At 33.5% G+C, this 144,179-nt stretch overlaps 3 protein-coding genes and 1 long non-coding RNA gene across 7 annotated transcripts in view; 2 read left to right on the top strand and 2 right to left on the bottom strand.

Moving 5' to 3' along the window:
- Positions 1-36,524, top strand: part of LOC132699489 (limbic system-associated membrane protein-like) — a 410,528-nt gene extending 374,004 nt beyond the window's left edge. For both annotated transcript variants that reach the window (XM_060666249.1, XM_060666242.1), the window contains exons 7-8: positions 8,177-8,355; positions 36,204-36,524. In XM_060666249.1, coding sequence (XP_060522232.1) covers positions 8,177-8,355; positions 36,204-36,310 — 286 coding nt within the window. In that variant the 3' untranslated portion in view covers positions 36,311-36,524. The remainder of the gene's footprint in view (positions 1-8,176; positions 8,356-36,203) is intronic.
- A 1,368-nt stretch (positions 36,525-37,892) lies between these two features.
- Positions 37,893-43,446, bottom strand: LOC132695767 (uncharacterized). The gene is made up of 3 exons (XR_009617879.1): positions 43,372-43,446; positions 39,074-39,229; positions 37,893-38,000 (listed from the first exon to the last, which is right to left on the bottom strand). It is a non-coding gene; the product is annotated as an uncharacterized LOC132695767 (long non-coding RNA).
- Positions 43,447-56,108: 12,662 nt separating this feature from the next.
- On the bottom strand, positions 56,109-142,381 carry LOC132706610 (uncharacterized). Of its 2 annotated transcripts, none has more exons than XM_060678046.1 (8): positions 142,225-142,381; positions 136,461-136,655; positions 79,573-79,742; positions 79,197-79,310; positions 71,677-71,785; positions 64,576-64,708; positions 60,805-60,980; positions 56,109-56,237 (listed from the first exon to the last, which is right to left on the bottom strand). In XM_060678046.1, exons 2-8 carry the CDS (start codon positions 136,600-136,602, stop codon positions 56,146-56,148), a joined length of 936 nt encoding a protein of 311 aa, XP_060534029.1. In that variant the 5' UTR covers positions 136,603-136,655; positions 142,225-142,381; the 3' UTR covers positions 56,109-56,145. The 2 variants fall into 2 exon arrangements, with proteins under 2 accessions (XP_060534029.1, XP_060534037.1); XM_060678054.1 differs by lacking the exon at positions 142,225-142,381 and adding an exon at positions 137,544-137,656.
- On the top strand, positions 96,523-110,309 carry LOC132702484 (mothers against decapentaplegic homolog 4-like). Of its 2 annotated transcripts, none has more exons than XM_060671152.1 (6): positions 96,523-97,019; positions 103,529-103,762; positions 105,135-105,358; positions 105,463-105,847; positions 105,927-106,141; positions 108,738-110,309. In XM_060671152.1, the coding sequence occupies exons 1-6, from the start codon at positions 96,818-96,820 to the stop codon at positions 109,086-109,088; spliced, it is 1,611 nt and encodes a 536-aa protein (XP_060527135.1). In that variant the 5' UTR covers positions 96,523-96,817; the 3' UTR covers positions 109,089-110,309. The 2 variants fall into 2 exon arrangements, with proteins under 2 accessions (XP_060527135.1, XP_060527127.1); XM_060671144.1 differs by having other exon boundaries at positions 96,526-97,079.
- Positions 142,382-144,179: the final 1,798 nt, after the last annotated feature.

Here is a 144,179-nt window from a genome sequence, read left to right as displayed (position 1 = left end):
GAATTTATTCTTTATGGCGAGGCTGTTGCAGTTTCCGCCTTATACTCGGTCGTTTTTCTCAACTGAAGGTTAAGTCGATTTTATCCCCCGCTTATATTGATATATTTCTATAAATTCTCTTGGCTATTGCTTGTGTCGCGGATCAGTATATGCGGAAATTCTCATTTAATGCACTGATCTCTCGTCCAGATGCTTATAAATAACTTCATCAAATACTTTATGCGAATGGACGTTAAGAATTTCCAAACTTAACTGAAGGCAGTCGCTTTGTGACATTAACTGGAATAATATTATTTTACTGTATCTTGTTGTTCGTGGATAGGATGGGCCAATGTAGTTAGTATACGTGGTCTCCCATAGCAGTGGAGAATGAAATAATGCCATTAGAATTTTGCAGTGCCAAAAAAGAGAATTGTCCGATACATCCTCAAGCTCCGGCCCACGGCATGGGCGTTTCATCGGTATGGATATTTTGATAGTCCCTTTTTATATTTTCTAGTACTTTAATCTTTAAATAAAACAAATCGCCCATCCTCGTAGAAACCTGCTTTCACAAAACCAAAAGCGAAGGTCTCAAAAATATTTTTGAGATCTTTTTTTTACTTTTTCATAATTTCAAACATTCAAAACAATTCTGGAAACAGCCTCTCAGCCCATATGGATATGGACATAACAAAAATAAACAGCCTTTCTTCGTTTATACAGAATGTTAGTTGGAATCCCGTAAATATACGGTACATATACGGTAATAGATATTACGATTTAACGACACTTACCTTAGTTCATAAATGGAGATTAACCGAGATACAGGGTGTCAAATTTGCCATTGTCATTTTTTTAAAATAATTCCTGAAATGAAAATAGAATATCTACGTATTGTACTTTTCGTGAATTTGATACTTCCTAACCTTTATGCACTTTAGTGTATGCAGACCTTAATAAAGATTTCCTTACATAAAAAAAAGTATACCTTTTAAATTTCACACCGAGTTGCCGTTTTTGCATTTAATTGAATAATTTCAGGTGAACATGTAAAATAGTTCAAAGTAGGCTTGAACTAACATAATCTCAATGAAAGACAGTGAAATACCTAAGCAAATACTATAAAGGCACTTAGGTTCTCGTGAATTTCCTTGCCCTTTGACCGAAAATGTTTAAGAATATTTATACTTGGCAAAACTAGTCGGTTCCGCCCAAGAGGGATTGTGTGGGACTACCAAAAATGATTATATCGGAGTCGGAAGAGGAACTTTTAGTCCAGGTATCTCAAAATATGAAAATAAGCACAAAACGAATGTTAGTGCGAACCGGAGTGAGCAAATCTACAGTTTTTCACCAAGAAAACCTTTATCCATATCACTCTAGTCGTTTACAAAATCTTTTAAAGGGTGATTCTCCAGAAAGATTTGAATTTGCTCGATTTGGTCGTTTCTGGAAAAATGTTTTTCGATAAAATAATGTTAACAGATGAATCAATATTTACAGGCAGAGGTGTCTCTAGAAATAAGCTTGCGCGGAATATAGAAAAACCTCATTCAGCAACTGAACGCTAACAGAAATTTAAAAGAAGCGCTTGGTAAGCAATAATTGATAATTACATGTTACGACCAATCGAACTACCACCTAATTTAGCTGGACCTCAATTTTTGCAAACTCAATTCGCCAATTGTGTGGGTGATCTATCGCTAAAGTTAAAAAGAACAAAACAAAATAATTAAGCCAGATGGCGCTCCGGCGCACTTTTCGAAACATGTTGGAGATAATCAATTTGCATATCGTTGGATTAGTCAAGTACCTTAGCCGCCTAGGAGTCCGGATAGTTCACATTTCATTTTTCAGATGAATTATAGCACAAGATTGAAAATGTCGCTGAATCATTTCAAAACGGGGAATTTTATTTAAAATCAGGCAGTCTTTCAATAAACGTGTCCTTAAATGCATGGCAGTGAAAGGAAATCGTTTTGAACATTTATTGCCGAATAGAAATCTTCTTTTTTATGAATAGTTTTTGTATTTGACTTGGGTTTGAAACTAAATTTCCAGAAAGTTGTTTCCGTAGACGTCAAAGTTTTTTGAGTCTCTTGTAAAATCCCAAAATAAATAATATTAAAAACGATGTACTACAACATTAGCTAAATTTTAAACTTGATGGCATAAAAAAATTTCAAACCCAAATTCTTAGAAAACGGCGACTCGGGCGAAATATAAAATGTGCATTTTTTGTATTAAAAATGTGTAAGAACTGTTATATTTATTAAAAATCTGCATACACTAAGGAGCAAAAAAGATAGGAAGTATTAAATTCGCATACGAAGCGACCTCTACAATTTGGTCCAAAATTATTCACAACCCGGGATTGCTCAAGTCAAAAAAGCTCGATTATGTAATGAATTATATTTAATAATGAAAAATGAAATTACGTCTTTGACACCCTGTATCTCGGTGCGTATCTACTTTTGGATTAAGGCAAGTTTCGTTAAATCGTAATATTTTACCTAAAGGATGTCCTATTTTGCCATGTAGTATTATTTATGTGACCCTCTGTACACTCCTCATAAATATATTTATTACAGTGAGTACATACAATACAATACAATACAATAGTATACCCAAAAAAAATACAAAACCAAAAAAAGAAAAAAAGAAAATAAAAAAACAGATGTATTTATAACAAAATTACAAAGGAAGCATTAATGTTCGGCATATATTGAAAAATAAAATGTCATTCAAATTTTAACAATGTGGTACATAATAAATTAACTTATTTAATTTAATGAATTAATTAAATACGGTCATTAATTATTCAAGAAAATTGCGTAATACTATTTTGGATAAGGTAATTCCGGGAGAGTTATATTTATCTGTGTCTTTCCGAGATTGCAGGGGGATCAGTTCGATGTGTTCGTGAAAACTCAAGAACAAAGTGACGAAATTAGATTTTTCTAATTTAACAACATTTGACAGTGAGTATATTTAGTGTATAGTTTTGAAATCAGAAGTGTATTTATAATGAATAGTTATTGGAATGATAAACTGGACGTGGAAAACATTTTATACCTATGACCATATCTCCCGGACAATCAGGAGATTTTTCCCTATCTAGAATTAAGCATTAAGCATTCCGATTACTCGGAAAATTTTATTTTTTATGCTGTTACCTAATTGAGATATTCTTAATTGCAGATGCCAAGTAGATATACAAGGAAGTCCATACAAACACGTGGGAACTGGACAAAAGAAAATTTGACCACTGCAACCAGAAATGTGCTGGCTGGTTGTATGTCTATTCAATGAGGTTCCAGTGAATTTCGCAAACCAAGGAAAACTTTAGAGTGTCAGTTTAAATTCGGAAACTCCGAAAAAGGAATCATGGGATTCAGCTGTGTATTTTGAAAAGAGAATCTATATAGAATCTATCTCGATATAACCTAACCATGCAAAATACGAGTTTTCCTTTAACAAAGGATGATCTAAGACGGACTGCTTGTCACTTTGCTTAATAATTTTTGAGTTGACATCCGGAAATCAGTGTTCGTAAATCTGAATGAATTTCACTAGCTAGAGCAACTGCAATGAATCGAAAAGAGGTGGCAGATTATTTTAATTTTCTTGAAAAGTTACTGAAAGAGAGCTCTTTATTGACAACAAACATATTTAACATGGATGAATGCCGAAGGTAACTTTTTGCCGGCTACTGTAATCATAAAAGGTAAAATAAAAAGAAAGAGTGGGACGACGCTTTACCACCAGAATCTGTCCTATTTATAGAGCAAAAATCAGTTTTTCTTCAGTGGATGCGTGACCATTTTGTTCCCAGGAAGCCATTAGGAAAAGTGCTCTTGATTCTCGATGGACACGCATCACTGGTAAATTATGTCGAAATGTTTGCGAATTCGAATGATATCGCCATATCCTGTTTGCCCAGCCTAGCCAGGAATTGCTTAGTGTTAGAGTTGGGGTAAGGCTGCTACGATTTAGAACGTCTCATCAGGTTTTCAGGCATGGAGAATCCTGCCATTCAATCGAGAGGTCATACCAGATGACGTATATTCTATTGACAAATCCTCCACGACAATTACATTACAGTCCTCAGAAGAAAGGAGGAGCACAGCAAAGTGATAGTTTACCAGCACGACTATCTACTAACAGAAAAGATGATACTCCCTTCAACATATTGCTTGACTTGTTATTAGAAGGAGAGCCAAGCAAATAGCAGCTATTTTGACTTCACCGGAACATTTGGTAGTCCGCAAAGCAAAAGAGAGAAAAGCTCAAGGAAAACAAAAAAAGTGTCAGCATAAATCTTTTCCGAAAATTGAAAATAATAAAACATTGAAGAAGAAAAAAAGCAAATTTGAATCATTAGGTAGCGAAGAGGACGTAGACATCAATCCGGAATGCAAGGAAAGTGGAAATAAAGATTTTGTAGGAAATTTGTATGTAGGATGTGGGGGGGGATTATCTGGACTGGATCAAGTGTGTCAATTGTAACCCATGGCTACATGAAAAATGTAGAACCTTCGGTGATTTCTGCCAAAAATTTGGTAAAAAAGACAGAAAGTAAAAAAAAAAACATGAATTATTAATTATTTCATGAGTTTGTTTCTCGTCAGTGTATGGTCATCACTCCCGGATAACACACATTTTCTAAAACATTTTTTTAGTTTAGAATCCCATATTTCTTTTTAAATTAACCATGCTTTGTACCGCCAGTGTTATTATACCTTCATTTTATCACAATATATAAACAGATTTCACAAAAAGTTTGTTTTTAATTATTTTCAAAACTATGGCCATCTATCCTGGAATTACCCTGTCCCAAAAATAAACGATAACGAAATAGCGAGCAAACAAAAATTACAGGCACTAAATCAACGATGAAAAAAATGCAATTTTAAATTAGACAAACAAATCTGTTGTTGCCAATGAACATGAAACAAATATTTATCTAAAATTTTAGCAATAAATATTTATCTAAAAACGCTATTTCTGTTATAAAAGTAAACGTCTGAAAATAACAGAGAAAAGCGATATCCGGTCGTCTTATTCTGGTTGAATGTTGCAAACTAATGATTCGGGAAAATCGCAAGTGAAAAAAAAGTTTGTTGGTTACCTACTTTATTCCCTACTAGGATTTAACAAGCCCAATTAGAGTTTTCAGAAGTTGAAGCGGACGGTTTTGAGACGAGCGTAAACGATGTACATATTTTTTTGCAGCCTACATTTGGTGTGTTGTATTTAAAACTTGAAAATTTGAGAAAAACGAAACGCCGTACGTTTACTGCGGCAGAAGATGAGTCTCAATTAGTATCAATAAGCATTACTCTCAGCATGTCTTTTCTAAATTTTATAATAAACTAATAAAATATAAAATCGAAGTTTCGGAAGTAGTATAGATAACGTCAATTTTTTAGCAGGCTCATCAACACGCCACTGATTGAGCTACACTGTATCAGAGAAAACGAAACAAAACCATTTAACCCTATGTTTTCAATGCAAAAAAAAACCCAAGATTAAATACCCTGGGTGGCAAGACATCCAGATCCATTTTAAAAGCAATAAAGGGTCTAATGGTATCTCATTAGAGCCTCCTCTCGATAATATCAATTTTTGAAATGTTGTGCAATATTGCGCTTTTAAAAAACTTTCTTAGAATTGAACCTGCATTTTACAAAACGTCCAACAACGCTTTTGGTTTGTAGAGGATTACTAAAAGCATAATTCCTGGAATAGTAAAAATGTCTGTAAAAAGTAGAGAACAAGTTCGGCGGCATCGCAAAGACTTTCCAAGTCGTATTTTTTTTTGTCTAAGCACGACAAGAACATCAGTCTAAACAACTATTTCGTTCCTTACACGCGCTAATGTTTGTAAGTGTATGAAAAATCCAGATGTATGATCATTTGTGCCCCAAGAAACTCGTAACCAAAGTGTCGTTTATAAAACTTGTTTCATAACAGACTATTACTAAGTTGTTATCCAATTAGAAAGTATTTTAGACAAACACTTCAGAAAAATTATGTTTACTAAAAATAAGTAGTCTCACCATAAGTTAAGACACTGACGCATCATCACCAACTATTAATAGCTATAATAATAATAAAATTATATTAGAAAGTATTAGAAAGTATCAGAGTTAATTGCAAATTATATTAGAAGGTATTTTAAACAAACACTACAAAACATTTATGTTTACAAAAATCAAATCATAAGTTAGTCATAGTTAACGACTTGTGTTTATTGGTGTAATTGTTGATTATTCTGTTTTTAAAGTTTTGCGGTGTATTTGTTGTTGTTGAATAATGGCTGAACAACAAAAAACAAGGAAAAGAAGATCTTAGGGACGAATGCAGGAAGTAGTCATCAAACTGGACAAGACTGCAAATGTTCAAAACTTAAATGTTTCCAAAATCTCATTGCAGCCGATTTAAACACGATCGTGTCTAAGTTTAATCAACTGCAAAGTCATGATCCGAGTGGTTTAATAACTTGCAAACCTGTAACACTCCATCGTCCCAGGAAATGTGAAAATGAAGCTGATTTTCATTCATTTTCATATACTTATAAGGTGAGATTGTTAAAAACACACTAGATGTTTTAAGAGTAGAAAGTATCACTATGGCTTGACTAAAACAACAAAGGTTTACTTACCTGCTGAGCTCAATATTAAGAAAATGTACTCTATGTACAGAGAAAAATATCCTGATAAATTATTTACTTACGAAAAATTAATATTGCTTTTGTGTACCCACGATGCGATACCTGTAGTACATGCGATGAAACAAAAAATTGACGACATTGAAAAAAAAATTCAAAGTGCAGCTGATCACAATTCACTGCGAAATTGATAAAGAAATACATTTAAGAAGAGCAAACACGTAAAAAAACTTCTAAGCTTGATGCTCAAAAAAACAAAACCAAGGAAGATATTGTAATGGATTTTCAAAAAAATCTTCATCTGGCGAATACTACAACTAATGACACGTATTATCGTATAAAACTTTCGTTCTACATGTTTAACATATACATACATGTCCTTTCGACCTCTGAAGCCCTTTTCTATACTAATACTGAAGTTTCAGGAAAAAACGGTGCTGATGATGTTTCTGGATTATTTTGCGATTCACCCTGTTGAATTTCACCGCGATTGGAATGTAGCATTATTTGCTCATTTTGTTAAATGACTTAATACAATTAAAACGGTTTTTTCTGTTCCTGGACATTCGTATCTAGAATGCGATAGAAATATGGGTTTAGTGAAAGAGAAGACGTACGTTGAACTGTCCTGAAGAATGGAATGCACTTTTAAGGGATTCCCGAACAAAACCAAGCCCTTTTAAATTTATTTCTTGTGAAAATCAGTCCATTTTTAGGAGTTGCACCAAATTTCTAGCGGATAATATATGCCCAAGTGTCCTTTTCCTTCAAGACCGGTCAAAAAATTAACTGTAACCGAAAATCACGCTCATATGATACATAAGGAAAGTTATAATGATCTAAAACTTGAAAATGTTGTCATAAAACAAAAAAAAGACTTTCGCTACCTGAAAAGTAAGTGTGTTTGGCTTCCAACTTTAGCTTATGATGGGCCAATACTTGCATCAAAACCTAAATTTCAAGACCTACAGCATCTAAAAAGATTCTGTTTTCAAAAAGCGCAGGATTTTTTTACAGCAATACCGGATGGATAAGATAGCAATAATAGATTATGGACCTTCATCTTTATTGCCAAGTTTTTTTTGTATTAGAATCAAAGTTTTTTTATATTCTGTCAAAAAATATTTTAGTTCAAGTTAGCAATTGTATTCCAAAATCTTTTTTTTTGTTTACCATATTCTAGAATCGTCTTCGGAAATAAAAATCACAATTACTCAGAATTAAGCTTTTTGGACCTTCATCTTTTCTCTCCTGTACTCTTCAAGTATTTTAGAAAAACACTTAAATACAATTATGTTTGCAAAAAATAAGTTAAGACCCTGACGTATGATAAATCACACCGTAGCTATTAATGGGTTAATTCAAATTTGAAATCAATTGGATGATGGTATCTTCAACTTTTTACATTTTCCGATTAACACTCAATAAACGTTTTTCATAGGATTAATGTAACACAAAATGGTCTATACGGGAAATGTCTCGATAAAAAGGCGTTTTCAGAGTGATTAATTATTGTTCCAGGTATCACAATAACAGGATGATAAATTACGACGTTGACCGAGGCATCAACGTAACGACGGAGTTGAGTGAGAAAAGTAGCACGCTGACCATTACGAACGCCGCAACACGGCATTCGGGAAATTATTCATGCGTGCCAAGCAATGCTCAACCTGCCAGCACTTACGTGCACATACTTAACGGTAAGTCGGTAGGAATGGGATATTAGTTATTTATGACGTTAATATTAAAAATACCATTTAATTTCGTGAGAATGGGAGCTAATTCACTTTTCAAGTTATGTGCACTCCAAAACAACAAACCCGAACAATCAGTCGTTATTGTTCTCTTTGTTTGTATGTATTCTTTTCTAACTGTTCGCTTTTACATCTACATAGCGCAAACAAATAACACATTTCCTTATACATTAATTTTGATTAAAAAACGGAAATCTGTTGGATATGTATTTCAATGGATTTTGCAGATTTTCGGTAATTCATATATATCGACTGTATAAAAACTTAAAATCATACTAGAGTATACTTTAGAAATCAGTTCGAGTGAACTAGACATCAGAATCATAAGATCTAACGCTGCTAGATCCGATGGGCTGTCACCTGAAACGATTAAATTAGTATTGTCCTTGTCCATGTTTTAACACGAATTTTCAATTATTTTATAGTTAATTGTGCATTTCCCGAACAATAGAAGACTGCTATAGATTTGCTCCTTCCAAAGATCCCGATCATAAGTTGATACCACTGATACTCATTTGTTTGAGGTGATTTTAAATACCCGAATAGTTAACTCTCAATCAGGATTTCGCGTCGGCTGCTATGCCAAAACTTTACTTTTGCGAATGCGTTTTTTTGAGAATATATGTTTTTTTTTATTTTTTTCTTATGGGACCCCGAAACTGTTTAACTTTAACTTAGCGGCTTTTTGAACTTTACTTGTGAAAGCTGCAAAAAAATATTTGTTGGATATGGGATGAAATTTGCGCTGTCTGGTTACTGGTACCTTTGAACTGAGGTGGCTTTTACTTGATGAAAATCCATTAATCAAAATAAATAAGAACTAAAAGTTCAGATTTTCACGAAATTATATATTTTTACATGACAATTATTTCGACAACAGAGTGTATTTATCACATTTGATAAAGTCACGGTGTTGTTGTTATCAAATGTGATTAAGACACGGTGTGGTTGAAACAATTGTCATGTAAAAATATATAATTTCGTGAAAATCTGAACTTTTAGTTCTTATTTATTTTGACTGGTATCTTTATTTATTATATAGAGATGATACTAATAAGTTATATTTAAGGTATGAATGCTTTGTTACTACTAAGTAACGTTCCACCAAGTTATAAACAAAGGTTTTTCTATTTGCATTGTTTATTGTCGTCATTACCGAACTGATGACAAACAAAGTTTGCTCACTTGACTCAAAAATGACTATTTTTTAATAACTGGAGATCTGCTATTTGTTCGGATAACGAAAAAATTTAGCGATCCATAGGTCAAATTTCCAGTGTGAGAAAGATATGCAGAGACTATTGGACTCACAGAGAAAGGAGAAATAATATCTGTCAGAGATTTTCACGTTACATGGTGTCCCATTATACGTAACCAAGTGGATAGCTTTGATAATATTGATCCTACGATGAAGTTTAAATGACCAAAGTTGGAGCATTGTTTTTAAACCTGTCGAATCTGCATACAAAAATATAAAATAAATTTTTTTCTTTCAAATTTTGACAGTTCAATATTTTTTAAAAGTTGAATGTCCTGTAGTTCTCCGGATTTCAAATATGTAAGAGTTAGTTTTGACAGATTTTGAAATATGGCGCGTTTTATCTAATATCATATGTAAAGAAGTCAATAACTATTGTTTCAAAAATCAAATTAGCCGCCATAGCTGTGTTATGGCAACTGGCGTAGTTAACTGTCATTTTATAATTAAAATGGTATTTACACAAGCAGAAAAGTTTTTACAATATGACCTAACTTAGACTATTAATTTGAATTACAGAATCGAAGTTTCAACATATTTCTTTTCAGAGCATCCATAGAACTCTATCCGAGATATGTGGGATATGAATTTAAGTGAAAGTAAAATCCAGCTTATTTTAAAGACACGCATCTAAGTGGACAAATGTTCAAACACAGACAAACAGATACGTCTTGAGTTTTGCCGCATTATGTTAGAACGATTTCAAGAATCACTTAATTTTATTCACAATATCCTGTTACAGATGACTCCTCAGTTAATACGGTCTCACCGCCTAATTTAAATAACCCACTAAGTTTTCCCAATTAAAAAATCTGGTTGAAAATCTATAGGAGTTTGGTACGGAATTATTTCTTTTAGACATCTGGGACCCTGTTTTTTTCAATGAAGAATGAGAGGCGATCGATATTTCGATTTGCTTCGATTTGGAGTAGAAGAATATATCGAAGAGTTACCTCCTGTTTTGATTCCAAATATAGTATGGAAACAGGACGGGCACCACATCACAGTGTAAGAGACATAAGAGACTATTTCCAAAATAAATACAATGTCTGGATAGGAAAAAATGGTGTAATACTCTAGCCTCCTAACAGTCCTAAAATAGAGAGCATATAGAAGTAGGCCGGCAGCAATTCTGGTAATACAAAAGAGAATACGAGAAGTTGAAGCCCTAAATTGGCAAACAGAACTTCTTAGAAGGTGTATCGAAAACCTACACAAACGTTTTCATGTATGCGTGCAGATGAATGGTGCTCATTTCGAATATCTTTGAATAATATCTTGAAATAATAATAATATAATCCGCGATATTTCAAAATCTTCCAAAAATAACCCCAACAACTCAATTCAATTTAAAAAGAACATCGAAGTATAAAAATGTTGCGGATAACATTTTTATTTTATATTTTTTGTTGCAGAATCGCAAGGTTTAGAGGTAAATTAAACTTCATCGTAGGTATCAATATTAGCAAAGTTATCCATTTAGTAATTTAGAATGGTATTACAAATTGCAATTAATATGTCTGTCATATATCCAATTTAGTAGGTTATAATACTAAAAATACTTTTTTGAATTTACTCAATTATGTTAGGCCACTTAGTTACTGTGATGATTTAACTGGAAGAGTTTTGTGACAACTATATCAACGGACAAAATCAATATTAGCAACAGCAGATTTAGACACAATACGCGGCCTTACGCAATTTTAATCTTTGCAGTAAACTTAAAAATTATAGCCGTAGAGGGTTCTGTTAGAGCACCGTTAACACCCGAAATCTGTACTTTCCTAATCAAAAGTTTCAAATTTGTTTTGTCCCACGTTGCAAAAATAATTAAATGAACATCGACATTCGTGGGTATAAACTTTTCGCTACCAAAGCCGTCTGGCACTTAGGAACACCTAAATAGATATTGATGTGCGAAGAGGTACAAAAACTCGATTCTTACCTACGTTAGTCCTTCTAGCAAAAAACGATCCACTAAAATCGTATTTCGTTTTATCAGTAGAATTCAAGTCTGCACTGCTTGATTTGACCGGATAATTAATGTTGCGACGTTTTTTTATTGATTTATTTATTAATTCATTTCTTAAACTAACTTTGGTATATCGATTAAAATTTATTTGGCATTAATCGCAACCAAATGATAAGGATAATTCAAATGGGTTGCTGTGTCTAATAATATGTCATTCGTAACATTCGGAATATCCGAGAAACGCTGCAAATTGGAAATTTTGATTTCATATTTCTATAGCGTTCATTGCTCACATTATTTTTCTTTATGGTCGCCATATTGTACTGCTTAACATATTTGTGGAGGTTTCCTTGAAACATAATTTTTTATATTTTGCGTATTTTAAACTGTCAACCATGACTCAAGAATTTCTTTTTGGGTGTGTTTTTAAATAATTTCCTAATGCAAGGTGGTCTCAAAAATATTCGGCCCATCTAAGCTTGTTTTAAATGGCCCAGCCGATATAAGGATTCATATTATTGGTCGTAATTACTCCAATGTAGGGTCTGTATGGTCTTAAGTTGGTGGCTGGAGTTCAGACTTGAAAGCAATGATATTTAAAAACAAAAAATAGTACAAAGTACAATTGTTTTGTAAATATTACAGTTCTTTTGTACAACTTCAACCAAATTTACTAATTTACAGCTAAGTGTTTGACGAAAACGGCTGTGTAATAGATTATGGATATTATACTATATTATTTTTACATATTTTGTTATTATTGTTATTATGTAGATAAATGTAACAATAAGAAAAGGAACCCAACATTATACAATCTACATTAATATTAAGCACAGAACTAAGTTATTTGAGCGTTTAATCTTAAATGCAATAAGTAATGGTAAATATTTTCGGTAGGTTATAAAACTTATATTTTTAGTTAGTTTTGGTTAGTCTAGTTGTGTTGCTCTCTATAAGTACTTTTAGTTTTTCAGGAAAAATTTTACCATCATCACTTTGAAGACAAATTTTTGAGTAACAATCAAAGGTTCCATAATTTGATTGGCTGCAAGGGTACAGTATTTAATTTTGTTGGAGGAAAATTGCTACTTAAATGAAGAATACAGAAATATGATAGGAACAACGAGAAACCAGGTTGAATGAATTTAGAATCAAATCCGAATAAAATTTTGGATGAACATTATTTAACTAAAATTAAAATTAAAATATATAAAACCATACTAAGACCGATACTAATGTATGGATGCGAAAGCTGGACAATGACGAAGCAAAACGAGAGAAAACTGAGGTGTTTTGAAAGAAAAATCCTAAAAAAAATCTTTAGCCCTGTAAAATGGGAAACTACAGACGAAGAAACAACAATGAACTGAGAGACATATATCAGGAAGCGGACTGGACAATGGAGACTAAATCCAGACGACTAAGATAGCTTGGACACATAGAACGTAGTCCAGAAAATAGAATTACAACGCTAGTCTGGAGTGACAATCAAGCTGGGAGAAGACCTCTAGGCAGACCTCATTTAAGATGGCGATATAATATAATATAAGATCTCAGGACAATGGGATACAGACATACACATACAGGCGAATTGTAAACGCAGCCAAGACTCACCCAGGATTGTAGTGCTACTGATGATGATGTTGATGATTATTTAACTGTTTGGAGCCTCCCAAAAAGAAATAATGACTATAACTAAATTACAAATTAGTAAAAAAAGGTGTAAAAATATTCAGGTTTTTTTTCGTCTTAGAACTAGATGAACCTCACTCAAATGATAGTCGGGTTATTGGACATACACAAGACTTTTTTTAGTGGTACCGAGTTTAGTAAAAATACAGAAATTAAAAAAATGATTTTATCATTCATCCTTCAATAACTCCGAAACTATTTATTTGACTTGAAGAGCAGGCATAAGCGATGATAACTGAGACGATATAATTTTCAGAATTTTTATTTTCTATTTATTTCACGACCTCAAATACGAAAATTGGATTTCTTGTATTGAAATTTTGAAAAATTTCAATACAAGAAAATGTTGTAAAACATATCAGGAGGTTAAAAAAAAGAACCAAAGCCTCTTATCTATAACAGCGTGTGACATATGATTTTTTGAATCCTAATTTGGCAGCTCTCGGCTTTGCTCGTTGGTGGCCAACTAAGTCAACGCGGGCGGTTAATGTAAACATTCCGACGATAACGTCTCTCCCAAAATCCAGGAGCATTACTTTACAATTTTTTTTTTTCAACAAGGAAGGAAACGACTTTTATTCCGCCAAAACTAAATCTTAAATTAAAACTTTCTTCCATTTTTTTAATAAAAATTCGAATCCCTCCTAGGGCTACTTATCAAATCTCGTCAGACGCCAATGATCAGAATATGTTTTGACATCCATTATCAAATGTATATCAAATTTGAAATAAAGATATCTGGGTTTTTCTTGATTTGATTGATTTCTTGAAAACCCTATAAGGTCTAATCAGGTTAACAGTCATATAATGTCTCTAAAACAAAAACTTGATGAAGTTCAGAACAACCGAATTGACATACATCGTAACGTACTATGTTTTGGTTCAACATGATTAAAAATGGTGGTTAGAGAAAGACGAAACGTTGCACGGCACACAAAATCCAAATAATGTCAAAATATTGGGTTGTTCGGAAAGTCATTTCGTTTTTTTTTGGGGAACATGAAAGACAGTTTTCGTATAATGAATATATATGAATATATATGAATAATATTTTATTAAATTATATATTGGCCATTCTGGTCCAACACCTTTTGCCATCTTTCTGGCAGTAACATAATTTCCCTCTCATAAAAGTTTTGGTCCTTGCTGGCAAAAAACTGGTTCAGGTGGTTTTTGACATCTTCATTTGAGGTAAAGGTTTTGTCATCCAAAAAATTTTGCAGGGACCGGAACAAATAGTAGTCGGAAGGCGCCAGATCTGGAGAATATGGTGGATGTTGCAGTACGTCCCATTCAAGCTGTAAAAATTTTTGGCGAGTGACCAAACTTGTGTGAGGTCTCGCATTATCCTGGTGAAACACTACACCCTTCCTGTTGATTAATTCGGGCCTCTTCTCTTTAAGTGAATCATTCAATTTGTCCAGTTGATGACAATAGACTTCTGAATTAATCGTTGTATTGTCCGGCAAAAGCTCAAAAAAAACGATTCCTTTGACATCCCACCAAACGGAGAGCATCACCTTTTTTTGGTGAATGTTGGCTTTTGACACGCTTTGAGCCGGTTCATCTTTTCTGTTCCATGACCTCTTGCGTTTAACATTGTTGTATACAACCCATTTTTCGTCCCCAGTAATAATCCGCTTCAAAAATTTTCTTGACGTTTGAGGAGCAAATCACACACGTCAACACGACGACACAAATTTCGCTCCGTAAGGACATGGGGCACCGACACATCGAGCTTCGAGGTTAAGCCCATGCCTTTCAAATGGCCATAAACAGTCGAATTCGACAAATTTAATCTCTCACCGATCTCTCGTGTGGTTATTCGCCGATTTGCATCAACTAATGCCTTTATCGCATCTTTGAGAGCTTCGACCGGCCTTCCAGACCGTGGTGCATCTTCGACATCAAAATTACCGGATCGAAATTTTGCAAACCAGTTCTGGCACTGGCGTACTGTTAACACGCATTCTCCATACACATCCGTCAATTTTTTTCTCGCTTGGACGGCATTTTTACCTTTTCTGAAGTAAAAAAGTAAAATATGACGAAAATGCTGCTTATTGCTCTCCATATTTAAAAGGGCACCAACCAAAAACTACTGCGTAGAATTAATAGAACTTTTTCACACACAAGCCTTGCAATATCAGCTCTCAAAACATATAATGGTTCTGCGGCTTAAGTATGAAGTTGGTTTCGAAAAAACGTAATTAAGTCCTCTGAGGGGAAAAAACGAAATGACTTTCCGAACAACCTTATAAATTAAAGTATTGAACTTTTTTTTCGGCAATTTCCGTTAATTTTGAAAGTTTGTAGGAAATTATTAATCAGAGAAATTTGCAAATTTACTTTATGATATTTAGTGAAGCTGTGGAATGCACCTCTTTTACCACCAAGTTTTAGAACTAATGGGTTTTTGCATAATAAATGGTAGAAGAGTAAATCTTTTTCCTTAATAAAAAAATTTGCTTCGACTCAGCCTGAGAGCCAGAAATAAAATACCCATCGAGCTAAAAGATGGACATAATAAGTAATAAAGGAAACAAAAGTATATTTTAAAAATAAACCCTTGCCTCCGTTTTGGCTCGGGTCGGGCAAAGCGCTCTTGACACTGATTAACAGCCTGGCGAAATTGGGAACATACAAACTTAAGATAATCCCGCATTTGGCGGTTTTGCAGTTTAGCTTCCTACGTGGGGCTTGAGCTTGGCAGTTTAATTTTCCAAAGAAGCTGGTTTTCCGGTGCATCGGTTTAAACGAAGCAGGGATTTTCTAAGTGGAAACGCATAAATTTATATTCGCTGCAAGATGAATTTTTATGAGATCGGTGAGTAATGCTCATTTATGTGCCACCGCTTTTATAGCGATTTTCCGCTTTCTTGACGGGAACTTGGTTGTTTTCTTTAAATCCATTTTATAGAAATCTGCAGATTTTTCTAGGGGTTGTTAACGCCATTACCACTAGGAACGGATAAATTGGCAACAAGGAATTCAATCAGAAAACTGTAACATTTATTTACTTTATTTTATTTTTTTATAGTTTTATTACTCTTTATTCATAAGTTTTTTTATGCACAAGCGGAGCGAGCATGTTGCATAGCATATTTTTTCGTTGACCATTAGTTTTTGGGTATACTTTGCCAAACAGTACGAAAACGTTGACTGAATGACGTGGAACGAGACCCTGAGAATTGAGAAAAGTCAAAATAAAATCAGTTGCTACAATCCAAAACTCACCAAAACTAACGTTTGAGGTAACACTGAGCATAATTGAGTATTCTAGAGTAGAAAGTAGGAAAATAATTGACTTTGCCATTTATAAGTCAGCGAATAGGATAGAATAGTACACTAATTTTTTATTGCTCTTATTTTTTCTAGTTTCTATTATTTATTTATTATTTTTAATTTGTTATTACTACTCAACTAAAGAAGTATAGCAGCGTATTACGTCGGATGCGACAAACTGTTCTATTGTTATATTCGTCAAGTCTACGGTAAACCTTTTTGAATTGTGTTCTAAATTACTTGTCGTTATTTTTGTATCTAGCCCCACGCGGAACTGATCGGGTGGTAATCTGAGCCCTAAATATCAACTTTCACCGAACTAGATCGTCCTTAAATACGCTGCACAAACGCAACCAAAACTCTTAATTAAAGAGATTTGCTTGATTGGCATTATTCCACATTGTTCTTCAAAATGCACAACTAGGCGATTCAAAAATTTAAAAAATAATAGTCAGTATCATTAGGTTAGCAAAACCTCCTTAGAACACATTGTGCACGAAATCCTAAATGTTTAGAGATTTTTAATTCAGAAATTTCAAAAAAGCAAAATTTGTATTACGTTGGTGTTATAATAAAGATTACTATGGATGACGTCACTGTAAACTTAAACTTTTACCAGTAAAAATAATAAAGCCACTATAAAAATTAAATATATAGACCACAAAAACGATAAAATGGCTCTAGCAACTATGAGCTGTGGAATGCACCACAGCTCATAGTTGCTGACAGCTAATGGCACCTTACGATCTTATTAGTTAAAATGAGTCGTGCAGATATTTTTAATGATTGTTACGAAAGTAGGTACCAATTTATCTAGTGGCTATATCTAGCAAAAAGATATATGAAGATATATGAAACGCCAATGACTAACGTTTCTCGAAAAGTTACAAACTGAGAATACCCTACTCTACCGTTGTTAAAGTCCGATTTAGAAAAAACGGTTTTCGTAGCTTGTCACAACTTAAAATGTTCGTTTCTCCATCGTTAAAGCGCCAATTAATGTAACGAACGAATACCAAATTGACACTGCAATTACGTTGCTGTAAATCGGCTATATAATGGAATGTGAGTCTGGAATTCATCCATCAGTGTTAATCAAACAAATTAAAATTTATTTTGTACACGAAAAATTCTCTATAAATAAAACTACCAACTGCACTATATAGGGTGATTCAAGTTGATGGCAAGATACAAACTTAAAGAAATGCCTAAAATTAGATATAAAATAATGCTACTATTTTTTACTGACAATATCGAAATTATTGAAACCAAAAATTACTGGGTTCTCCATTTGAAAAAAAAGGATCACAGAACAGTAAAAAGTAAACGTACACTCTCTATGAGCTTTAGGAAATGTTCAAGAACGGCTGTAGTCACCTACGTGGTCGAAGTTATTTCCGTATAGATCTATACTGAATAATTCTATTTTAAACAAAGTTCTGCGTCAGACGTTTTTTACAGAAAATATCGAATATCTCAGAAACTGTTGTAGAAATGGGGTACCTTAAATAAAAGTTGCAGCAATACATAAGGTTGTCCATTTAGAATAAGAAAGCTGATATTGACCAGTTAAATTCGATCAAAACGATATACCGTTTCTACAACCTTGTATGGTTTTGACATCGGAATGAGTTTAAGACTCACCTGATGTAAGGCGGAAGGGACCATTCTTTTCGGCACGTTTACCACATTCCAGGGCCCTATTTATTATGTTATCCGACAAAAACTGTGCCGTGCGGACTGTTGTATTTTAAGAGGAGAAGCGAAATTTTCTTTGATTGAACTGTTGTATTAATGCACATTAGTGTGCTTTTTATTAATCTTCTTAAGACAGTCCCTACTCGAGGTAGCTCGATTTCAGATTGAATTTGCCCATTAGATAGGTTGATGTCCTATATAAAAAACACATTAGAAAGCTTAAACCGATTTCCAATTTAAGGGTTAACCAGGCTGGTGAAATCGGAATTATTAATTAATTAATCGGAGTTATTTCTATTCCGTTTTATGTTTGTAATTAGTAATTAACAACTTAGTGATATTCAATTGTTTTTCAAGACTCAGTGTGTCATTTTTATTAAGGTACCAATTTATTAAATCCGTCAGTATGCGCGAAGTACGGTTCTGGAACGTCAAGAGAAACAAAGAGAAACCCAAGGTAGGCCTGCGGTTAGACCTTCATAAAAATTTACCAAAGTTAAATTCCGGATTATGTCGTAAAAACGGTATATCGTTCGGAGAACTCTATCAACCATTATCTAAAAATAATAATATTTATTTTACAATAAATTATTATGCGTTTGTGATGTCAAATACTTACATACAATACAATACAATACAATACAATACAATTCGGGGAATCCCAATGTAAATATCCATATTTATGCGTAAATAAATATACATAAATAAACATAAATTTCATTGAATTTTTAAAATTATTTCTTTCAATTGACTGTTCAATTGACACAAAAAAATTGACCGGTCAATTAAACAACCCTTCAAATCCTGTATATTTGAAAGTATTTTCAAAAGTAGCATATACATTCATACCAAAATTCAGAATATAAAAATAAATCCTTCTACGTCTAACAGGTCATCTACGTGAATACATGAATAAAATATTCAGTTTTATTTTAAGCATATATCTTGCTACTGCTAAATATATTGGAATGTGCGTTGAGCTAAATTAAATAAATATTGGCGACACAATTATTATGATTGTCGGAAATTTTCTATTTATTATAATTCAAATTTCCACGCTTTAAATTACAAACACGTCCGGCCTGGGTGAGACATGTCCTCAGCGAAATTTATTTCCAAAAACCAAGTTGAATATTAAGGTTGTTACGAATTTAATAAATATGAAATAGTACGTTAAAGTTAGTCCATTTGGAACATGAAAATGTAGAGTGAAACTACTTAACATGCACCATGTTTTTACAGATAGTTTCCGTAATTTTGTCCTGTTATCACGGGACGGCAATAAATAACTTAAATGTTTCTTGCTTTCCTGCCTTACTGCATAAATAACTGCTGAAAAGAAACTTCTATGAATTTTAAAGTTTTCCCAATTGATGTAATTTGTTCGAAACAACTATTCTTTTGAAACAATACTTTGACCCAATACCATTTCTTTTATCTAGGCGATGAAAATAGATCTCTGTTCGAAATATACTTTATTTTGGGGCAGAAATACATTAAATAACGCAAAATTTCAATAAAATATTTATCGTAAGCCTGCACATTTAGTAATTTAAAACAATCAATTAGTCAAAACATCAAATTTTGTAATAACAACGACTAATAGCTATTTAAGAATCTTACACTGAGTTGGTAGCAAGATCTTATTTGAATTTAACACTAAACTATAAAATATCTTAATTTAAAATGTTTGTACGCAGTTAAGTGAATTTTAAGTTTTTCAATTTTTTTTTTGTTTGGAGTTTTTTTTGTGGTTACCGCGTGTCGTTACGGAAATTGCTGAAGCTCCGTCAAACACTACTGCACTGCTTTCCTTGAAAAATTGGGGTTGTCGCTAGTACTTATAGTCGGTTCAGTTTCAATTAATTTAATTTTAGGTAATAAAAGACACGTTTTTGAGTCCATTATGTCCGAAATTAGTGTTAATTGCCGGATTTCTCGATTATTATTAAGACTAGAGCCTAGAGCGCGTGGTAGTGCTACGTTTTTGTGAAACGAAAGATGACGTCAACCGATTTTTTTGTCCCATTCCGTTTCTGAGCTACAGCGATTTTGAAAATTTCGCGATTTGCAGGACCCCTCGTATATCTGTTAACATTAAGTTGTGGAAAAAAAATAAAAACACATCTATAGTGATTTTTTTTACGTAGAAACCAATGAAGTAGCTAGTTATTGTTTGAACAGTTGTTTATTTTGAAATTTTACAATTTATTTTTGATTTTAGTTGGTAAAGGGCAATTTTTGTTCTAATTTATTATTTTAAATTGTTGGTTCTGACCGATACAAAAAATGCTTTGTCTATCGAATTATCAATGATTCAAGAAGTACTGGTCATTGCTTCGGTAATTTTATTAAGGACTTTGTTCTAAGCATTATGGCTGTCAACGAAAACTTGTAGAAAAATTGAATAAATGAATAATCTACGGTTCTATAAATTTTAAAAACCTTATAAATTTAAGTTAGTTCATAATTTGCATCTCGAGCACCAACAACGAAGACTAGAATTTTGTCATTGGTATTTACAAAATATCAACATAGATAGAGATTTTTATAGAACAATTATCTGGTCTGATAGAGCTTATATTAGGATTTTAAATAGGCAAAATAGTCGTTACTAGTCCTAGGAAAACGAATATATTGTATATTCTCAAGAGCAACAAGGCATATTTGGTCTTAGTATTTCTTGTAGGAAGTAATATAGAATTTTGTGGATGTTGCAGTCAAAGTGTACATTCCAGTCAATGTATACATTTACTAGCCAATGCATACATTCACTTCCCATTTTATTGGAATGAACACTTTAACTAGTAACTGCATGCAGTAACTAGGCGTCGCTTCCCATGAACAATTTTTAATGCAGGCCATAAACCTTTCAAATCAGCAATGACGTGGTTAACCAATTCTCGGCCATTGTCCGATTGCAAAATAGATGGTGCCCCAAATAGTAAAAAAGTTCGAAGGAGTTGATCAGCAAATTCATTAGCTGTCTTATTCTTAAGAGCTCTAAGAATGACAAACTTTGATAAGTGGTCCTGGTATACCAATATAAATTTAAATTTATCATCTGGCTGTGATTGGAAGTCAATTAAATCTACTTGACATCTTGAATTAAAAAGAGAAAACACCATTGGCTTAACCACCAAGCCTTTCTTTTCATTCGCCTTTTTTTAAGGCACACTTGACAATTATTTCAAAATGTTTGACTATCTTGTGCTGTTATATTTTTAAAGCGAAGGTTAAGTTCCTTTTTCATTCTGTCTCGTCCACCATGTCCAATTGATAAATGACTTTCATATAAAACTTCAAACAATTCTTCAACAGTAACATAATATAGCACTTTTTCATTTGCTATTGGTGCAATTAGTTTATCCACATTACATACATACACTATATCATAATGTTTTAGTAACCGGGTTTAACATCATTTATTAGTTTTGTATATCTTTCCGCAGCCGTTAGCTTTTTGTGTAGTATTGTTAATATATTCGTAGAATTTAACTTTCATCGCTTCTTTATTAACTAACTGATAATAATAATAATAAAACAAATGGTAAAGTGTTAGGTATACGGATGCAATAAAATTACTTGAAATTATTTTATTATAACTATAATGTATTATTATTTCTACGTAAAAAAATCTGTATAAAGGTGTTTTAATTTTTTCGATAGCTTCAATATTAACGAGGGGTTCCGCGAATAGCGAAATTTTAAAAATCAAACTGTAGCTCAACTGTTGACGGCATCTTTCGTTTCACAAAAAAGTATCCCACAAACAAACCGCAAGCCTCTAGGGTTTACTCGTAACCGAGATATCTCACAATGACAACGAATTTCGGACACGAGATTGTCGATAGTGACATTTTTCTACTTGTCATGTCATCGAAAATTAAAAAAAAAATAGTTTCAATCTAATTGGCAACTTTTTAACGTAAAAATAATAAAAATGTCTATTTTTTATTTTAAATGTTATGCAAGTACGACAGAAAATATAACATTTCAAAAAAATAAGGCAGATATGTAGTTAGTTTAATCAACGTTTATATGAACTGTAGAATACAAACAGGGAATATTTCTCAAACCTAATTTGCATACTCAATAAACACCCTTATTATACAAGTAACGGTTGATGAAACTTAAAAAATCACGTTGTTCTTAATTATCAACTTGCTGTGTCTCACATGATCAATATCTCTCGAGGTGAAAATGTTCGAAATACTCTCCTCGAGTTTGTACCATATTTCGGTCAAAAACACCACCTTTTTACACGAGGGCAAGCAATTTGAACCATCAAAAATACAATGTAGGCAACTTGTTTTTTCAACTATTTCACTTTACCTAAATATCAATCGCCCTAATTAATATTCATTTTAAAGCACCAGCAATATCGTTTGTGATTTTACTGCCTACAAACGTGGAACTCGGTTTAATGTGCGTTCGCTGGAAACATTCACTTCCACACACACATATTATGCTGCTGCCAGGAAAGTTTGGAAAGCTCTATCGAGCATGAAATTCGTGATGAAGTTGAGGTTTCGAATATGCGCATGCCATCACACTGCAATTTCCAATTACAGTCAAGATTGAGATGTCTAGTGGTGTATGAAACAAATGGATTTGTTTGATAATTAACTGTTAATCACCTATTGTTAATCGGGTAATTATTATCACAACAAAAATTGCGAGAATAAATTGGTATTTGGTGGAAGCTTAGCTGTTGGCTGCTTTTAAATTTCAGAAGACATTGTTATCAGGAACCCGAATCAGTGACCTAAAAAGATAAAATATGCAGGTCTCCAATATGTGTAGTACAAAATATGTCAGCAATTTGTATAAAGTTTTAGAATCTCTCCTAGAGGACAAAATATTGCATGTTAAAAACCAAATAGTCCACCAACAACATAGTTTTTTTAAAGGAAGAACCACCTTTATCAATTTATCGACTATGTTTCAGTATATTTCTGAGGATTTTGATAAAGGCTCCTCAAATGGACGTGATACATCTTGATATTTCATAAGCGTTTGATCGCCTAGATTACAAAATTCTAATTCACAAGCTTCGTGCTTTTAGATTTTTCGAATCGCTTGTTAATTTGTTTAAGGTCACACTTCCTCTGAATGCATTGCTTCCTCAGGCGTTCCTCAAAGCTCAATATTGGGGCTATTATTATTCAATATTCTCACCATGAGTACAGCTGTGAAATATCACTATCATCTTTGTGATAAGACTCTCTCCCGTTTTTTGTGACTTGGGAGTAATATTCGACTCGAAATTATCCTGTATTCTTCATATTAATAAAGTACTGGCAGAAGCCTCAAAAAGCTATGGATTTATCGTACGTTGCACTAGAGACTTTAAAAATACATAGGTGATAAAAAAAGTATTATAAAACTCATAAGTCAGATTTAGATTGAAGTATGCATCAGTAGTTTGATCTCCTGGGTACAATGGTCATATTAATAGCCTGAAAAAAAAAGTTTTTGAACTATGTATGGTATAAGTTAGACAAAGTATGTCCCCCACAAAGCTTTTCGCATCCAATATAATTAAATAGATTTGGTTTTGTGCCTCTTAGTGATCGCCATGATTACCATTAATTTGCTTGATTGCTATGAACTATTACGTAGCCAAAATTTTATGGTTCTCTATAATAACTGTAGATACAGTAACACACAAATGGGGTTAAGGCATTGAGAAATCAGTGCATAGGATCGACAATATTTGAGAGGGATCGTAAAGGCTGCCAAGACTCACTATGAGTTGTGGTGCCAGAGAAGAGGAAGAGGATAGTAGCACATTCTTTCTGCCCATCGCAATAAATAATATTTTGACATTTTCGCGTATTTTCTCAATGTGCTCCAAATATAATGCTCGGCCTTTTTTTTGCAATTTATTACCATTTACTGTAATTATTAAATTCCCATTCTCTTGTTACTTTCGAAAATCGATGAAATCGAATTTGTCGAAAGTATCTACGCTCGTATAAAAATGTTATATCTTGGTAACGGTAGATCCTATGGGATCGCCGTTGGTACAGAAATGATATCCGCCGAAAAAATTGTTTTATTGTCCGTTCTCAAAATTTTTGAAATTTTTTTTTTTTTGATAATTTTAGCTTCCAGAAAAATATGTTTTCCTCCATAACAGTTCAACTGATCGGCAAAATTCTTTAGATCCAGTGCAATAACCTTTATTTTAGGCATTTTTTCGATTACATACAGGGTTTTCAGATTATAGGCAAAAATCTAAAGGTCCAAGAAAATTGTTCTTTTACTGAGTAAATTGTTAGCCGAAAATCAAAAATCGTAAAAAATATGGCTAATAGGTTCATATGTGTCATAGGCCGCATCAAGAGCTACAGTTTTTGTATTTGCGGTTTTCATTTATCACATACGCCGCACGGGATATTTGAAAAAATCCATGTTGACATCCCTATTTGTCAAGACTGGATGACGTCATTGATTATTACGGCGCACTGCATGGTTTCAGAAAAAATTTATTTCCTCGAAAACCATTTACTATTTTCACAAAATTCTTGGACCAGGAAACGTGGAAGATTCAGGTTATAACCTCTACTTCGAACATTGTTTGAACCATATACATGTGTCGTTTATGGGCAAAAAATAAAAAGATCCTAAAACTTTCCGTTTTTATGGGTAAATTATTGGCGATAAATGAAAAACCGTTAAAGATGGGATAATTTTATTTGAACGATATCATAAACTGTGCCGAGAGAGAGTTTCAGGTTTCGTCAATTACACAGGGCTCGAGATATTTGAAAAATTCCATTGGACAACGCTATTATTTGAGCCAATTTTAATATTTACCGATGTTTACTGTAACTTTGAAGTTCGACGAGATGTGAAGGACACTTTATACAGGGTGTATGCACGATTAAGTTACATCGATTTTGCGAAAGTTTCATAGTGGTCCGCAGGAGCACGATAGAAAAACCGCAAAGTTCTTTCCTTTAACAACAATAATAAAAAAGTGTTTCGCTCTAGGCGCTACGAACTTCACCCACCCAGCGACGATTTTTCGAAAGCAATCTTGATTTTTTTATTTGAGTTAATGTTTATGTTAGGCTAGACTTTAGTTTAAGTATCGTCATATCATTATTACTTGCAATGCCTCCGTAACTATTTAATACTTTGTACTACTACCTACCTGTTAGTTGGGCTTCATGCCTGTTAGGTGGACTTCTTTAAACAAATAAATAAATAAAAATAAAATTATTGTTGTTTAAAGCATTTTTTGTTTTATACATGCACTTCATCCAAATTATTCCATTTTGTGCCATATTTGGTAAGGATAAGTATTAGCCCAATAAAACTTTTTCTACACTTGCTAAAGTTTACTAAAAAACTTTACATTTTTGTTTTTTACATAATTAGCAAACATCTCTATGAACCAAAAAAATTGCGAAAATCTCCAATTAAACAAGTATCAGATTCACTAAGCAAAAGTAAATTTATCATTACATTTCGATTTAAAAAAGCAGATTTTTTTCTTTCAAAAAGGAAAGCTTCAAAAATGTGTTTTTGTTTTGCAGTACACTGCTAAGACAAGCACCTTAAAAATAATATAATAAAAATATGCAATATTGCGAAACATTCGAAATGTACATCATTAATCTATCCAGCATATTTCATTGTATATGGGATGGATAGTATGAAACGAGTTGATAAGAGCTTAATTATTAAGGGCGTCGTCCTGCCCTAAGCAGTTTTGATAAGAACTTTGATTAGACTAACTTCGTAGACAATACAAATTTGCCTAGAATCTAGTTTAATTTGATATCTGCGGCTAATTGCCTCAATTCAAGCAGTACATGATAAGCCGCTTGTAGTAGTGTTTAAAATATTCCAGAATGGGGATAATTTAAGCGGCACATATTGGCCAGTCTCTGATAATTAATTTATATGTGTGGGGTATTTAAGGTTCATAGAGGGCGACAAAATAATGATTTAAAAAACTCCAAGATAAGCAAATCGCGTTTTACTCGAACACGAATATCAAGTCCTGGATATTTATTTTAGTCTGAGAGCGCATTCATTAATACTGGAAAATTATCCTAAAAGGCAACAAAAATTCAATAGCTCTAAGCAAACACATTGAAAAAATAATAATAAAACCTATTTACTTTTTCGTGAAATTAAATAGGGGAGTCTGATTATTTGTAAAGCTTACACACATACACAAATCAGTGAATACGGTTTTTAGACTTTCGTTCTATTTATTATCATTTAGTTCATTTATCACTCCTACTGCATTCATAGATGTGATGTGTGGAAACGCCCTTTTTGTTTCAATAAATCGCATTTCTAAAGTCCTGTTTCTGTTTATTTTATTAGTTGCCGGAAATAAGTTTAAATTACTTTTGCAAATTAAGAAATAGTCGCGTTCCGGAACCGACTATCTCCCCTTGTCTCATATTTCAAAGTGAAGTAGAGAAGAGAATTCGTGTCACAAAAGACAAATAGTTAGCAGCGTTACCATGAAATAAATAACTCGGAGTTTGGGAAAAGCAAATACAGTATTTTATTCCCACCCAGAACTTTCCAAGTTGTACATATCCGACAGCTTGGTAGATTTTTACCGCACATGTTAAAGTTTGATCGTTCTACTTGTGATGCACTCATGAAAATAATTTGCCACGTAGGAAAAACAAATTGTTGTAATTATGTTAATGATTTGTGCCGTTCAAGTTTCTTCGTGTTTTAAAGGTAAATTCGGTCCCTACATGCACAAAGCATTTGCTGGTCCGAAGGTAATGACAATCGTTATCTCTGTCTAGTCATTAGAGATTTCCATGAGAGATTAAATTTAATTAGACAAAATGGGCGTCCGTTTAATTAGACACAAGATAAATTTCTGATTAGACGTAATTTAGGACTTGTGCGGCCAAGGCCTTTCTAAAACTAGATTAGAAATATAAGCCTGTAGCAAAACCCAACCGTGCTGTCATGGTAATTAATACCCAATTTAGTGAGGCCGAGTCGTACAAAATAAAGAATTTTCAATTTTAAAAAGCAACTGTGTATATTAGTCAATTAATTTATTTAATTTATTATTTATTAGTCTTTGTACATTATCTCCTTTTATGTACTTTTTGAGGCGAACAATCGGCAATTGTATTTAAATAATAGTAAAAATCTATGGAATTTTAGAAATATCAAAATGAAATTCCTCCGGCATATACAGAGTGTACCGAATGGATGGACACATTTTATAAAATAATATAACAATATAAATTTTCGTTCTATGTCCTAAAGTCTATTTTGTGATTTTTTGGTTAATTATGCACAGAAATGACGAGAAAAATACCATTTTTTGAAATAGAGTTTTCTTCTAGATGGCATTTGACTGATAAGCAATAGAATTTGCTTGACCATGTTAATATCACAAAAAAAGATGGACTTTGTTTTTGCAATAACATAAATGGTATGTTTGAAGATATTGACATACTCTGTGTTCCTATCGAATGGCGACCGCTCTGCAAAGAGCTTAAAAGCTGTTTCATTACACAACGGAAATAAATTACAGTATCTTCCGATCTGTCATTCAGCACATCTAACAGAATATTATGAAAGTGTTGAAATTTTACTTGAATCCGTGGAGTATCGCGAGTATAACTGACTGCTGACCTGTAGGAACAGAGCTATGAGTCTGGAAACAAAACGTAAAATTTAAACCGAAGCCGAAAAAGTGCTAATGCCACCCCTGCACATATGTTAGGGTTAATGAAACAATTTGTTAAGAAATTAGATGAAACTTCACAAGCTTTTGAGTATTTCAAGTTTTTTCCGAATTTATCAGAAGCAAACGCAGTTTTTGTTGCAAATTAGACAGATTTTCGCATATGAAAAAATTTCCAACGCTGCTAAATCGTATTCAAAAAGTAAATTTTAGGAGATTACAAAACTGAAAACAACCAAAAGTTAGTTGAGATTATGCTAAGAAATTTAAAGGCTATGGGCTACAAGAAGTACATACATTGCATTCTCATCTAGATTAATTGTAAAAACAACATGGCAGCGTATTCAAGAGAGCAAGGAGAACGTTTTCATCGCAACGTTATCAAGGCCAATACAATGATAAAATGTTGTTTACTGACAGAAAGTGCTTATTTATTTGGATGGGATCATTTTTAATTAAAAATTAGAACCATAGATTTTGAAAAATATCGTTCAATTGTTCTCCCAAATACAAAAGCAAACTTTCATCTAATTGAAATCTGAAATATCGAAATTTTACACTAATTTTTAATTTAATCAAAGACAAATACATTACAAATTACATTAATTTTAAATCAAAGACAAATTTTGTGTGAACCAGTGTAATTGATTAAAATTTTTCCAGTTTACTTGAGCCCACTATATCTAAAGTGCATTTCATGACAATCAAAATCAATTGAGCCCGTTTCTCACTTGCCAACTTTTGGTTAAATCGCTGCCATTTCTAATTTGAGCATGCGCATACACAGTGTGGCAATTAGCCGAGTTGAAATTTTATTGCTGTTTTGCGGACGCGATTCTTTATTGCAGGTGCTACAAATTCAGGAATGTCACTAAAATAAAGAAATAAATACGAATAAGTAAGAATAAAGAAATACTGTGTGTATTTAAAGTTGCATAACCCGCTGCAGTTTTAATTGTTCATTAATTATATATTATTATATTTAACTATAGCATATTAAATGTAATAATTTAATGCTTACGACTAAGCAAGCCGTAGTATTGGCTTAACGAACGCGGTCGACACAAAAGTGTGTGATTTTGTTTTTGAAAGGTTCAAGTTTATTCTGAAATTTTACCAAATGGGCACTGATGAACTTTCAATATCTACTGCTGTACTTGTTCTTACAACCAAATATAAAGTAAGTACAAATTAATAAACAAAAGGGAGAGGAATTCACATATACATTTATTATTAATTACAATGTTGTTTCGTATGCAACGGTTTTCTTTAGTTTTATTGCGGTAGTTTTTGCATCGTCTTTTCCATACACATTATATCAATGCACTTCTGCCGTTTGTTTGTATTTAAATCAAACGACTTTGATCACACGTTCATTAATTTTAAAATTTAATTATCTCCAAATTTCGATACAACTCAAGCGCCGACCTTATTTATTAATATTACATGGAGGTACCGACCATTTTGCGGTTTGTATGTGGCTATAGTTTGTAGTGTTGTTCTATGTGCTGAAATGAAATGTCATATTACACGTCAAGAGAATACTCTGAAATGAATTTAAATTTTGTTGTCTGCGCACTAAATGCTCGGCTGAATGTGCTGCAAGACAATGGTCTGGACGACATTATACATATGATAAAGAAATATGTAGCGAATATTTGCAAGATTTTTTTTGTAATTGTTCCTACTGCTAACTTAAGTTTATTATCGGTACACAGCATAAGGTCTATTGACTCTATTTTACTCCTACATTGCTTATATAATGGAACCTCGGAAAATTAAGTCGAAAATCAATGTTAAGTGATTACGACTGTCTAGCTAACCGAAGCTGTCGTTACGTTATAGTTAGGTAGATTTGTGTACAGCCAATAAATTTAAAAACAGTTATGTTATGTTACCAACTAAATATTAGGTAGTGGGACTTTTGTTTCACATGTTGGTGCAAAATTTTAATGAGTAAATGTTGCAAAAATATTGGTTAAAGTTTAAGAATCTTTATTTTTACCAATAGTCCATTTTTTACAAAAATAAAACTATATTGCACCACCTTGCATTAATCCTTGAATTTAGTCTTAGAATTTAACTGTAGTTTGTCATATTTATAACGAAAAATTAGCACATTCTTCCATAGATCGACATTGCCATTGTCTTAGGGATATTTAATATATTTTAGTTATTTAATCTAATTTATAGTTATAGTTATAGTTTATATAGGTTCGTTGTGTTTATGTGGATTAACTATTAGAACATTATTAATTGTTTTGACTTACTTTTAGAATTCTTCAACTTTTTTATTAATATTAATACATATCTAAACCTGGTAGTTTTTCAAATATTTTATTTTTTCTAAAAAAAAATTAGTATTTTTTCAAGAAAAATGCGATAGCGCCATTATTTTTAATATTAACGTTATTCGAAGAGGACGTAAAAGACATATACAACAGAATTTAAATTAGATGCTAAAATCATAAAAAATGAAAAAATACCGATTTTCTTGGCTCATATACTATTATTTTTTATGAAAAATCTTAACAAAAATCTACAACTTTTATTGAGTATATCCTATACCCATTTTTAATACTTTTCCCATATTTACCCTTCTTTGTGTCTAAAACTATTGCTATACCTTGGTGTCAGTAAATTAAAATAAAACTAAGTATAGATTTTGCTAAAGTTCAATTAATTGAAATGATTTATATACTGGTTGAGACGGAAAATAGTATATCATGCAAGAAGTGAGGTAAACGGCATTTGATTTACTAGTTTACTTGTGACTTAAAAAGTTTATCGAACGTGTTGCCTACTATACTTTTTCTACGACCACTAGTTTTTCGGTGCATTTTCGCAAAACAATACGAATACATTCACTGGCATGACCGTCAGAATTGACAAACGTTAAAATTCAAGGCGTGGGAAATATCTCCGAAAACATCCGATTGCTCCCAAACCCGTGCGGTAAAATCCCGGAAATGTCCGAAGTGGCTCGGGTCCGTGGGAAATAAAACTGACGTGGTAAAGTGACGCTTCCCGCACGCTAGATCGGTGCGTAATTAGGCATTTTACAGACGGGAGTAGAAAAAATTCTTTGTTGGCAGTAAGACTTTAGAAGGCTAAGTAACGTAATACACGTATAAGAACTAGAAAAATTCTTTTGTGTTTAGTGGAACGGTTTGATGCTAGTGGTAGTATTCAATATGAAAAACGGACAGTGGTAAACCGGAATGCTACGAATGAGAAAAAACAATTGGACATTTTACTTCAAGTTCAAGATAGTGCCCAGGTCAGTAGTCGTCAAGTAACTAGCTTATGTGATACATGCCACGACTAGAAAGCAAGAAAGCACAAATATCATCTTTGCGATACAGAACTACACCAAGAATTTCTGCAACGTTATAAATGAAGCAACCGATGACGCTGCTTTTCACTGTAATGATGCAGTTAATGGTCACAACATGCATTATTATTCAGCAGTTAATCCATTCTGGGTACAGGAAGTGCAAAACCAAAACCATTGGTCACTTGAGGTCACTAACCACTTGAGGTGCTATATATTTAAACTTTTTGCAGAATAATTTACCTCAACTTCTTCAAGAAGTTGACAACCATAATAATTACCCACAGAAATGGATCGGTAGAGGTGCATTCATTGGATGGACCCCTCGATATTGTAACTTCAAGAACTTGATAAGCATAATCATTACCCACAGAAATGGACCACTAGATATATTTTTGTGAGGATACGTTAAAGATCATGTTTATGTGAATCCGTACAGGACAACAACACCGTTTATGCTGAGGAACGTCCAAGAAAACGTACGAAGAAATTAAAAATCTGTATTCCAGTAGAACAGCATATTTTTGAAAAATTTAAAATAAACTAAGTTAATAGTATAGGTATTTTTCTACTCCCGGCTGTACAATACCTAATTACACACCGATCTACTGTGCAGGAAGCGTCACTTTATCACGTCAGTTTCGTTTCCCACCGATCCGAGCCACTTCGGACATTTACCGCACGAGTTTGGATGCAATCGGATGTTTTTGACGTTTGAAAATCTGGTTGAAAATGTACCCAAAAACTAACGGTCGTAGAAAAAGTATAGTGTGCAATTCATTCGGTAAACTTTTCAAGTCAAGAGTTATAAAGTTAAAAAGTTTACCGAAGGTGTTGCATACTATACTTTTTCAACGACCGTTAGTTTTTGGGTACATTTTCATAAAACAACACCAATACATTCATTGACATGACCGTCAGAATTGACAAACGTCAAAATTCAAAGCGTGGGAAATATTTCCGAAAACATCTGAAGTGTCTCGGGTTCATGGGAAACGAAACTGACGTGGTAAAGTGAATCTTCTCGCACGCTAGATCGGTGGTTAAATAGGTATTTTACAGGCGGGAGTACAAAATAGTATATTATGCAACAAGTGCAGTAAACGGCATTTGACTCACGAGTTTATTTGACACGAGCGAAGCCCAGCTAGATATCGCACGCAAAACACGAATACATTCACTGACAGAATTCACAAACATTAAAAATCAAAGCGTGGGAAATATCTCCGAAAACATCCGATTGCTCCGAAATCCGTGAGGTAAAATCCCGGCAATGTTATAAGTGACTCGGATTCATGGGAAACGAAACTGACGTGGTAAAGTGACGCTTCCCGCACGCTAGATCGGTGCGTAATTAGGCATTTTACAGACGGGAGTAGAAAAATATTATTATTCCCTTTTCTGTAAATTTCAATTTCGGCAGTTACTTTCCAATGTAACTAACCAAAAACTAACCAACAAAGTTGTTTCTCGTGTTTATTTTTTAATCTTAACAGAGCTCTGTTGCTGGCTTATAGTTTTCGTATAGCCAACTAATAATATAACAGTATGCTTAGACTGAAAGAAATAGTTCACGTTCTTAATAAAAGTTGCAGGTTTTTATAGGTTGTTTCAGAAAAAGAATATGTATGGTGTACCATTTAAGAAAATCGATATTTTTCAATTTAAAATGATGTAAATATAATCATTTATTTTGAACACCCTGTAGTATCTAATTCAAATTCCGTTGCATATACCTTTTGCGTCATTTTTGAGTAACGCTATATCAAATATGAATAATATACCTTCAAAAATAATGGCGGTATCTTAATTTATTTCCAAGCATCAGCACTAGATTTTTTTTAGAAAAATGTAAATATTTAAAGAACTTTTACTTTTTGGTTTATGTTAATATTAATAAAAAACTTAAGGATTTCAAAACGTATTCAAAAAAAATAAACAAGTGTGTATTCTATTATCACGCTTTTTTAAGTCACCCTGTATACATTAAAATAATCTCAAATTGTGCATTCTAACAATCTTTTCAACTTTTTTATTTACCATTTTCTCATAACTTTTGAAACCAGTGAGATAATGAACTCTTATCGTTTACTCGCCCCGTATACAAGATATAAATACAAATTAAAAACGTAATTACAAATATTAGTACGAAATATATGAATAAGTTTAATTAGGAATGCATTATTATTACCGCTAACTTTTTTAACGTTCGTTTCAAACTTAATATGAGCAAAGGAAAAGTAATTTGAAACGAAAAACTTTTTAGTAGCAGGAATATATTTCTCACCCAAAACTACCGCTAAAGCATTTAAAGCGAGAAGTTCAACTTATTAGTCGTCAGAGTGCTGTAGGAATTTAAATGGCCAACTAGGACCTTGTAACTGCAATCCGTAGCTTTTCTAGGGGAAATAAATTAACTTTCTACATGCCCTGACAGACATTTTTAAGGTCGTATCCCTTTGAAGCACTTAAGCGTCGATTTAACTAAATTTGCAGTGATTACAAATCGGTCTACCAAACTTAATAGACCGGATTCGTTCTGCTGGGGTCAGTTTAATTTACGTAAAATATACGAAATGTTTCCGCCAGTTGAATTAATGAAAATTAATTTAATTTTGTTAAACAAGGTAATAGCACTATTCATGGGGCATGTAGAGACAAATACATAGCACCTCCATTTACCTGTTACACGAAACGTCAGTATTGGATCAGTCCAATACCCCTTACTTCTATGTTGTGGGTTTTGTGACAATTTAATTGATATTTCCACATTCCTACAAAATTCTCACCCGACGGCTATGATGTTTCGGAATCCTTTTGACTCAACTCGTTTACATTTACATAGAGCGGAAGGATAATAACAAGAGCGTTAGAGGCGCGAGCCTTAAATTTATAACGTCCATGTTACAAAGTCTAAAACTTATTATGGTCTATTCTTTTGTAACGGTATTCTGCATAATAATTTTCGTCCTACAAAATTACATATGCTAATACCAAGGCTCCTCGTGGAGTTTGTGTAAGGAAAGATCGTAAACATAAATGATAATGCAATTTTTCAATGACGTAATAAAGATTACCATATGCAGTGAAGCGATAAAATTGGAAACTAGTCCTTTTACCCACTTTACCATATTTATTTGTCAGATAATCTTATAGTTAAAACGAATTTTTACTCATGATTCTCAGACGACCTACCAAATCTGCAAGACATTTAACTTCAAGCAGTTGGTAGAGGCTCAACTACGGGAACATAACTAGTTTTTTGCGCAACAAAATGTAATTACAGTGTTTTTGTCTAAACCTTTTGCAAAATTTGCAGTTGTCCTGAATTGACAGAACATTTTTTTTGTACCTCCGAAATGTTTCAAATGGAAAAGTAATGCCTATATGTTTGAAATTTGAAACAACGAAAATATACTTACATAAATATTTACATGTCAATTTACTAAACCGAATTCTCTACATTTTTAGGTACACTTAAATATAGCTACGAAGGATGTTTGAGTAATATGTTTTAGTGTACAAGGATTGCAGGAAATATAAGAAAGCAATTAAGTTTAATTTTTACTAGAACAAGCATAAGAAATATTCCTTGGCAAACATATGAGGTGCTTCTTTAACATTTTTTCACTTAGATGTTTCATGTGCGATATCTAGCATTTCAAAGTTAATTTAAATGGAGGTTAAACCTATGAGTATGAAAACTAACGCTTTACGGTGATTTACAAAAAAAATAGCTTACATAAAAAAATACATGTAGAAATTGCATTTTTTCAGACCTTAAATCCTTTTTGGCCGCGAAAATTTAATAGGATTTCGACATATTTTTGTTGAAAACCGCGAGGTCTTATGGGTCCTACGTCAGGATTTGTCATTAGAGCTGCCATTGGTTAAAAACGAAATTTTAATTCTCGCGCATGCGCACGACAACTCCTTTTTTACATAGTGAGTTCCTGTACTGTCAGCATAAGCAGGGCCTCTATATGTCTAGTATAGTCTAGCTATATGGTTTTATTTAAAATTTCTACCAGAAATTGACTGTAATTTATTCGTAGATATATAATTTTTTGATGACCTTTACATTATTCTCATATTTACTCTTTTAACTATTCGGCTTTGTTTTCGTTTTTATTTATCTAAATTTTACCAATTTATTATAAGTATAAATACAAATTGATATTTATTAAATAGCTCCTTATAATGGTGGTGCAAAATGGCGTCAAATTTATGAGTCATAGTCAATTAACATAATATCTCATAGTTATCGGGTAACTTTGATATCATGTCAAAATTTTGCAACACGTTTTGGTATTATAGTTTGTATTATAAAATGACTATATTCTATTCTAGTTATGGATGTTATCGGGTATATTTCAGACTTCTAGGCTAAATCAGTTTAAAAGAAACCACGAAAGAAGCAAATACTATCCAAAAATTACCAAAAACTAATTTTTCGTGAGCCAACTTTGGATCGTTTTTGCTCCTTTGTTTCTAGCAGATAAACTAGTTTGATCGACGACTACACAATTTTATTTTATTCGAGTGATTTAAATGGGTTTTCCATTGGGTACAACTAATGATACATGATGATAACTAAGTCTTGTGTCAAAAAGATTCGCACGTTGTTCAAGAAGGTTTATTGAGTCCATGCGAATCTCTAATAGAGGTCTTCGTCTTAAACTTTGTTGCACACAATAAGTTCTTGTTTCCTTTTCATATAACATATATTAAAACCATTCTAAAAGCGACCGAGGTTCGTCTAAGTAAATAGTGCGGGTATATAACATTTTAAAAGCAACCTCGTTTCGAAATATTTTAAAGATAACCGCGTAATATTAATTTTTGTTTCTCGTTTCAGGTGAGAATCCCGCCGCAATGCAGCACGGTGGCCGAGGTCTATCTTGGCTCCAGTGCAGTCCGTCGTCCTGGTTAATAGTGTTTTCATTTATCGTTATGATGTGCTAGTTGCGACCAACTACCGTGTAAAAAATATAAATAAAATTTCAGAAAATTGGTTAATGTTGACGTTGTTACTATTAATATTAAAATAGAGCGAATCTAAAGTCATAGTGATGTGTGAGCTATTCAATATGAACTTTAATCAGATCGAATATTAGTATACTAACTGTACATTGTGGTAATAATAATACTCCGAAAAAAATATCAAATTAAAATGTGGTAACGGAGGCCGTGTTTTTTTTTACTTCCTTTTATCAAGTCTCTTGGAAAGATAATGAAACGTATACTAAAAAGACGAAGATAAATGGAATTGTTGGCAAAGTGTGTGTGATGTTTTTCTACTTCTTCAAGTGCCCAGAACATTGGCGATCAGTCCGCAGCAGATTTAAACAATGTGGTGATGCTTACTCCATACCACTGACGAAGATTTCTGAGCCAAAAATTACGTGGGCAAAATACTTCAGCTTCCTTCTTTTAATGCTATTAAGTGCCTCCCTTTCTTTGTTCATGTGTTGCAGAACCGATTGATTCATTACTCTATCCACTCATGATATCTTCAGCATTCCCCAGTAAGCCCACATTTCGAAAGCCTAAATCCTCTTAAACATTGCTTCTTCTTCAAGTGCCGTGTTCTCCCAGAACATTGGCGATCGGTAGCATAGTCTTCATTTTGTCAGCAGCAGATCTAAACAATGTCATAGTGCCTACTCCATACCACTGACGAAGATTTCTAGGCCAAAACGTTCTTGGGCGACCAGGACCACGTTTTCCCGCTAATTTTCCATACGCGCATTACGTGGTTACGTGGGCTAAATAATCCAGCTTTCTTTTTTTAATAGCATTAAATACCTCTCCTTCCTTTGTTCATGTGTTGCAGAACCACTTGATTTTTCACTCTGTCCACTCATGATATCTTCAACATTCTCCGGTAAGCCCACATTCCAAAGCCTAAATCCCCTTACAAATTGTTTCAGTGATCGTCCATGCTTCCGTACCGTAGAATAATATGCTACTTGTACTCTCTCCACTATTTCTCCATTTACGCTGATATCTGTTATGTTATTAGTTATGTTATGTTATTGGTTGGTTTTATTTATATTTAAGCGTAATCCATTTGTTGACTATGATCTGTTACCGCTGATAAAAGTAGCTTTAAATCGTGCTTATCTGTTCCTAGCAATTACACCCTTCGACGGCTTGCCTGAAGATTTTGTCTGCATATAAATTAAACAGAAGCACACATCCTTGTCGAAGTCCTCTCATAATAGGCACTTCTTCAGATGTTTGGCAGTTAACTCTTATGTCAGCTGTCTGGTTCCTTCAGCTCTGTATTCAACATTGTAAGGTTTTAAGGCTTCTTATAGTAGGCCATGAAATTCAAATAAATTATTGTCACTATTGTTATTAAATGTTTGATTTAATAACCCTATTACACCAAAATTTTATAAATTTTACTATTAGTTAATTTTATTTCATTAATGTTAATTACTATCACATACTAAATTATTATTTCAAGTTAAAATGATTATTCATGAAGTATTTTTATCCGTGTTGTACACGTACTAGTACTGAAAGTACTGATAAGTCTGGAGATCTGAGTGGCCATCTTATGGAACCGCGTGTGCCAATCCAACGATTAGGAAAATTATTGTTTCAAGATGGACGTATGGAGCTTACGGGACTTCTTCGCATGTTTCTGGAAAGATATTTTTCAATATTAGATTTCTTAACGCCGACACTATCCTCAATTTTTCTACAATAATCTATAGAAGTAATTTCCCGATACGACTTGTTATACGTTTTTGGCCGACCTTTGCGAAAAGATCCAAAATTTATTATGTTGGTTTTAAACCTACTAAATATTTTTTATTGGGTTGTCTTCATTCTGGATACCTACATAGCATATTTGTAAAAGCAAAACGTACTTTATTCTCTATTATACCTGTGCAAATATATCGGAGATGTATCTCTGTTTTCACGACATAGCACAAAACAACGCAGCATGTCCCATGTTCCAAAGTCTTCGTTGACAGCCATAATATTTAGATCATTTTAATTAACAAATTAAATGGTTTAATAAAATTTGCAGCAATATTTTTGTAATATTAATAATTCGACAGACAAAGCGTTTATTTGTTTAACCACTAAAATTAAAGCGGATATAATACAATGACGTGAAATAATACGTGGCGTCCCATTTAAAAATATCCCTATTTGAAAAATTACAAAAAAGCTGGAAAAAATAGTTGCTCCGTTGGATTCTACGTAAAAAAATCTCTCTTATTTTTATTTTTTCATTACTTGAATATTAACAGAGATATGAGGTGTATCGCAAATCACGAAATTTCTTTCGTTTCACAAAAAATTATTCTGCTTCTATTTTTTTTAATTTTGTGGGTACGACGGATTGGTTGACAATTAGGCGAGATCAAATATTCGTCCAAATTATACTGGAACTTGCAAGTAGCATAGTTAATTTTGATTACAAATTACAAATTCTATTCGTGGCAGCTACTGCCTTGGTTGAATATTCAAGGGAATTGAAATCCAATCATCCCTTTTATATTTCTGACCAAGACATGTTCCACGAAGAACTCGAATCCGTCGGATTTTCACTTTTTAATTGACTCTAAAACATGGTGTTTTGTACATTTTTCTTCTAGTGTTGTAGTTAGTCCAGAGTTTCTGGATCGAATTTATATACTTCAATTCAAACAATGATACTTCTCACACACTGCAGATCTCAAATTGGAAAGTCATGGTTTGCACCTCATCTCGACACTGATGGTAGCTGCTCGATCAGGAACATGTGGTGCGCCATTAAAAGTGGTGTGCGGCAACAAGGGATATTTGCAATCCCCGATTAAAAAGTCGGTTCGTGAAGGGTGAGGAGACGGGCGGAAGACGTTCCACAGGACGGAGTTCCTGGGGATAAAGAAAGTCCCGTGATTATTATTGTTTCTTTAGAAATTTCTAGTGTTACGTTCAGTAAAAGTTTGGTAGTTTTCAAATTTTGTGCCTTATTTACCGCCGTAGAACCCACGACACACTCTCGGAGGTCCGAGAGCATCTCAAACAGATTTAATAAGTTTCAGAGACGCAAAACCTGGAGGATATTATCCCTGTGACTTCACACAAAGAATAATTATTTTACCGTAAAACAATAACATTAAGCATAGCAAAATGTATGAAACTACCGATTTGATTCCAGACGATCGATTAGATCCCATTAGATGCATCTGACTTGTATTATCAGTTTGGTCACGAATTTTGCGGGGGAAATTTTGAAGACAGAATAACGTTGAGAATAGCTACATGCAACGCTTTCTATCGCAAACACGACCCGGTGAAAAACGTGTGCAAAATTACAATTCACATATATATCCTTAGATACATTTAGATACGTGAAAATTTTCTCTATGTGTAAGTGGTTACAATAACAAAACAAAAATCCTAAAGATAATCTTCAAGAAACGGCTACAAAACTTTAGCGTTTGTTTTCCAACTTATTGTGGATTGTTTTAAAGGATCTTACTATTAAATTGGAAAATGGAATTTGCTGCAGTTATTAGCATGAGGTGCTATATGTAACAAATTAAATTGTAAATTATTTCAATTTCTTCTTCTTCTGGATTCCTCCTGCGTCGGTAAATCACCCTGTTGGCTTCTTCAGAGCTTCAATATATAAGCAGATAAGGAGCAACAGGACGACTGGCGAAACGTCAACAAGTTTGATTTACAAACCACCTACTCAGGAGCAATCTAGAAGATGTGTAAATAATATTGCAGTAGCCTGTGGAAGTTTTTTTGCAATTAGTTAGCAATCTTAATAAATATTTAATATAGCGTTCGTATCGGCGAATTACATTAAAAGAAAATGTTATTGGCTAAGGTATTTCCAAAAACCCATCATCAGAACCCTCGTTTATAATGACCTTTATTTTGAAATAGCATATATAAAGCATAGTAACCAATATAAAAATAAAAATCCTTTGGGTATCAAGAGTAAGGAACACGTTGCTACAATTGGTACAGAGTTGCGACGAATACATTTGAAACTGCTCTTTGAAATTATTTTTTTTCTAAAGTCAACAATCGCTAAAAGTGTTTTTCCTTTGTATATCATATTATAAAATATTTTAATTACTTTAATTCGTCATGTGCACAAAATATTTGAATAAGAATTTGTGCGTCTGTGTAGATTACGGAACAGCAAAATATAAATAAATATAATTTTAAAATCTAATTTTGATTAAAAATAAATGTGAAACGGCACCAATCCACGATCTAAATTTACTTCGATCCAGCAGAAACCGTATTTTCATGTAAGTGCCTCGAGAGACAGCTCAGGAAATATCACAAAATTGTACTCGCTTTTCGAGATCATCAGGGTGCAGTTTTACGATACGCATTTTGTAACGTTTGATACTATATTCTTCCTGATATGTCTCCAATCAAGTGCATGAGAAAAAGCATCTATACCTAACAAAATTTGAGGCATATAGATTTTCCCGAGCTCACTATCATCTAGCAATTTTTATTAAAAAATTTCAAATAAGTTATAGTTTTTTTAACACATTCAATAGCTTTGTTTTGTTCACTCAACAAACCATTTAATTTTGTAATAAGTAATATTATTAGTTAGCCATTACATTAATATATTATGAATGACAATGTAATTGTAGATTTTCTCGAACATTAGCAATCTTTTTTTTTTCAAAGAAACTTCCGCGGGCTACTGTAATACTTTTTACAAAACTTCTGGATTCCTCCTGCGTCGGTTTTTGCTGAGTCGAACTTGCTGACATTTCGCCGATCATCCGGTGGGCTCCTTCAGAACTTGACTGAAACTGGCTCTCATTTTACTGTACCTGCTTATATATTGTTTGAGGGGGCGGGGCTAAATGAGGGATATAAACACCGTCTCGGATGACTGACTCCCATATTGGTGACAGATAGAGACCTGAGTCGCGGTTAAGATTGTTAGGTTTTTTATAGATTTCTATAGACTCTCGGATTTTTCGTTGGTAGAAGAATTGATTACATGCAAGAATTTTAATTTTATGGAATAAAATTTTATGTCCGGTTTCGTGATTTTGTTCGGCAAAAGCTGATGAGTTTGTCTTAGTCGTAAGGCTTTTTTTATCTAAAATGTATTCTTTGTCACATATGCATGGAATGCTGTAAACTCCTGGCATCTTAAATGGAATTTTATTTTTAACGGACCAAAGATGTTGAGAGATTTTTGGACAGGTGGTAAATCTGGTTTTGACGTTATACTTCTTGAGAACTTTTGATATGTGATGCATATTTTCAATGTAAGAAAGGACCACTTTGGCAAGTGTAAGATTGCTTTCCGCCTCATTGCTATTGGAAGGTTGTGGTGAAGGGTATTTTTTGATCGAACGCTTAATATCTTTAATGTGGAGATTATTAGAGAGAAGAGCAGAGGTAAGGTGTTTAAATTCTGGGTTCAGTGACTCGGGCTGAGATAGTTTTACTTCTCTGTAAACAAGACAGTTGATAACCTATGATTTTTGGGCCGGATGGTGATGTGACCATGCTATACAACCTAACGTATTCTCTAGTAAAATATCTAGCTTCCTTATTAAAACACTTTACAGAGAAAACTGATAGTTTCGTACTTAATTTCTTTCCATTCATGGAACAATTAAAAAGCATTCCAAAAAAATAAAAATCAGATTTCGGAAGTGGAACAAAACTAAAATTTTTCAACAGAATAATAATATGATTATGTATTCATATACCCAATTTTACAGCAATTTCAGCCACCCTGTCTCCATTATCGTTCCGGAGATCTCAAATTTTTTTGAAAAAATATTAAAAAACGGGATTGCTATTTCGAAAAATTTGAAATCGTACACCACCATCAATTTCGGTTCCAGAACAGTAAATCCGTCAAAGATGCCATTACTACACTGACAGAAAAAATCTTTAAATCATTAAATAGAAATCTTAAATCACTCTGTTTATCTCTTTCTATTTAGATATTAAGAAAGCATTCCATAGCGCAAATCACAACAGGTTGATTGATGTTTCGGAGGGTATACGATTTAGGCGAGTAGCCTTAAAATAAAATTAACATCACAGGATAGTGTGCTTAGTTGTGAAAGAAGGGTTGAATATGGAGTTCCACAGGGAACTGTATTGGGTCCAATCGTCTTTGTTTTGTATACTGATACTGATGCATCATGGGCTGTGTTCAAAAATAACGTCCAAAAAGACTTAAAATTGTTGTATAATTACTTTTCCCATAAAGACCTAACTTTATTTATTTTATTTATTATGTTAAATACATCGGTATCTACATGGACACTTGAAAATATAACAGTGATAAAAAAATTGAGATCCCTTCTCCCAATATTCAAGAATGCCACGGAATTTTGTGACATAAAACAACTAAAATGTTGTATAGTGCATTGGTTGAACCACATCCTACATACGGTCTCTTGGGTGGGGTGGTTTGACTAATAACTACCACAGGAAAAATGTGTAAAAGTGTGTTCTTAAATTTATATATAACAAACCGCTGATTTATCCTTCAGAAGGCAAAGGCCTTCAAAGGGCAAAGGCCTTAGATGTTAGACAATTATTTTTTGTCAGCTTACCATTGTTCGACACGATCTCAAAGGCAAAAACTGCGAGAAAAGACTATACAATGGATATAAAAAGAAAATAAATGTTTGGGCTATTCAGCAGCTGAAACTTTATATCCACCAACAAGTAGATTTAAAAAATAGTTATTTTATTATTAGTTCTTAGTGAAGCTGCGTATAGTTTGTTCCGATTTTTGCACGTCTGTTATATGCCACACACTTATAACCTAAAATTTATATGTATTCATTTTTTGCTTTATTTATGTTGTTCAGCTCACAAACAAATATTCATATAATATTTCGTAAGCTTTTCCCCTCTTTATTTCCTATTTATGTATCTCTACTTATTGGTATTAGTATTATAATAATTATTATTAAAAAAGCAGATAAATAGAGGATTCCTTTAGATTGATACTAGATTAAATATACAAATAACTTATCTCTTATTACCTAATTTGTTAAACTCGTTCGTGGTTTAAGGTGCCCCGCCGTTTTATCGTATTAGTTTATGGCGTTTACGTGGCCTGGCTCGACACTGAAGTACACAAAATATTTATGGCATAAATTACTGTCTAGCAGATAACAGAACATTGCGCGAAGTTGGTCGTCTAATATTATCTTACTGTGTATGCAAGCCGTGTATTGTTTGCTGTTTAGTCTCGTTAATATTTGTAGATGGCATCTGCTCTGCATCTCACAAATTTGGTACATAGCTTTTAAACATCGACGTGCACTTTTCACCGAAAAATACAACAAAGTTACGCCACTGGGTCCTCGAGTAAAAAAATAAAAATTCTTTTTATGTATGACGAAATGGCTGATCTCATTTTGGTGTTCGTTTTTGACTATTTTTAGGCTGATCTGGTTTCTCTTTCTCTTGGAATCTAGTACAGGATGTGGACTAGATATTTTTGAAAAAGTTATAGGCACGCCACGGCTTTTTTGTGTAAATAAAAATTTGCCTTGAAATTCCTCTTCGTTTGGAGGAAAATTTCAATCTATGACAATAATAATAAAAGAAGAAAATTATGATAAGAAAAAATAGAAACTGTTTTTTTGTCTCCTTTGCTATAAATGCTTGAACTATTGCTTTTTATTCTTTACGCCGGAAAGCGTTCGTATTACTAAAACAGCTGAAGAATTTAGATTTTTCCTAACATTCTTCTGCTAAGAAAGAGTGTGGATAATTTCATAGAAATATTTAGCAAGTTAAGGTAACGATGATATATATGATTTTTTTTCCAAAAGCCCAAAGAAATATAGCAATAGTTTTATATTGAACTTTTCTTTTTACAGTCACCTAAAGATTTGAAACCTTATTAGCACCCTAGTAAGTAAGTAAAACACAGCCTTTATTTTTCTGGGTTAAGTACACATTTCCAGTTTAATTTTTGGAATATAAAGGTTCGTGGTGTGCTTTAAGGTCTGTCAAATTCACGTGTGACACGACTCCAATCATTTACATCTAGAGTCATCTTCTGAGCTACTGATTTTTGCCCAATTTGCCTCAATTTTAATTTTATTGGCAGATTTATAATACTGAACTGAAATAAATTTGAGTGCATCGAAATCGACCCATTGTGAAAATTTGACTCCAGTATAGTAAAATAACTGCACGAATAAAATTAACTTTGTTTTAATAATAAAAACAAATAGGATTATTGACAATTAGGAACTCAACACTTATTTTGTAATAATGGGTATGACTCCCTCTTACCCTAATAACATCTCTTACTCGATTAGCCGTAGATCGAATCAAGTCCGCTATCGTTTCGTGTGAAATTTTAAGCCACTCTTCTTACTGCAACAATAAGCTCTAGCATCGAGGTTGGGGTACCGATGTAGCGTGATTTCTTAAAATATCCTAGCGTGCCTAGGTTCGTGCGTCCACACAAAAATTGGACCCCATATCATGCAGGAACCATCTCCATAAGGGCTCCGTTCTTCATTGCAGCGTTCTGCAAATCGCTCTCCTGGTCTTCGGTACACTTTTGTTTTGGTCGCTACCAAAAAGGCATATTCTGGTCTCATCTGAGAACAGAACAGATCCCCATTGGTCCAATGTCCAATTTAGATGGTTCGGTGCAAAGCATAGGCGTGTTTGTCGATGAGCTGGAGTAAGTTTTGGATCAATTGCAGTTGTTTTTGGAGTCAGATTATTTTTCTCTAGTCTCCTTCTCACTATCCACTGACTAATAGCCTCTCTTCGAACTTCATGGAGCTGTTGCTGCACTTGAACCTCATTAAGGTTGTAATTCGCCTTCTGCCTCTTCCAGGGCGCCTAGCAAAGGATTCAGTCTCCTAATACCGTTGGCATACAATAGCTACCTGACGAAATCCACTTTCGATTAAAGCAATAACTTGAGCGGCTTTGTGCGGTGGAGTATGCATCACGATAACACAATTAAACTAAAGCATTTTAAATTGTCTTCCAAATAGCATGTCACTGGTAGGAGACCAGGCGACTGCGTACAACCTTACTACTGGAATAGCTGACATCTCGGTGAAGGACAAACAAAATCAAGGCACAAGAATGGAGCAGATCGCAAGACATAGGAGGTGCAACTAGTTAGGATTTACCAAAAAAAGAAAAACTACCGACACCTCGTTCGCAGAGATCGAAACCGATGGCCGCAGGGCAGACCCGGTGGCGTACGCGATCATTGAAGCAATGGAGATAATCACAGAGGCGACAACAGAGCTCGAACGCAAGATAATGGAGAACCCAAACACCAAAAAGGAGATAAAAGAAATCGCATAAAGACTGAAAAGGGGAGCTGAAACAATAAAAAGGCAATCCACAGCGGAGTGGTTCCAAGCGAACAAATTTGAGAAATCCGTCCTAAAATATGACATCGACGTGCAGACGGAAGGAAAGTTACTGGAGCGGAATACAAAGGAGACGGTAAGAATTAGATCACGCTCGGAGGAGAACCCAGCGACAAAAAAGAGCATAAAAATGTCGCACGACGGCACCGACAAAACCCTCTGGGGCATACTCCACAGAATAAAGGCCGAAACAGACGGGGACCAAACTATAGCGACCCACTATGTAAATGACGCAGAGACGGTGGAAAAGCTCAGAAAGGACATGCCCAAAGCATCGCCGACGCTACAAATTAGAAACTGCGGTCCTAGTATACCAACCGAAACGGTCCATCTCAGAGGCGTAGATGCTCTAACGAAAAAAGAAGAGCTCGTGAGAGTCGTCGAGGAAAACATCGGAACCGGACAGACCTGTTCAGCGAGACGGTGTTCGGTAATCTGAAGGCCAACTTCTGGACCTCGATGTTATACGAACAGTGGTTCCGAGGCCGGAAGTGGAGTCGGTGGAAGTCGGTAAAAGTCAGACACCACCTGACGCACAACATCCAGTCAGGTGTTCTATGAGGATTTTCACCCCTCCAAAAAAAAAAAGTTCAAAGTTCCCATTCTGTTTGAAGCCTGTAATTACCAAACGCTGCCAGGTTCACCCGTTCCAATCGAAATTTTGGAAAACAGTCGATTCTCTTTAATATTCACGTTGTCATAAAACCGCTTGTAGTAAATTGCAATATTCGACTTGTCAGTTTTTTTAATATTCAATTATAAAAAGAATAAATTTGCATAATCCACGACTGCGACTAATCGATGTGTCGGTCGGATGGGATCTAGTAACATGATATAATCTGGACCAAATAAACTTCATGACCGACGAAGCTTGTGACATGGTTTCTGCAAAGAAGGGATTTATACTCTAATTAACCTGGTGGACATATTACATAAAAGATACAAAAAGTAAAATTGATCTTAACTGCCCAAAAAGGGAGTCGGGGATAATACCTATCTGTTTGTCACATGTTTAAAGAAACGTCACAAGTTGACGAGGTACCAAATATAATAAGTAGATATAAATGTTTGTATTATTTTAACATTTAAAAATATTTTTTTGTCGAACTTAGCGGCAAGTGTACTGTAAACCCCCACTATATTATTGTAAATAAACATTTCTGGTTATTACCATAGGCACATGACAATGCTGCTCAATTATTTTGATTCGAGTAAAGATTTATTTATTACGTCGTAGTTTTAGTGCAATAGACTTGCATCTATTAAGCAAATGAAAAACTATAATATTCTTTTTCTACATTCTTCTGTAAAAATCGGAAATTTCCCGTATATTAAGCGCGGGTTTGGGAGTCATCGGATGTCTACGGAGGTATTACTTGAATTGCTTGAATTTCAACGTCTGTCAATTCTGATGATCGCGTCACACCTCACTTAGTGTATGTACGAGGTATCTTCAAAAAGTAAAGTAACTTTTGTAATTGAGCGGGCTACCTACATACGATCTTGCACGTTTACTTCTTTTTGTGAGACAGAAGCGTTAGACTTCTTTCATCTGCTCGGCCAAGAAAAGTGAAACAAAGAATTTGCATAAAATTTAGTGTAAAAAATGGAATAAAGTGCTGTAAAACACTTGAAATGTTGACAACGGCATGTGGTGAATCTACTTTGAGCAAAAAAAAATATTTATAATTGGTACGAGCTGTTCCAAAATGGCCTAGAAGACGTTGATGATAAACCCCGCTTTGGACGCCCCAGCACGTCAATAACTGATGAAAGGGTTGAAGAAGTGCGACAAATGATGTTGAAAAATCGTCGAATCGCTGTTAAAGAAGTGGCGGAAAACGTCGGCATCGCTATTGGTTCGTGCCATGGAATTTATTTTTTGGGCATGAAACGTGTAGGAGCAAAATTTGTTCCGAAACTGCTTAATTTTGAACCAAAGTACTGTCGAAAGCATCGCTGAAGAGCAGTTATGCTCAAAAAGGTCATAACTGATGACGAACCATGGGCATATGGTTATGACGTCGAAACCAAAAGCCCAGGCATCCCAATGCAAGAACCCAGAATCGCCAAGACTGAAAAAAGCTCGTGAAGATGCTGTCAAGGTTTTGTTTAATGTTTTCTTGTTATCGTTATCGTAATCGTGTGGTAGTACATCAGGAGTACTTACCATTTACTACAAGGTCGTACGGTCAATGAAGAGTATTGCCTTGAAGTTATGCACCGTTTGAGAGAAGCAATATGAAGAAAACGTCTGGAATTGTGGGAAAACAATTCATTGATTGTGCATCACGATAATACACCTGCACACTCATAGTTGCTTGTGTCAAACTTTTTGGACAAAAACAAAACCACAATCATGCCTCAGCCACTATATTCACCGGATATGACCCTCTACGATTTTTTTCTGGTCCCAAAACTCAAGTAACCCATGAAAGGAAGCAGGTTTAGAACGATTGCGGAAATAAAGAAAATATCGCTGGAAGAACTGAAGACTATACCAGAAAGTGAATACTAGAAGTGCTTCGAGGATTGGAAAAAACGCGGGCACACGTGTATTATGTCTGGGGGAATTACTTTGATGGGGGCAACATTAATTTTGTTCAATGAATAAATACTTTCTGATAAAATTTAAGTGACCTTACTTTTTAAACACACCTCGTAATGGTGCTGTTTTGCAAAAATGTTCACAACAACTGATGGTCGCAAAAAGGATGCCCCTTGATCAAAATGTTCCCAGACTTTATTCAGAAAATTAAAAATACAAGTTTATTTATCTAAATCTATATTGTCACCTTCGAAGTAATATTCCCATAGACTGCAATACACTTATGCCTGCGCTTGATCCAATCCTGAAACCATTTTTTATATTCGGTTATCGCTATGTCCATCAGTGCTTCCTGCGGTTTTCCCGTTACTTCCTCTTGGCTGCTAAAACGCGTTCTCCGTGGTGGATTTGGACTCGATTGAACCGAAAGAAGTTACAGGGAGCCAAATCAGACGAATTCGGTTGCTGTTGGATGGCATTTGTTGCATTTTTGTCAAAACATTAATAATAACGATGGCATTGGGCGACGATGCGTTATCAGACACGAGTTTTCTGCTCACAATGCTGTTCTCTTTCGGTGAATTACTTCACGCAAACGTCTCATAACTACACTACACTGTTGTAATCTATGAAAACCGTTAGCATTGCCTTCTTTTTTGATTAAAAACGAGGTGGTTTTGTTGGTCTCGTCTTATTTGGTGAACCCGATGCACTTGCCTGATAGCTGGACTGCATGTCGTACTCATAAACTCACGTCTCACCTCCAGTAATGTGGGTTCGGATTTCGTCTAGCAAATCGTCTCTTGTGTGACGTCAACGCGGTCTCTCTTTCGCATGAAATTGAGGTGTTTTGGTTAGTTTAGTTAATTAGTTAGTTAGCTTTGCTTCTACACTACCCAAACCCAAATCATTAACCAAAATGTCTTGTACGGATCGATATAGGCAATATTCAAGTCCTCCGCTATCTCTCTGATGGTTAATTTGCGACTATCGTCCAAAATATTTGTTACTTAACCAATTTTTTCGTTGGTTTTCGATATCGATGATCTACCAATGCGTTCATCATCTTCGAATGACTCAGAACCACTTTAAAGCCTTCGCTATCTCTCCGAGCGTTAATTTGTGATTATCGACCAAAAATTCTGTTTATCAATGTTTTCGTTGGTTTTCTTTTTTTTTAACACAAGTTCGTTGCTGCAAACTTAAATCCATATTTAAAGTTGTAAAAAATTACCAACATACGTATTTTTGGATACGTAAGTTTCGCAAATGTAAAGCTATGACGCTAAGACTTAGAGGGACTGTCAACCACAGACGTACCAACTTAACAAACAAAAAACATCAGAACGCACGGTGGTTATTCCGGGAAATTTTTCTTCAAAGGGTTAGTATACGACACAATACAAACACCTTTTGCCAAACTTGTTGCATGATATACTATTATTGCAATTTCTTCCAACAAATAGATGCATTCATTATTTAAAAACAAATTGCTGATTTCCGAAATGAAGCCTCTGTTTACTCAGAAATATCACGTTTTATTTAAAGTATTTGAGTTAAATCTTAAAGAGAGTATTGTGAGCTCAGAATTCGACAGTTAAAATATTTATAATTATTAATGAATTACCATGTAGATGTAGAATAAATGCATCATAATTTTAAATTAAAGATTATCTTATATAAAGACCAAAATTTTCCTAATTAAAATAAAGTTTTTTGTAAAAATAATTCAATAACGTGAAATTCAAATAAAAAAACATTGCAAGAAAATTAAATTATCTTGAATATTATTATTATAGACTTCATGGCGACAAAAAAACCCTTAATAGAAGGCGGGATGACGGATCATTTATTTTGGGATTAGTTTTAAAAATTATGAACGTACGCAAAGGATTCCGACCGACATTCCTTATCAATCATTTAATAATTCTCCTATATACAGTCGGAAATTCGATCGTACTTTTTGTCATATCATAGAGACTCGCCAGCTTTTACTGTATTTCATATTTATTAATATAGACAATTAAGATGTGTTTTTTTTTTGCAAACAACATTGAATAACTTATTAACAGCAAGCTTTCCTTGGCAAATACAAATATTATAACTAAATAACGAACTTTACATTGCATAAAACATGATTTATTTTTAAGTGCTGACTAACACATTTAAAATCTCATAAGTGCGGTTCATGCTTTTCAACAATAAATTCGTAGTAAACGTCTTTAGGTTTGAAAGAATTTATTATATAGTGCATTACATAAATTACTTTAAAGACGTTTAAGTATCCCTGCAACGCACACAATAATAATTCCTGGGGCAAAAGGCTAAATTTTTATTTTTATTCAAAACCAAACCAAAACTGTGATATGTCCAGATTTTCAGATTGAGATACCGATTTGAGAACCTAATTAAAAAGACGATAGAAATTCACTAAGCAAATTGGGGATAGTGAGAGGAATTTATTGAACGTAATAATGCAGTAAACAATTTTATGTTGTAACATATTTTTCTTACAATGAAGTCAATATTGTTGCTATTAGAGAGCGATTTATTACATAAACAAACCTACATTAAATAGTGAAAATAGCAATTAGAGCAATTATAAAGTTACATTTGCTTATAATTATTAACAAATTATTATCATTTTTGGGAAATAAGAGTATTTAAAAATTAACTATTTACGAATTTTCTAGATTCCTCCGCCGTCGTGAAAAAATGTAAAAATTTAATTCAAGCGTTGAAGTGAACAGGAAAATTGTTTATTAATTACATAGTATTACAAAGTTTCAGATCGGCAATGGAAGATTTTTTTCCAGCAATTCTTAATTAGTAAACTAGAATAAAGCTGTTTTGTTTATTAACACAAGTTTATCAAAAATTACATCATTTGAACTTTTGGCAATATTTCGATTTCGTATGCCTATAAAATAGGTTAATTTTTGGATGCCTAAAACACCGCACAGTTTTCGACTTGTTCGCCGATGAATTATCTTTGTAATAATCATAATCACCCGCATATACCCATTGTTCATGAATTTAACATGTATGTATATCGCTGGCATTATTAATAATCGGAATTATAATAACATATTATTATTATGCAACATAAGTAAACAAATCGTAATTTTAATAACTAGGCATTGTAATTATTAAAATAACAAACAAGATCATTAAAAGTGTTGATGTCGTTTAATATCATTAAATATCGTACGTTTTCCATTCGCTATCTGTTAGTCCGTCCAGGCGATCGCTGCTTTTGCGCTTCATTTTTACTATTAACTGTAACTGGATATAAAGTAAGCAAATACCGGCAATATTTTCAAACTTCTTTACCATTAATAATACAACAATTAATGTAAACATCTGGGTATAAGGTGAAACCAAACAATCCGACAAACGTTCTTCAAAGCGTGAGTTCACTAAAATCGGTTAAGCCAAACTGGGTATTTTTCAATATAAAAGTTTCAGGTTTCCACACCACTGGCGCTGGCAAAGATATATTGTGCTCGCCAGTGTAGCAGCTTTTGTTCAGAAAACTTTCAATATTGAACGGTAATAGGCAGCACGGAACCCTAAATCGAAGTATACGCAAACATACGCGTTTCGATTTATCAGACAGTTGTGGAAAATCATTCGTTTAATTTTCGTGTTACATAATAATTATATATTTACTCAGCAAAAGAAGATCTGTAAAAACACTTTTTTGTAATCATGTGGCCGTACTTATGTTCAAACTTACCCAGAATCAGACATACTAACCTAGTACAACTAAAATCTTTTACATGGGCTCATTTCTAAAGTTTATCAAACTTGTTTATTTTTCTACGACCAACCGTTTTTGGCCACACGTTTGCAAAACGACAGGATTCATTCAATGATATGACCGTCAGAATTGACAAACATCAAAGTTCAAACCGAGTAGAAATACTTTATGCAACAAGTGCGGTAAAAGGCATGTGAGTCACGAGTTTAATTGGCACGAGCGGAGCGAGTGTTTAATAAACGTTTACTGACATGACCGTCACTTCACAAACGTCAAAATTCAAGCCGTGCGGTAAATCGCCAAAAACATCTGATTGCTCCCAAACCCATGTGGTAATATCCCAAAAATTTCCGAAGTGATTCGGATCCGCGAGACAAGGAACTCGCGTGGTAAAGTGGCGCTTCCCCACTCTAGATCGGTGTAAAATTAGACATTTTACAGACGGGAGCAGAGAAAATAGTTTAACCTACTATATAGTTAAAGGGTCTAAAAATTAATATTAAAATTTCAATATTAACTGCATTAAAAAAAAGTAAAAATCAAAGTTATCAAAAAATGCAATCATCCTTCAGAACATGGTCCTTTATTAGTATTATTAACTATTACATCTGAATTATTACAACATAGTATAGAAGTAGCACTGCAATTGAATATTCCTTCAATGACCCACTGGACTCTGGTGGCATGATTAATTCTGAAAAAGAAAAATGATTTTTTTATAAACATAAACGCAAATATGACTCGTCCAAGTCCGGCGAAAACAAAATATAATTTTTTAATTAATACTATTCCATCTGATGAATATTTTAAAACTAGACTTTTCAAGTTTTTTATGCATTATGCATTACTAATAAACAGAACTAGAAACAAATTTCAAATTTTGCGTTCTACGGTACTGGCATAACATAAATTTGCGCAAACTTAAATCCATATTTAAAGTTGTAAAAAATTACCAACATACGTATTTTTGGATACGTAAGTTTCGCAAATGTAAAGCTATGACGCTAAGACTTAGAGGGACTGTCAACCACAGACGTACCAACTTAACAAACAAAAAACATCAGAACGCACGGTGGTTATTCCGGGAAATTTTTCTTCAAAGGGTTAGTATACGACACAATACAAACACCTTTTGCCAAACTTGTTGCATGATATACTATTATTGCAATTTCTTCCAACAAATAGATGCATTCATTATTTAAAAACAAATTGCTGATTTCCGAAATGAAGCCTCTGTTTACTCAGAAATATCACGTTTTATTTAAAGTATTTGAGTTAAATCTTAAAGAGAGTATTGTGAGCTCAGAATTCGACAGTTAAAATATTTATAATTATTAATGAATTACCATGTAGATGTAGAATAAATGCATCATAATTTTAAATTAAAGATTATCTTATATAAAGACCAAAATTTTCCTAATTAAAATAAAGTTTTTTGTAAAAATAATTCAATAACGTGAAATTCAAATAAAAAAACATTGCAAGAAAATTAAATTATCTTGAATATTATTATTATAGACTTCATGGCGACAAAAAAACCCTTAATAGAAGGCGGGATGACGGATCATTTATTTTGGGATTAGTTTTAAAAATTATGAACGTACGCAAAGGATTCCGACCGACATTCCTTATCAATCATTTAATAATTCTCCTATATACAGTCGGAAATTCGATCGTACTTTTTGTCATATCATAGAGACTCGCCAGCTTTTACTGTATTTCATATTTATTAATATAGACAATTAAGATGTGTTTTTTTTTTGCAAACAACATTGAATAACTTATTAACAGCAAGCTTTCCTTGGCAAATACAAATATTATAACTAAATAACGAACTTTACATTGCATAAAACATGATTTATTTTTAAGTGCTGACTAACACATTTAAAATCTCATAAGTGCGGTTCATGCTTTTCAACAATAAATTCGTAGTAAACGTCTTTAGGTTTGAAAGAATTTATTATATAGTGCATTACATAAATTACTTTAAAGACGTTTAAGTATCCCTGCAACGCACACAATAATAATTCCTGGGGCAAAAGGCTAAATTTTTATTTTTATTCAAAACCAAACCAAAACTGTGATATGTCCAGATTTTCAGATTGAGATACCGATTTGAGAACCTAATTAAAAAGACGATAGAAATTCACTAAGCAAATTGGGGATAGTGAGAGGAATTTATTGAACGTAATAATGCAGTAAACAATTTTATGTTGTAACATATTTTTCTTACAATGAAGTCAATATTGTTGCTATTAGAGAGCGATTTATTACATAAACAAACCTACATTAAATAGTGAAAATAGCAATTAGAGCAATTATAAAGTTACATTTGCTTATAATTATTAACAAATTATTATCATTTTTGGGAAATAAGAGTATTTAAAAATTAACTATTTACGAATTTTCTAGATTCCTCCGCCGTCGTGAAAAAATGTAAAAATTTAATTCAAGCGTTGAAGTGAACAGGAAAATTGTTTATTAATTACATAGTATTACAAAGTTTCAGATCGGCAATGGAAGATTTTTTTCCAGCAATTCTTAATTAGTAAACTAGAATAAAGCTGTTTTGTTTATTAACACAAGTTTATCAAAAATTACATCATTTGAACTTTTGGCAATATTTCGATTTCGTATGCCTATAAAATAGGTTAATTTTTGGATGCCTAAAACACCGCACAGTTTTCGACTTGTTCGCCGATGAATTATCTTTGTAATAATCATAATCACCCGCATATACCCATTGTTCATGAATTTAACATGTATGTATATCGCTGGCATTATTAATAATCGGAATTATAATAACATATTATTATTATGCAACATAAGTAAACAAATCGTAATTTTAATAACTAGGCATTGTAATTATTAAAATAACAAACAAGATCATTAAAAGTGTTGATGTCGTTTAATATCATTAAATATCGTACGTTTTCCATTCGCTATCTGTTAGTCCGTCCAGGCGATCGCTGCTTTTGCGCTTCATTTTTACTATTAACTGTAACTGGATATAAAGTAAGCAAATACCGGCAATATTTTCAAACTTCTTTACCATTAATAATACAACAATTAATGTAAACATCTGGGTATAAGGTGAAACCAAACAATCCGACAAACGTTCTTCAAAGCGTGAGTTCACTAAAATCGGTTAAGCCAAACTGGGTATTTTTCAATATAAAAGTTTCAGGTTTCCACACCACTGGCGCTGGCAAAGATATATTGTGCTCGCCAGTGTAGCAGCTTTTGTTCAGAAAACTTTCAATATTGAACGGTAATAGGCAGCACGGAACCCTAAATCGAAGTATACGCAAACATACGCGTTTCGATTTATCAGACAGTTGTGGAAAATCATTCGTTTAATTTTCGTGTTACATAATAATTATATATTTACTCAGCAAAAGAAGATCTGTAAAAACACTTTTTTGTAATCATGTGGCCGTACTTATGTTCAAACTTACCCAGAATCAGACATACTAACCTAGTACAACTAAAATCTTTTACATGGGCTCATTTCTAAAGTTTATCAAACTTGTTTATTTTTCTACGACCAACCGTTTTTGGCCACACGTTTGCAAAACGACAGGATTCATTCAATGATATGACCGTCAGAATTGACAAACATCAAAGTTCAAACCGAGTAGAAATACTTTATGCAACAAGTGCGGTAAAAGGCATGTGAGTCACGAGTTTAATTGGCACGAGCGGAGCGAGTGTTTAATAAACGTTTACTGACATGACCGTCACTTCACAAACGTCAAAATTCAAGCCGTGCGGTAAATCGCCAAAAACATCTGATTGCTCCCAAACCCATGTGGTAATATCCCAAAAATTTCCGAAGTGATTCGGATCCGCGAGACAAGGAACTCGCGTGGTAAAGTGGCGCTTCCCCACTCTAGATCGGTGTAAAATTAGACATTTTACAGACGGGAGCAGAGAAAATAGTTTAACCTACTATATAGTTAAAGGGTCTAAAAATTAATATTAAAATTTCAATATTAACTGCATTAAAAAAAATTAAAAATCAAAGTTATCAAAAAATGCAATCATCCTTCAGAACATGGTCCTTTATTAGTATTATTAACTATTACATCTGAATTATTACAACATAGTATAGAAGTAGCACTGCAATTGAATATTCCTTCAATGACCCACTGGACTCTGGTGGCATGATTAATTCTGAAAAAGAAAAATGATTTTTTTATAAACATAAACGCAAATATGACTCGTCCAAGTCCGGCGAAAACAAAATATAATTTTTTAATTAATACTATTCCATCTGATGAATATTTTAAAACTAGACTTTTCAAGTTTTTTATGCATTATGCATTACTAATAAACAGAACTAGAAACAAATTTCAAATTTTGCGTTCTACGGTACTGGCATAACATAAATTTGAGTTCTGAAATAAATACTAATATTATTAATTGAGTTCCAAAATAAACTCAGATGACGTACTTTCAATATGATTCACTAGACCTTTGATAAATTTCAAGATAGATGGCGCTCGAGTCATTTAAATTCAAATTCAAAAATTCTCTATACTTTAAAAGCAAAAGTTGTTGAACCGGAATTGAGTGATAATAAAAAGTGGCAATTTTAATTTAAATTTAAGAAATGTTAATTTGTTATTTAATAACCAATGAGAACCAAAAAATACAAGATATAAAAAATCACAATCACCCGTAACGCAGCTAACGCAATTGATGACGGGAATTTTTACAATAATTTAAATAAATCTAAATATCTAGTACTCTACAACTGCTTAGAAAACGTATGACAAACTTCGTAACAATATTTAGTTACGACATTGGTGATATAATATGATATTTTCGTAAAACTTTGACACCCTGCAACTTAAAACTCCTTAACATACAAATAATTTTTTAATATAAATTAAAATAAAATAATTAATAATAAAAAACAATTATAATTATTATATTGAACTGAGGTGGCTTTTACTTGATGAAAATCCATTTATCAAAATAAATAAGAAGTAAAAGTTCAGATTTTCACGAAATTATATATTATGACATTTGATAAAGACACGATGTTGTCGAAACAATTGTCATGTCATAATATATAATTTCGTGAAAATCTGAAGTTTTAGTTCTTATTTATTTTGGAAAATTATTATATTTTAAACCGCTGCTTTTAACGCCAAACAATAAATTATTTACGAAAATTAAATTTAATTTATATTAAATTTTAATCCAATTTGTAAATATAATTTATTAATAATATAATATATATAATAATGAAATAAAGTTAATTATTTAGAAAATAATTTAAAATAAAAATTTCGTTTTTAAGTTTTTTTATTATATCTTTTATAATTCATAATTTAATGTCAAAAGTAGTTTTTTTAGGAAAATACAGGTTCGTAGTTAAACCTGCAACGTTGATGCTGCTGCTACCATCCATAGAAACAATCTAAATATTTTTGTAAAATAGCTCACGTGACGTAATTCGTCTGATATAAATTAAACTAGATGGAGAATATATTAAACTCGATAATTATTCGTTGAAACGTGTAATGAAATTGAATACAGGTTGACTCAAAGAAATTTTATTCGAATGCATCATCTTGCACGTTACTGTGTCCCATATTTCACAGCGAATATAATACAATAGCACCAGAAAGGCATATTCATGAATGCTGTTAGACATATGCAAATGGCTATATGCATTATGTGTGGGAATTATTTCGTTTGCCGCGACATTGTTCAGGTGTTAAACATGAAAGCGCTTAATGGTGTCTGAATGTTCTAAAATCATTTAAATAATTAAAAGAGGCAATTTTTTCCGAAATAAGATGATTTTAGTCTATTTTTGGTTTTCGCATTTATAATATGCTAAAACGCGCAAGGATTTTCGGAAATATTGGAGCAAATTTTATATCCATAATGATCAGTGCCCCTTTAAAAATTAAAGTTATATATCTGGGATACCAGTTTTTCATTAAACTGTCACTTACTTTTCCATTTACAGGGTGCAACAAACATAAAAAAATTAATTAAGCGGTTTGACGTGTTTGTTGTCATATTTGGCGGAAAGTGTAGGTACTGTATATATTTTGAAAGTGACTGAAGTTCATTTATCTTTAATTTGAAATACTTAAGGTTTTGCGTTTTTACAAAATTAAAAAATACGGTTAAAGATATGTTTGACTTGCAATGTTAAATCGCATTTAAGGGATTTAATTTTATACATCCTATTAAAAAGTCGCCATTATTAAGTGTATAATATTACCTTGCTTACCTTAAGAGGACATAGGTCACTTTCAAAATAAAAATTTGTTTTGTTACAAAAAGTGAAAGAGCTTAAGTCGGTCAGCTTAAAAAATAGAAAAAAAAACATTCAAGTTATATTTTTAGATAAAAGAAATAAATTTAGTAACAAGTTATTCGTTAACATTCTCAGTATGCCGGAGTGATTTGAAGTAGTTACGGTGTTCCGGAGGTCTATACCGCAATAAGTCCATCATGTGTCGGTATTTTAGTGATGTGATGCATCTTATACTTTTATATAACGATGGCAATATGGTTATATAAAATATCGTAAAATTTGTGGTCTTTGATTTCCACATCGTTTCCCATCGATAACATTTTTAACCAGATTAAAGATATTTTGATGTTTCTGTTTTGTCCTCCACACATGCCACTATATGCAATGATGTGTTTTTTTCACCAGGGATTTTAGGTGTCTCAAGAGGCATAAAGCCAGCTCTTGGGAATCTCTAGAAGCTTTTGTTTCATCCGAAAAGTACATATATCATTACATTACATTACATTATCGTTGTGGAAATAGTGTATGCCTAAATTTAAAAAATACATGTTACATTAATATTAACTATTGAAGTAGTTAACTTTGGGAATGGTAACGCTTTGTGCAAATCGTATGAAAAGGCAAAATAATGAGATAGATTCCTTGATACTCGCTCTTGATCTTATTTTAACTCATTTCTAGCCTATTCTGCTAGCTTCAAATGAAGTCCATGCATTAACTCCTTTTAAATTATTTTCTTCACAGTGAAGCTGTTTTGTAAATTCTCATTCTCAATTACTTCGTCTTCCTCTGTTGTAGAAGGAAATTCTAAAATTCTCCTACTTTGTTTAAATCTGTTGTATGAGTGCAATTCCTCTTCACTTTGAGGAAATCTTGTTATTTTATCGTTTCCCATGGGTTTAATAATTTCTTTAAATTAAATATTATTTTTTAAATTTCAATTTAATATCAAAACGTAATTTAAATTACCTTCATCACTGCTTTTGACATTTTTGACATCGTCAATAAAAAGTGGACTTAGGTCACTTTCAAAATTAGGATTTTCAGTATTTATATTATTTTAAAAATGTACGTGATATAAAATTTTCAAATGTACTGAGTATATTTCAATACCAGTACAGCATAAATTATAAATGTCACAAGTGCTAATTTGATAAAAAATAAACGGCTCACATCTGGGATACCAGTTTCTTTTCCATTTACAGGATGTCCCAATTACAAACATAAAAAAATTAATTAAAGGCTATGACGTGTTTGCTTTCATATTTGACGGGAAGTGGTGTGCGACCAAACAAATTGTGATCCTCAAAAGAAAAATTTTGTGACAACCTAATCAAAAGGACAAATTTAATAACACAAAAATGTTCAAAAAGACGTATTAATATTTGCAATTAGTAATGAATCACACTGTACATTTATGAGAATATATTTAAAAATGTACAAAAAACTGTACAACTTAAAACCACATAAGATTTTTGCAGCATTTAGTATAAGTGTTTAGTATAAAACACCTGAAATATTAAAATGACAGTATTTATGGTGTACACTTGAGATTAAAATTTATGGGCGAGGGGAACAAAAAGAACATCATTATGGAGAAAGGAAACACTTCGCGTATTGCGATAGAAAATCTAATAAAATATATACCACAAAAAAATTAATTGACGACGGAGTGGACAAAACATTGGAAAAATTTCGACAAAATATGAGAAAGATGAGAAAAAAATGAAAAATTTTATCGAACTATAACTCTACCTCGATTTAGACGTACGACGAGAGAGATCATAACGGTGAGAAAAGAATTTAAAGCGCACAATAAAATAAGTGTAAAAAAATAGTGAATATGCACGGATAAAAATACATTTTGAACTGCTTACTGTAATAAAAGTTTTATTTTTTGCACTAGTGTAAAAAATTTTGTAGTTGACTAGCAAGAACTGTCAAAACGTCATACTTCATACTAAATACACTTTTTGTACTTGTTGCAGAAATCACTACTTTTGAACTATGATATCAATTCGCAGCGTGCTTGGGTTTTAATTAATATGCTTGTGATTTTTCGGCAAAATGATAAATAGCGCTCCACAATTTGATACCCTAACAATCGCGAACAAAATTATATATTATCCTACGTGATGTGCTTGTTAAAAAGATTTGCTTTGAGGAAAGCAATTTATATCAATCGGGAACTGACAACGCAGAAAATAAGTTATCCAAGAAATGTTATGCCACCAAACGGTCATTGCCCTCGATTTTATTTCGAGCTTATTGGGGAGATCCAGTTTCGAACAAAACAAATAATAATTTACATTGCCAATGGTGAAAATTTGAATTGCATTTATTAATATTCATTGCCGATTTACGCCAATATATTATTTAACGAACCGAATTTGTGTAACGCGGTATTTAGCACTGTTACACACACACACACTCACACAATTTACAACCACACATTACCTCGGTACTGAACAATGACCAGGACGCTGTATTGTTTCGCATTCGACGGGACGCAGGAATAGTTTCCAGCGTGTTGAGGCAGAGCTCTGGGAAAGATAAGGTCCGTAGCCAGACGTCCCTCTCTGACAAAAGCACCATCTTTCAAATCGTAATTTATCATTCTATTTCCGTGATACCTAAATTTATCAAATGAATCAGAACATCAGTTACCTAGTTAATGACAGTAAAAAGCATTGAGAAGCGTGATTGTGCTGGAAAATATTTTGCAATAAAAATATAACTATGTATAATAATCAACCTTGAAGAGTAAGAATTGACAATACCAGTCCTAGTAAGATTACAGCCGCACAACAAACTAACGGATAATATCGAGATGTATAGAAATATGTTAATTGGCTGTATTCAAACACATTAAAAATTCATATTAACAAAACAAAATATATGGATTTTACGCAAAAAAATAAAAATATAAATGATACTTTTTACAAAAGTTCTGGATTCTCCCCGCGTCGGTTTTTGCTGAGTCGAACTTGCTATTAGTTTAATTCCTACATTTAACCAAAAATGACATCGTAGGTAAAATTGAATTGGTAATTTTTTCTGTGTGTTCATACGAATTTAGAGTTTCGTCTATCACTATTCCTAGATATTTTAATTTAATAACTTCCTCCGTCATTGATTTGAATATTTATGTCATTTATATTTTTCAAAGAAACTTCAACAGGCTACTGCAATACTTTTATAAAACTTCATCATTTTACTCTGTGCCTGCTTATATATTGTTTGAGGGGAGGGAGCTAAATCAGGGGCATAAACACCGCATAAACACGGCATAAACAAATATATATCTGAAATGATGATAAGAGTTTCAGCAATAGCAATTTTAGTAAAGAGGGATTCTACGTCGAAAATAACTAGAGTATCTAGTGTATCTAATGTAATGGTGTTTATTGTACGACACTATCAGTTTTCCCTGTAAAACGTTTTAATTTTGCTAGGGAATATGTACCTAACAATCTAATAATCTTAACTGTCTTAATCTTAATCATCCGAGACGGTTTTTATGCCCCTCATTTAGCTCCGCCCCCCTCAAACAATATAAACGCAGGTGCAGTAAAATGCGAGCCAGCTTCGGTCAAGCTCTGAAGAAGTCAACAGGATGAAGTTTCATAAAAATTATTACAGTAGCCTGTGGATGTTTCTTTGAAAAATATTACAGTAGTCTGTGGAAGTTTCTTCGAAAAATATAAATGATAAAAATATTCAAATCAATGACGGAGAAAGTTACTAAATTTAAATATCTAGGAGTAGTGATAGGCGCTACTCTAAATTAGTATGAACACACAGAAAAAATTACAAATTCAATTTAACCTATGATGTCATTTTTGGTTAAATGTAGGAATTATTAAACTAATAAAACAAAATCAATGATCTGCTATTCCTTCTTTTATCACTATTTGAATATTTACTACCCATATGAGGAATGTGCACCGAAACAAATTTCAATAAAATGCAGTCCTTACAAAACAACGTTTTAAGGATATTATATAAGCAATACAGATACCTTGTATTGATAATTACGTAAAGGAAGAACTCAAACTAAACAGTGTAAACTTAGATTTAATATTATGAATGAGCACTAAAAAGCAAATACTTATTTAATAATTACTAATCAGGTTCATAACGAAGAAACTACACTGGTTTCAAAAATTATTGCACTCAAGAAATTACAATTTCTTAGGAAGAAAAAGTTTATCAAGAACTAGAAAGTGATAAATTATCTTTCCTACTCTATTTGGTTACCTGAATTTAACATATAATCGGAAAATCTGATGTTGGTTTTCATGATTTTGTCGGAAAACAAAATATCTATTATAAACAAACCTCAATTAATTCCTATTTGTAACTAAAGAAACTAGAAAGAATTAACAATATTGAGAACTCTTGAAAACCAATAACGTGTATTCCCTCTCCTTGCGTTTAGGTATTATACACTCCAGATCTGAAATAGGCCACACAATCATAAGTTTTATGGAAATAAATGAACGATAAGCTGGAAAGTACCCAACGCACAAATTTTTAATTAGGCCGTACTTCCGTTCTTAAATAGAAAGTCTAACGTACGCTGACAATAACTGATTTATCGGAAAGCAAATAATTCACTGCCTACTGACGATTCAGTGATAAACTCCTTTTTTTCAAATTATTTGAATTTTCTTGAGTGGCCTAAATTTTTTGTTCGGGAGTGTAGAGTAATAAATGATATATACGAAATCAATACCAGAACCAACATAATATATAATTCCATCATAAATACGTGCAAAACATTTAATTCAATTCCTGTAAGTTTAAAAAGTGAAAAGGTTATATTTTTATTAAACAATTAAAAGAATATTTTCTGACTGTATAAATGTTAATTTGCAATTCTTAGGATTGGTGATTTGTTATTTTTGATAGTTGATGGTACAGTATATAATAGATATTTATTATGTTATTAATGAACACTCAGTGCCATATTACAAGTTATATATTCTCGAGGCCAGAGCTCGATAGACTGTTTAGATCATATTATATTAGTTACATTAAGCGTCATTGCGACAGATCATGTACCAAAAGCATCAATTTTATGCTATTAACTACACCCACATATCGAAGAATATATTTTAAAATAATCAATTTGGATTTACACCATATTATTCAAAGTAATCATGCGGTTAACTGTAAATAACTTTACAATATCTTACCATAATATAGAAATAGAGAATTTTGATTGAGCAGTATTTAACTTCCGACGAAGATTTCTGAAAATCTGATACTAATTGACAAAATTCGTACCCAGTTTCTATAAAACTACAGCATGTATAGTGTGACAAGTACTTCGATCTCTGATGCCAGCATCAAATCTATATAATTATTCCTATTTTTTTAATATCGTGTTTTGTATGTTTTTTTATAAAGTATGCTACTTTTATATGACATTTTCTATATTCAGAAAAATTTTTGGGGAAATGCATCAGAGAAAATAAAGAAATATTATTCTTATTAATAATGTATTATCTACCAGCTATCATTTAGAGACGACCCACTAAAGGGACCGAAAAATAAATCAGACAAGAAGTATTCACCTGCCTTTTATTACAGCCACATTGCTCGGTATTTTTGCGTCAAAATTACGTTCTTTATTCAACGTAGGAACTCGTCTGTGGCACCTTATTCAAATTTTCCATAGATTGTGTTTTGTTCCACTGCTTTCTACATAATCTATATACGGGGTTCAATTGCCCGTATAAAGCAGGGCAGGCCTTAATATTTTATTTCTTAAGGAAAGCAAAAAACACATAACCTGCCTTTTATACATTTACCGGTCAAACTACTATCGGTAATTGTAAACTGTGCCCGTTTAGAAATTTAAATTTGTTTCTTATTATGCGCTCTAGGTGATACGAATTCACAATATAAGAACCACGCTTCTAGAATTTCTACATTTCAAAGATTTGATTGTTTTTATAGACTTTATATGCATAATGGATCCTCACAAGATTTGAATTTAAATTTTGCAAACCCCAGCAACGTTTTCTAGTTGAACTCTACGAAAAGTAAGATGAAAGATTTTGCTAATTAGGAAATTATCAAAGTGAATTAATGTTCTTTCATTATCAATATTATTAAAATGGTCCTTATTCAAAATGGTGTTTTCGCTCCGGCAAATCTCTTAAATATATAATTGCTTTTTTAAATTTAAATTCAGGTATCGAACATCTTAAAACTTACCAAAACATATATGTAGGTCTAGGTATTGGGTGATGTGTGCCATTTATAATACAGCTCAGACGAATCGGATCCCCTTCATCTACTTTTCTGACAGCCGATCCAAATTTTGTTCCAATTATTTCGGCCCATGCTTCTATAGTTTATATAGGAAATGTCAAATATCAATATGAGAAATATACGTAAATATACCGCCTTACAGGATGAAACAAACAAGCACAAACATGCACTGGATGTTAATAAACACAAGGAAAATGAAAGTGTTTTTGTGGTCTATTCGAAGGTGGCACAAAATACTTACATGGATCTAAAAGTTATAACATTTCCGTAAATAAGGCCTTTTTTTGGAAAGCGCATATGATATTTTGTCAAATTTTAAATGCATGCAATTTCTGGCATGCTGGCTTTTGAACGTAACTGAAGTTTTCTAAGTAGTTAACTGTTAACAGACCTAATAATATTGTGTCGGAGCCAAATGTGTAAAAAATATAGGCATATCCGATGTTTATTTAATATTATATAATTTTATAGCTATTATACTTGTTTTCGCCTTTTCTTGTCTATGCAAAATTTGTAAAATACAAAAAAAGTATTGATTCTAAATAATCTAATCGCAATACATTCCAGCAAAAATTTTAGCATTTTTTTATTGCTTACTTTAATTTTGTGACCAACTTGTATTAAAAACGTAATAATATATTTTCTTTTTGGTAATTTGGCATCTGTTTCGTGCAGAATCATCAAAATAACTATGTTACCGGATTGTCTCCATTGTGGCATTTGGATGGTAAGGGGCACAAGTAAAAATATGTTTGCCAAATTCTAAGCGAAGGTTTTTTAAGAAATACATGTTTTCCTAAACTTTTGGCATACTTTATTAAAAAATATATTCTGCAAACATATTTTGTTCCGAATATTTTTGCTGAAAAACTAATGATCTGCTCAATCTAAAGAAAAGTTTGTTATTTAAAATTAGTTACTAAAGTTACTAAGAAACTAATTTAGAATTCCCACATCCTTGTGTCACTCTGAATATATACAAATTCGTATCAGTTTTCATTTATGCATTTCCCTAAATTAGTAATAAACTTTCAAGATATAAATCTGAAACGCGAGGGTGAAATCTGAGAAATTGGAACACACAGGTATGTTGTTTGTTCACTTAGAATAGAATTTAACGAAATCCTACTGGGAGTTCGGTATAACCGAAGTAAATTAAACTCGATTACGATATGTTCGGAATCGAGAACGACACTTTAATCTGTCGGGAAAATATGTTTGCAACAGGTATAAAGTTTGAACATTACTCATTATTGCCAAAGTTAATTCTCTTTCAGATTTCGCATTTAATTTAAGCCCCTTAACGACAGCGTTTCGTTGTTTGGAGCTTATTCTCGAGAACATAAAAAAAATTAATGGGCCCAGATCTTGTTTAGTGGAAAGACAAGGTATTATGCTAAAAGGTAATAAAAAGTTGTCGCCTGGAGATGAAGGTGGCGGAAAATTGAAGATAGCGGCAGTGAATATACCGGGTGAAATGTCAGACATTCATTTTTTTTTATACGAAAGTCTGCCGATACGACAGTTTAGAATCGTTTATTTTTTGGCAGAAATATATGGCCACATGTAAACGAAAACAGTTTTTTTAAGGTAAAAAGTTACTTGTAAACATATGGCCTAGAATGTAGGTAGCACAGCCTACAAGCAAAAGTAAATTAAGAACAAACTCATTTGCCACACTTCGTCTCGTTGAGTGTTCGCCTTTATACAGAAGCTAGTATGCATTTCCTTAAATTAGTAATAAACTTTCACCATGTTTGGTGAAACGTCATCGAGTCAATATCCAACGCAAGAGAAATCCAGAAGGCTATAGAAGAATCATCATCCACTTCAATTTTAAAGACGTATCCCTTTTTTTTTTAGTTTGTTTTTCATTATCTTAAAATTGTTGGTTATGTAATGATTATAGAAAACAACGAAAGCGCTGATAGGCCAACGAAAATAAAATGTACGATTTAGTTTAGTAAGACAGTTTTTTTTTTGAAAAAGTACGAATTTCAAACTTAAGTTAGATTTTCATCAAAAGAGGTAAGCACTTCTGAAAAATAAGTTGGGATAAGTCAGAATTTTTGAATTAGCTAAGAATTTAAGTTTTAATAAGATTCTGTTTACTACATACAAGATTTCTAAAATGTATTGAGGCCGATAGTGGACAATTTTAATATTAAATTTTAAAAAATGCCATCAAATTTTTAAATACAAATAAGTTAAAAACCGTTAAAAGAAGTAGCTGTTTTATGAATAATTCGTTCAAATTTTCATCATATTTCACCCATAACTCAACAGTTAAAAAATATGAATAGATTTATCTAAATATAAGGTAAAACTAGCATCCCCTAGGAGCAACGTCCAACAAATTCGTAACTATAATGTCAAAAAAAAACTAAAACTAACAATTTTTATTATGGTACTATAATAACTTTCCCAATTAATTAGAAAATTCAGATCAAAATTTAAACTTTAACCCATTGTATCTCCGAACTTGACTATTCTATGAGGCAGCTTAGAGATTGATTTTTTATAAATCACGCTGATCTATTGATTTCATCGGAAACTAAATAACTATTTTTCCAGACTTATTTCTCAACATTTTGCCTTATTAATCTAAAATCCATATTTTATTTTCAAAACAAACCACTGCTAGTAGCATACAAACGAAAGGTCGTAATTTCCATTTAATACGGCCTTCTTGTAAAGGAAAAAACTGCAAAGCGACATTTTTTTTAATTTCTTCAAGGACGAATTAAAAAATAAAAATTAAAAGCCCAGAAAAAAATCTACACACATTTTGGTGGATTTGTATGGTCTGTTTTAGTAGAAAGCTATAGAATCTCAGACAAAGCTTCCATGTTTTTTTTTTCGTGTTATTTTGTTGATCTGTAAAATTGTTGCTGTTGTTGTTGTTGCTGCTATTAAGATGCAGATTAATTTTTTGGAATAGTATTCAGGAATTTACCATTCCAAGATTCAAAAAATAAAATATTATTCTCATGTAAAATCTTTTGTTTTCGACTGCGTGGATAGTAGGCTACCATTCGGTCCGCCATGTCAACCCATAAAACGGTTGTACTGTACTATCGCTTGTGAGCAAAGTACTTCAATATAAGTTTTAGTCTTTCTATCCCAATGCTGGCCATGTGAACAACTTTATTATCCGCCCATCGCAAAATTGTTATGTTATCTGAATAGATCCAGGAATAGGAATAGATCCTCGACCTTTCTTCGACAAACCTTTTCCTTTGGTCAATGTTTTCTTTTCATTCGGTTGGATCGTATCGTGTGAATAATATTTATGACTTTTACTTGATGAAAATCCAATTAACACATTTAAATTAGAACAAATAGTGTTCAGATTTTCAGGGTTATTTATAAAAAGGTAGTAGTAGATTATTAATTACCGTTGCAGGGTTATAAATTTAAATTTAATAACGGACACGCATAGCCAGCAATAAATTCATTTTTTTGCTTTTTCATTCATTACGTAAAATATCAAAATTATTGTCAAACTTGTGCATTTCTGAATTTAAATGACTGGCGTAGTTAGAATCTGAAGTTTTATTTTTATACTCTATTTTATCTTTTTAAATGCGTTTCTGCAGATAAACTGTTGCCAAAACTATCGCCCAATACTGTTATTGTGTTGGATAATGCGTCGTATCATTCAGCCCAAATTAGAAACATTGCAAATACTTCTTCAAATAAAAAATAAATTAAAGAAGTGGTGTACGAAAATGATTTATACGAAAAAACAACTTCTGAAATTATTAACAATAAAACATTTTAATAAAGATTACAAAATCGATTCGATAGCACAACAAAACGGACATGATAACTCGAGATTATCCGCGATCCCGATTGAGATGATTTGGTCTGAGTTGAAAGCGCATATAAGAAGAAATAACACTGTACATAACTTAGTGATAGTACCATAAACGTAATTCGGCAAGAGGCAGCTAAAATATCAATACAAAGTTGGTATAACTGCGAAAAACGAGTAATAAAACAAGAAAATATTTATCGAGAACGATTAGTGGCGGAGTTGGTCATTGAATAGGTGACGTCAATAGCTACAGTGACGATTTTTTAAGTGACTGATACTTTATAATTGTTTTTATTTATTTAATATCTTGTATATTAACAATAATACAATGTAGAAATGTATTGAAATATATCGTATTAGTGTTAATATAGGTAGATAAATTCCTAGGACGGTCCTGGAATGGTTACGGGTGAGGGTCTGCTCGGCAGGGTGTTCTATCAGGGACTAAGGTTTTGGAGTAATACACAGTAGGCAAAGTTAATCGCATGGTTGGTTCTAAAAGCACTATCTTTTTGGTCGAGGTATAACTAAAGGATATCTCTCAACTCTCGGTGCTATGCATCATCTTTATGGAGGTTGAAATAAGAAAGTTCTGCAGACTATTCAAGTTTATAAGCTAAAGTTGCAAAGTGAGGTTATAAAAATAACGTAACCAAGATTTGTAGATTTTTTGAAAACATCCTTAGTAGCTAACATTAACAAAATTAGATAAGAAGAAAGAGATAAAAGAAAAACATATATTTTGTTTGTACCAAATTGTTATTTGGTACGTAAGTATCTCTTACTATTCAGTTCAATATTTAGGCGCCTCTCTTTGCATGCAACAAAAAATATACAACAGCTCCCACGTAATCGCTTAACTTTCTTGTATCTGAGAGTACAGTAAAACTTCAAGATTTCTCCTGGGACCGATTTTCGAATAAAGTTTCAGAATTCCCCGGCATATTAATAGCGTGTTTGTACAGAAATTTGGCAGAATCTAAATTATCGACATCGACTGTAATTTGTTGCAGTAGCTGTGCCAAAACAATATAAAACATAAAATAACGTACAGGATATTCTTTAGAATCGCAAATCGCTTGAAGTGAATGGTATAAGCTAAGAGTTTTTAAAAAAATATATTTCAAATTTTTTGAAACCGAAAAAATTCCTTCTGCCTGGCATAAAGTAATACTCTCCATGTTGTATAAGAGCGGCCTTAAAGAAAACCCTGAAAATTATAGATAGATAGATAGATTCATTTATTGACTACGTTTCGTACAAAAGGGACGTACAATTGTAGCAAGTCAGAAGTGATATTCAAGTGCAATAAAATCAAATTAATAAATAACATAAAGACACACATCTAATACAAACAAAATTAGACAGTACTATACAGTTTTATAGCGCATCGATAGCAGTGACAGTGTCAATGTATGCTCGCAGGGAGTAAAAACAATGACGTTGTAGAAATTCTTTAATAGTATGTTCAAATTTTCTATTGCTCATCTTTTTCACGGTACTTGGCAAAACATTATGCAATTTCAGGTTCAATGAGTTGTTCTCAGACTTCCTCAGTCTAAACCTAGGCCGTCTAAGGAGATCCCCCGAACGAGTTGAATAGGCATGGCAATCGGAATTAGCGCTAAAGTTTCCTTTCGTTCTCTGTATCTCTAATAACTGGTAGTAGATATAGATACAAGCAAGGGGCATACAGATTGCTATGCCAAATTATTTACTTCTTTTTTGTTGTAAAGATTGACAATATTTTGCAATGCTAGAAATATATTTATTGCCGGAATGTTAAACAGGATTCAGGAAAAATTGAAACAAGCATACAATGTTAAAACGCCCTAAAGTTTATGTGGCATTCATTGACTTCAAGCGCGCAATGATACTTTATCTCACAATTGAGATGACACAGACCAAATAATGCTGCAGTAAGCTGCCAAAGTATTAAAAAAATGTATGAAACGGTTGTTAAGCGTATCAAATGAAATGATCAAATCACAAAGCCGTTCGACTTTATCGAAGGAATTCTACAAGGGGAATGTCTCCCACCCGTTCCTCATTTTGATATTTCTGACTAACTTAGAGAAATACGTTCTTACGTGCGATCTTGCTGAAATCAACCTTAACATAATGACTTAGTTATAATGAGTAACACACAGACAGATTTAAACCAAAAATTACAAGCTTTTGGAGGTTGCTGTGCCAATAATAAAGTTGCTGTTAATAGAAGCAAAACACACATTATGATTTGTGGCAGAGGCGGCTTCCCTATAATTTACTGCAATACAAATTTTATTACAATTCATGGCAATCTGGTTTAAAACCACATAACAGTGTAACTCTTTCTCTCTTTTTTAGATTTTGTTTTGTGGCCACATTTAAGAAGTCAAATAAAGATTTGCAAAAAAATGCTAATATTTAATAATTTTTATGTTAATTATCAATTTTAATAATTGTTTTGATAACTAGGTTCTCGTTTTGATTTTCCTTTTTTAATAGATCTATGTGGAATGTTCCAAATAAAACGTCAATATTAAACTAAGTTCGCTTCATGCAAATTATAAAAGCTATTGTCTAAGTATTGTCAGGAATAAATAAGAAAAATACTTTTTGTAAGGCATACCTTCATGAAAATTTAAAACAATAATTTTTGTGATTTTAATACAAATAACCTTTTCATTTTTTTAAAAGACGAAACTATTTAGAAAAAAATGACTACGCCACTGAATTCTACGTAAAAATCTAAATCTGATGCGCTTTTCACCTTTCCGACATTTTGATAAGATACCCGTGCTACGAGGGGTGCTCGCAAACTTAAAATTCCAAAATCGCCGTATTTTAAAAACTAAGCAAGTCATGAAAATTTCGTTTACGTCATGTTTCGTTTCACAAAAAAGTAGCAAAGATTTGCGAAACGCCTCTAACAACGGACAGTCGTGACCAAAATTGGACACAGTGTATATTTAATCTTGCTGTTGCTATTTTTTTTCCTTTTCTATCATTTTTTTAAAACCAGTATAATTCCTTTTTTGCGTTTTTTTAAGCCGCCTTACTTCTTGTAATGGAGGTTTCTCCTAGATGCAATAAATGATATTATTATTATTATTATTGCATTAAATTGATTTAAATTACCAACTACTTGCGTCGTCAACGAAAATTTAGCAATGACAAATATAATTTAATAAAAATAAAGATTTTTGAAAAATGGAGTCTACGTATTATTAATGAATTACCGTAAACGTGTAGCTGTGTGTATATACTGAAGGTGGGACTGTTGCAAACTTGACATTCGTATAAGCCAGCATCCGATGTTTTCGTATATCTTATGTGAAGCGTCCAAATCTAAAAACAAATATACGTATTTATGCCAAATTCAACCCGATTATATTGTTTGACTTTTTAATTAACTTCTTGACAATCCTATATTTCTTTTGTTGCTTTATAACTGGTTTGACGTTGTTTTTGCTACTAAACGCAGAATTTTTCGTCAAGGGTACGCAGGGGAGATTGAGATGAATTACATTTTCATTATCCTCAATTCTCAATTATTATTATTATTAATATTCATGTTCTCGCAATCAAATACAATTATTGATGTAGAAGAGAAGCTGCTTGAGGCGCTAAGGAAATTTGTTCAATGCGCTGTTAAGAAAAGTAGATTATCTGAGGGAAATGGAAAAGCCTTGTGTTTGGCTTTTCAGGCATGTCTTAAATTTCGGGTTTGAAAGTATCCGAGGACCAATTAGGAAAGCAAACACGAAACATCGTGGTAATCTTGTTTCATCCACAACTTTGCCAGCCTTTCCGTTTCGTTAAATGTTTCTGCGCCACGTCCTAAGACGAAATTTTGGATTAAAATTCTAATAATACCATTTGAAATGTACAGAGACACAAATTCGAATCGATGTGGTTACGAGTTCTCAGTGTTTCTTTTAATTTTTAACCAACCCCAGTTTTTATTTAAAACCCTTGATATTTTACCCCATCTTCGACAACATGGCCACTGGAATGAGAGTCTTCCTATGTCCTTTTCAATTAGGCACAAAGATAATGAAATATGAATCTCGCTCATTCCACGCGAAAATTAAGTAGGTTATATTTTCAACTTTATGTTGTTCGTGGGTCCATCTAGCATAGTGCTGTGGCGGAGAAGTGAAAATGTATATTAATAGTAATCAATTCATTAATATTAATGAATTAAATATTAATTAATATTTTTCTGTACAACACGACGTCGAAATTAAAAAAAAAGAGTGCGAAAAGTGTCACTTAATGACGTCAGCTTATTTATTAATTTTAATTGTAATTACGCCACTGCTAATTATTTTTCTTATATATTCTATAAATGCAAATATAATTAGGGTAAATACTAAATCTAATAGTTTTAGAGGTTTAAAAATTATTATGGAAAAACTAATTTAAAAAAGTTAATTTTTCAAAGAAATTTCCAAAGGCTGTAATACTTTTCACAAACCTCCTGCGTAATTGAAACAGAAGTATTAAAAACTTTTATGAAATAAAAAGAAACTTAAAAAAATATTAGGAAAAAATGTTGCGGAGCTTAATTGCCATCTTGACAATTAAAACCTGGTATAAATTTTCATGTATTACCCATAGTTAGACTGAATAATGTTTGTTTAATATTCTTTGCTCTACCTCTGAAAGGAAAATAGTGGGACTGGAACATGTTTTGAAAAAAATACCGACAACTACAAAAATGCTTAACGAATTTTAATATACTTGGAATCATTAAACAGAGCTGTGCCAGGCGATTCCGATTGCTTACTCTGGCATACTATGTATTTCAATATTCAAAAAAATTCAAAAATTGTTGAACTTTGGATAACATCTTCATTATACGGGTTGTTATTAATGCGTAATTCCCCCTATGCTCGACTTGGCTACTGCCCCTGAATTCTCAGAAGTGCTCTGAATTGCATGTTGGCAAGAACAATTCCAGTTTGGACTATAATATTAATGAAGACCTTGTATCCACTGTAAGTTCTCAGATGGACCGATGGTGCTCTGTACAGGTAAAAAACATTTATTTTGTCCTGGAATTTGGTCCCCCCGTCTGGAACCCAAGGATATCGCGCGATTACCCACTTTAACTCAGAATTATAACAGACCACGACCGTGTCCAAATAATACGCAAACGTTAACATTGACTGCGGGAGGATCTCATCCAAATGTATGTGTTTGCGCACAACCAATTTCCATTCCACGTGCGTGTTTTGTTCCTAAGCAATGGCGAACGTCTCGATGATCATTTATTTAATATAATAAAACATAACAGGACATTCGACAATTGCAACAGTTTACCAGAGGATATTGTGTGTGTGAAGAACCTGTTTGTATTCATATACAATAATTGGACAACAATTTGCTGAACAGTAACAACTAATCCATATTTATTTATTTAGCACTTGGCTATTTACATAAGCAAGTAAAATTTGCATAAACAAAACTCTAAACTTCGCAAATACCCCGTAAGTCTCTTCTTGAACACTCTTGGGCAAGGCGCGCCCTTAATATTATCCGGCAGTTCATTAAAATTACAAACACCATCGTAGAATAGAGTTTTCTGTAAATTTGTTGTTTTTACCATAGAAACATTGAAGTGCTGATTGGAACGTATATTATATTGATAAAAGTTTGACCTTTTTTCCATCCATAATTTAAGATAGCCTGGCTGGTGATCGTGCGCAATTCCATAAACCAACATTAAACTTGCGCTTCTAATAAACTGCCCGACATTTAGCCAATTTAGCTGGTCTAACATACTCTTTATAGGAGTATATCTATCACAGTTCAGGATGATTCTCATAACCCTATTTTGTTGTAACTGTAGCAAGCAATGAAAAAACATATGAAAAATGAGGCAAAATTATACTATTATACACTAATATCCTAGTCCACTGCGATAAAAACCGCGATACCCGGTTAAAAAACCCTGTTTTCTTACTAATTTTTTTGCATAGATATTCAACATGATTACTAAAGCATAATTGTGGATCCAAGATCACCCCTAAATATTTAATTTCGGAAACAAACTCAATTTTATTACCCTGTATATCCACAGAATACCCCGACTTATAAAATTTTTCACAGTTAACCTTAGAACCGATAACCATGCACTTGGTTTTGGAGCTATTTAATTTTAGTTCATTTTTACACAGCCATTCGTAGAAATACTGCATTTCGGTGTTCAGTTTGGTTTCCAGTGACTGAAATAAGCATGTCATCAGCAAATAAGTTACCAAAGGAGTTTTTTAAAACCTGATACATATCATTTATATAAATAATAAATAAAAGCGGGCCCAACACGCTTCCCTGGGGTACCCCCCATCTGCTATCCCTTTGACTAGAAACATTATTATTAATTTTAGTCTTTTCCATTCTTTATCCATTCTAGTGCAGAGTCTTTAATGCCATATAAACCTAATTTTGTAATAAGAATGTCCCTGTCAATAGTCTCAAATGCACGTTTAAAATCTACAAAAACACTCAGAATTAGTTTTGATTCATTCATGTCTTTCCGCCACACTGCACGCATATATTGCAACGCAGATTCGCACGAGTGTTTGCTCCGGAAACGAGACTGTCCACTGTAGAGTAGGCAGTTCCGTTCCAAGTAGTCTCTCAACTACCCACACACTATCGTTTCCAGGATTTTATCCACTACTGGCAGCAAGTTAATTGGTCGAAAATCACCAGGTGTTTTCGGTTTTGACACTTTAGGTATGGGCACTATGATGCTTGTTTTTAATTTATCAGGGATAACTTCCCATTCCTCGGTCAATGTGCATAATATTTTTTGTAATAAAAATATAATAATCACAATAAAAATTAAATGGTATTTAATTAATTATTCAAAGAAACTTCCACAGGCTTACTGTAATATGATTTAAAAATCTTCTAGATTCGTCCTACCTCGGAGGTTTATAAATGAAACTTGCTAATAGTTCGCTAATCATCCTGTTGGCTTCTTCAGAGCTTGACTGAAACTGACTCGCATTCTAGGAGGGGCATGAATATTGTCTCGGATGACTGATTCCCATATTGGTAAAAGGTAAAGACCTGAGTAGAGGTTAAAATTGTTGGGTTGCTTATAGATTTCCATGGATTCTCGGATTTTTTTTTTTTTTAGAAGAAACTGCAAGAATTTTAGAATTTTAGTTTTATCGAGTAAGATTTGAGGATTTTGATGTTTAATAATTGTGTTCGGTAACTGCTGATGAGCTTATTTGTCGTAGTCTTAAGGCTCTTTCATATTCTTGAAATTTTTCGTCTGGTCTTTCTAATCTATTCTTTACTTATGCTGGAATGCTGTAACACAAATAATACATATGGTTTATATAGTTATATTTCTTAAGAACTTCTGATATGTGGTTAGCGAAGTGCTGAATGTAACGAAGGACAACATTAGTAAGTGTGAAGTAACTTTGGAACATTGTGGTGAAGTGTATTTTTTGATGGAAGGCTTAAGAGAGAAAAGCAGAAGTAAGGTGTTGTAAGTGTGGAATGACCTAATGTTAGGTCTGATTTTCTATTTGCTAGGAACATCTAAAAAATAGTAGACGATTATTAGTTTCTAGTTCAATGGTAAAACGTATGTTACGGTGCATAGAATTTCAATGTTTAAGAAAACTCGGAGCAAACATTGACCATGAAGTCAAATAACAAAAGTATCATCCACTTAGCGTTTCTATAATGGATCGAAGGTGTCGAGGGCTTTCTTCTATAATAAAATCCGACAAAAGCTCGGTCACCCCTTATGATTCTAAAGTTCCTCCTCTCTAGATTCACAAACCAGGACTATCCCTTCAACCTATTGTCAGTTCCATTGTTTCTCCAACATATTCTCTATTTTAAAACCCATTTCGAAGAAAACTGATAGTTCCGTACTTAATTCCTTTCATTTCATTGAACAATCAAAAACCATTACATTAGTTTGAACCTTCTTTTTGATGCCTTCTTTTTAGCCATTTAAATTCTATACACAGTAACATGCGTTGAATTAGAATCTAACAATAAACTCCCATTATTAGATATTGCATTGGGTCATTCACCTTAATGCATTGTCACATCACCATCCGGCTCAAAAACTATCGGTTGTTATTTCTCTAGTTTACAGAGCAGTAAACCCGAGTCAATGAACCCAGAATTAAAACATCTTACATATGCTCTTCTCTCTAATACACTTCACCACAACCTTCCAAAGACAATGAGTCCGAAAGCAACCCCACACTTACCACTGTTGTCCTTCCTTACATTAAAAACATCACTGACCACATATCAAAAGTTCTTAAAATCAGATTTACCACTTAACCAAAAATCTATCAACATTTTCTATCAAAGACAAAATTCAGTTTGAGATACCAGGAATTTACAGCATTCCTTGCATATGCGGCAAAGAATACATTGGAGAGACCGGACGAAAAATATTAACTCGTTTCCGTTGCCGAACATGATCATAAAACAGAACATCAAATCTTATTCGATAAAACTAAAATTCTTCCATGTATCATTCATAATAATAATCATCAAAAATCTTAACCACTTCCTAGGTCTTTCACCAATATGGGAATCAGTCAACGGAGACAAACTCATGCCCCTCCTTTAGCTCCGCCTCCCTCAAACAATATAAGGGGTGTAGTGTGTAGTGTGGTATAGAACTTTAAGTTGCAATAAAACAACAATGGATTATTCGATTGATATGAATTTTATTTATCCGTGTGGCATTACATTTTAAATTTGATTTCTGGCATATGACCGCCACGGCTGGCGCGGATGTAGTCCAATCTGGACGTCCAATTTTCGATTAATTTTTCCAACATTTGTGGCCGTATATCAGCAATAACACGGCAAATGTTGTCTTCCAAATGGTCATGCATTTGTGGTTTATCCGCATAGACCAATGACTTTACAAAGCCCTACAGAAAGTAGCATAGCGGTGTTAAGTCACAAGATCTTGGAGGCCAATTCACAGGTCCAAAACGTGAAATTAGGCGGTCACAAAACGTGTCTTTCATCATGGTTATTCAATTCAGGACTGAAAGAGAGTTTTTGAAAAAGTACGGACCAATGATTCCCCAGCCCATAAAGCGCAGCAAACAGTCAGTTTTTCTGGATGTGACGGTGTTTCGACATACACTTGAGGATTAGCTTCGCTCCAAATGCGGCAGTTTTGGTTGTTGACGTAGCCATTCAACCAGAAGTGCGCTTCATCGCTAAACAAAATTCGCTTATGAAAATCGGGAACAACGGCAATCTCGTTTTGGGCCCATTCGACGAATCTACGCCTTACTTTATGATCGTTTGGCTTCAATTCTTGCACGAGGTGGATTTTGTAAGCACGTAAACCAAGATCCTTCTGCAAAATATTCCATAAAGTGGATGGACACAGATCCAATTCCTGTGCTCGATGGCGGATGGACTCATTCGGGTCTTCCTCAATGCTACGCTCTACAGCAGCAATAGCTTCTTCTGTACGCACCGTACGGCGTCTCTGGGGATGCGAGTTATCAATAATAGTAAACGTGGTGCGAAAACGTTCCATGGTCAATCGAATTAACTGCTCTGATGGACGATTTTGTCGACGATAAAATGGACATAGTGCCCGATACGTATTCCGCACAGAAACATTATTTTCGAAATAAAATTGCACTATTTGCAAGCGTTGTTCAGGCGTGAGTCTATTCATGATGAATTGCCAAACCAAACTGAGAATAAATCACTTGATAGCTGTTAAATCGGTCGCCATCTTGAACAGTAATGCCAACTTAAAGTTCTATACATCGAAAAAAAACACCCTTTACAAGCAGGTATAGAATAGAATACAAGCCAGTTTCATTAGCTCTGAAGAAACCAACAGAATGATTCGAGAAACGTAAGCCAATTCGATATGTAGAATATTTGTAAATAGCATTTAGTTATTTATAATACCAAGTAACGTTTATAAGAGCAGAAAATCACCCCGAAACTGACATTACTACTTTATGGCTCGAAGGTATTTTAAAAAGCAGACCCACTTTTTTGTTAGCCATTAGAGAATCTCGGAGACTTTTTGAATACGCTACTTAAAATTAGGCTGTCGATGTTGTTTATATTCGCTAACTAACTATTTTATAACACAAAACTTAGTCCGTAATCTGTGAATTAGTTCTAACCACTGACGAGGACTCTGATTACGTAATATCAATCGATGCTCGTGAATATTAGGGCATGTAACAGGCGGTTGGTTGGAGGTGAAATGCTAATCGCACCTAATTTCGCTTTGGTCAAACAGGGCGCATGTCTAAGGTATATTCAACCCCCTTGTGTCGGCGTGACGAAGCAATCGGCGTTTATTAACCCTTATGTAGTGGTTTCCGAATACGTTTTTATATTAGCTATTTTCGTGGAGTGGATCCCGAACGCATTCGGAACACTGACGCATGCGCATTAGTAAATCGGCTGTTTGCAGTGTAGAAAATGACCGCTCTGGATTAAAAATTCTATGTTCGCGACGAAAGCGTAATAAATTTCGAACTCGTTCGGAACGCGTTCAACAGAACGCGAATTTTGCGTTCGGAACGAATTGTAACGTTCAAATTTATTACACTACACGCAATAGAAAAAATTTTGGTTATTTGTATGGCATTGGTTACTATATACTTTGGAATACATTTACCACCACATAATTTTAGTGCCCCAACTCACCACAAAACCTTGCCTTAAAAGATGCTAGCTACAGTAAAGTGTTACTTACCTTTTCGTTTCGAGTGTTAGAAGCGAGATATCTTTTATCTTCGACAAATGTGCTGGAATTTATCGTTAAAATTTTAACGTCGGAAGAATTTACGAAATGCTTCACCCAAATCACCTAAAACAAATCAAATTAGGAAATGCGATAAAAGTTTAGATGTCAAAATAACAATTCATTTGAAAATTTTATTATATTTTTAAATTATTATTATGGTCTAAAAATGGAAACAGTTTCATTTAACTAAAATTATTTTTAAAGACATATAAGATGTAATTCGTATTAATTGTTTACGCTTCAGTGTTAAAAATAGAAGAAAAACTTTTTGACAAAAAATATATCTTTCCTACCGTGTAATTACTAATTTAAAAGATACGCTTACCGAAACATTGCTTAATTCAACATTACACTTCAAAATAGCATTTGTTCCAGCGAATGCGGTTACGATGGTGTTATTTTCCTTTGGCAGAACTTGTTTATTGATCTGCGGCTTCTTCCTGTGCTTTGTGGGATGCTGGACGAATATCCTAGTCTTGTTTGGCGTCGGTTCGTCTAGATAAATTTGAAAACTGTTCGTGATTATAACGTTTATTCGTCTTAATTAAAAAATGCAAATTACGTTAATATTAATGTTAACGTTAATTGCTCAGAAGTGTCCCAAAAGAATTAAAAGTATTATTATATGGGTAGCGAAAAATATACATAAACTAATACATAAACTAAATTGGAAAAATGATCAGCAAACAGAAAAAAAAAGTCGTAGCATTCCCAATATAATACTCATTTTTTCAATTTATATTAAAGGGGAGGCATTATAAGGAATCACCATATACATCTCATTTCCGATTTTAGTCGCAACAGTGTCGTCAATTCATCGATTTTGCCCTCATTGGCATACATAACAAATGGTTTACTCTCGATAAGCTGATATTTAATGCAGCACCTACCCCTTGAAAATATATATCATATCAAAAAATATCAAATCATAAAACCTCAAAGTTGATTCAGTTTTAAATCAAAAGACTCAAAATGTTTTTTGTTTTAATTTGTTTTATATGTGTGAGTTATACATTGCATAATAAAGACTATTTTAATAAGCAATGTCCTAAATTACCTAGTGATCAGATTGTATATTAATTATATTTCATTATTTTTATATCATTGCATAGTGGAATGTGTTACAGCATGGCATACTTTTTATTTTAGACTTGTTTTTTGCAAAAACAGTTTGAAACAACAGACTTACATTCGTTGCAACAAACCGTACTGATATAATTATTAAATAATAATTAAACAATATTTAATAAATGATAAATTAATTAATTATGTCTGTAAAAATAACTTAGATGTTGCTTAAAATTTGATGTTGCTATTGCTTACTTGTACATGAAAGCTCTATAGCAAAAAAAAATGTTTTTCTATGATTTTTGGGGCCAAAACGGATGTTTTCGGTAGATTTTAGCCATGGTAATTTGAGATGATACTATAATAGAAACAAAGTTTGAATAAATATTTGATAACACTAGGGAGCGTTAAGATTTTATTATTTTTATTTTATGACAATTTTTGTTTCAAATTTATGTTGTACTTTTTTTCTATATAGGTTTTTATTATAAAAATTTAATATTTTACTAAACCAAATGATTCCTACAAAAATATGTACACTCTGAGCCATCTATAAATTTGCAAATTATGTTTTACTCAACAATGCCTTGTCGTTAATGAAAATAAATTGGTAAATTTATTTAAATGAACCGATTTTAATTTTTAATGTTGCATGCCATAGAGATATTAGGTACTAAAAATCTGCTGCACCCTGGGGCGTTATATCCGATCACGTAAAGCTCAAACTTCTACGTATAAATTTTCAATTTTAGTCAGCTATTCGCCAGGTTCACTTTTCATTTCCGAGGTAATAAGATTTTATACCTAAACGCGCAAACATATTAGGGGCGTGGCTTGGAAATTTTGTCAAACTGTCAGCATACTCAGTTTAAGATCATTCATTATCATATTTTCTTTCTGGTTGAGTTTCCATTTCCGTGTCAGTCTACAGTGTTGCCGTTATTTTCAAGCGATCTCGTGTTTGAAAACAATGTTGCCTTGTAAAAAGATCGGGTGTTGGGATTTTTGGGAAACGTAGGTTAGTTGATTTCTGTAACAGGCTTTGTTTTACAAGTTTTTATCTTTACATAATTAGGAAGTGTGGTCCATGAGTGAGCTTTTACATCACAAAATTAATACAAGAAAATTCATCGCTTTTCATGCTTTTTTCACAAAATTCTAATTAGCTACAGTCGAACGAGACGTCAGAATGACCAGCTAGAACAGTTGAATATAAGAAAACAAAAAAGGTTCACTTTTTCATGCTTCATGCAAGAAGAATTGTTTTTTTTAAATATTATAGTCTGTCTCAATCTCATCGTGTTGGATTTCGACAGACTCTCCAAAATAAAACTTTAACGATGTTTCACTTCTTTTTATTGGTTATTTTTACTGTAAATTTCTTTCTTTCTTGAATGTTGAACATTTGTGGCAGTGATGAATATTTTTTTTACTGTGCGTTTCGAAAAACTTATTTTACGAGAATATAACAATGTCGCTTCATGCAAAACAGGTTGTGAAAAATGCGTATGAAACTTAGTAGAGGACTTATTAAACAGAAATGCCAATATCGTCGATAAGTAATAGTGGAGAATTGGAAAACATATTGTCTTTATCAAAGCGAAGTTGTTTCTACCTTGAATAAACTGAAAAAGAAGTTAGAAGATGAAATAAATATAAATATAAATATAAATATAAACCCTCCATCCTACCGGACCCGAATTTTATTGCCGCCTGTGGGTAACTTGCATAATTGCGGGCAAAAGTCAGAACGATGAAGATTGAGACGGACTATACATGTATAATAGTCCAAAATGAAATGGACCAAAAAAAACTGAATAACATAAGAAAAATTAAAAATGTACACATATGCTTGTGTAAGTATGGCGTTTCTCAAATATTTTAAAATGAATTGCCATTAATTTTGAAAGATTCTTAAAGACAAAAAATTTCTATCTTGAAAACTTATTTCCTTTTTGTTAAAACGAAAAAAATTCGAAAATATGAATTCACCTTTATTGAATACTAGTTTTTACTAATAATCACTTACATACCAACTAATAATCACTTACATATCAACTAATACGAGGGCGACGCCAAAATTTCCGGCCTGAATATGAAAGAAATAAAGTAGAGTAACAATTTTGTATTATTTTTCAATATAATCCCCCTTAACTTCAATACACTCATTACATCTCTTTTTTAACAACTCAATCCCTTTAAAAAAATATTCTTTTAACTCAACTTCGTCGTTAAACCGCCGTCCACGTAAGTCATTTTTCAAATATCCAAACAAATAATAGTCGCTGGGGGCCATATCTGGACTATAGAGAGGATGATCGATAGATTGGAGCCCACACTCTAAAATGGCAGCTTGTGCAACACCAGCAGTATGGACAGGTGCATTATCGTGCAAAAGACGCACGCACCTCGTCAGTTTTCCTCAGGAAGACCCAGAGAAACGTGGGACAGCACTTTGGGAAAGATTGTGAAAAAGAGGGGAAGAACATGGTTAGAAGTTAAAAATTTGCCACTAAATAGATTTTATGTAAAAATAACACCCTTAGGCCTACGAACATTTGCGATATTTTGGTCACGGGTTTCGGGGCAATCAGTTTCCGCTAGATTTTACCCAGGGATGATTTTTTGACGTGTTATCAATTTTGATGGTCACACACGTCAGTCACACTTCAGTAAATGCACTCGTTTTATTTTTCTACGCAAAAACTCCCCGGTCACTAGATCCGCTGGTGCAAAATAAAAGTCGTGACTAAATTAATGTTTATCAAATTTTGTGAATAATATATTATTTCGCACGCTTCGGAACCAGTACCCACTGCAGAATACTATTGCAATGCAACGAGAGCAATTCCGAGAACAAGAAAAATACTCCTATCGATTTTAAAAGCAGACGACTAAGTTTATTAGCGCATGTAACACGTTGAGCAGTCGATTTAATAGGATTTTCCGCTATGCATCCCCGTCTTCACTTTTAATTGGAACAGTTTTTGCCAGAACTGGAAATTCAATCGAATAAATACGGTGGTTTTTTGCCGTACCATAACAGTGCTGAAAATTACGGATCCGGCGAAAAAAAAAAACGTCACATCGCACTTTAAAGAACTTTGTTTGAGCGCGGCAACGGTGCACACATATACTTCATTTGAACTTTAAACGCGGCAAACGTGGTCTCATCCATCTCGTGTTTATACATTAAGTCACGGCTGGTGGATGGAAAATTTTAAAAGCTACTTTTTCGTCTGGTCCTGCGACGTATTTTAAAATTTTTGTATGCTCCATTGCTCAACCGTGTTTTATTTATGGTTCAACACGTATACGCTTGCATGCTTCCGTTTTTAGAATATTTTCTTTCGGTTAATATTTAGTAAACTATAGTTCTAGCTCTATCCAGGTTGAAAGAAGTGTCGAAAAATATAAATATCTTTATCACACCGGATGTCCCAGTAGAAGCAACAAGGGGGGTATCAGAGAAACAAATGATCCTATGAAAAAAAAAATATTCCGTAAATCGTTCAAGGGAAAATGAATATGTATTTTGTATTTCTAGAAAAATTTCTAATATTAATCATAGTTAAATGCGTACTAGTTTACATCTGAGACAAATTCAAATCTTTGTTTAATGCTGTTTGCTCCATCTATGCAATGGTGAAGGGTGTTATCTACATTATTGACAAAAAATAAATTTGAGTTCTAAAATCATCTAAAGTTTTTGCATTATTTCATCAACTCCATGTTTTTACACAGTACTCAGATGACGTACTTTCAACATGATTCACTAGACGTTTCATAAATCTCAAGGTCGATGGCGCTCGAGTTGTATAAATTCAAATGAAAAAAATATTGAATTTTTTTTTGTTTCCTCTGTGCAATGGTGAGGGTTGTTGTTATTCACGGTACTGACACAAAATAAATTTGAGTTCTAAAATCATCTAAACTCTTTGCACTATTACATCACCTCCATGTTTGTAAACAGTACTCAAATGACGTACTTTCAACATGATTCACTAGACCTTTCATAAATCTCAAGCTGGATGACGCTCGAGTCATATAAATTAAAATTAAGTTATTCGTAAAATCTTTTTGCTCACTCTGTGCAATGGTGAAGGGTGTTATTCACGGTACTGACATAAAATAAATTTGGGTTCTAAAATCAGTAAACCGTACTCAGACGACGTACTTTCAACATGATTCACTAGATGTTTCATAAATCTCAAGGTCGATGGCGCTCGAGTCATATAAATTCAAATGAAAAAAATATTGAATTTTTTTTGTTTCCTTTGTGCAATGGTGAAGGTTGTTATTCACGGTACTGACACAAAATAAATTTGAGTTCCAAAATCATCTAAACTCTTTGCACTATTGCATCAACTCCATGTTGGTAAACAGTACTCAAATGACGTACTTTCAACATGATTCACTAGACCTTTCATAAATCTCAAGGTGGATGGGGCTCGAGTCATATAAATTAAAATTAAATTATTCGTAAAATCTTTTTGATCACTCTGTGCACTGGTGAAGGGTGTTATTCACGGTACTGACATAAAATAAATTTTGAGTTCTAAAATCAGTAAACCGTACTCAGATGACCTACTTTCAACATGATTGACTAGACGTTTCATAAATCTCAAGGTAGATGGCGCTCGAGTCATATAAATTCAAATTAAATTTTTAAGATAAAAGTTATTGAACCAGAATTCACTGTTAACTTAAAGCACTAACCAACAAAGTCACAATTTATTTTTGTTTGACCATAGGAAAAAGAATTTATGAGGTAATTAGTTTAAATCATTAATTGAGACAAAAAAATAAGAATTTATAGATAAATTTTAGAAATGGACACGGTACAGATTTCTCCAAAATCCACTTTTTTTTGGCCGTTTAAGTTCTTTTATTTATATTTTAGGTTAGGAAAAGATATCACGATCCACTGGGTCATAGGGCTCTCTAATGACATAAATAAACTCACATAGTTTTATTTATTATTTTATGGTTGTGAGTAAGCAATCACAATCGCGATTTATAACCTAGGAAAAGCCCTTTTCCTCTCCTCTGAGTTTATTAAAATGCGTTAAATATGTTTAGAGACATGGATGTTTATTTAGGAAAATGTTCGAATACTCTCACCACTCTCCTTGCAAAGATAGAGCAAAACTCTGGTTAACATTACAATTGTTTTTCTTTTGAAATAGACCTAAAGAATTTAAGATAACAATACGCCCGCTGACTCTCGAAAATAATTTCCAACATTTTGTCTTGAACGATTTACTTAACATGTTTTTTTCAGATTTCTAGGACCGTTCATATTTACCGTTACATATTTATCATAATTAGCTTGCCCCTTGTGTGAAATCGCTTTGCTACAGCCCAAAGTTTTAGCGAAACTGGAAAACAAAAAACGACTTGTAAAAATTAACCAGAAAATCCCTTAAAACGGCGCTTTTAATTTACACGGTGGCCAGATAAGAAATAGTGTGTTTCAGGAACCATTCACCGACACTTTTTGACGTATAGGTCGTTCAGTGGTGATGGGTAATTCAATTTTTTTTTTATTAATATCGGTAACTCCTAAACGACTACCTTTTATTGCCTTTTTATTTGCCTTTATAATTTAAAATCATAAAAGTATTCTTTGTTCAAAATTGTTCAAGTTCTAACGATTTTGATTTGGCACAAACGGAGGTAGTGTTTAATACACGAATAAATGATCTTTTCTAGTAAGATAAGATTTTGGATACATTTTTGCAAAACAGTACGAACACATGCACAAAGTGACCTGTGACTTGACAAATGTCAGAATAATGGCTATAATCTACCAAAAACATCGATAACTCTCAAACCTGTGACCAAAATGTCGGAAATGTGATTCGGTGATGGTGATAATGACTTTGCGCATGCTTGATAAGTGCACAGTTTGGTGTTTTAGTGTAGGGCCGAGAATAAGTTATTAAATGCTCTCGATATGATTACTGTGTATTTGGAATGTCTTCAAAGTGCGGGCGTTGGCTCAAAAAGAGCTCGATAGTTAAATCAACTCCATCGACAATTATCAAACCCAAAAATTTGAAATTTTAAAATATACAAAGCAGCATGCCCTTATAATTAATGGAACTTGTAAGAGGATATAGATACTGCAATGTTATAATGATTCAGCGTTATACCTATTATAATGTTTAACGTTGTTCATACAGAAAAATCTTCAGCCCAAGCACTTGCAAAAACTTTTAGACAGAGATAACCGGAAATAAGTTGGAAAATCTCGAACTAAATTCGTGAGAACTGTTTTGGATTCGGTCTGATAAATGTTGTGAATTTATATTAATTAGAGCAATTATATCGTGATATTATTATATATTATATTGGTCCTGATATAAATTTGATTACTACTAGGCACGAATAGGAATGGGCCTAAAAAACTAGGAAACTAGGTTTTGTCCCGGAGGGAGGAATATAATTAAAACTTAAAATTAACAGGTTTGCTAATGCCTTGACATCAGGTAGTTTGAAGTTTCGATAACTAGGTTAACATATAATAAATATGATACGGTGAACAACGTACTTTTTGTTAATGTACTTATTTTTTTGATCAAACATTTGGGCCATAAATTATTCCACAGGCTTGTTGTTTTGTTATTTATTGATTCACTTCATAAAAACCTTAGTGAATGAACAATAACAGTTGTGGAGATCCTAGAAAAAAAAAGAAATGTCAATATAACTATTGATACTGAGCAGCCTATTCAAGATATATTAAAGCACAAGATGTTGCATGAACATCAACAAAAAAATATAGGCATGCTATGGACTGTGAGTCTGTGTGTGTAGATTTGGCATACCATGCAATCAAATTAAAATTAGTAACGTAAAAAATGTCGAAATACTACTGAAAGAATTTCTAGAAATATAAAAAAAGTAACAAAAAAAATTGTAATAATGTATACATACACACATGTATACGTAAACTAAAGCCTTTTTGAATACATTTTTTTCATTTTTAAATTCATCGAGGTAAAAGTTTTTAAAACCTTTTAAAGCAAGAACAACACCCGTGAATTAAAGTGGATGGTACGAAATATCAAGGTACAATTCATATAATCACGAAATACAATATTATGGAAAATCTCGGCAAAGCTTAGCGTGTAATTAACCAAAACCCCTAAAACTTTAGATACCAATCCCTGTTAAACACAGATAAAAGCTTCTCGTCGAGAACCCGCCAGAACTTAGTTGCAAGATATACTATTCTAGTTTTTTGAACTAATGGACAATTACAACAAATCGTAAATTATATCTTAACCAGAGCATGCAATGTTGGTTACAGTCAGTACAGTTACAGTTTCATTCACAGAATGCAGTAACTTGGTTACGTCAGAGGGCTAAAGAACGAGATATCATTATAAATGTGAGATTGTAAATATTTTCAAATTTGACTAACATAACGTATATAGATAGGAGAATTAATATAGGGAATATGAATCGCGCAAAACTCTGTGTATAATAATATTTAATATTATTTATTTGTACAGTGGGGTTTGTTTTCGTGAATATTATAGGGTGTTCCGTTCCACATTCTGGAGTATCAAAAATTGTTTATTCTGTTAAACTCAAATTCGCAGCGTTCGACATATGCATAACTGAACTAGAAAAATTCGGGACAGTTGGGATCTAAACCACAACCCACCAGCTAGTCCCATTCGCCGCGTCTTGTCTAAACTATCATGACACTCGTTCTATTTTTTCTAGTGTTTCGTTTAATGGTACAATAAAATGAACGCTAACTAGATTGGATTGGATGACACAGGGTACGTCTCAGAACTTGTGGATTCTATTAGCTGGTTATATACACAAGTTTTATAATTTTTGTTTTTTAATTTTTTGCTTTCAAGAATCAAAACTAATATTTTCTTTCTATAACCATAATTTTTATATAGCAGTTAACACGAATATTTAAAACGAGCACAATGAAACCAGAAATACGCAATGCATCGAAAACATAGACTATATTAACGGCAGCGCCACTGAAAATATCGTAAAAAATCAACCCCATGCTTACACACTTAATAAAAATAAGCAAACCCATGGAGGAGAGCGAAATATTCTAACAACACCAACAAAACACTATAGACAAACTAAGCAGCATGGATAGCATCATTTTACTCGGTGATTTGAACGCCGGAATAGGCAGTGAAGTGATACCAGACATAAAACAAAAATATAATGAAGAGAGAACCAAAGAAAATGAAGAACTCATGTTAGACTTCTGTGCGAGAAACGAGCTATGAATAACCAACACGTATTTCCCTCGCAAAGAGCAATATAAATATACATTTAGTAATACCGGACATCAAAAGTCGATGATTGATTATGTGATAAGTAACAGGACAATCACACGATCACAAGTGATAGATGTAAGAGCACTCACCTCAGCGAACACAGGCACACCTACTTCTGTGCCAAATGATCATGGAAAAACCTAACAGAGTCAAAAAACCTCCAGTAATCAACGAAAAACTTAATATTGAATCACTGACAGATGATAACAAATAAACTGAAAGGACTTGGAGTGTGATGTTTAGAGATGTTGGAACAGAATCAAATCATGTATCGTAGAAGCAGCCGAAGAATTCATTGGTAAATGGGACCAATAATAGCAAAACACCCTGGTTCTGTCACGAAGCTAAAGCAGTTTCGTAAGAAAAAAACAAATCCTACCTTATATACAGGGGGTCACCAACGCCAGAAAGACACTCCGTGAAACTCTGTGAAACAGAATCAAAGCCATAAAACAAAATTACCTCTATGTTGCTTAAGAAGTAAAAAGCCAATAAATGAGTCTGTGAAAATAAAAAGAGTCACCAAAGATGTATGGGAAAAATACTTCAGGGAAATTTATAACACCGAAGAAGCTTTAAGCATCGAAAACTACGAGCCAAACCATCAAAATCACTCAACGAGTGTAATGGCAAAAATGCAAAAATTGAAAAACAGAAAAGCTCCCGGAACAGAACGCATCCCAAACGAACTTCTAAAATACGCCGGACCTGAGGAAAACATCTATAAATGCTCTACAACAAAATTTTAGAAACATCGGAAATACATACAAAAAAGTATAACTATCCATATATTCAAAAAAGGACAGAAGACGCACCCAGACTACAGGAGCGTAACGCTGTTGAACACAAGCATGAAACTCTGTACTAGCATTTTGAAGGAAAGACTTGAAAGACAAATAACAAACAGGGAAGAACAACAGGGCCTCAGACGAAACAGATCTACGCCATATTCATTATCAAACAACAAAAGGGTTTGCCTCTCCGACGTCATTAAGATGAGAGAAAGAAACGCCAAACACCATCGTAGGAGCAGTCCCCAGTCTCAATATGAATAACATGACTAAAGTAAAGGTAGGAGTCCCTTATACACAAGAGATACCGACACCAGCCAATTTCTTTTCAATCGTTTAATGCACAGAATTATAGAGGAAGTGTCATCGCTAAATATAGGATACCGAATGGGACAGAATAAAAAAAATCAGCATTCAATATGGATCTGTCGAGCAAAGGACCTAAGAAGCCAGATCAACAAAGCGACTGTCATGTAGAGCTACTTAAGGCAGATAATATGGGCGAACAAATACATGTGAAATGATAGCAAGGTTAGGATCTGTCAGACCTGTACCAGGCCAATCATGACATACGAAATAGAAACCAGTGAAGAAATTAACAAAACGAAAAGCATGTTCCTAGTAGCCGAAATGAAAACGCTCAGGACTATAGTCGGAAAAACAAGAACAGACCGAATTAGATTGCTTTCGAAAAATCATTGCTGGGCAGGGCAAGTTCGCCGCAAGTAGCGCCAATCAGCTTTTTATTTTAAAAAGAAGGCGCTTGTCTTATTCTTGTCCTAGAGGGACGCATTGCTTTTCTATCGTGCTCCTGCGGACCACTATGGAACTGTCGCAAAATCGATGTTATTTTATTTTGAATACACCCTGTATAAAGTATCCTTCATATCTCGTCGAACTTCAAAGTTTTAAAATTATATTTTTTCAAACATTTCGCACCCCCTGTATTATAGACGAAACCTTAAACTCTCTCACGACACAGTCTACGATACTGTTCATATCAAATTATATCTTTAAAAGTTTTTCATTTATCGCCAATAATTCACCTACAAATTTCTAGGATCTATTAGAATTTTTTGCCCACAAACGAGGTACCCTGTATATAATTGTAATATTCGAAATAGAAGCTATAGCCCTGCCCACAAACGAGGTACCCTGTATATAATTGTAATGTTCGAAATAGAGGCTATAGCCCTGGATCTCCTTGCGGCGGCGTTTCCGTATGCAACACGTTCGGTAAATTTTTTAACTCACTCGTTTATTAAACAAGCATTATTATGTTTGCATAATTACTATTATTTATGGAAAACCAAGTTTAATATTAGAGGCACCATAATGGCCAAATTGGTCATGGGTTTCATGCTGCATTTTCTTCGAAATACTTTCAGAAACTGCTGCTTGGTATTGATTCACATTTGTGGATCGAGTTTATACCGTTTGTATCAATTAACACAGTGATAAAATGCAATGCAAACCTAAGAATAAAATTTTTCTTCTAATTGCTTTTTTCTACTCCCGTCTGTAAAATGCTCAACTACACACCGATCTAGAGTGCGGGAAGCATCACTTTACCACGTCAGTTTCGTTTCCCACGCATCCGAGCCACTTCGCACATTTCCGGGATATTATCGCACGGGTTTTCGGTGTTATTTCCCACGTCTTGAATGTATTTGTGTTGTTTTACGAAAATGCACCCAAAAACTAACGGTCGTAGTATAGTATGCAACATGTTCGGTAAACTTTTTAAATCACTCGTTTATTAAACACTCGCCCCGCTCGTGTCAAATAAACTCGTGAGTCAAATGCCGTTTACCGCACTTGTTGCATAATATACTATTCCATTCTATTTTCTTGTACCTTAACGAGTGATATTATAGATCTAAATAATTGGTACTCTCTTAATGTAATAAATAATATTGTCTACATTATTGCATCGGGTATTATATAATTCATTTTTGATGCATCCCTTAAAATAAAATCCGATGGGCGTAAGATCTTCAGAACCTGGGAGCCATACGTTTGATCCATATGTACCACGATAATTTTGGTTAAAATTGAGTTATCAAGTCTTATGATCGCTATTATGTGCTGGAGCACGAAAAAAACCATTACTTCTTGCGACTGATATGTTATCCAACTCGGTTGTTGCACATTCTAGCAAACTGTGTATGTTGTATGTCAGAGCATTGCAGCATTCACCCATACCATCCTTGGTGACCATGTCATACCCAATTGCGATTATTGTGTCAATTAAAATATTCCTTAATAGTATTAACGCTTCTTCAATTCATATTAATGGCCAATAAATCTATTCCATTCCTTTCTTTATTTTCGTTGTTATTAATTTTGCCTATTGGTTTTCCCAATGATCCATAATGACTTAAATCATGATATAATCTTTGAAATATTTGCTTTTCTGGTTGTCGTCGTTCCGGATAACGCGGAAAATATGAGGGTAAAGCTGCATGCATCTTTATTTTTATTACTCTCGATATAGCAGTTTACGATGTTTAACGGTTCATAGTTTAGATAATTGATATTCATTTTAGCCTTTTTAAAAACATATAATCGAAAAGAGAAAATGAAATCTAATATATAATTGAATGACAAAATATTTTATAACGTAAATATTTGGCAATAAAAAAAATGCTATTCGATATTTTAACTACATAGGACTGTTAGTTTTGATAATATCTCGAATTTTTTTTTAAGTATCGCACTGGATTCTACGTAAAAGAACATAAAACTTTTGAATTTAAACCGAGTGATAATTAATATTTATTTTAAACATTTTAGAAAAATATAATCGAAAGGAAATATGAAAACTAATAATCAATTTAATGACAAACAATCTTATAATATGGATTTCACAACAAAATGGTTTTTCAATACTTAACCTACTGAGAACAAAATGTTATATATTGCTCGATATATTACGGCAAACCCAAAATTCATTTTTTTGAGGTACGTATAGACACGATATCCTATGATGTGAATAAAATGTTAGTTTTGGTCTCTGGATAATTAAAACAAAACCGAGTGATGTGAGATAATGAGATAATGATAATGAGATAGATTTGTTTTGCACCATTAAACAAAGGAGAACGGGATCTACATCTTAATTTTTTGTATCGTTCACATTTTTAGCCTATACCCCATAACATCAACGAATAAAGCCCCCCATACATATTTCGTCAACGCTGGTAAATAATAAAATAACGCTTTTTTTTTCACAGCTTCAGCTGGTTATTTCTGATTTTTCCAAAATAGCAAAGTCAAAGAGGCTCTAATTTTATTCTAAGATGTGAAGACCTTTACCCATTTAATAACCGAAACATTATTTGTTCCGATTACTCTGCGTATGCCCAAAACAACTTTAAGCTATGGTGTTCTAAGCTGGGATAATTCCACAAAAATTAGACACTGCTGTCGGCAACTTTACAAGAATATTGGTACCCTGGCAGTTGTTTCGATATATTTAGCTTGAGCTTGTGTTTTTGTTAAGAATAACAGGCTTCAGGCAGAGAATGACCTGTTCGGCTAACAGCTAACAGTGTTTAACCCCCTTCCTTGCCACGTTAAAGGGGTTAATTAAGGCCGGGATTCTTGATTCGTAATCGTATTCGTACTTTTGTTGCGTATCATGGACATAGGGCAGTTGAAAACAAATAATATTGATTATACAATTTCTTAATTTGTAAAAATAATTTCATTCCTGACAACTTGACCTATTGCTTGGATTATTGAATTTCCGCAATCGATAAATTGCGTAAAGGTGTTGTAGATTAAATAAATAAATTTATTTATTTATTATTTATTTATTTATTTATTTAGCACTTGGCTATTTACATAAGCAAGTAAAATTTGCATAAACAAAACTATAAACTTCGCAAATACCCCTTGAGTCTCTTCTTGAACATTCTTCGGCAAGGCGCGCCCTTAATATTATCCGGCAGTTCATTAAAATTACAAACACCATCGTAGACCTTTTTTCCAACCATAATTTAAGATAGCCTTGCTGGTGATCGTGCGCAATTCCATAAACCAACATTAAACTTGCTCTTCTAATAAACTGCCCGACATTTAGCCAATTTAGCTGGTCTAACATACTCTTTATAGGAGTATATCTATCACAGTTCAGGATGATTCTCATAACCCTATTTTGTTGTAACTGTAACCTATTTAAATCTTCTTTTGTACAATATATAAGCAATGAACAAACATATGAGAAATGAGGCAAAATTATACTATTATACACTAATATCCTAGTCCACTGCGATAAAAACCGCGATACACGGTTAAAAAACCCTATTTTCTTACCAATTTTTTTGCATAGATATTCAATATGATTACTAAAGCATAATTGTGGATCCAAGATCACCCCTAAATATTTAATTTCCGAAACAAACTCAATTTTATTACCCTGTATATCCACAGAATACCCCGACTTATAAGATTTTTGACAGTTAACCTTAGAACCGATAACCATGCACCTGGTTTGGAGCTATTTAATTTCAGTTCATTTTTACACAGTCATTCGTAGAAATACTGCATTTCGGTGTTCAGTTTGGTTTCCAGAGACTGAAATAAGCATGTCATCAGCAAATAAGTTACCAAGGGAGTTTTTTAAAATCTGATGCATATCATTTATATAAATAATAAATAAAAGCGGGCCCAACACGCTTCCCTGCGGTACCCCCCATCTGCTATCCCTATGACTAGAAACATTATTATTAATTTTAGTCTGCTGAGATCTGCTGAGTTATTTATCCATTCTAGTGCAGAGTCTTTAATGCCATATAAACCTAATTTTGTAATAAGAATGTCCCTGTCAATAGTCTCAAATACACGTTTAAAATCTACACTCAAAATTAGTTTTGATTCATTCATATCTTTCCGCCACACTGCACACATATATTGCAACGCAGATTCGCACGAGTGTTTGCTCCTGAAACCAGACTGTCCGCTGTAGAGTAGGCAGTTCCGCTCCAGGTAGTCTATCGTTTCCAGGATTTTATCCACTACTGGCAGCAAGTTAATTGGTCGAAAATCACCAGGTGTTTTCGGTTTTGACACTTTAGGTATGGGCACTATGATGCTTGTTTTTAGTTTATCAGGGATTTTTCCGGCACTTAAAGACGCATTCACCGAATATAACAACGGATAACTTATTACACGAAATAAATCCTTGACGAGCTTAATATTTAGAACAGAGTCACCTGTACTTTTATTTTTTAGGTTATTTACAGTTTTTTGAATCTCCGATATAGTTATTTTTTTAAAGCAAGACAACCTACAGCTGACCATGTCACACGCAGAGTGCCATTGCATTATAAATAATAAATTCCGCTTAAGGATTTTGTTTCATGATTTTTTTATAATTTGGAGACTGTCCTTTTCGATGTGTTTTTGCATTTTGAAGTTCAAATATTAATACATTTCCCTTCCAGCAAAATATATACGAGGAGTAAAAATTACACCCCGATTAGCAACAAAATGAGGGGCAATATTCTTACTCACGACACACACGATTTTTTACGCTTACCATATTGACCATATACGTATGACACAAGCCAATTATCATGAATAATAACGAGCAAAACCGCTCCCGTCTCCCGTGCTGCAGACCGTATAAAATTGAAAGCGAACATGTTTCAAAAGCACGAGACGGGAATGAGAAACTTAATAAGGTATATTGTTAAACCCACCCAAAAATCGATAGATGTTCCTCGATAATCCTGTGTTCGGGGTTGATAACATTTTGGAAACGATGTTAAGAAAATATCCAAGACATTTGTTGCCGGCGAGTATGATTTTTAAGATAATAGTGGCAGATAAATGTAATGTGTACCTTCCAAAATACGGAAACAAAAAAATTATATTTCAGTGAACATTTTGAGGATTTTATCTTAAATTTCAAAGGGTTATTAAATATAAATATAATAAAAAGTCAAATATTCACCAACATGATAATTATAAATTCCAATTAGAACAAGAAAACATAAAATTTTGTGTAAAAAATAATGGTTAAACATAGTAACTTATTCAGCGAAAAACTATGGCAAATAGTTACTTACTAATCAATCTATAAGCGATGAGTATGCAAATAAGCATCTAAACAAAGCAAGCAAAAAATGCGCTTAAATAAGGAGCTCAAATTAGCTTCTCCAAAGAATTAATGCAATTTTTTTTATAAAAATACAGTTACCTATAAACCTATATAAATTATTGAATTTGTATCCAGATTTATAGGAAAACTACAATTACAGAATTAATCCGGTAGCTTAATGAAATAAATTAGAAAAAAAAATAAATTTCCTCTGACACCAGTGTCCTCGCCTGCAATTTTTTTTTGTCAAAGATTATACATACATACAAATTTTTACAGTGGTCTATAAATTGTTGAACCGCGGGCGGTTGTCTCTGATGCCATCCCTGTTACATAGAATTTAAGGCCATGTTATCCTTCCTCGTAATTTTACTTCCCGCGCCACCTGTGGGCCAATAGGAAAACTACCCTAACAGACGATTTGGTATGCTTAGAGACTTCTAAGGAACAGTATAACATTTGACTTTATTCCTTACTAGATGGAGGCGTAGCACAAATACAAGAAATAAAAGGTTTTCAGGTTTTTTTGGGGCATCCTTAATTTGACATTGCTTGCTTAGTAGATACTACCGAAAAAGGATTATCAGAGACAGCAAAAAGATGCTGATATTTAATAAATTATTAATTATAATAATTAATGGCAAAAAAATTTTCTTCTGTGTTTGATTTAAATGTCGCGAAAAACACATTTTCTAGCATGTCATACAAATTTAATAAAACTAAACTGCATTTATTAAATAACATATATGCAACAAACAACAAACAAAAACTCAATTACCAAATAAACAATTTAAAACAATTATACATTCCAACATCTAGCCAAAACAAATAATACAAAAGTTGAGTTTACAAAAAGAAGAGAATTCACAAAAAAGGGAAAATAAATAACATATATAATCGGGCAGTGCAAAAAACTATTCGTGTTTCGAGGTGTAAAAATAAAAACACTATAAATTACCCATTCCAAGCGTTATCTGCTAAAAGGTTATTATACTGCCCAATTATCGGATTCCTATCGTAAGTGTTACTTCAGGCGATACGCCACTGTGCCGAGAGAGACGTATAATGGCGCCAAGCGTAAAACGCTGCTCGCCGAACGCTATTTGACAGTTGGGAGTCGCATTATTCACCGTTTTAACGTTTAGGCACACTCTGCCTGTTCTCAGTCGGTTCGAAGGCGTGCTAATTTTAGCACGCTGGTGTAATGTGTCGTGATACTAACATGCGGTCTCGTTGTGTTTGCGTGCTGTGGCAGTGAAGAAAAAAACAAAAATGTCAAATGTGAGCCAAAACATTCCCTCCTCCGCCGACGCGTGTCAAAATATCGTTCACACGTTGATGTGTCATCGACAAGGTGGTGAAAGTGAAAGTTTTGCGCGTAGGGCCATCGAATCTCTTGTTAAAAAGTTAAAAGAGAAACGGGACGAGCTAGATTCGCTGATCGTTGCCATAACAACCGGTGGCGCCCAGCCTAGTAAGTGCGTCACAATACAACGAACTTTGGACGGTCGACTACAGGTGGCAGCTCGAAAAGGTGGTGGATATTTTCCTACACTTAAAATTTGATCATTAATCCTTCAGTTGTTAAAACCGGAGGCTAAGTGTTATGCGTAATACAAATTCGATTTCCACAGTTTTCATAGGTTTTTTAATTGCTGAAAACGATTTATGTTTGTCGCGAATATAAAGCCGTGATTGACCTAGGTTCGGGTCGAGGACGCGACAGGATCGGATCCATATATAAATACTCCATTGTATCCGTACTATAAATGGAAATTGCTTTTTCATATTGAACCGAATTTGGATCCGATAAATATGTTTTGCTTGATTGCTGCGGTAAAAAGGCAGCTTATAGGTATTAAGTAGGTATCTATTTTATTAATCAGTAAACTTTTGTTAAGTGTGTGTGTGGTATCAACAGTCACAAATTTCAATAAAATACGCATGCTTTAAATTCCGATTCAGACACGATTAATTCAGCCGTCTCGTTTTAACTCAGTTGCCAAAGGCGCGTTTACACGGTTTAGTTTGGATGATCATCTCGAATAAACCATCCATATTGATAGCCAAATCAAATTGTAGGCATTGGTGGACAAGGCCGTGGGTGGGAAACATCAAACTTCGTTATAAGAGTGTTTTCAACAAGATTAAACTGCAGGAGAGTGCTTTGCCTCCTTAGAAGCATTGTATGGAACATTGTACCCTATAGCGTATAGCACTCTATCCATAGTAGAAAGGATGTAATCTTTCCGCCCTTATCTATTTACTGTATTAAGAATATTTTCATGTTTCATTTCTGATGATTCAACCTCGGTGAAGTGCAAAAAGTGAAAAGTAGCATCCGGGTTACCTTCGGCTTACCTTCTGGAGGATCACTTTCAAGAATAATACTATACTAAGTTTATTATTTTTTTTGCTTTAGATGTTTGATACAAGAAAATCATCCAAATTGAACCGTGTAAAAGCGCCTTACCCTATTAAATGAAATATCTCCAGATTCTTTGTATTTCCCATGTACCTAGTTTTATTATTTAGACCGTAAACTTTACCAAAATGCAGGATACTGTTAAAAAGAAAAATCCAAGACTACTTTTAAAAAATTACAAAAATTATCTGTCAATGTTTACATTTACAGGTTCAAGAAAATGCATTTTCTTGAGGGGTATATGTGAACATTAACCTTATAAGCTAGTAGATAATTTTTTGTTAATGTATGCTGAAAAAAAACTCCAATTTGAACAGTTTATTTCATGTTTCTTTTTGAAAACTTGGGTCTAATTTATAACAAAATTTATAGTAACACAATTATGTAATGAAAACAAATTGTTGAACAACAAATGAGAAAATCGGTATTAAAATAAGAGTAACATTTCACTTTATTTTCAAAATGATAAAATATTCTCGCACATTTAATTTTAATTATGGGAACAGGTAGAAGTCCCAATATTTTGCTCTTGAAAGACAAAACTGACATCACTTTGGTTAATGGCGAAATTTTGGTATGTTTCGTCAATAGATTTGAGAGCTACAACTACTTCTACAGATCGCAAGTATCTATGTATAGTCATATTTCTTTTACCATCTGTAAATTTGACAAGAACAAAATCACCATTTTTCGAATCGGCTAAGGGAGTACTTTTCAGAGTGATAATTTTTTCATTTTAGTTGAAATCTTCTTCCCAGGGGCTCTCTTAAATACTTTTAAAGGATTCAATTGAATCATGTTTTTTTCTGCCTCTTCTTTTTCATATCTTCATTTCTCTCAGGCTTCTTCAGTCTCTTTAGCCTTTTTACTGTCTTCGATGGTATAGTGATTGATTTTTGTTTTTTGGTTTTTCGCTCTGGGCAGAGTGCTGTTTTGCGGCCTGGGCCAGTGGTGTCTATGGAAGTTTTGTGTCCATTAGTCCTTTGCGAAATTACTGCAATAGGGAGATTATAATATTTTTGAGCTTGCCGTTAAGTTTTGTTGTGGTTCTGAACATCTGTCACAACATTATTGAGGTTTTTTTCGTATATGCTGGCCCATTTGTCTTGCGCACATATTTTCGAGGCATCTGAAATATTAAAAAATAAAAATAAAATGCGTGTTTACATTTACCCCAAAATGATGTTTACTTTTGCCCCATATTGCAAAATATCTGGGGCAAATGTAAACACTCTTGAATTATTTTAGTAATAAAAATGAAACATTTGAAACCAGTAAATAAGGAGAAAACAAAGCCTTAATAATCCTCGAAAATTGTCCCTTACCTTGATAGTAATTCATTTACATACACTTTTTAGCACTTGTTCTAAACGGAAAAACGAAATTTTTGCAGAGGTTTGAGAAGCACATGCATCTATCCAAACAAATTCGTGAAAACAACGTGATCCCTTAAATACCACTAGTAGGGTAAATCTCGAAGAGTCGCGGCATTGCAGTTTGGTGGTAAATTTAAACTCGTTTTAGGTGGCATTTACAATTGCTCCTATTTACAATTAACCCGGTTAACCCTACCTCTTTTTCAAAGAAACTTCCAACAGACTACTGTAATACTTTTTATTTTCAAAGAAACTTCCACCGTAATACTTTTTAGAAAACTTCTGGATTCTTCCTGCATCGGTTTTTGCTGAGTTGAAATTGCTGACGTTTCGCCAATCATGACTGACTGACTGAAACTGTCAGTCAGTCAAGAGGAATTCAGAAGATTTGTCTGAGTAAAGTGTCGCCCATTTCTTCTCTAAATAGGAAAATGATATTTATAAAGCTTGGAAAAATGATCAACAAAGATAATTTAGATGTTATGAGGTTACAATAAATACCGACAAGGCGAACCCACTTTGATTAGTTCCCATCTTTCCATACCACTAACTGTACTAGATTTTTTTTTTGGGTAATTCTTGCCTATCTGATATGATATGTGGATTTTAAAATTAGCCCGAACTCTGATGGAGCAATGTGAATTTCGAAATTTGTGGGTAATTCTCTTTCTATTTAACCAACTACGCTTTCTTATATTTCATCCTTATTTCCCTGCATCGGGTGATTTCCCACAGAGTTTCCATTTTGGATGTGACAATGCCGAGTCTAGTGTTGATGTTCGTTTTTGAAAGTTGGTATTCCATTTGAACCATGTACTTCGTAGTTCGTTTTGTTGTTTTTTAAGAGATATATTTGTATTCCATAAAGTCACATCAAATTGCCATTTTTGTTTTCGCCAAAAATATTACAGGAGAAAATAAGTGGCCTATAAAATACCAAAGCTTTATATGGTAAAGTATGTTCATAGATATATATATATATATATATATATATATATATATATATATATATATATATATATATATATATATATATATATATATATATATATATATATATATATATATATATATATATATATATATATATATTAAAGTGACTAACTGATACGAATTAAGGAAAGACCCGGGCAAGCTGTAAGAATGAAATATGGCCGAACAGGTCCGTACTTTGCTTAGAATTTAATTATTTGGAGTTTTGTTAGGAAAGATACTAAACAATATTAATTTACTTATATATGTGTTTATGTTTAAATCTAAAATAAAATTACAAATTATTTTTATTACCTATTTAAATTACTTAAAATTATTCACATAATATATCAGTATCACTATCGCTATCATCGCCTGTTCTAATTATTATTTGTACTATATTATTTGCAATATGGATATACGATTGTTCTGCTTTTTCTATATGTTTAACAGAATTTGCCCAACTTTGTGGAGGGATGTTAATAACTTCTATACGTTTGAGGACATTGGAGTTAACATGGGGAAAAACATTGTTACGACGAATGGCAGATTTCAGTTGGTACCAAACATGTTCGATGGGATTAAATATACAGTGGTAAGGTGAAAGCCTTAAAACTGTATGCCCAAGATTTTTTGCATAATTATCATAGACGTATTCCTTTTGTAGGTTCCAGCTTTGTAGAACCTGAATTAATTGCTTTTTGGTATAATCTTCGTTAAAATAAATGTCGTTATTATACATGTAGTTTTGGATTGTTGCTTTTGTGTCACATAAGGAAGTGGCTTTAGTCAACTGTCTACTGTGATAATTTGCATTGTCCATTACAATAACGCTATTAGGAGGAACGTTTGGAACTAGTTTGTTTTTAAACCAACTTTCAAATAAATCAGCGTTGGTGTCTTCATGGTAATCCAGAGAAGAATCTTTAATATTTTTCGCAGACAGAGAAAGTCCATTTGAGTCCATCTTTAGAGCCAGCATGCAAAATAGTTATTCTTTTACCTTTTATTTTTCAATCCTTCTAATTAAGATATCTAATGTAGACACGCTTTGTTCCTCGTATAACTGGTAAATTTTACGCCGTATTATATCTTGATCACTTTCATCTACACTCGAGAAAATGTCAGCATTGCTTCCTTTTTCCTCGCTGAAATGCGATTATTCACAATTTTCCAATTTTCTTCAATGTGGCCGTTTCTTCTAAAGATGCTTGCTTGCTGGCACCACGTTCAATGAGAGTCAAATAAACATTGTTTACAACTTCGTTAGTCTCAATAGAATAGTGTTTTCTACATTTGGGCGGGAGAATCTCTTGAGACTCGCACATATTTTGCATAATTGGTACACTATATTACACACGAAATAATAATGATTACTAATAAACTTAAACTAAGTAGTATACCAAACCAAAGAATATTATTATATCAATAGAATAAATAGTGTTTTCTACATTTGGGCGGGAGCATCTCCTGAGATACACTAGACTCGCACATATTTTGCAGAATTCGCACACGATTCAACACACGTTGTATTAAACACGAAATAAGAATGATTACTAATAAACTTAAACTAAGTAGTATAGCAAACCAAAGAATATTAAACACAGGTAGGTATAAAATTATTTTCTATTACGGACCACAATTTTACCTGAATTTAAATTCCGAAACTCTAGGTAATAATCTTGTTGCATTGTATGTTAATGACCACCCTTGGATAATCCCATTCAAAAGCTATTGGTCACTTTCTTATATCTATGAACAGACCATAGGAGGTGTGTTCAAAAAGTATCGCGAATTTTGTGTTTTTTCAAAAATTATTTATTTATTCATGAATATCTATTTTGTCCCCTTCAAAGTAATCGCCATGAGATATTATACACTTGTGCCAACGGTTTTTCCAATCTTCGAAACACAAACAAAAAATCTTTTTTTTTTTATCTTCTTTAGCTCCTCCTTCGATGCCGTCTTTATCTCGTCAAGAGAAGCGTAACGTCGTCCTTTCATGGGCCTCTTCAGTTTAGGGAACAAGAAAAAGTCACAGGGGGCCAGATCTGGGGAATACGGTGGCTGCGGCATCATTAGTGTGTTGTTTTTGGCCAAAAAGTCGCGCACAAGCAACGATGTGTGAGCAGGGGCGTTATTGTGGTGCAAAAGCCAATTTTTGTTCTTCCATAAATCCGGGCGTTTCTGGCGGATTGCTTCGCGCAAATTGCGCATAACTTGCAGGTAATATTCCTTATTGACCGTTCTTCCCTGTGGCAAGAACTCATGATACACCACGCCCCTGCAATCGAAGAAAACTGTCAGCAAAACTTTCACATTCGACCGAACTTGGCGCGCTTTTTTCGGTCTTGGTTCGTGCGGCAGCTTCCATTGAGATGATTGAGCTTTGGTTTCCACGTCATAACCATAAACCCACGATTCGTCACCAGTTATGACCCTCTGGAGCAAATTTGGGTCGTCGCAGACAGAGTTTAACATCTCATTAGCAATGTTCATGCGATGCTGTTTGTGGTCACAATGGAGCAATTTTGGTACGAATTTCGCGGCGACCCGTCTCATGCCCAAATCATTGATAAAAATCGAACTTCTCTAACGGTGATTCGACGATTCGCCAATACCATTTTCTCTACTTCATTAATTTTTTCGTCTGTTGTTGAAGTACTCGGGCGTCCGGCACGCTCTTTGTCGTTCACATCTTCTCGGCCTTCTGAGAACATTTTGTACCACCGATAAACGTTGCTTCGGTCCAAGGTAGCTTCTCCGTATGCCACAGTCAACATTCGGAATGCATCCGCGCACTTAATTTCGGTTTTCACACAAAATTTGATACAGGTTCTTTGATCCATTTTTTTGAATAGGTAGAAATCGAAGACGATCCAAAACACGTGCAAGCAAAGCAGCTGTCAACAATTAAATGAACATTCAAAATGGCCGAGCTTGTCGGCATAAATGAGAGACATGAGTACCAACATAACGCCACAAAAAATTCGAAATTCGAATATACGTAACCCGCGAAAATTCAAAATTCGCGATACTTTTTGAACACACCTCCTACTATCCTGCACCGCGACTCGACCGGACCCTGGCCATTCTCAATCGTGTTTCGATCATTATTATATTGATTAACTCAAAACATGGTGTGAAAGTTATACCTATTAATGGGATAAAGGAAGAAAAATAATCGAATAAATCTTTTTATATCGCTAGGATTTCCTCATGTGATTTACGCCCGGATATGGAGGTGGCCCGATCTTCACAAGAACGAACTAAAACACATGAAATTTTGTACGTACGCGTTTGATTTGAAATGTGACCTTGTGTGTGTGAATCCATATCACTATGAAAGGGTCGTCTCGCCCGGATTGGATTTATCCGCCTTAACACTACAAAGCGGACCGGCAAGAAACAATGGCACGATGATGGAAGTCGAAGGCGAAATGGGTACTTTATTGATTCCAGTATTATATTTTCTAATCACAGTAAAGCATCACTCGTTTGATTCGATTGTGTAAAACGACTATAAGAGCAGAAACGTTTGGTACTTTATAAACTTAGGAATTTCAGTATTGAAATGTTTACACCACGTTTTTGATAAGCAATCATCATTTCGTGGCAACCTCATACAAATATGTCAAAATAATATTTTGCAGAGAACTGCCTTTATTTGGAAATACTGCAATAGAGAAGAGTCAATAATTGCACGTCACCCAATTTTCAACAACGTTTTCCTAAAGCATCTATATTCAATCGACCGTGAAACACCAAGTATATGAATTAATTTATTGTTATATTATTACTTTTTTTTTAAGGTTGGATTTCGCTTTATAACAAGGCAAATCGCCTAGTAAGTCTCTGTAGTTAAAACTTAAGCCACATGTTCAGTCCAATTTTGAGATATGGACAATTTGCATCTTTCTGCATGTAAAATTATAAAAAAAATAAAATGACAGTTTGGGATGTTTTTTTTTTATTTTTCTTTGTTAATTGGCCAATTTATTGCAAGATATATGTATAGTAGTGTTTATTATAATTGCGAATAATTTGATATTATATTATCTTCAAATATAACTGCCACTGGCAACTGTTCGTAATTCGTGATTATTTGATACCTTTCAAACTACTTCTGTTTCTGCAATCACTTTCTGAGTGGTAGCTTTACTGTGCTTAGAGGATGCTTATTAACCATGAAAATTAGTAAATCCTATAAATTGGAGATTTAATGGACAGAGATATATTTTTAGTTATGGTGAAAACCTTCATTTCTATTGGATGTAGTCTTGGGAAATCATGGAACAAATTTTGATTAATTATTTTTAATTAAGTTGGAAACAATTTTAATCGAATTTTCTTTCGTTTTGGGAAAAATATACTTTAGCTGTAATCCCAAAATTCTTCGAAACAGGCAAACGTTAGATATCATTCAAGCTACTCTTCTAACTCTCCAATTATCAGATGTACCTGTCTTATGACAGTGTAGAAAACGCGTTCCCGGCTCTGGACTTATTTGCTCTGAGCTGTGAAGCCTTTAAACTACACTGAAGACGGTATATCAATTAACATTCTGTAATAAACAGCTGTAATTAGTTCTTAATTAGATTTAGCTTGTAAAAAATAATTGAAACTAGCTACGTCTGTCTGAAGGAAAGGCTTGTTAATAAATAAATAAAGTGGCTATTTTTAATTAATTTTAATATATTTTTTTAAAAAGTGAAAAATCAATATGTAATTATAAAGGCATATATTTATAAATTTTGTTAGAAGTAGGAGAGTTGATATGAGTTATCTCAATATTTAATTTTTTCTTTTCCTATAGGCATGACTCAGGCTGTGCAACATCATCATCCTCAACACCAAATCATTAATCAACCTCAACCAGCACCTGGGATGTTTGGTATGCACATGCAAAACATGCCCATCACTAAACAAGAAAAACTACCTCCAGAACAACGTGATCTCTCTAGTTGGAGCCAGCATAGTGTTGGTATGCACCACATGTCCCCAACACAACCTCTCAGTATTCCACCTCCGATGCCACAGGTGATTAATTTATGTGATTATTAAAATTAATTTGGAGCAATGGGGTGGTTAAAAAAAAATTGTTCTTATTTATTAATTTAGCCCTAAAATAAGCTATTTTTCAGCCCCTTCCTAACATGTCTCCTACTGATCAACAAAATATTCAGTTTTACAATGGGAAATCCGAACAAAATTCTCAGAATATGCTCGAGACATCACCTAATGCCGTAGCGCAGTCATCACAGAATAACGTAACCGTTGGTAGTTCACCGGCAATTAAAAAAGGTCTATACACGGCCAATTGGAAACAGAATAATTTGGCCATGACCGTTGCCGAACCGGCTAGTACCGGTTTCTTGTCGAATCAACCACCACCCGAATACTGGTGCTCCATTGCGTATTTTGAATTGGATACTCAAGTTGGCGAAACGTTTAAGGTGTTATCAAAAATCCCTACGGTGTCGATAGATGGTTACGTCGATCCGTCAAGGGGAAACAGATTTTGTTTAGGTACATACAAAGACATATTATTATATCAAACTAACTGGTCATAGTCAATTAGTTGTGGACAATGTGTACTGTTTTTTAGGTGCTTTAAGCAACGTCCATAGGACGGAACAAAGTGAAAAGTCGCGACTACATATCGGAAGAGGTGTAGAGTTAAACTTGAAGGGTGAAGGGGATGTCTGGTTAAGGTGTTTGAGTGATCACTCTGTATTCGTACAGAGTTACTATTTAGACCGAGAAGCTGGACGACAACCTGGCGACGCTGTTCATAAAATCTATCCAGAAGCATATATCAAGGTACGCTTGGGATTTATTTTTAGTGTATCTCAAAAGGGTCGGAAAAAACAACAATTTTGACAACCTTAATTCCCACTTAATTCTGATATAAAGTTTCTTCCCTTTAGACAGAATGTAATTAATTAACAAATATCCTATATTTCTCACTGGGTGCAATAATGGCAACTCTAAAAAAATAGCTGTTTATCACACATTTGTATTTTAATTGTCTTACTTCAGTTCCGCTAGAGAGAGTTAGTGCCACTATTAAATTTCCCTCGTTTTTTAACGATCTTACGAGCGAAACGGGCGCATAACTCATTTGTCTGTGATCACTGCAGAGTACGTAATGTTATTAAAAAGTGCGAAGAAGACAGGATGAGTTACGATGATTTTTTTTATTTTAAAAAACTAATAACTGAAACTTCTTTTAATTTTCGTTGCAACACTTCAGGCGATATTGTCCAACTAAATGACGCGTGTGTTTTCAAAGTAGAAAAAGAAGTGAAACTACAGAAGCATAAGCATTTCGCAAAGAAAAATGCGGGCTGAATCTAGACCGTACTTATCGAGATGTTATACCAATTCCAAATTAAAATGACTTAATGGATTTGCTAAAAAGTAGCCTGAGATGTGCTTTGGAAATAGTACTTTTTGTTTATTTTCCAAAAATCAGGTCAGTTGGTTGTTGTTTTTACTTGAGAATAGCTGAGCTTTTGTTTACGTGCCATGATAATCCTGGTTTCTTATAATTTTGACAACAATAGCTCTCTACCAAAAACCATTGGTTGTTTTTTATTATTTCCTCTTAAAAGACTACTTATCTGATAGTTGTTTCTTTTATTTTAGAAATAATACCTACTTCGACATGTATCAAAAACTATAGGTTGGTTGTTTTTTACTTATAGCTTTTCGATGTTTTTTTGTAGTTATTGTTCAATTTCCCGTTTGGGATTTTTTAAAGTTACTCTTATTTACCTATCTCAAATTTTTTTTGGCATATTATATTTTTATCCGTATTTTTATAATAAAATGATGTTATAACTTTGGTCTACTCTTTTATTGAGAATTTTTTTTATCAAAATATTGCATTGTATTTGTGAAATTGATATGTTATCTCAAATTTCAGTTTTTATTTTCTTAAATCACTGATTTTCTCTGAACTGGTATTTTGTGGATGTGTCACTATTGCACTCAGTGAGCGATATGATGACACAAAATATTGAATCTGATTATTACTTCGTTCTAAAGCTTTTAAAGTACGCAGAACTTTCTGTAAATTTGTTTCTCTTTGATGAAACCATTAAAAAAAAATCTCCATAACATGCACCACACTTCTGCATATATTAATTTTGTCGTTAGAATCTTACAAACGTTATGCAATAGAGGTGTCTCAAATTTAGGCAAGGTTTTGTGCTGTTTTGGTTAGTTTAGTTAGATGACATATAATTTAAAAATTGTTGCTGCATTATTGCCAAAGAACTGAAACTTTTTCATTTTGATAGCAGTTAATCTAGAGTTTACTTCAAGAATTTTTGACGGGACAGTCCCTATTTTTCACAATTTGCACTGCGTCCCGGGACGTTCAAAAGTCTCTACTTTTAGAATTAATTTAAATTTTATATTTATGAAAATCATTGTTTTGGGTTCTAAGAATCCTACGGACTACGGCGGCTAATATATTGCTTTTGCTACCCACTTATATTGTATTTCTCTCTCACTTCATGTTCGTACTGCACGCTAGCAAGATAACTAAACAAATACATATACGGAACTAAAACAAAATGTACTACTCAGACCAGAACTATTCAAAAAGAAAAAAGGAAATAACTACTACATAGAGGAATGCACGTCATTGGAAAAACCACATACGAAAGCGTAGGATACACAGCAAGATATACATTAAGAAAATTAGACAAAAGTGACTATAAAAAAATGACATTGAGCCTGAAAAACTAACAATGTCAAAAGATATCGGTTTGAAATTTTTTGAAGAAAATTGAGAAACAATTTATAAATATGATTACATACCTACCGAAGACAGAAACTTCTGCTATTTACCATAGAAACATAAGGTAGATAATTCATGTATATATTTCATAAATACATAACTTTTCTTAAACCTAGCTTAAAATACCCGTAGTCTTCATGTTTTATATTGATGACAAAATTTATATCATCGACTTTAACCTTGAAAGAAATTTTAGAAAGAATTATACGAATAAAATTTTGCAAATATTTTAAGTCAATCGTATTAAACTAAAACATTTTTTTATATTTATAAATTATGATATTATTCTTATTCTCGATACCGCCACCGCCCCCCCACCCACCATCAGAATTTGCCCGCTTTGTCCATCGTGTAATCTGGTGACCTTACCTATACGCCTATTCACCAATAATGTTTTTTTAATTTATCCATGCTTAACGGCACTGATTCATAACGTATCGAAATTTAATTATGAAGTGGAGTCGGATACACATAACTTGGGCAAAAATCAAAACAAAACTTTTTTCTATGCGTATTTGTACGTCTTTCCAACTTGCGCTCGTAAAATAGTGTTTAACTCGAAACTAAATTTATGTTTGAGTTTTTTATCGTGTGCCTGTTTGTTAGGTTTTCGACTTACGCCAATGCCATCAGCAAATGACAGCACAAGCGGCCACAGCACAAGCAGCTGCGGCTGCGCAGGCCGCAGCTGTTGCTGGCCATATTCCAGGGCCGCACTCGGTCGGCGGAATTGCACCGGCTATGAGTTTGTCGGCCGCCGCCGGGATCGGAGTAGATGATTTGCGACGATTATGCATTTTGAGACTGAGTTTCGTGAAAGGATGGGGTCCGGATTATCCCAGGCAATCAATCAAGGAGACACCCTGTTGGATCGAGGTGCACTTACACCGAGCCTTACAGCTTTTGGATGAGGTTTTGCACAAGATGCCGGTTGAAGGGGGATGTGTTGCGAAGTGAATCATTGATTTTGTTTGGAGGTTGACTTGTTTGCAAAAAACAGCAAATAAAATTGGAACATTTGCACCTGGATGAAACTGAATCGTTTTTTATACACCTTCGTGCTCCATTAATGTAACGTTTATTGGGCACGCCACCACCGCACCCCGAAACTGTTAATGTTACTGAATTTTTCCGGATTTTTCAAAAGAAAGTAAATAAACATCAAGGAAAAACTCGACACCACACTTTGAAAAAGGGTTCCTTAATGTTCCAATTCCAAATTGACATTTTCATAGGGCAAAATTTATGCATCAAGTTGTCATTTGAAGTACATCAAAGTGTAAAGTTATATTTGGATGTTTATTTACTTTTAAAAAGCAAATCTGCTTTCAACATTTACCACACCCTGCTTAAGCCAAATTTAGAAGCTTAGGAGTTAGTTCCAGTATTTACTGCAAATATGGCAATACAAAACAAATTTATCCAATGTTTTAGTACTCCCTACATATAAATTCAGGCTCCTTTAATTTTTTTTTGAAAATTCTTTACAAAAATGTGTGGCGAAATTCATATGCCAAGTAAACGTTACCGCACCAAAAATTCTATTTGGTTCTTGTATAATTTGTCCAAGTGCAAAGACAGAAAAACGCGTGTCAGGAAAAATATTTTCCATCAAATTAAAAAAATAGAAAAGAAAAAAATTATTGTATTTAATTAGCTTACCTGCAAGCAATCATTTAAGCGTTTTGTTGGTAGAACTATTGTTTCAAAATTGAAAACATGTATAAGCTACATTGTGTAGATTATCTTATATTGTTTTATTTATGAGAAGATTTTTATTAAAACATGTGATTTTGTTATCTATTTTTGACGAAAATAATTAAGGAGATATTATGATCAGTTGTTTCTATTGATGAGTATTGATTGGCTATTTGTAGTTTTTATAATATTGAGATATAAAAGAATTTTTTTCATCTGATGGTATCCTTCGTTTGTATTTAAAGATAGTTTGAAATATTTGTTTAGTGACTTTGAGAACTTTGGGAAAGCTTCAAGTTCACGTTCACAGTCATTCTTTTCACAAAAGTATACCCAAATATATTATTTTTCTTGTTAAGCCATAGTCAGCTTAGTTGATTAAAATATTTTTAGTTTTGAAAAAGAAAAAGTGACATTTAGTACCACAAATTAAAAGAAATAATTTAGATATATATATATATACCCATATTTATTTTTGCCCTGTATATTTTTTGTAATAAAATATTTGAGTATAACTTTTTATGTTATTTTTTCTAATTGTGGCGTTTTTGAAATTCTACCATGTTTCACGCGTGTTCACGATATATCGCACCCTTAGAGAAGCTGAACTTTTAATAGCTGGTGATGGCGATGGTAACGGTTACAAAAATTCAAAAATATCTTTGCATTGTACTTGTCTCGTGTCCCCTGCTTGCAGATGTCCACACATTAAAAAACTCAAAACAGCTGCACATTTTGAAAATTGTTATTCAGAAAACTGCTACCAAGAACGGTAAAGTAGAGTGCAATCAGAAGCTTTTTGATTGGGTTATTTTTTAATGCAATAAATGTGGACGTTTTATATTAATCTTACTATACAACATTACTATAACAATTTTTGCCAATAAGTAATATGCATATTCTAACCCTTTTATAATTTTGAGGGGGATGGAGGGTATTTTAGTTGTTTCACTTTTTTTTTACTGGGTGAATATTAGCTATTACCCCTCAATCTGCACTAACAACGCATGTTATATCTATTACCATTTTCATGTACAAACTAAGAACTAATGGAAAAAATGTCAATGGCAGTGCAAACAGTAGATACTAACCACAAAAACTGTGCTGTCACACACGATTAGTTTTTGTTGTCTCCTAGCATCCCCTACTGGAATGAAACAGATATTCGGTAATATTTCTTGGTTAATAACATTTCTGCTATTCTGAAATCATAGAACAATCATATCAAAACTAAAACTTCTAAAGATCACTTTTGAAAGTTAATTGTTCTTTCAAAAAATTGGAGCAACTTTTTAAAAGTTGGGTTAAAAGTCAACAATTATATCGCATTACAATTATTGCAAAAAAGCACATTTTCTGTATATTTTTTACTTTTTAAAACGAGTGTAGGGGATTGAAATAGATTGCCTCTATCATTCTTCTTAACTAAATTGAAACAAACTTGACATAACGACATGGAAAAAATAAAAATTTCGACAGACGGGTTTATTAAAACCTTTTCTCCCTCCTTCAATTTTTTGATAAAACTTACAGTTTTCAAATAATCAAATAAAATGTAAAGCATTGCATGTCGAAAAAAAAACATCCTCCAGAAGATTATAATTTTTTATTTGGTATTATAGGAAAATTGCAATAGACAAGTGTTGCTAAATAAGACAAAATTAAAAAAATATATTTTTTAAGTCATTGCATACCCTTTATTTTAAACAAGGATTCACTCCCTTATGTTCTTGGAATTTGTTCTATATATGTAATAGAGATATTTTATGGTACTTTGCAACACCTACTCCATTTTTCTTAATCATTAGATTATTAAATAAAGATTGGAAACAAAATTACTGCAACTTCTGAATAAAAATCTCAAATTTTAGTAATATTTTTAACAAAATTTTATCTTTTTGAAAACAGTTAATTTCAAACCTTTGTAAAAACGATAAAATACAACAAAAACAACTTCTGTTTTTTAAAAATCAATTAAGGGAAACCTTACATTTGTCATTCAGAATTCTTTTTTATAATATATTGATTTTCTGTACTGAAAGCGGACCTAACGTGAGACCAAGAACGACGCTACTTCGCGGTAGAGGGCGCATTACAAAATCTATGGGCGAAACTATTTTAGAAACCGTAATGTTTTATCTTAAGTATATGTTTTACATTTTAACTTTTATTTTAATAATTCTGTACGTTAATATTGCCTTGAATAATAATAGCGTCGTGTGATTGACCGGTCAATTTTGTTTGAGTCAATTGTCCAGTCAAAGAAGTAATCTTAAAAATACAATAAAATTTAAATTTTAATGATTATTTATATTTATTTATATTGCTCGTAGAACGTCTTCGCCGTATTCTGAGAACTGACTGGAGTCGATATAATTATTGGGATTCCCCGAATCGCTAATTATCGTATTCGAGTATTCTTTGAAGGAATATTGGACATTACAAACGCAAACGCATAGGAAGTTGTACAATTGACCAACCCCAATGCTACATCATAATACAATTAATATAAATCGAACATTCCTTATGTTATTACTTACTCAGAAAGTTCAGTTAATTATTATTTAGAACATGTTTTATTATTTTTGTTTATTATTCATGACATATGCTTAACAATAAATGTTTTAAATTAATTGAAGTATTTAGTAACAATATACTGAGCGTCTCAACTGAATACATAAAATTTTAATTCTCCAGAACTTCTATAAATTTTTAATAAATCTTTGAAATATCAAAAAATTGTGTACAAGAAAGAACTCATTTTGTGAAAACATTTAGATGGCACACAAAATGTTAACATGTAGAAGATAAATAGTATTTAATTTTCCGTTTGGTTCTTCTGAATAGTTACAAAAATTTTCTTGTTCTTTTTTTCTTGTTTATATTGTTTCATAGATGACAGAATTTGGTAAAAATAAAAAACACAAACCATAGAAATTCGATGTTGATAAGATATACATTTCTGTCGTTTTGCATCTTTGATGGCTTCATTGAACCGCCCCTTATATGACTTCTGCTTCGGTGTAGAAATTTATTCTCTTTGATAATAGAGTTCTGGTTACTCAAAAATAAAATAGCTAAAGTCGAAAATAAATATTTTCATTTCATTTTCAGTTAAGCCGACGGCTCCGTGATAATCGTTTAATTTATACACTCCTTTCCCCCTTTGTTGACAGTGCTCTGGAAAATTCGGTAGTTAAATGCGAAACGGCTTCAGTGAGAAGTTTCGGGAAAATCACTGCAAGACCCCGTATAAATAAATGCTCTGACTTCAGGCCACCGGTCTTTATGAAATAATAAATGACTTCACATAACTCCCAAATTTAAACAAAATTATTTTCAAATTTATTTTTGAAAAAGAAAGAAAGCAGCTACCATTGATAGGTGATTGCTCATAAGTGTGGTACAATAGACGCGACATTTTAAAAATAGGAATGAAAACTGATTTGGCCATCTAGAAGGCGAGTCTGATCCTCATAAAATTCAGTAATTTCTTATTCTTATATATTCGGGAGAATTATCAGAAAAGAGTATAGTGAAGTCATCGCAGTCCGAAGTATATGTGAGATACTCCCGAATTTCAAACAAACGCCTGGAACAGCTATGGGTTCTTCACAATCAACAGTCATCGCGAATATATTTATGCAAGTCTTTGAGAAAAAAGCTCTCGACACCTTCCATCTAAAACCAACATTATGGAAACGCTATGTCGATGATACTTTTGTTATTTGGCCTCATAGTCAGGAATCCCTAGTCGATTTTCTTAGATATTTAAACTCGATACACCCTAATATAAGTTTTACCATTGATATAGGAACTAATTACAACCTCCCATTCTTAGATATTCTTATCAATATATCATTGTGTTTACAGAAAAACTAAAACTAACCCAAAATTAAAACTCCTTACCTCTGCTCTTTTCTCTAGTAATTTTCACGTTAAAGATATTGAGCGTTCCATCACAAAATACACTTCACTACAACTTTCCAATAGCAATGAAACCGAAAGCAATCCCACACTTGCCACTGTTGTCCTTCCTTATATTCAAAACATCATTGACCACATATGAAAAAATCTAAACAAATATAACGTCAAAACCAGATTTGCCTCTTGTCCAAAAATCCCTCAACATCTTCGATCCGTCAAAGATAAAATTCCATTTGAGATGCCAGGAGTTTACAGCATTCCATGCATATGCGGCAAAGAATCCATTGGAGAGACCGGACGAAAAATATCAATTAGGCTCAAAGAACATGAAAGAGCCTAAGACAAATAAACTCATCAGCAATTCCCTAACACAATCACGAAACCACACATAAAATGTTATGCGATAAAACTAAAATTCTGGTATATGCAATTAATTCTTCTACCAACGAAAAATCCGAGAGGCTATAGAAATCTATAAGCAACCTAACAATCTTAACCGCGACTCAGGTCTCTACCTGTCACCAATATGGGAATCAGTGATCCGAGACGGTATGTATTCCCCTCATTTAGCTCCGCCCCCCTCAAACAATATAAAAGAAAGTACAGAGTAAAATGCGAGCCAGTTTCATTCAAGCTCTGAAGAAGATAACAGGATGATTGACGAAACGTTAGCTAGTTCGAGTAAACAAAAACCGATGCAGGATTAATCCAGAATGATGTTCATTAAATATTTCATGTTACAAAAAACGATTCAAAACTAACCAAAACTAATCATTTAAATTTGTAGTTAGTAACAAGGGGCAAAAATCTTAGATAGTTATTAAGTTGGACGATAAATAAAATTGCTTTCAAAAAATCGTCATCGTTCGTAGCGCTTTTTATTATAAAAGGAAAGAACATCGCGGTTTCGTGTGGTAAAGGGACGCATTGTTTTTCTATCGTGCTCCTGCGGACCACTATGGAACTTTCGCAAAATCGATGTAATTTAATTGTACATGCACCCTGCATAAAATATCCTTCACATCTCGTCGAACTTCAAGCAACGCGTCGGTAAATATTAAAATTTGCACAAATAATAGCGAAACTCTCTCACGACACGGTTTATGATACTGTTCAAATAAAATTATCCCATATTTACCGGTTTTTCATTTATCGCCAATAATTTGGCCACAAAAACGGACATTTTTAGGATATTTTACATTTTTTGCCCATAAACGACACACCCTGTATATGATACAATCGTGGTTCGAAGTAGAGGTTATAGCCCTGGATTTTCCACGCGTCCTGGTTCAAGAATTTTTTGAAAATAGTAAATGGATTTCTAGAAAATAGGTTTTTTCTAAAACCATGCAGTGCGCCGTAATAATCAATGATGTTATCGCGTCTTGACAGCCCCGGAAATAACGATTTCAATATGGATTTTTTCAAATATCCCAAGCAGCGTATGCGATAGACATCGCTTGAACCAATTAGGCATATTTTTTACGATTTTTGATCTGCGGCTAATAAGTTATTCTGTAAAAGAACAATTTTGTAGGTCTTTTAGATGTTTGCCTATAATTTGAAGACCCTGTATATAATTGAAAAAATGCACGAAATAAATGTTATTGCACTGGCTCTTCTGTGTCTGCCGGTTAAAGAATTTTGTCAATCGGATGAACGACTATGGAGGAAAACATATTTTTCTGGAAGCTAAAATTACAAAAAAAAATTTTTTTTAAATACTTGGTAAAATTTGATTGCGCTCAATTTCTACCGTTTAAATGTGGACACGGACTTTTACTTCTCTGCTAAATTTATCTGCAAGTTTAGGACAGTTAACACATTTCTCAAAACACCCTGTCCAATAGGTAAAAACCTTAAATACAAAAGTTTTGGCTGTCTATGCGGGCTATATCGCAATATAAAAGAAAGTGAGATCTGAATCATAGTCTTTCAGTTATAACCAATTTTCAATAATAGGGGGACCCATTTTTCAGTTTTTTTGAATTTGCGGCGCACCCTGTATACTTTTGGTATCGTAAACAGTTTTTGAAAAAATGATGCCCTTTGTAGATCCTTGCACGCTCGATTTTTTATTTTTTTTTAAAATACAGTTTAATTTTATTGTTTTTAGGAGCTATACTCACTCCGCCATCCACGTTCCAAACTACAGCCGCAAGATACTGAAAATATAGCATTAAGCTTATGAGCAGGGCCAGATTCACTCCGATCCTCTAGATGCCGACTGTTGGTTACAACTGAAAGTTTTTGAGAAAATTTGTTTAAAGAACAAGTGCGAATTAGTCAGATTTGGAATTATCGAAGACATCAACTACTATTTTCATCGAAATTTCAAGTTAAAAGACCAAATTTTAAACTGGAGGTGTTATTTGATGCTCGATACGACTGTGTACTACAATAAAAATAGATAAATTGTGTAGAAGTTTTGGTTAGTTTGTATAGAAATGTATACAACTTATGGTGTACATTGTTTGAAATTACCCGTGTTTTTGTATCAAAAATTAATCGGAAACCTTTTGTAGTGTTAGCAGACCAAGTAACGAAACCGCTTAACCATTTTTTTTCATATTGGACGTAATAAACTAATGGTAGTGTAAACAGTAATAATGGGGGTTTGCATTCAAGCATATTTTGCAGTATTAGCGAACAAAATAATGAAAGTGCTGATGGTGCCGAAATCTTGTTAAAACTAATACTGCGACAAATAAATTTTTGTTCGTCTAGTCGACAGTTTTCTATTTGGATTGGCATTTTCTCAGCAGGATTTTATAAAACGAAAACATTTTTACAAAATAAAATTCTCACTCGTGTTGGAAAAAACAAAATGAAATTCTAGCCGAAACGGCATTTTTTTACAGTAAATATATCAAAAGCACGAGTTGAAGATGTTTTGAAAGTACAACAAAAAGACAGAATGATTCGGAAACGTACGCCTTCATTTGCTGAAGAAAAACTTATTCGCATATTTTCCCCATTAAAACCGCATTTTTGAACTTCTGAGTTGGCTCATTTAAACTAATTGCCGAGTAGAAGTCGATCGACTTGAAAGCTAAAGTTGCACGACTTCTGCGAAAAGCTTAAAATTCGAAAATATATACTCGGTACAGTTCCGCTAAACGTTTTTTTTTACCGAATTTATTTCGACGCTTTCTCTACAATAAGCATTGCTTTCGGATCCCATACTTGTCCCGGAAACTTTTCGAGCAGAAAATTACGTTATACGAGGTTTAAGAATGGCAGGGGAATGTTTTTGAGGGAAATTAGTTTTTAAAGTTCTAATGGGGATGTAACTTTATAGTAAGATAGGGTATTATTCGCAGCAGCTTTAATTTATATCGCCCCGAATTTTGTCTAAGGTAATTTATCAACATTTTGACACTAATTTATAATTTGTAATTATATGTGTGAATTTATTTTGATAGGAGTCTCTAAAATAGGGAATAACGAAAAATTTTCATTTTAATTAGAAACTCTCAAGGAATGAAATATCCCAATAATAATAATAATAATAATAATAATAATAATAATGATAATAATAATAATAATAATAATAATAATAATAATAATAATAACAATACAACATTGTACTAAACTCCCTAATTCTCTATTGATTGGTATATATGTTTTCTTGCACCTTATTAGTATTTATTGATCATTTTTTAATATAATTCAGTAAAGCTATCGAAATACAAGTTATTTATCTATCATTTAGACCGCAGATACGTCTAGTTTTGCAAAGTTGTTTCCTTATTTGGTGTACAAAACATTATATGACGTGTTAGACCGAGTGTTGGAGGTTACAAACTGGGTGTTACGGTTTGTAAGCACATACTTTCGACGCTTTCGAATTTTTTAGTTTTAGTTTTCAGTTTAGATCATGCAAAGCTTTCTTTGCAACCTATCTTGATAAAACAGTCAAGGTGCATAAAGCTCTCGTTTTAACATTATTGCGTCGCTGAATACATATTCAAAGATCTAAACTAACTTGCAGCACAGCAGCTCTCGTTTTAACATTATTGCGTCGCTGAATTCATATTCAAAGATCTAAATTAACTTGCAGCATTGCAACTATTAGGGACAAATCGGACATTCCGGCAACGTCGCATCCAACCGACACCGGAGCATCACAGCTGCGAATGAACTGTCTAATTTTTACGTTCTAAGTTTGATTCAATGTGCGATTAGGGTTCATGCCCATATATGGTCAGAATAAATCTCGCAATGTCAAAGTGTGTGTGTTTGATTTCAAATCAAAAATCACAAGAAATTAAGCTGAGAATTTAGAGTTGTAACATTAAACGACTCAACAGCGATTGTTCATTTTCACTACCAGTATATACATTCTCGTTTGGTAGTTATTAAAATACCTAATTACACTTCGGACATTTCCGAGATTTTACCGCACGGATTTGGGAGCAATTGAATGTTTTCGGAGATATTTCCCACGCTTTGAATTTTGAATAGTATATTATGCAACACGTTCGGTAAAATTTTTAACCCACTCGTTTATTAAAAACTCGCTCCGCTGCGCTCCGCTTGTGTCAAATAAACTCGTGAGTCAAATGCCGTTTACCGCACTTGTTGCATATTAAACTATTACACAACAGGAAAGCAATGCGGAAAAGTGTCTTAAAAATTGCATAAGTTCAAGAAGTTAATAAATTAAGCCAGAAGGGTATATTATGCAACAAGTGCGGTAAACGGCATTTAACTCACGAGTTTATTTGACACGAGCGGAGCGAGTGTTTAATAAACGAGTGACTTAAAAAGTTTGCCGAACGTGTTGCATACTATACTTTTTCAACTACCGTTAGTTTTTAACTACATTTTGGCAAGAATTGACAAACGTCAAAATTCAAGGTGTGGGAAATATCTTCGAAAACATCCGATTGCTCCCAAATCCGTGCGGTAAAATCCCGGAAATGTCCGAAGTGGCTCGGTTCCATGGGAAACGAAACTGGCGTGGTGAAGTGACGCTTCCCGTATGCTAGATCGGTGTGTAATTAGGCATTTTACGGACGGGAGTTGAAAATAGTATATTATGCAACAAGTGCGGTAAACGGCATTTGACTCACGAGTTTACTTGACGCGAGCGGAGCGCAGCGCAGCGGAGTGACTTAGAAAGTTTACCGAACGTGTTGCATAGTATACTTTTTCTACGACCGTTAGTTTTTGGGTACATTTCCGCAAAACAACACGAATACACGTCAAAATTCGACGCGGGGGAAAGATCTCCGAAAACATCCGATATAGCTCCTAAATCCGTGCGGTACGACCCTGGAAATGTCCGAAGTGGCTCGAATCCGTGGGAAACGAAATTGATGTGGTGCAGTGACGGTTCCCGCACGCTATATCGGTGTCTAATTAGGCATTTTTTAAGACGGGAGTAGAAAAAACGATTTTATAGGTCCTTAGGGGTATCATTGCCGCGGCGCTCATCGGAAAAAATATGAACATTTCGCGCTGGAAAAATAAATATCAAGCATAAATTACCCTTAAAATAACCATTCATTTGAAAATAATAATTATCCACACAAAAAATTAATTTATCAACTCCTAAAGTTGGTGAATTATCTCTATATTGTCGATTAATAACACATCTACAAAATTAAACTTGACAGATGATTTTATTTTGAAAACTCATTTAGATAATTTTGGTATTCTGATTTCAAAATAACTATGCATTTATTTCTATCACGTAAGGTTTTTTGCAAATATTATAGAAAAATAAACGATATTTCTAAAGTAATTTATTTTTTTATTAAGTAAAAAGTGGAATCCTAGTTAAAAAAAAAACTTTACTCAGAGTTTTATGAGTGACATCTTCGTCTTTTTACCAGGAAGCTGCGGACATTCGGCTGATGTTTTTAATTGCATATCCCGTTTTGACATCCAGAAGTAGTCCGCCATTATCATTATGTTCCATCTACCTTGGTATCGCCGTTCCATTTCTTTAATGTCTTGTCTTGGTGAATCTCTCTCCCTGTTCTTCGCTAACTGCTCCAAAATTTTCAGAAAAATAGTTCAAGAGTGCAAGTGCGGAAATGCACTTTCAAACTCGTATTACAACCTAGACAATGAAAGTGTTGTAACATATTTTGAATAATACTTTCGTAGTTTTCGTTATTTCGAGTTCCCAAGAAACTTATCAATTACTTGTTTAAATGAAACCCGGGTGTTTTTCTTCACATTGGTCGGTGTGCTTTGAAAATCCTTGTCTTTGTATAATGTTTTTATTTGCGGCCCAATAAATATACCTTCTTTTATCTTGACATCAGATATGGCTGGAAATTTCTCGCAAAAATATTTGAAACACTATCCATTTTAGTCTAGAGGTTTAACACACTGCTTCAAGTCAAGTTTAATATAAAGAGGAGGCAGTAAAACTATTTTTGGGATAACTAAGCTATCTCTTAATAGATTTTTGCTATTCTATTTGAGTCCAATGTCTATTTTAATGTCTTCTTTCTATATTTATACGTTCTAGAACACTAGAAATATTCAACACAGTAGCGTGACGACCAATACAACCAAACTGCGCATAAGCAGGTTACAACGCTGTATTGATGCTTCTGCGCCAACTCTGTTGTTTTACAGAGAAATCAAATATTATCTAGTGTTGCCAAATCACATGTAATTTCATAAAAACCAATTCATTTAAAAATCATCCCCGACATATTCATGTCATAGATATGTATATTGATAAAATAACATTTTTAAAATATAGAGGGCTATAAAAAAATGACGCGATAGAGCAAAAATATGGCGGTTTTCTGGAAAAAGGGTCCCCAAAAATATACAAATAAGCAAACAGCTCTCAATAATCAAAATCACTGTAGACCTATGTAATTATTAATTTTAATTTTTGTTGTCGTTGAATGTTGAAATGCCTTCAATCTTATAATTAAATATTATCTAATTTGATGGTTTTATTTCTGTTGTGATTAATGCTTAGAGTTTTATTATATATCTACAATTATCTACAATGAAACAACTTGTTTAGAGAGAGAAACCAAATGTCAAAACCGCTTATGCTACACAGTGAATGATAAGCACATTTTGGATGCAGTTTTCATGTAAAAGTATTTGAAAACCGAACGAACTGTGTTGTAGTTTATGCATTAGTTTATTTAAATAAATTAAATGTTGACAACGTATAAAATTTTTATACTTTTTTATGAACATACAACAAAATGTTGAAAAGACGAGACAGAATTGTTCTGAAAATTTGGCTGTCTGGGTTTCCTGCCACACTCTATCGATCTAGAATATTTTATTTTCAGCGCTATCGCTTTATTAACTTCCAGTTAGACCGGAAAATAATGCGAATGAATAGACTATGAAAAGCTGAGCCAGGAAAGTGCCAACGGCTTTGCACTAGGTCCAATCAATACGGCCACTCAAAGACAAAAAATATTAATTATTCTAAAACGGTTTTAGATATAAATTTGTGCGACACATGTTTGTAATTGCTAGAATAATTAAAAAATGCGATCGTATAACAGTTTGTCCCATATAAAATTTCAATTATGCTGCTGCGATGAGATTGGCAACATTACTTCATTGAAAATATTTTAGATCCACCGAACAATTTCAAAAACCTAAGCAACCAACTTTTCAGAAGAATTCTTTGTCCTGTAATCCTCAAATGTCTATCAAATTATTTACAGCGGATGATATGATGATATATTAACTACATTAAATTAAATATTTTATATTTTGTAAGATATCCAATATTTTCCGCAGAACACTCTTTGTGTGACCAATGTGCTATCTTACTAGTATGTAGCAATATGAAATCTTTGATAAATATGACAACAGCGTATCAGGTATCGTCTCTCGGTTTGTTCCTCGGTATTTCTTTGTTACACTTGAGATATTTCTACGGGCCGATAAAATCTTTGTTTATCCGTTATACGACATGTAGAAAACAGGTGGTTGAAGTAACATTGTGACGTGGATTAACTGCTAATTAATTCAACCGGGGCGTCACGTTTGTTTCACAGGAACCGAGACACAAACACAATTACAATACAAGTTTGAAAAATGGATAGCAAACAATTTTAGTGTTTTACTTTGTTTACTTATGTCTGATAAACAATAATTTATCGTTTAATTAGGTTATTGGGTATTTGTTTTTTAAATATTATTTTTGAACAGGGGCTTTCTGAGACGTGGCTAAATGCAAATACTACTGATTGCAGTGTAACTATTCCTGGCTGACGTCTACATAGAAAAAACCATGACAACAGGGGAGGGGGTATTGTATTTGATGTTAGGGATTTATTCAAGTTTAGAATAATACAGGTACAGCAGAGTAATAGCGTATTGGAGCAGCTTTGGATTGGTAATCTGAACGGCAGAAGTGTTTGGGTACCCTCTATCGCCCCCCAAGCGCCGTTGAGGATGATCTGACCATTAAGGTGCCTCATTTTGATTGTTTGTATTTTGACGCAGACTTTAATATTGATTTTATTAAGACGGCTAGTAATAGTTATAAGTGTCTTAGCAGTTTTTTAAAGAAATACAACACCTATCAAATAGTAACACAGCCTACTAGAATAACTACTAAGTCCCAAATTTTAATCGATATATTGGTAACGTCTTCTTGAGATCTTCGCGTAATTGTTATAAGTGACATGTCTGACACTTCGCTAGTTGACTGTGATTTAAGGCTGGTTAGGAGAAAGCTTCAAACGTCATATCGAACTTATCGAGACTATGCTAATTTTAATTATGAGAAGTTTCTCTCTGATTTGTTCGTTGTTCCTTGGAATATTGTATATATATTGTTTATATATTCATGCTTACTACTTGGTTTACTTGGTTTACGACTGAGAAATAAATGAATATAAATCCTTACGCAATCTTTTTACCAAGGCTCTCAGAAATGAAAAAAAAAGCTTATCTAAGTTGTAAATTTTGCTCGGATCCCAAGGGCTTCTAGAAGACACTGAAATATTTGAATAACGCGGGGCCTCGCTGCAACTCAGCAGATGTTTCTGATCCGTCCACGTTTAATCAGTTTTTTTATATAAAGTGTTCCGCCTCCTGCGAAACAGGCTAATAAAGATATGATTTCGGAGTTGTATTTGAATCCGTGTTTATGACGAAATTGCTAGTCGGCTTAACTTTGCAACCGCTACAGGGGAGGATGTGTAGAAAATATATCCCGAATTAAATGAAACGCAAAAGGTGTGGACGGCATCGATCTGAAAATACTTTCTTTAATTACTCCTCATCTGACACCATTGGTGAAGTTTGTCATTAACCAATGTATTATTACCAGCAAATTTCTCTCATTGTGGAGGGGGCTAATATAATACCTATTCCTAAGATAACTTCGCCATCTGAAATCTCACATTTTCGCCGTATTAGTTTACTCTGTGCAATGTCTAAAATATTGGAGAAGGTTATATAAGATCAACTTAATAATCATGTTGCCGACTCGAATATTTTGCTGTCTTCCAATCTGGGTTTAGGCTCGGGCACAGTACGACCACAGAACTGCTTAATGTGACTCATGACTTTTTTAAGGCTTAGGATGAGTCGTATTTTGATGGATTATAGCAAGGGTTTAAAGTTCAAGTTCTTCGCGTCAACCGCTATTACTTTTATGAAAAGTTACTTGGGAGGTCACCGGTAATGGGATTGGCAATGTCTGACTTTCTAAGAGTTTTAAGGGGAGTTCCGCTGGGCAGCATTTAGGGACCTTTCTTGTCTCTATTTACACCTCTGACTTCTCTAGGCATCTGAATAAATGTTATTCTCATCAGTATGCTTATAATTTTCGGTCAAAGCTTTATCTTTCAATGGCATAAATGACGAAACTCGAAGTGATTTCTAGAATCTCCAAAGCCCATGGTCTGTAATTAAATGATTCCAAGACCCAGGTTGTTCTTTTAGGCAATTAAAAAGAGGAAATTATCCAGTATAATGATCTGAAACTTTCATTGAATGTGTCCTTAAATTTGTCGACAAACTTAGTAGACAGCAAACTGCTTTTTGATTGTCAATTGTTTTATTCACTGCAGAAGTCCTACTCAAAGTACTTTACATGTATAAAGACTGTTTATCTACTGATATTAGACTTAAATTGTGTGCGTTGTATAGTGGACGGCTCTAATACGGAAAGACCATTAACAGCTTACAAAAATTGCAAAATGCCTGCCTGAGATGCAGCTATGGTTTGCGTAAATTTGATCAGTGGTTAAATCTACCTGAAAGGTATTTTGTGCAACTATCTACATTAGTGTATAAAATTACTAGGCACGAAAAGCCTCGGTATCTCTCTGATAGACTGATCAGGGGTATTGATATACATTACAGAGCGAGTCGTCACCATGACAAGCATAGTACGGCTGCAGTTCAGAGTTCTTTCACATATAACGCTATTAAAACTTACAATTCACTTCCACTGGATATTATTACTTGTTCATCTACTTCTACATTTAAATTTAAAATTAGAAGACCTGGTGAGATTAGGGAGAGGCTGAACCGCTTTTATTTTTATTTGTGTTTTTATTGTTCTCCTTCTAGTCATTTTTGAATATTGACCTTGCTGTTTTCCAGTGGATATTTTTTTCTTTCTTTTTTTTACATTTATCCCCCTTTCATTTGCTTAAAATTATCAAATTGTATATATGTATGTATATTTGTTATATTAGTCAAATCTATTGTGGTATATTGTTGTTGTTGTATTTTAGTAAAGACTATTTATTATTATTTATCATAAATGAGTCGATTATTTAACGAATGGCGACATAGCAGAGTAATGAATATTCTGAGATAGTTACAGGGGGCACTACTACTAATTTATTCTTAAATAATTCTGTTAAATGAATATATTCTTCCTTCGCCTATTCGCTAGTTAATATTTAAACTGATTGACGATCTCTGTTATTTACATCGTATACAGATTTGTGTAGAATGGAATTTTGGTTCTTGATATTTTTAACTTACTTAGGAATTAACTTAGGAATAGGTTTGTGCACTCACACCATATATTCTTCGAAATTGGAAATTTAGTGATTCATACTTGAATGAAATAGGGCGTGAATGGAGGGAAACGCGGAGGAAAGTGTGTCAGTTATTTTAGCTCTTAAGCCTTCAGATTTCGTGTTTGGGATGACATTCACAGACACCCAGAGTGCGGTGTTGCCCTCGGTGTGTGCCAGATTGTGCACAAGAAAGCAACTTCACACCGCCGTATGTTTAGGACAATTGAATTGAATGGAGACTGCAAAATTTATGATTTCATGTTCTTTGTAACGATATTAATATTTATGTCTCTTTTGCTTCGTTATTTTAGATATTTTATGTCTTCTTTAAGCAGTAAAGCTGGAAACATTTGGAAAATTTTAGCATAGCTGTTAATTTGTTTAGATAATTTGTCTTCTTTAAGCATGTGCCAGTATAGCTGGAAACTGTTAGAACATTTTGGTAAAGCTGTCGGTCACTTAATACCTTTTGCTCAAGCCCCATTGCTTGCTGAACAAATCATTATCACCACTACATAAAAAAAATGTTTGAAATTTGTTTAGATACTTTGTCTTCTTTAAGCATGTGCCAGTATAGCTAGAAACTGTTAGAACATTTTGGCATACCTGTCGGTCGCTTAATACTTTTTGTTAAAGCCCCATTGAAAGGTACTGAACCCATCATTATCACATAAAAAAAGATTTTTGACATTTTCTTAGATATTTTATGTCTTCTTTAAGCAGTATAGCTGGAAACATTTGGAAAATTTTAGTATAGCTCTGGGTCACTTAATGCCTTTTGTTCAAATGCCATTCAATGATAGTGAACCCATCATTATCACCATTACATAAAAAAGATGTTTAAAATTTGTTTAGATATTTTGTCTTCTTTAACCATGTGCCAGTATAGCTGGAAACTTTTAGAACATTTTGGCATAGCTGTCGGTCACTTAATACCTTTTGCTCAAGCGCCATTGAAGGATACTGAACCCCTCATTATCACTATTACATACAAAAAGATTTTTAACATTTGTTCAGATATTTTATGTCTTCTTTAAGCAGTATAGCTGGAAACTTTTGGAAAATTTTGGCATAGCTGTCGATCACTTCATTAATACCTTTTGCTCAAGCCCCATTGAAAGGTACTGAACCTATCATTATCACCATTACATACAAAAAGATGTTTAACATTTTTTAGATATTTTTCGGTCCTCGCCAATATAAACCAATTTGACTTGAACCCACAACATTAACGACAAGGAGCACAGTTGTCTTTCCTATTACAAGTTAGACGACACTAAAACCACCGATGCGACTCTCCTTATTATGCAGGCATGTTACATCAACATTCAAGTAATCTGTGGAACCTAAGTGCCATTATGCGGTAGCATCGAATTTCCACTTGTCGGTAAATGCTAAATTATAAAGCGAATTTGAATTTAATAACATTAAGCTGTCAGTAATATCACGGGCGCCGATAAAGCATCCTGTAATAATATAAACATCTAGTAAGGACAGCCGCCAATAAATTACGAGATAGTAATAATAAGTAAGTATTCGGAATTTTTTGTCTTATACATGTTATGCTAACTTTACTAAATATTAATTTATGAGTAAAAAAATCGAACATATGTAAATAAGCTATGCAATAATAATAATTATGAATAACGTTTTGTGACAATAAGATTACATATTAATTTATTTTTTAGTAAACTTAAATACTAAACAATTTACAAACCTCAAATAACGAATCAGCGTTAAGTAAGCTTTCGAAAAACTGAATGCCGATGTATATTTTCTGTTTAAAAAGCAAAAATGTCTAATTTTAAAAACTTCGGGACCGCAATGAAATAAAATAAACTTTCCATTTTTCCCCCTCTTTACTGACTTTAATGCACGCCTGAATAAATCAGCATTATTTATTACCTTGCTAGCGTCCTTAACGCCGCATTTTTCGCCCGTGTCGTTTGTTCAACAAAATTTACCAAAACAACAGTACTTTATGCAACAGGAGATAATTGTTACATGTAGGTATTTTAAAGAGGACTATTATTAGTATTTAAGTCAATAATACATATAATTATAAAGAAATTTATTTTGATGAGTGCGGTAGAATTTCATTTTGTGATACTGTTTATTGAAAGACATTTTTCTGAGCTCCTTGGGTCTTTCATCCATATTGTTAATTGCCTTTGCTTATTTGAAAATTGCATTTCATGATGACGTAAGAGTGCGCATCCGCTAATCGTGGGTGGTCGTAAAGTATTTCTTTAAAGCTAGATAGAGCAAAATCGAAATATTTTGGATATTTTGAAAATTTCCAATAAGTTTCTATATTTATTATTATTTATGAAAAATTCACAAGTGAATATAACTTATTTAACTTTTTAATTTAACTTTTAAAAAAAGTTATAGATAAAATTAAAAGAACCTATTTAATATTATTTTCGAATATACAGGCTGAGTCTTAAGTATGTGGAAACCAAAGTTTTAAAAAAAGATATAACACTCTGTATATTATTGCGTTGTAGGGTTGTTATGGTCTATACAGAATGTTTTCGGTTTTATGGCCATTTTTTCGTTAAAAATGTCCTCTGTTTAACACTCTATATTTTTGACGTATACTTGTGTTAAAGTTCAAATCGTTTATACAGGATGAGTCAAAATGAAAAATATTAATTTTCGTGGAAAAATCCAATAGAACATGATTGTTGCTCCTTCAATTTTATTAATCATTCCCTATACTTAAACTTAGTATTTTTTGAGGTATAAATATTTTTACGAACAAAAGTCAATAAGCCAAGAAAAATAAAAATATAAAAGTAAATTTTTAATTTTGTTAAAAAATGTTCCATTTCTTTCCATTAATTTTGCAATTCTGCCTTTCTCCAAGCCTAAAATATTATTGAACTATAATTAATGTTTTCGGATCGCGTCATTTAGTGCAAATGTAAGTTGGCCATGTAAATGTAATAGTAATAGTAAATAATTATTTGAAACCTGTCAATTTTTTATTAGTTTTCTCAATGAATTTGTTGTTAGCTGTTGAACTTGCAACTCAACCATGAATTTTTGAATGAAAGAAATGGTTGACAAGAATCCATTATAAGCTATTTACAATTATCATGATAGAAGGCAGCGCTCTAAAAGAACTCTTGAGAATTTGATAAATCGTTTTACGTTGTTTATGAAAAGAAGGAAAGTGACAAGTGTCAATGGGCGTAAGAAAGAACTTTGAGCAAGATGATTATGAAATATGTTAAGAATTATTTCAAACTCAGTGGGGCACAGAATACGGTTCCTTCGTGATGCCCATAAAGTTACGGAATACTTAAATAATTTATTTCCTCAACGGTGGATGGGAAGACGTGATTCGATTAGATGGCCATCTACATCCCCTGATCTAACAAAGAGGTACTATTTTCTGTGGAGATATGTTAAAAACTAGGTGTATAAAACTGCCTCTGTGTCTTCTATGTAGGCTTTCCACGTTTTGGTTAGTTTTGGTTAGTTTAGTTTAAGTTTAGGTATAGGGAATTCTTAATAAAATTGAAAGAGCATTACTACGAGTGATTATTGAAAGTACAACATATAGGGTTGTGCAATGTATTTTTTTTCATGCAAAATTAATTTTTTAAATTTTGACTCACCCTGTATAACCGATTGGAACCAACTTCAAGACAAGTATAAGATAAATGACTGTACCACTTTATAAAATAGTTAGCATATTAAAGTTACAGGCCATTTTTGATATTGGATGGTTGAGTTTGAATGGTAGTATCTATTAATCTATAATCTATCTATCTATAACTTTTGTATTTCATATTTTTCTCTAAAACAAATAAAATAAACAAGATATATTATTTTGACACACTATTTGAGCACCTTGTATAGTTGTTGGTATGTCCTCACAAATACCGAAGATTCTTTGTTTATGTATAAATCAGCTTGCGAATATAGCTGTGCCCTAATAATTTTCTTATCCGAATAAAAAAATTTCATTAATAAAAAGGTAAGGCGCACTTTTCAAAAGCATCCAAAAATTCGAAAACTGCCAATGTCTCGGTCGGTAGTTAATACGCCGCCCATGTGGCTTTGACATGTAAGTTGATTTTGCGGCAATTGCGGCCACCCCGCACAGCTAACCAACAATAAATAAAGAGTTTTGACCAATAGTAAGGTGTAGAAATGCTTGATCAATTGTCCCAATTTATACAGTTCACACGTAGATGACAAAATTTGGCGACCTGAGACAATTTTTTTCTCAATATACAATAATAAGTGAAATAACAATTTGGCTTGGTATATGTGTAAGTGCCGTATGATAAAAATCAATGGTAGAAAATCTGGAGGCGGAACTCGAAAATTCTAAAACATTCACGCCAACGAGTTTAATTTTAAAGCTAATTAGTCTGCGGAGTGACACGTGCGTTGTCTACCACCAGCTTGTGTAAATCTAAATAAACTAAATTAACAATGGAAGTCTGGTCCAAATCAAATTAAGGGACACATTTTCGTAACCATTCCGGAGGCGGTGATACAACGAGCGCGTTCGTCCTCTTTGTTTATTCATTGCCATTCTGGTGTTGGAAAAGCCGCTAGCTTAAGAAGGAAAATCTAGGATTTTCAAAGGGGGTCATCTGCGCCTGTAATTTAAAGGAGTGTCTTCCTGCTTGGTTATTATTTTTTTTTGTCAAAAATGCGACAATTTGCGTACGAATCCTATGTAGTTTTCATTCAAATTGTAATTAAGTATTTTTATGCTTTATTATAGTGCTTACTTCTGAGATTGATCAACAAACGCTATCTTCTAAAACTTCCGTGAAAGTTTGGCTATAAGTAGCAATATTTTTTTGATATTTTCGCCACATTTTGGGAATTATATAACCCTCCTTAATCTAGGTGTCATCCGGGTACAACATATTTTTCTGATCGATGTAGAACTTTTTAGATATTTTGCCGTCAACAAACAATTTCATTGCTGTCAAGGGATTATGCTTTGCTTCAAGGATTTCCAAAACAGTTTTCTACCATTAAAGTACTACTGCTTTCTAATCCAATCACGATTCTGTCTGCGGGTGGCTATTATTTTGTAATAGAAGGAGCTGACCTATCACAATCCGGTAGTTGCACAACTAAGACTGCGTCTAAAGAAACTAGCAAAGAAAACAACAAACAGGGGTATAGACATCGAAAAACTACGGGACACACAGGCTAAAAACAATCTGGGAAACAAAATTAATGACAACCTAAGGTTAATGGCCCAAAATAATGAAGACATGAAAGGAATTTTACAACAAACAACAAACAATATCCTTGGCCAAAACCAACAAACAAAAAGGAAAGAATGGATCGCCGATGATATCCTGTGCTTAATGGAACAAAGACGGCAAAATAAAAATAATAAAGCCAGATACAAACAACTACAGCGAGAAATTAGAACAAAAATCAGAGAAGCAAAAAATATCTGGAGAAGAACCACGATAGCTTTCATCTACATAAAAAAATCAAGGGGTTTACCAACACTGGAAATAAACGAAATCAAACGGTACTAGTAAATGAGTCAAACAAAATTATAGTAGATCAGCAAGAACAATTTGAAGTATGGTGCAAATACATTAAAAAAGTGTTCGATGACAACCGCACAGACAGGCAGGATGCGAAGGAACTGGAAGGCCCAGAAATTATCATGTCAGAACTTAAAAATGCACTACGTCAAGAAGGCAAATGCAAAGCGATGTGATGTGATGAATATAGTCTTATGTGTCACTTGTTAAAGGTATTTTTGAGAATCATACACACCCAAATATGGAGAAGATTGGATGCTAACATTGGCGAAACTCAGTTTGGATTTAGCAACGGCTTCGGAACACGTGAAGCCCTTTTTGCAGTACAAGTCTTAACACAGAAATGTCTAGATCAACGGACAACCGTAATAGCTTGCTTCATAGATTACGAAAAAGTTTTTGACAATGTGAAATATGATATCCTAATTAACTTATTAATCAAACTGGGACTCGATAGTAGAGACATCAATATAATTAAACAACTGTATTGGAATCAAGTGGCCCAGATAAAGTGTGATAACCATCTCTCGGATAAAATCAAAATTATGAAGGGTGTAAGACAGGGATGCGTTCTTTCCCCGCTTCTGTTTAAGATATATTCAGAGGCAATTTTCCAGGAGGCTTTGGAAAAAAAGAAGAAAAAGGAAGGAAGGAAAAAAGGAAGGAAAGGAAGAAAATCCTAAACAATATTCGGTATGCAGATGACACTGTAATACTAGCCCACACCATTCAAGATATTCAACAGCTATTAAACAGAGTAAATACTATCAGCGAAAATTACGAACTTAAAATAAACTACAGTAAAACGAAATTCATGGTAATATCTAAAACTGGTATTAACAATGCGTCACTGTCAATTAATAACCAACCCATAGAGAGAGTACACCGCTTTAAATATTTGGGAAGCTGGCTAAATGACGAGTGGGACCCAGATGAAGAAATTAAGACAAGAATAGAGATAGCCAGGAGAACGTTTTTTAAATTAAAGTCGCTTCTCCCAAGGAATGATCTTAACCTGAAAACACGCTGGAGAATAACACAATGCTATGTTTTGACTACCCTACTTTATGGTGCTGAGAGCTGGACTTTGAAGGTCTGCAGCATGCGAAGGGTGGAAGCTTTTGAAATGTATCTCTTTAGAGGGATCCTTAAAATACCATGGACGGATCGTGTGACCAACGAAGATGTGCTAAGACGAATGAACAGAGAACGAGAATTACTAACCACTGTCAAGAGAAGGAAAGCCTCCTATTTTCGCCACATTTTTAGAAATCAAAAATATGCCGTATTACAGCTGATCATGGAAGGAAAGATGGAAGGCAGGCGCGGCCTGGGTAGAAAAAGATTTTCATGGTTGAAAAACCATCGTGATTCGTTCCGCCGTAAATCTTATACGCATGACTGAAGATTGCGAAGAATTCCAAAGGATGATGGCCAACCTTCACTAGAATGAAGCAGGCACTGGAAGAAGAAGAAGGAGAACTTTTCTTCGAATTGCATATATACAAACCAAAATTTTTAATAAGCCATGAGAAGTATTAATCTTACATTCATCATCTTCCTGAAAGAACTTTCGGAAGGAATTTCGGTTGATACGATTTAAATTTTTCTAAAGACGCATGGAACATCAAAACTTTCAGTTACTCGTCGTTTATAGTATAGTAAGTGCGGTAAACGGCATTTGACTCACGAATTTGGAGGAGCATTAAATTTGTTTAAATGTCAGCAAAGAAAAGTAATAGTACATTATGCAAATAGTGCGGTAAACGGCATTTGAGTTTATTTGGCGCGGGCTGAGCGAGTGTTTAATAAACCAGTGTCTTGTGTTGCATGCTATACTTTTTCCACGACCGTAACGAAAAAATCAGAATTAAAAAAAAAAAGACAGATTATGGGAATACTCAATTTCGTACCACTCAAACAAAATATTTACTAGTTGCCATAAACCTATTCGTTTATCGTTCCGATCGGTTCTGCTAATGTTGTTTCTTTTTAACTGTGTACGTTAGACAGATTGTTTATTTAACTTTTACAATTGATCATTAAGTAGTTTATTTAAGGAAAAAGACTGTAATTGGAAGAAAAATCATCCAAGGATAGAGCTTTTAAGAGGATTCAATTTGTAAGATCGTATAAGAAAGCAAAACAAGGTCGGAAACTTCAATTTTCTTTTGTTTGTACTGATGAGACTTGGATATTTGACAACGGTACAATTGGTCTTGGAAAGATATTAGTATAAAAACTGCAAAAATCTCTAAATTTCATGCGAACGGTATGTCAAATTTCTGTCTGATATATTGTATAAGGTTGTTCGGAAAGTCATTTCGTTTTTTCCCGTCAGAGGACTTAATTACGTTTTTTCGAAACCAACTTCACACTTAAGCCGCATAACCATTACATGTCTTGAGAGCTGATATTGCAAGGCTTGTGTGTGAAAAAGTTCTATTAATTCTACGCAGTAGATTTTGGTTGGTGCCCTTTTAAATATGGAGAGCAATAAGCAGCATTTTCGTCATATTTTACTTTTTTAGTTCAGAAAAGGTAAAAATGCTGTCCAAGCGAGAAAAAAATTGACGGATGTGTATGGAGAAGGCGTGTTAACAGTACGCCAGTGCCAGAACTGGTTTGCAATATTTCGATCCGGCAATTTTGATGTCGAAGATGCACCACGGTCTGGAAGGCCGGTCGAAGTTGACAAAGATGCGATAAAGGCATTAGTTGATGCAAATCGGCGAATAACCACACGAGAGATCGGTGAGAGATTAAATTTGTCGAATTCGACTGTTTATGGTCATTTGAAAGGCATGGGCTTAACCTCGAAGCTCGATGTGTGGGTGCCCCATGTCCTTACGGAGCGAATTTGTGTCGTCGCGTTGACGTGTGTGATTCGCTCCTCAAACGTCAAGAAAATGATCCATTTTTGAAGCGGATTATTACTGGGGACGAAAAATGGGTTGTATACAACAATGTTAAACGCAAGAGGTCATGGAGCAGAAAAGATGAACCGGCTCAAAGCGTGTCAAAAGCCAACATTCACCAAAAAAAGGTGATGCTCTCAGTTTGGTGGGATGTCAAAGGAATCGTTTTTTTGGAGCTTTTGCCGGACAATACAACGATTAATTCAGAAGTCTATTGTCATCAACTGGACAAATTGAATGATTCACTTAAAGAGAAGAGGCCCGAATTAATCAACAGGAAGGTTGGAGTGTTCCACCAGGATAATGCGAGACCTCACACAAGTTTGGTCACTCGCCAAAAACTTTTACAGCTTGAATGGGACGTACTGCAACATCCACCATATTCTCCAGATCTGGCGCCTTCCGACTACTATTTGTTCCGGTCTCTGCAAAATTTTTTGGATGGCAAAACCTTTACCTCAAATGAAGATGTCAAAAACCACCTGAACCAGTTTTTTGCCAGCAAGGACCAAAACTTTTATGAGAGGGGAATTATGTTACTGCCAGAAAGATGGCAAAAGGTGTTGGACCAGAATGGCCAATATATAATTTAATAAAATATTTATTCATTATACGAAAACTGTCTTTCATGTTCCCCAAAAAAAAACGAAATGACTTTCCGAACAACCCAATATAATATTTTTCTGTGTATTAGTTTTGTTGGTACATTTTTTCAAAAAAAAACACATTGACATGACCGACAGAATTGACAAACGTCAAATTCAAGGTGTGGGAAATATCTCCGAAAACATTCGATTGCTCCCAAACTCTTGCGATAAAATCCCGGGAATGTCCCAAGTGGCTCGGATCAGTGGGAAACGAAAGTGGCAAACTGATAAAAAATTCGCCACTTTACCACGTCAGTTTCGTTTCCCACGGATCCGAGCCACTCCCGATGTTTTCGGAGTTTACCGCACGCCTTACATTTTGACGTTTGCCAATTCTGACGGTCATGTCAGTGAATGTATTCGCCATAGCCATCTTCCAAAACATCGATATTTATATCCTAGTGATGATTGAAATACCAGTTAACTCCATTTTAGGAATCCATATACCTTTCTAGAGTGTACAACTATTAGTTTTCTTCCTTTAATACCTTTCGTCCAAATTTCCATGAGTTTGGCTATCAGTAGCAACATTTTTTATATATTGTCGTCACATTTTTCGTAATATACAATGCCCCTTAATCAAGCTGTCACCAAGTCTCGATGTATTTTTCTGATCGATGTAGAACTTTTCAAGAATTTTGCCGTCAACAAACAATCTCATTGTTGTCAAATAATAGTATATTATGCAACAAGTGCGGCCTACGGCACTTGACTCACACGTATATTTGACACCAACGGAGCGCAGCGGAGCGAGTTTTTAATAAAAGAGTGAGTTAAAAAGTTTACCGAACGTGTTGCATACTATACTTTTTCTACGACCGTTAGTTTTTGGGTCCATTTTCTCAAAACAACACGAATACATTCACTGACATGACCTTCAAAATTGACAAACGTCAAAATTCAAAGCGTGGGAAATATCTCCGAAAACATCGCTTCCCGCACGCAAGATTGGTGGGTAATTAGATGTAATTAGACATTTTACAGACGGGAGTAGAAAAAATATTTTGCCATTATGCTTCTCTTCAAAGTTTTCCAAAGAAGTCTTCTAACATTAAAGTAATACTGCTTTCTAATCCAAGTTCCATCAAGATTCTGTCTGCGGGTAATGTAATAGAAGGAGAACTGTTCTTCGAATTGCATATATACATACTAAAATTGTTAATAAGCCATGAGAAGTATTAATCTTATAGTCATTACCTTCCTTCATTATCTCTGCAGGGATTTCGGTTGATAACATTTCAACTTTCTTATAGGCAAGTAGAACATCAAAACTTTCAACTACTCGTCGTTTATAGTATATTATGCAACAAGTGCGGTAAACGGCATTTGACTCACGAGTTTATTTGGCACGAGGGCAGCGGAGCAGGTGTTTAATAAACGAGTGACTTAAAAAGTCTTACTTTTGTTTGCTGACAATTTAAACAAATTAAATGTTCTTCTAAATTCATAGCAAATAAATTCAATTTTTTTAGGTAAAAAATAACATTCTATGTAACAAGTTTTATATTTTTTCTACTCCCCTCCGTTTACCACGTTTGTTACATAATATACTATTACTTGTCCGTTGGTGTAAATTTTTTGACAAATCGTATATTATAACTATTTTGTTTATTTATTACGTATATTAGTTTTTAATTTACGTAAGTCAGCTATTTTGAAAAGACTGAGACTGATTTTCCGATCTGGCAGTTCCTTGAGTTAACCGGTTTTCCACTCCCAAGTTTTCAGAATAAATATAAGTTGCCTCGCCCTCCTTAAATCTATTGTCCGCCTCATCACTTCATGGAACGCAGTCTGTTTTTATAGCCCCCGAGGTTTCTCTTGGCGGTACAACACAGGGGTTGTTAAGTTTGAATGATAAAGTGGATTGTTTCAGATATGTCACTGTATTTAAAGATTCGGTGTTTTAAATCTAATTGTTAATAGGATTACTGGATTTATTTTTTGATCAATAAAAATAAATACTAGTAAATCATTTTTATTTACAGTTATTGCAGTCTAATGGTAGTTTAAAAAAAGATTATAATATTTAAAAAATGTGTTTGTTTCTCCTGCAAACTTTTCAATCCTGTTTACAATAATGAAACAATCTATATTAATACTTTCACGAGGAGGACTAAAATGAAATGTTTTGAAATTTGTTTTCATATTTGCCAATACACACACGCGTACGCTCATACACAAATAAATTTTTTTTATGTTCTTCAATGCGACTATAGATATCAGTGTGTGTGTTTATGGATTTCGCTTCTCAAGTCATGGGAGTTGAGAAAGGCAATTTATATGTATTAGGCGAATCAAACTTTACAGGATAAATGTGTTATTTTTTTAGTTTATTGGCGAAAATTTTAAACTGAAGATTAGGTAAGTGCTTCAAATGTAAATTGCGTTACAATCTATCTATTATATTGAGTTTATTAATTTATGATAGATGCAGTTGGTGTCATCACCATCAGTTTTTCTCGTTTAAACTTAATTAAGCTCGTTTTTTGTTCGAATATTTATGAATCGCATTTATTAAGCTCTCTCAACTCAACAAAAATTATAAAATTTTCTAGAAATATTCACTTACACTTGCAGAAAAACTTACCTGGATAGTATCGCTTCAGGTAGCTATCTCCAGCGCCCTCACTCAAACGGAACTCGTTCAGAATCATTAACAATAAAATTACGATAGCGATTTGTGTGCAACAAATCATTCCATGTTGGATTTTTGAGCTGCTACGGGTCATTGGGACCAATTTTCACGAAATAAAATGTACGTGTTCCAACGCCCTGAGTACACCTACAATTAATCAAAAATGCCGCGAATCAATTTGCATATAAATTTTTCGTAGTGACTGAGTTGAAGTTTAATGTAACATATGTAGGGCGTAAATCTTTTATTTTTAAAGGACATTCTTAGTGAACAGCGATAAGACTTTTAACTTGTAAACTTGTATTATATTATATTATGTTAGAAAGAAATGACTCTAAATTATTTTCCAAGGGAAGCAATTTGTTATTGGTTGATTTGTGGGGACTGGTGAAATTGGAATATGCTGTCAGTTTTATGAAACGTATTTTCTTAGCCGTCGAAGTTTTGGAGTTATTTCTATATCGTCTTGTGTTTGTAATTAGTAATAATTAACTTGCTGTTATTCAATTGTTTTTCAAGATTCAGTGTGCCATATTTATTGAGGTACCATATACGAGGGGGTATCCAAAAAAAGCCGGAATCATTTTTTATAAACTATATATTATTTTGAAAATCCCAGAACGACCTTATCCCCTTCAAAATACTCTCCATTAGAACTAATACATTTGTCCCAGCGGTGCTTCCACTGTTCGAAACATTTTTTATATTCATCTTTGGCTATAGCCGACAGCTCATCCCTCGTTTTTGTCTTGACCTCCTCAATGTTGTCAAATCGCTGTCCTTTCATGTCCCTTTTCAAACGTGGAAATAAGAAGAAGTCACACGGAGCGAGATCAGGCGAGTAAGGTGCATGGGGCAGAGGAACCATGCCATTTTTAGCCAAAAACTGCTTAACAGAAATGGCTGTGTATGCAGGTGCATTATCGTGGTGAAAGAACCAGTCCCATGTCCGCCACAAATCGGGTCTTTTTTGTCGAATACTGTTGCGCAATCTTCTTAAAACTCCCAGATAAAAAGCTTGATTAACGGTCTCACCTGGTGGAACGAACGCTGCATGAACTACGCCGTTGATGTCGAAAAAGCAAATCAGCATCGTTTTGATGTTTTATTTGACCTGCGACATTTTTTTGGACGGGGAGACAGTGACGTCTTCCATTGGCTGGACTGTTGCTTCGTTTCTGGATCGTAACCATAGCACCATATCTCGTCACCAGTAATGATCTTTGTAAGAAAATCTGGATCCGTTTCAAGCTGTTGATTCAAAGCACGACATGTTTCAAATCGATGTTCTGTTTGCATGCCAGTCAGAACAAGAGGAACAAACTTGGCAGCAACTCTTTTCATTCCCAAATCTTCCGTTAAAATTCGTTGAACCGTGCTCCAAGACAACCCACTAATCTTTGATAATTGTTCAATTCTCTGTCGACGGTCTGTGAGCACAAACTCTCGAATCTTTTCAATATTTTCGTCGATTCGAGCAGTTGATGGACGTCCAGAACCAGGTCGGTCATCAATTGACTCGTCGCCATTTTTGAAGCGAACAAACCACTGGTACACTTGAGTTTTTCCCATCGCATCGTCTTTATAAGCTGTTTTTAACATTGAAACAGTTTCAGCAGCACTTTTATCGAGCAGAAAACAAAATTTCACAGCTGCACGTTGTTCTTTTAAACTTGCCATCGAAAAAAACGAAATAACAAAAAAACAGCGTTAACAAAAATTGGCACTGCAAGTAAACAAAACAAGTTAAGTTTAAAACGAAGGTGGCGTTGAACTCGCAATAAGTTGTACTATCCACAACTTAGCGGCAGAAAGGTGTACTGTACAAGCTCTGCGCGCGGCAATTCAATTCCGGTTTTTTATGGGTACCCTCTCGTACATTGTAATACAATTTATTTCTTACTCAATACTAACATTATTCAACGTTGTCACTTGCGATGGCCAGTGACTAAGAAGTTAAGATTGTGGTTGATGTAATAATCATTGATGAATAAGAAAAACCCAAGCGAGGTAGGCCTGCAGACCTTCATAAAAATTTAATAGTTAAATACCGGATTATGTCGTAAAAGCGGTATAGCGTTTGGAGAACTGTATAAATGACTAACCAAAACTAGCCAAATGGAATATACCCAAAAATATTAACAGAGCCGTTTTATAAGTGCATTTGAATTCCACGCCTTTGAAACCATGAAAACATTTTCGAGAATTAGTGGGGCATTAGAGAGATTTCTAAGTAGGTTTCAACGAGTTTAATTAGAACATTTGTAGATTTCGTGCAAAGTTGATAGTGTGAGAGAGATTATCACTATGTAAAAATGATGAAGTCTGATGATGGTACTTACCAGAATCGGTAACTCGAACATTTAGAAATCATTTTTGACAAAAAACAACGCGAAACACAAAATTCGAGGGATCACCTCAGTTAGTTAAACGAGTTAATTTTGAAAATTTTGTCCACCAACTCTTCTCACGATCTCGAAAAGGTGAAATTTTGGAGGTTTCGATATTGCCATTTGTCAAGAAAATTCGTGGCCAAAAAACTTACTTTAAAATTATACACGAACTAAATTAGTATTTTAATGATAAACGAATATCTGAAGATGTTATACTTTTTCTACCACCATTAGTTTTTGCGTACATTTTTGCAGCACGAATACTTTTACTGAGTAACGTAGGAAATCGCCATCAAAAGGGATAAACGTCAAGATAAACATCAGTCAATAAAACACTGACACCTCTTCGGCTTCTGTGTAAACATTTTAGACTAACCTCATTACATTACACATTACACATTACTCATTACACACATATGCTTCTTCTTCAGACACTGATGAAACTGGTCATGTAATATGTTACGTCAAAAGCAAGTTTTTCGTAACATTTTTTTTCCTGATCGATCTTAACGATTTTCAGTTCAATTTAATGTTTCGGTTAGTTTTTGCGAATTTTCTACAATTCATTTTAAAGGTTGCTTTGCTTCTCATCTTCATGCGTCAAGAAACGATCAAAAGGCAAGACAAAATCCAGAATATTGTATTTCGAGAAAACCCGTAAAATGAACACATTTGAATCATGTACCGGAATAATTTATCATTTTAACCCGTCGTTTTTATTTGTTCTCGAAACGGTGTTTTGTTAACTGGAAGGTCGAAACGGGTAGGTTTTATATCCAACAGAGTACACAAAGATAACGAGCGCTTGAATATTTAACAAACCTCATTTTCTAGATGCTAATAAATGAAAGCTCTGCGGGAAAAGAAATTCAAAATAAATTTTCGCCTTTTTCAGAAAAGTGTCTTTAAACTTTTACATTGCTTTTGTATTTCTTATATCGGGGTGCAAGCCACTCACAGTACGCAAACTGCATAATAAGATGCTGCTAACTGCCAAGAAACTAATTTTCATTGTGCCATATTACTTAAAGGACAAACTGAAATGAGACAAAATTTTAAGTTATTTCATTTGAATCTTTGTTTGCATTTTCAACCGAAATTTCGCTTCCAATTTCTTGTTGTCAAGTTGACCAACTTAACTTGGGACTTGCTAATTGATATTGTATTAGTTAAACTTAATCACACGCTGTGAAGCTAAACGCTATGTTTCGTATCAGTATATGATATATATGTTATATATGTTATAAATTTTACCTGAATGGCTTAACTACATATTGGCAATTTGTAGATTTAAGATTATATTAGATTAGAATATATTAGAAAAAATAAAATGTTAGTCCTGTGTGGACAACCCGCATTATATTGAAATATTGCTGATTCCTTGCATAGCCCTGCTCAAAATATTGCAGCTTGTAAAATGGGCTTTAAATAGCAAAAATACTGTGAAGTTAGAGTTTTCCAAACGATCTACCGTTTTTACGACATAACTCGGTATTTAACATTGGTAAATTTTTATGAAGGTCTAACCCCATCTCTCTTGGGTTTTTCAAATTATAAACACAAAACGGAATAGAAATAACTCCAAAGCTTCGACGGCTAAGAAAATACTGCTTCATAAAACTGACAGCATACTCCGATTTCATCAACCCCCACAAATCAAGCAATATCAAACTGGGAACACATCCATTATAAATCAATTATCTACATAAGATATAAACATTATGTCTAAGCCTTATGTTAGAAATCAGTTTAAGCTTTTTAATGTGTTTAAAATATAGAAGATTAACCTATCTAATGGGTAAATTCAACTTGAAAAAGCACACTGAAATAAATCAATATAACAGTTTAACGAAAGAAAATTTCTCTACTCTTAAAATTCGACAGTCCGCAAGGCTCAGTTATGGCGGCTAACGACTTAAGTACGGCCCTGGCTTGTGGTACAAGTGCTGAGAAGAATGGTCCCTTCCTCTTTACAACTGGCCGATCATAAAGTCATTTCGAAGTCATAACCATAAAATGTTGTAAAAACGGTATATCCTACGGAGAACTCTACCAGTCGGGTTTGTCATAAGAAAATAATTGGATTGAAGAACATTTTCAAGCATTCTTCAATTAATATATAATTTGAGTTATTGCGAAGTTTATTTTAGAGAACATATATTTTTTTCAAATGGTAACGTTTAATTAATAGTGGTAGAAGAAAAGTCATGCAGGAAGATTACTACTGCCCAATATATAAAAGATGTGGATATAATAACATTGGGTAACTTTATTAGTTGTTTGTTTGGTTCTAACCACAGAAGTGAATCATACAGGACCTGTTGTTGTGAAACAAATATAGACATTTCGGCAAGGGACGAGTGGGGTAAGCTGTATTTCTTAAATAAGAATGGTTGCTGTAGTAAACAAGTAACCACTTAAGGTGGAAGCAAATAATTCTCGAGAGAGGCAATTATAATATAACAATATTAAATTTTTATAATTATATTGCCTATAAATAGTTATAGTAAAATTAAATAAACTTGACTCACTTTTGGAAATAATGCAAATCACATCCAATGCATTTGAGCATTTTCTGGATGTCTACAGTAGAAACTACTAAGCAACAAATACACAAAACAAGAAAATAAGTATACCCGTCTATGGAAAGCCAAGTTCTTTGCAAACTTCACAGTATTGCAGCATTTTTGCTATCACTCTTTGTATTCGCAAGACTCAAAAACACCACAGCTTAAAAAAACTCACTATTCTTACAAAAATGAGCAAAACCAGAAGTACAAGAAGGACGTGAAAAACTCCCTCTATGTTAGTGTAACGTTGTCATATTAAAAAAAATATATTTCCTGCAAACAATATCGCTACTCTTAAAAAAGATTTTTAATATACAGTACCTACTATAATCAGAAACATTGTATTGGATTTCAAGAAAAATGCTCCTCATGTGGGCTGCTGCATGCAACCAGGTCTTATTGGTGCAAATCGAGAATTGAAATGACAGGGCTTATTCGCTGAAAATGAGATTTTAAATGACCGCCCATGCGCATATTGAATACCCCTCCTCGATATTTTTTTCATGGTGACTTTAAAAGTGCCTGTATTATCTGGATAGGCAGGGCCTCTATATATCTAGAGCTATATGGTCGAAATCAAAGCGTTTAGCATTTGTCATTTCGGCCTTCACTTAAACTCTTCGGCTATCATCGTAGATGCTTCGAGTAATATTTTAGTTGGAACACCAGTACTTGGGTAACGTTCTATGCGCAACCATCTAGACCATATCTTTACATTGAGCAGACAATAACATAAAATTAGGCTTTACTTACGAATGACTAAATTTCGCATAAAATGTTGTTCAAAAATTGGTCTCAAATTCGACAGCACTCGGTTTTAAAACCACACTGCACTGATTAAACTTACTTAAAAAATTAACTTGTAATCGATGGTATAATAGTAAACGTTGTAAAACAAAATAAACCACTCGCAAACTGGCGCGGATATTTCAAGCTTGCGGAATCGTATTTAAGCATCTGAATCCATATCGGACGACGCCCGATGGCGTCACGAAGACGGGCGCCGCTCTCGAGTTCCTGCGCTTGCGGTAGCATAAAAATTATTGGAGAAATAATGCACTTGTGGGAAAAAAAATCTGCATTTTTTCCAGTCAAAAAGGTAAGTGAGGCGATGCGTGAGATAGGCGGAGACATCGAAATATTTACTGACATAATATGGATATTATATGTATACAGTGCGGCACATCGCAAACGGAAAGTATATTAGGTAGGAAAAAAGTTGATATTAAAACTATTATCATCATTCCTCATTAATTGTTCAAATTACTTCATATCGGTGTCTCTGAAATTTTGTAGTACCTGATAGTGTTGTACCATAAAATTGTATATTATGTGCGGTAAACGGCATTTAAGTTACGAGTTAATTTTGCAAGAACGAAGCGCAGCGGATAAACGAGTGACTTAAAACAAATATCAAAATTCAAGCCGTGCGGTAAAATCTCCGAAAAAACCGATTGCTCCCGAATCCGTGCAGTAATATCCCGGAAATATCCGAATTATTTCGTTCGTCAGGTGGTAAAGTGACGTTTTCCGCACGCCAGATCGGTGTATAATTAGGAATTTTACAGAAGGCAATAGAAAATTAGTATATTATGCGACAAGTGAGGTAAACGGCATTTAAGTTACTAGTTTATTTGGCAGAGTGATTAATAAACGAGCGACTTGAAAAGTTGTTTTACTCCCGTCTCTAAAATACCTAATTACACAACGATCTGGCCTGCGAAAAGCGTCACTTTACTAGGTCAATTTCGTTTCACATGGATCCGAGCCACTTCGGACATTTCCGCGATTTTAACGCACGCTTTTGGGAGCAATCGGATGTTTTCGGAGATATCTCCCACGCCTTGAATTTTGACGTTTGTCAATTCTGACAGTGAATGTATTCGTGTTGTTTTGCGAAAACGTACCCAAAAACTAACGGTCGTAGAAAAAGTATAGTATGGAACGCATTCGGCAAACTTTTTAAATCACTCGTTTATTAAACACTCGCTCCGCTTGTGTCAAATAAACTGGTGACTTAAATTAAAGACTTAATTAAAAGAAAAATGTTATGCACTATATCAGACAATTTCAATACTACGTGCTATAAGCTACAATTAAAACTTAGTGGATTAAAGTCTAGTCGGTAAGTAAAGTGATGTTTATAATTTAAGTTCCCAACAGAAGTTTTACACATCGTTCGCATGAAGTTTTGTAGTTTTTACAGTTTTTATATTAATACCTTGCCAAGACCAATTGTACCATTTTCATATATCCATGTCTAGGTACGAACAAAACAAAATTGGAGGTTAGGACCTGCTTTTTCTTACTTATACTATCTAAAAATAAAAATAAACCACTTAATGATACGGAATTTATCAGAAACTATCATTGTAATTTACCCGTACTTTACGGCATAAATTTTAAATTGTGAGCACTGTTTAATGATGTCATTGCAAATTTACATTTTATTACTCTCGCATATTGATAAACTAGATATAGAGATAGCAAGCCAAAAACACAAGTGACCAAATTTTTGCATTTCGTTTCACCAGAACGTCTAATATTCCATCGAGACGCCCTGTATATCTAGGTTTTCGTATCCTAAAATAGTAATAGTAAGCTAGTAATCGGTAAATGTTCTACAAATGTACAAGAACCCTTCCAAATAATGCGCAACAATTAAATTATAAAGAACTCTTTAGCCACGAGTTTCTTTATGCACGAGA

This window comes from Cylas formicarius, unplaced genomic scaffold (assembly GCF_029955315.1).
Source record: "Cylas formicarius isolate icCylForm1 unplaced genomic scaffold, icCylForm1.1 PGA_scaffold_10__41_contigs__length_53128322, whole genome shotgun sequence".
Taxonomy (NCBI): Eukaryota; Metazoa; Arthropoda; class Insecta; order Coleoptera; family Brentidae; genus Cylas; species Cylas formicarius.
The sequence above is the reverse complement of the archived record's forward strand: the minus strand, read 5'-3'. Positions and strand labels throughout refer to the sequence as shown.

Coding starts and splice junctions, on each gene's coding strand:
- LOC132702484 (XM_060671144.1), top strand. CDS start 96,818: ATGTCAAATGTGAGCCAAAACATTCCCTCCTCCGCCGACGCGTGTCAA. Junction 97,080..103,528: donor ACAGGTGGCAGCTCGAAAAG/GTGGTGGATATT, acceptor TTATATCGCTAG/GATTTCCTCATGTGATTTAC. Junction 106,142..108,737: donor ATCCAGAAGCATATATCAAG/GTACGCTTGGGA, acceptor CCTGTTTGTTAG/GTTTTCGACTTACGCCAATG.
- LOC132706610 (XM_060678046.1), bottom strand. CDS start 136,602: ATGACCCGTAGCAGCTCAAAAATCCAACATGGAATGATTTGTTGCACA. Junction 79,311..79,572: donor TTGAATTAAGCAATGTTTCG/GTAAGCGTATCT, acceptor GATTTGTTTTAG/GTGATTTGGGTGAAGCATTT. Junction 56,238..60,804: donor GGTCATTGTTCAGTACCGAG/GTAATGTGTGGT, acceptor TTTCTTTTTCAG/AATTAATCATGCCACCAGAG.